General features: G+C 49.5%; 4 protein-coding genes and 2 long non-coding RNA genes across 13 annotated transcripts; 2 read left to right on the forward strand and 4 right to left on the reverse strand.

The window, feature by feature from the left end:
- The first annotated feature begins 10667 nt into the window (after positions 1-10667).
- On the forward strand, positions 10668-19485 carry SCRG1 (stimulator of chondrogenesis 1). The gene is made up of 3 exons (XM_063336008.1): positions 10668-10813; positions 15245-15499; positions 18042-19485. Exons 2-3 carry the CDS (start codon positions 15270-15272, stop codon positions 18094-18096), a joined length of 285 nt encoding a protein of 94 aa, XP_063192078.1. The 5' UTR covers positions 10668-10813; positions 15245-15269; the 3' UTR covers positions 18097-19485.
- A 2649-nt stretch (positions 19486-22134) lies between these two features.
- SAP30 (Sin3A associated protein 30) lies at positions 22135-28994 on the reverse strand. Its single transcript, XM_063337016.1, has 4 exons — positions 28498-28994; positions 27270-27392; positions 24472-24570; positions 22135-22534 (listed from the first exon to the last, which is right to left on the reverse strand). The coding sequence occupies exons 1-4, from the start codon at positions 28780-28782 to the stop codon at positions 22412-22414; spliced, it is 630 nt and encodes a 209-aa protein (XP_063193086.1). The 5' UTR covers positions 28783-28994; the 3' UTR covers positions 22135-22411.
- Positions 28995-29946: 952 nt separating this feature from the next.
- LOC134516129 (uncharacterized) lies at positions 29947-35271 on the reverse strand. Of its 6 annotated transcripts, none has more exons than XR_010071233.1 (5): positions 35060-35271; positions 34350-34495; positions 32939-33088; positions 30673-30769; positions 29947-30132 (listed from the first exon to the last, which is right to left on the reverse strand). It is a non-coding gene; the product is annotated as an uncharacterized LOC134516129 (long non-coding RNA). The 6 variants fall into 6 exon arrangements; XR_010071231.1 differs by having other exon boundaries at positions 30673-30781; XR_010071228.1 differs by having other exon boundaries at positions 30673-32204.
- Positions 35272-41012: 5741 nt separating this feature from the next.
- HMGB2 (high mobility group box 2) lies at positions 41013-43373 on the forward strand. 2 transcript variants are annotated; one of them, XM_063335968.1, is made up of 5 exons: positions 41013-41057; positions 41375-41545; positions 41658-41803; positions 41886-42060; positions 42838-43373. In XM_063335968.1, the coding sequence occupies exons 2-5, from the start codon at positions 41396-41398 to the stop codon at positions 42988-42990; spliced, it is 624 nt and encodes a 207-aa protein (XP_063192038.1). In that variant the 5' UTR covers positions 41013-41057; positions 41375-41395; the 3' UTR covers positions 42991-43373. The 2 variants fall into 2 exon arrangements, with proteins under 2 accessions (XP_063192038.1, XP_063192037.1); XM_063335967.1 differs by having other exon boundaries at positions 41040-41128.
- Positions 43374-50218: 6845 nt separating this feature from the next.
- GALNT7 (polypeptide N-acetylgalactosaminyltransferase 7) lies at positions 50219-121668 on the reverse strand. 2 transcript variants are annotated; one of them, XM_063336612.1, is made up of 12 exons: positions 121529-121668; positions 90894-91351; positions 72724-72890; positions 67337-67467; positions 66990-67069; positions 64926-65108; positions 61740-61857; positions 59795-59917; positions 58029-58247; positions 55446-55544; positions 54011-54139; positions 50219-52419 (listed from the first exon to the last, which is right to left on the reverse strand). In XM_063336612.1, exons 1-12 carry the CDS (start codon positions 121652-121654, stop codon positions 52282-52284), a joined length of 1971 nt encoding a protein of 656 aa, XP_063192682.1. In that variant the 5' UTR covers positions 121655-121668; the 3' UTR covers positions 50219-52281. The 2 variants fall into 2 exon arrangements, with proteins under 2 accessions (XP_063192682.1, XP_063192681.1); XM_063336611.1 differs by lacking the exon at positions 64926-65108 and adding an exon at positions 65265-65447.
- A 4181-nt stretch (positions 121669-125849) lies between these two features.
- On the reverse strand, positions 125850-129528 carry LOC134516384 (uncharacterized). The gene is made up of 3 exons (XR_010071303.1): positions 128067-129528; positions 127033-127155; positions 125850-126689 (listed from the first exon to the last, which is right to left on the reverse strand). It is a non-coding gene; the product is annotated as an uncharacterized LOC134516384 (long non-coding RNA).
- Positions 129529-136638: the final 7110 nt, after the last annotated feature.

Here is a 136638-nt window from a genome sequence, read left to right on the forward strand (position 1 = left end):
TCGCAGCGGACGGGGAGCGAATAACCCGATTACGGCCGCCAGAATCCCTAAAAGTCATCCGCTAATGGATGTTTTGAGAAAAAACCTGCTGGAGCTCGCTTGAATAAAATACAGAGTATGTAGGAACAGCGATGCCTTCTGAGCCCAACCCTCTTAATCTGCACTTAATAATCCTCTGGCAGAGGGAAAGGCCGACCCAAGGCAAAGTTTAATGGTCAAACTGGCAATTAGAGCTATTGGTAACAATTCATTTTTCTGCCAATGGGCTTTTCCCCGGTGGGGAGTGCGACTATTAAATTTCCAGACATTTTTTCACTACGTTTTAAAAAAAAAAATGTGGCATTATCAACCATAAATACTGTGCGAGACAGTACGTGATGTTAAACCCAGTGGCACGATCTTGCAGGAAAAGGCAACAGAGTTGAGACATTTGGCTATGGCCACGGGTGTTTTCTGCTTCACCTACAGGAGGAACTTAAGGGAAAAAAAAACCTGCAAATTCTCCCTCACAGCAAAAGACTTTGGACTCGCCCTTGAGCGGCGTCACCTACCGCTCCTGATGCACCTGTAATGGCCGTGCTGGAATTAAAGCCCTGACGGGGTTTTCACAAGGATGAAAACGCACTTCTTGGTTAGAGCAGAAGAGAGTTGTGGGAGGGCGAGGGACAGAGGCAGCAGAGGGGAAGCAGGAGAGAGGAGACGGCTACGACAGACCCGTTTTCACCCTGCTTTTAACAATCTTCCCAGCCAAAATTTGTAAGATTTAAACATGCGCATCATAAAAGCCGTGAATTTTTGTTCCGTGTTTTTTGGAACCTCCTATGTATGTTTTTATCAGCAAGTACGAGTTTAAGTTCAATGGAAAAGGAAAAGGAAAAAGGAGGGGAAGGGGAAGGGGAAGGGGAAGGGGAAGGGGAAGGGGAAGGGGAAGGGGAAGGGGAAGGGGAAGGGGAAGGGGAAGGGGATGGGGAAAGGGGAAGGGGAAGGGGAAGGGGAAGGGGAAGGGGAAGGGGAAGGGGAAGGGAAAAGGAGAGACGTGAAAAGTAGTCACTCTAAAGCATGTTTTATTAGGCCATTAATTTACACCTCAGGTATAGAGAGGGGCAAATTTGAGCTGGAGCCAAAGAATTAGTAGCCCACTAAAATGCGTATAGTCACGTCTTAAAGATATAGTCTGTAGGAATTATCCTTCTAGATGGCAAAGACTTCTGTGTTTAGCAAATACCGAGAGTACAAATGCATTTCATATACGGTAGGGCATATGTTGAAAAATAGGTCTGGCCTGTGTCATCAAATTAAACGATGATTAAATTAATTTGGTAGCCTGTCCAGGTTCCAGACTGGTTCTTAAGAAAAATACACACACACACAGAGCTATATACACATTTCTCAAGATAACCATAATCCTGTGTACAATACACTAACATTTATAAGACTTTTAAAATCATTATTGATCAAGAGATAGTTTTCCTTACAGACCCTGTAATTCGTGTACCCCGTGTAGCTCAAAGCAGGCCACGACAAACCAAACATGGTTCAAGAAGGAATACAGGTGCCCGCGATTCTTCAAATTAGTTTTTTCTGTTATCCTGGCATTCCCTCTTGTGTGGGCGACTGTTTGGTCTGTTTGTGTTTGTGTTTTCTCTTTTTGCCTCTTTTTTTTTTTTTTTTTTTTAATTTTTTTTTTTTAAGCCTGGAAACTGCCACAGAAAAGTCTGGCAGCTATAACCTCCGGCTAACTACTAGCAAATGCGAACATGCTGTAAAGCGGAACATTTATACAAGATCCATCTGGCGCATACGAGTCGGAATCCAGGATTTAAAGCCATTACGCTGTGCGTGTGCATTTACACCTTCACCGACGTTGGCAAAGAGAGTCGACTTTACCCCACGACTCCAGTAGTAAAAAGAGGGGTGTGAAACACGCGCTGACCCACGCTCCTCCGCCCAACTGCAGTTATTACACACCGCGCTTTGGCCTGTCACATCCCAGGCTGCACGCCAGCAGTAAATTAGTCCAGTCCCGAACTTGACTATCAGAAATTAAATAGTACAAGAGTGAAACATGCCCGTAAAGTATTAGAGTAGCTGAGCGTTTTCTTTTGATCAATCTCACAGCTTTAAGAGGGCAGTCCGCCGGGTCTGGTAAAACCGGCAATACTCCCATCAAAAGGCGGCCTCAGCTGACTCCTTCTGCCACAACGGAAGAGTATGGAGGGAAAAATGGCTTTGAGCTTTTTCGTTATTCTTCAGGAAGCTCAGGCTTTCTCAAACACATGCCTACCATCTTCGGGTTTTTCTGCTCAGTACGTTCCCGTCACCTCAGGTGGAGTAGACCTGGGTTTGCCAGCAATCATGGAATCGCAGAACGATTCGGGTGGGAAGGGACCTTAAAGACCATCTCGTCCAACCCCCCCGACACCTCCCGCCAGCCCAGGTTGCTCCAAGCCCCGTCCAACCTGGCCTTGAACCCCTCCAGGGATGGGGCAGCCACAGCTTCTCTGGGCACCCTGGGCCAGGGGCTCACCGCCCTCACAGACAAGAATTTCTGCCTCAGATCTCATCTCAGTCTCCCCTCTGTCAGTGGAAAACCCTTCCCCCTCGTCCCACGGCTCCCCTCCCTGCTCCAGAGTCCCTCCCCAGCTTTCCTGGAGCCCCTTGAGGGGCTGGAAGGCCATCACAAGGTTTGAATTTATTTATATCCAGGAGGTATATGGGAGAATATGCACCTACGAAAACAAGGTATGCACGAATCGATGACGAGCGTGGCCACCACTGCGATTTAAAGGACAAAACAGCGGGTAAAAGCGAAGGGTACCTTTGCTCACTGGGGTTTTTGGAGGGCAGCAGCGGGTGCCGGGAATGGGCTCTGCCACCCGCCGTGGGGACGGGCGGGATTTCCGCGGCTCCGCGCGTTGCCTCCGCCCGGCGCCGCGCAGGGGCCGCGGGGTCCCGCCTCCCCGCCCCCCTCATCCCCCCCCCCGCGGGGCTGCGGATCCCCCCGCACCGCGCTGTGCCTCCCGCGGGGCCGGGGCCTTCCCGGCGGGTCATCTCAACGCCAGGTGGCACCAAACAACAAGTTTCAGTAGCGTCGGGGCCTTTTTCCTTTTTTTTTTTTTTTTTTTTTTTTTGTGAGAAAAAAGTTGGTGGAAAGCTCTCCCAGGAACGTGTCATGAGTTTTGTGGAAAAAAAACCGCAAAACCCAACCAGAACCCTCAGCAGGAACGTGGGGTGCGTTCCCCACGAGCAATGCCCCCATGAGCAACGCCTCCAGGCGGGCAGCTCGGCAGAGGCTCAGCCCGGGGCCTGCCAGCGGAAATCTCAATGACTTCCAAAAAACACCTGTCTGAAGAGGACAAGCCCTTTGGGAAATGGCGACGGATCAGCCATTAGCTCTTCTAATGAACTGCCACACAGCTGACAGGCTGAGAGAGCTGGGGGGGTTCAGCCTGGAGAAGAGAAGGCTCCGGGGAGACCTTCCAGCCCCTTCCAGTCCCTCAAGGGGCTCCAGGAAAGCTGGGGAGGGACTCTGGAGCAGGGAGGGGAGCCGTGGGACGAGGGGGAAGGGTTTTCCACTGACAGAGGGGAGACTGAGATGAGATGTGAGGCAGAAATTCTTGGCTGTGAGGGCGGTGAGCCCCTGGCCCAGGGTGCCCAGAGAAGCTGTGGCTGCCCCATCCCTGGAGGGGTTCAAGGCCAGGTTGGACGGGGCTTGGAGCAACCTGGGCTGGTGGGAGGTGTCCCTGCCCAGGGCAGGGGGTGCCACTGGGGGGGCTTTGAGGTCCCTTCCCACCCAAACCGGTCTATGATTCTGTGATTCTATGTCTTTCTCTGTTCTTTGAGTCCACTGTAGCAAAGGGCCGCAGAGGTGGCAGCAATTTCAGAAGCATCCTACACCCAGCGCGGGTCACTTGGGAGGGTGCTGCTTGGGGACAAGCTTTCTTCTACGAAGTCACCGGCTTTTTGAGTGGGGCTCTCCTTGCCACCAACACTGGCCAACACTGCTTGATCTGACAGTCATGCACCAACAAGAGCCAGGGCAGTGCCCTGGAGGGAGGGAGGGAAATCCTGCTTTTGGAGCGTGGCGGCACAGACGGGACGTGCCGGACAACCGACGGGCACAATTTCCAGCCCCGCGCTTCGTTAAGCCTGGCAGGGAGCCCTCTCTGCGACAGCTGGACCTCTAGATTTTGTACGCTCCGTGCAAAATCGGGCGACGTGTTGCTGTGCTGGGACGGGGTAGGAAGGGTGGTTGTTTTTCCCCTGCAGAATATCGCTCAGGAGCCCGATAGCACAAGAGGACGAACCACCCGGTTTGCTTTTACCAGCACTTCCATACCGAATTCTAATTTTAGAAGCATTGAACAGCCAGTGCCAAAACAACCTATAAAGGACACATATACCCTCTTCAAGGCATAATCGGGGAAACTAAAAGCCTAAAGCAATAGGTGACGCCTACCAAGAGGAACGTTTTGGGAAAAATCGTTACCTACCTGGTGATTAAATGTGACTGGAGAGGGATAAGCTGTGGTCACTGGAAGGCTGATTTATTCCACTTCGGAGCCTACCTTTGGTGTGCTGCTACGGGATGCTGCCAACAGCACCTCTATTTTTCCAATTTAAATGCTTTGGGGGTGGTGGGGGGGGGGCTGTCCGAGCTCTACGTGTGACAGGGCAGCAATAGAAACGGAAGAGGAAAAAAAGATAGGAAAAAGGAGAAAACCAGCTATACTTAGGTTTACTTTTCACATTAAATTAGGCTCATTGTCAAGTAACGCAAGAGCAGAAATGAATCCTTAGCCAAAAGGAAAACTTACCAAGTCATTAATTACAGACGACGTACAAGGGAGAAGGCAAGCGAAGAAAAGGACATCAGGGTAAGCACTGCAGGAATATTCAAACCAAGAGAGTCTTCACGCTTTCCAGCAAATCCAGCTTCCTAGTACACAATGAATTACATCCCTACTGGATAACTAAAAGCCCCCAGGAACTGGCAGGACGAGGACTAGGATTTGAGTAAGCCCTTCCTACGTTTACTCCGTTGGTGAGAAAGCAAACCCGAGACATTTGATGCAAACAGCTTTCGAGCAGGAGCTCTTCGCGACGGATTTGCCCATGGTGGGTACTCACCGCCTCGATGTCCGTTCACCGCCTGGCACGCCGGTGATTTTCAAGCGCAGATTCGTCGAACTGCAGAAACTCGCTGGGTGATTGCGCTCAGGCGGTTTGTCACGTTTCAGGGTATGAAACCGGTGCCTGAATGGCGGGACTGACAAAAGCAACCTGGCAAAACTGCCTCGGAACGAAGTTCAACAGCGAGGAGCAGCGCTGGCAAGAGGGGTTAGGCGTGACCACCACCCCAGTAATCGTTATTGCTCCGGGCGTGAATCCCAGCGAGGCAGTCCCATTACAGGGCAAGAGAACAGAATAAAGTCTGTAGGAAACGGGGAACTGGTTAACCTTTCGGACTGGTTAACCTTTCAGACCGGTTACCCTTTCAGACCGGTTAACCAGCTCTCTCCTTACAGGCCGAGCCTCGGGAAACGTGAGGGACACTCAACGCGTTCGCCGTCCCCCTACCCGGCGGAAAGGTCCACCAGCGGTTGTTTCTGAACTATTAAAAAAAAAAAAAAGAAACCATCAACCAAAAAACTCCACAAAATATCAATCTCCTGGCGGGGACTTCGCCGCAAATGCGTGTCGTCCAGGCAATTAAACTTGTACGCTGTGACGTATAAACAAAAGCCCAGATGGAACGGTTTCTGCAGCTTTCTCCCATCAAGCTGAGTATCTCGCAAATACGGAAATTTTTTAAGGAGAAGGACATGGCCTGATTAATTTGGTGGTGACAGGCATAGGGCACTACATAGAAAATATTAATTTTATACATTTACATAGATATGCACAGCATTCGCAGGTCAAATTATTTTTGTATTTTCCATGGGTTGGGTGTATCTTGAGCTGAGTGAGTGCCAAGGTTGCTGGAGACAGCAGTAAATCGCTTCACAGTTTTTTGCTTTATGCCAAAGTGTCCTTTTTCTTGGGCTACTTACTGTCAAAACATGTTTGAACTCCATTAGGTCCACATCGAAGAGCTGCAAAATGTTTGCTTAACGCTCGACCATCAGGTCTTGCTGCAAGCAAGGGTCTGTGCAAAGATAAAAAAGTAATAATTCAGTTCTGGATACTCTGAGTATGAAGCTTTTAGTCTCCGTTGAAGCAGGGACAGTCTGGAAAGTATTTCTGACTGTTCTTCGGATGAAGTTCGTGGTCACTCCAGCGATCCAAGCAAGACTGCATCAGAAGTTGGGGACCTGCAGATAGACTTATGTTAGATATCTTGTAAAAGGTACCTGGTAAAGGTGTATATTCTTATGAAACCTTGGAAATCAGAGATGCGCTGTGAGACTTGACATATTCGATTTAAATGCAAAGTTCAAAGCTCTGGGAACTGTTCAGGGTGATGACAGTAAACGTGCAAAAATGAAGAAGTCACCTAAGTACCCTTGAAGGAGTTACTGAACCTGTTCCTTGCAGGAACCAAAAGTACAGAGACGCTCTTTTTTGACTTAAGGGTCACCAAAAAAGGCATATGAAGACGTCAGTATAGGAGTTGGTTTTTCAATTGAACTAGGGTCTGTGAATACTGAGGAAATAAAATCGTATCAGAAAAGTAATGCTCTTGACCGTAGTGACCTGGGCGTGCAATGTGAGAGATGTTAACTGTAAATCGTGCACCTCCCCGAGAGAACAATCACCGTCCCCGCTCAGCTTCTGTCCAGCAATAAAGATGGATAAGCTGAATTTCACGTCTCCACAGATAACATTCCTTTGTGGATTTTTCTGGGCTGTGATGATGGTAATCTACAGTAAATAGTCATCTTTTGTAGTTAAAGCTGATTAGAAATGAGCTGCACTGACACACGTTACAAATAAGCCCATATTATTTGTCCCTGCTGAGCATTTCAAGTGTCATATCCTTCAAAAAGCGGTTTCAGCTGCGATTTGTAGTTTTGCTACCCAAAAGTCTAGGGAGCAGCCTTTCTAAACGTCGGCTACGTGACTGCAGTCTGCAGCCTGTACACACACGACACTGATGCTTTCACGTGTCGTTTTGAGTCCAGAATAAAAGTCTGGATTCAAAAGTGACTTTAGTAAAATTCCTCTGTATTCATTACGGTAGAGAAGCCCAGACGGCATTTAGCTGAGGGCCTGCAGCGCACCTCAGCCCTTCCAGCAGCAAAGCACGCTGTCCCGCTTCGCCTGAAGTCCCCAGGTGGGACCATGGAGATGTTCCTCTCTCCACCTCCATCCTCTACTGGAGCCACCTCTGCCTAAGAGCCAAGGATCTATTGGTTTTAGATACCTTTCTGGGGGCTGCAGAATGCTGTATCTGCCAGCAGCGGCAGCGTTCGGGTGAAATGTCTAAACGCCTTGCGTGGGGCTTCACTTGGGGTGCATACACAGGTGTAGCCACGAGTCTCCCAAGTCTTCATCTCACAAGGTCCGAGGTGACGTAAGCACCCAGCTGTGAGCACCGTTAGCCCCATTAACGCCGGTGGATTTGCTGCCCGTTGTGTGTTACCCCTAAGGCTGGCAACATTCGCTGTCAGCAGCTGTGGGAACCCTACCGACCCGCTCCAGACAACAGCAGCTCTGCACAGGAGGCACAGCCCTTTACAGACACAAAACCTTCATGAATGAACTTGAAGTTACCAAAGGACCACGTAAAAATGCTGAAGGTAACCGTCCCTTTGATGAGCGAGCCTGCATCGGTGACTTGCTGAAAATGGGGTGAGTACTTAAGAATCGTAACCATTTACAATTCTTACGAAAATCCTTTCCCTCTAAAATGACCTCATTATTCTCTACCAACAAATGAAGAGGTTCTGGTGAGACTCCAGGGCAAAAGTCCTTTCAGCTTCTGTATGGCCCAAACTATTCCTGGCAGGTAAGGCATGAGGCAGAGCACCACTGAGAGGGGCACCGTGACGGGGCGGATGCGGGGGATCCACCTTCTGTTGCGCTCCGTCGGTTTCCACACAGGTTTTGGCAAAAATCCCTCGTCAGAAGCTCTTAAGGAAATTAAGTTAGATGATCTCCAGAGGTCCCTTCCAACCCTACCATTCTGCGATTCTGTGAAGTTGCCTATTCAGAAACAAGCAGTAGCGCACACGGTCACTTGCCGCCACGCAGGGAGGTTGCTGTTCTCGCAGGGCACCTGTGCTGGGCCCCGACCGAGAGCGATAGGGACCGATAAGGAGCCTGCAAACGAAAGATTTCCCGTGTAAAACCACAATTACATGAGCTCCTTCACGATGGTGCCCTCAGTACAGGTGGTAACAGTTCTGGAGCCTGTGCTGAACTCTTGGCTGCCTTCCATCGGAGCATGGGGCTGGAACCACAGAGCAGTTGAGGTTGGAAGGCGCCTCTGGAGACCACCCTGTCCAACTCCCTGCAGGCTTGGCTACAGCAGGTTGCCCAGGACGGCATTCAGCTGGGGTTTTAACGTCTCTGAGGAGATCTCCACAGCCTCTGTGGGCACCGTCTGCCAGTGCTTGACCTTCCTCAAAAAAAAAAAGAGTGGAGAAGCGTTGGTATTTCCCACCGCGAAGAGCTGAATGTTGATATCAAGGATACAATAAGATGCAAATTGATTTTTGTTAACAGAAAAAAAGCGAAAGCTTTTTGTTAAAACCTGTGTGGCGCGTGTTAAAAATGCAAAGCACACTTAAAATGCTTAGTACTTAAAAAAAAAAAATAATCAAAAAGTAAGATTATTTTTCCAGGGCACATTATCATGGAATGATAGAATGTGTTGGGTTGGAAGGGACCTTTAAAGGTCATCTAGTCCAACCCCCCACATTACATTACACAAATTCGGTCTAGAGTAATGCTGCATGTCGGGGGCAGCCATGCTTTTGCAGCTGAATGTCCTCCTTTTTTTCCTTCTTTCTCGCCCTGCCAGGGGCCATTCTCCTGTGAAAACTGCTTTTCCCTATGGATCCCACCCTGTCACTGCCCCCTCCCGCCTCCGTCTGCCGCTGCCTCCCCAGGGCCCATCACGTCTTGCTGCTCCAGCACCTCCAGCCTTGAGGATGGGAAAAGCCGAAACAGCTCTGCTTTGCACCTTACCTCTAACACCGCCGTACCCTGCGGGCAGGAACAGGGATACGGATACCTCTAAAACAGGTCAGGTTTATATATTTCTACATAATTATATTTTTTGTACATTTTCTCTACATTTGTATATTTTTATATATTTTCTCTACGTATTTAGATTTTTTATATATTTTCTCTGCGTATTTATATTTTTTATATGTCTCTAGCTGAAGAGCCAAGGTGTATTTACACTTTTCTGTCCACATCACCAAATAGATCCAGGACGGCCATAATAGAATGAGGGCCAAATGGCAACAGAATTGTGAGAACACGCGCTTCACCCTCAAGACTATTTTCTCATTAATACATAATACTTCGATTCCATTTAAGAACTGCGTTATGTGTTTTTACGACACCAGATCATTTGATTAGCTGTATTAGTCTAAAATAACTTCCCCTGAAATAGTGTTTACCTCTTGATCCAGCGTTTGGTCAGCCAGGAACCCAATGCGTGGCATTGCTGGGTATGCCGTACGAGCAGCCTGGTTCAAGTCATTCCAGTTTTTCTATTATTTCAGTTTAAAAAACCTGAAATAATCCCACAGCCAGGAATGAGATTGTTGGCCAGGTCTGCGCGTCCCACCCAGTGCAAACCAAGGCATCTCTCCAGCAGCCACATTCTTCCGCTGGTGTAACCCCAGGAGCCCGCTCCGTCCCGCTCCCCCGGCCTGCTCCCGCTCCACAGCCAGACCCTGATTCCACGGGGCGTTCCCTCTTCCCCCGGCCTGGCTGCTGGGCATTGCTCTCTGAGGAGACACCTTCTCCGTAGATCATGGCTCAACTCATCCTTTCCTGCTGGAAGGGATATGTTCATTGCCCCCACGTCAAGGCTGGCAGCGACTGCCCGAGGCAGCTCTGGCCGCCCATCCCATCCCATCCCATCCCATCCCATCCCATCCCATCCCATCCCATCCCATCCCGATAATATCCCCCCCATCCTCATCCTGATAACATCCCATCCCCTTCCTTGTCCCCATCCCATCGTGGTAACATCCTATCCCATCCCCATTCTGATAACATCCCATCCTCATCCCCATCCTGATAACATCCCATCCCCATCCCATCCTGATAACATCCCATTCTCATCCCCATCCCATCCTGATAACATCTCATCCCATCCCCATCCCGATAATATCCCATCCCATCGTCATCCTGATAACATCCCATCCCCATCCCATCCTGATAACATCCCATCCTCATCCCCATCCCGATAACATCCCATCCCATCCCGATACTCATCTCCATCACATCCCAGTCCCATCCTGATAACATCCCATCCCATCCCATCCCGATAACATCCCATCCCATCCTGTCCCATCCCCATCTTCATCCCACACCAATAACATCCCATCCCCATCCTCATCCCCATCCCAACAACATCCCATCCCATCCTCATCTCGATAACATCCCATCCTATCCCATCCTCATCCCCATCCCATCCTATCCCATCCCCATCCCGTCCCATCCCCTCCCCTCGCAGGAGAAGGGACAGTGGGTGGCAGGCAGAAGTCAGGACGAAGAAAGGGCTGTTTGTAGAGCGCCGTCCCTCGGCCCGCCCTCCCTGCTCATCTCCGCCGGCACTCGCTCGCTCCCACTGGGAACAGAGATACAGCTGCCTGGGAAGCGGAGGGGAGTGAAGCAGAAGAGACAGGTACGTTTTTCTCCTGAAATTATCCTTGCGCGCTTGTTCTGCTAGTTACAGAGTGCAGCGTTAGAAATATATATGGGAACACGCAGGAGAAGGTGTGGGAGAAGCAGATTTATCGTAGGCTAGAGACACTATTCAAGACGGATGCATGGATGTGATCCAGCTAAAGCTAATTCCTTTACTGTCCCGCTCTTCTTCAAAGTTGGATGCTACACATGAACATCTGAAGTCATTAAACATACTATATTGCCTTCCGGTGCTCAATATTATCGCGAAATTGGTGAATATGGAGAGAGGCGTGTTCACAATGAATTGCTATCGTTAAGAAAACTAAGTGGGTTTTAATGAGAACTCAGTTTCTGGAAAGAATCATGGTATTGATGGTAATTACAAAGCAGTAATTCACTGGATTCATCCTCAGAGGAGTAGCTGCTGCCCTGACAATGCACCAACTGTTCAAGCAAAATACATTTGAAGGATTATTTTTTTTTTTAAATGCAAAAGAATTCTTCATAATATTATCAGTTTTGCAGCTCTTGTGCAGCGATTTCTAAGGAATGCACTAATAAACTTAACTCTAACGCACTAACACGTGTTAGTGTGAAATATTAAATACTAATGCTTAGCTCACAATTTTGCAGGTGTTTCCGAAATGGAAACCTGACAAACAAATAAATAACAGCAGACATGTATTTTGCATCTTGAACTCAATGCACGTTAAGAAGGAAGTATATATTAAATTTGTTTCCCTTTAAGTGCAACTTGTCAACCCGGCACAGACTGGAAAAGATCATCCACCAGAAGTGACCCAATTAATGCATTCCTTGTTTTCGGTATTAGGCAGCTGGCGATGCGGCCTGCTTAATGACTCTAATGGGTATAGTTAGTGGTTGATAGACCAAACTGTAAATATTTATCTCTTCCCAAACATGCCGGATCTCTAGAGGTGCCGAAATACACATTTTTGCGCCCTTTCCCCATTTCCCCTGTTTCCAAGACCTGAGCTCCCGCTGACGGCACGCGGCCTTCAGAGAGCGTCGCTTCTCGGGAAGTATCCCCCTTGTTGGTGGCCAAGGGGGCTGAAACCCCCAGTTTTCTCCTTGGTCTTTTCTGACCATCCGGCTGACCCAAAGATGCTTTTTGTGGCAAACCGCCGGGCGGGATACGGGGAAGGCTCTCGGCGGGGGGAGCCAGGACCCTCGACTCACCAGCCCTATCCCAAACCAACCATTCGCCTTCACACAAAACTCCGCGTTAATCCAAAAGCGCTCGTTATCCCAGACCCACCTGTCCTCAAACTTCCCTTACAAAGTAACCAAAGTCATTCACTGAAAAGAACTTACGCAAACACAAGGAGCCGATTTTAAATGGTTTTCAAGGGTTTTACTCCTGTTGGGATTTGAAACGATGTGATCTCGACGGAGCAACCCGCTGAGGCTCAGCGTGGTTGGGGTGGCGACTCCTTCGGAAGGCTTTATAAAATACAGAAGTGCAGGAGTGGGGGTCTTTGAGTCACCTCAGAGATTGGATTTGTTCACCACATCTCCCTGACTTGTTTTACGAGCAAAGGCTGTTTCCGTGGAATGCAAAAGCAGCTCTAGGGCCTTTGCCGTGTAATTTGAAATAAATACACGCGCACTCGCTCCGCTCCTTACCCAGGCCATCAGTGACGTGCCTTCACCTGTGCAAGGATGTTCAGGAAAAGAAGCTGCAGCAGTTTGTCAGGAAAAGGCTCTTTATCCGAAAGGTTTGCCGAGTTTATCGGCATCGATCCTGTGCAAGGAGCTGCTGGAACGGTCCTTCATCTGCAAACAGGGACCTTTCTCTCAGGGGAAAGGAATAACCTTTTGAAGAAAGGGCTTTGGGCTAAAAGTTTCCTTTGGGTTATGACCTGCAAAAAAAAAAAAAAAAAACACAGAGGAAATATTTAAGCAGAAATAAAATTGCAACAAAATAAATACACTGTTTTTTTCTGAGTAATACCAGGGCTGAGCAGGGGTAAGATGCATGCGGAGCTGGCGGCAGCAAAGCCAACACGCGGGTGAGCTAACCGGGATTTGGGCAGTTGTCCCCATCGGCCCTCCCGACCACGCGCTGTGGCAGCATCCTCTTCTATTCCATCGCGAGCAGCGAGTTACCTTAAACTCTCGGTCACGATTTTCAAATCCAGCAATTTGTCGGCCTGCGGAAAACCTGCCAGTTTTCAGGACAGAAAGAATTCCCACGGATTTTGAGCAGACAGGCGGCTGGGAACAGGTTCCAACGAGCGATGCAGCAGAACGCCAGGCAGGGAAAGATCGCCCAAATTATTAGGAATAAAAAAATTGAATAATCATAACACAAGAGCGAGATACAATGAATGCCTCGTCCTCAGGGGAAGAACTCACAGGAAAAGCCAACCACAGGAAAAAAAAGGCATAAACCCCCTGCTTCCAAAATTTCTCTTCCATGGAAATTTTCTTCCATTAAATACTCAAATAATTAAGCTCAGTTGTTTGAACAGAAGAATGTTAAATTGTACTCCTTGACATTGGCACTTATCAAGGTACAGCACAAACAAACTTGTGCTCTTCAAGCATCCGACTTCTCCCAGCAGAACCCTCCTAACGGCCGCGTTTATACTCCTACGAAATAAAACCATCATTATAATAACGCAGATTCTTTACTCAAGCCTAAGAAACCAACATCAGGCAAAGTTAGAACAATGTTAACTTTATTCGAGACGTAGTTTTGAGGTCTAGAACTAATAAAGACAGTATGTTATTCAATACTGCACTCCAAGGTAATTAAAAAATAGCTCCCCAAGGCTCCATTACTGGTGGTTTGTAGGAGTCTCCTACTCAAAAGTTCGTGGGAACTAAAAGGAATCATTCAATGGATTTTGCTTCTATGACAGAAGTTCAAAAATACGCAAGAGCTTATTTTCACTTCAGTCGTGTTCTTTAATATATTGGCCGCTTTTTAATATTTTGTTTGGCTGCTGGTGCTCAAAACACCAAGTTTGCACAAAATCTTATGGAAAGACATAATTGAAGAGCATGGAGGTGTAGTACTGTATTCCTAAGAGGAATACGAATTCCCAGATTTTCTTATACTCTGGCGCGTCATTCATTGCCTGAAGAAATGGAAGGTCAGCAAGACAGGTGTGGTGGTGATGTAACCACCCGGGAAAAAATACTCCAAAATATAGTAAATTTATACATTTAATAGTTTATTATTTGTTTTTTTCAAGAGTTTTACAAAATAACCCAAGTGGAACTATTGTCTTAGAGACTTCTTCTAAAAAAAAAAAATAAGAGGCATGCCTGATTTTTTTTCTTACCTAGATAACAGCTCTGCCATCTGAGCTCGGCCTTTGCCAGTGCTGGGTCGGAGGTTGCTGTATTCCCGGTTATTCCGGGGTCAGTGGAGAGCCCCGAGCTGGCCCCAGGGCGACAGTGGCAGGGGCTGGGCTCCGGGTGCCCGCAGGACCAAGGACGGGCAAGTGTCCCTGGGCAAACACGAGCCGAGCGGGGAGCCAGGGCTGGGCATGGCGTCGGGTCAGTGCTCAGAGTGGAATTCCAATTTAAATGCAGCCCGGTCACGGCCGGCAGGGCTGTGCAAGGGGTCATCCATCCCGCCGTGTAAAAAGCGGCATCACTTACGCCACGATGACCTCCTGTCGCAAGACAGTTTGCAGTATTAAAATAAAATAATAAAAAAAAAAAATTAAAGGAAGAGGAAGTTCTCAGCCCTGCCGCAGGATGCTGGAGCTGCAGCCTCCCGGCTCTTCACGGCTTCGGCTTCTCGAGCTGTCCCTGACGGAGGATTCCATCAGCAGAGAGGGGTTTTTTTTTTGATGGGAAAATATACTATTAATTTTATGTGAACGACCCTCATTTTGACAGGGAAAATGGGCAAGAAGGAGAAAGAAAGGTGCCCAGAGACCCCCTGGTCTGGCAGCGGTCGCTGCATCCCCTTACGCCGCCCCAGGCATCCCCTTGGACTGCCCTGAGCACCACCGGCCCCGAGCGACGTTTTCGGGGCGAGAGGCCAAAGATACAGCGTTGCCAGCACCAGAAACCTCAGTTCCCCGTGAAAGGATTCCCAAGATTGCACAGAAAGTAATGAATATAGAATCCTAGAATTGCCCGGGTTGGAAGGGACCTTTCAGATCATCGGGTCCAACCATCAGCCCAAGCCTGCCCAAACCCCCACTACCCCGTGTCCCTCAGCACCACGTCTGCCCGGCTTTGAAATCCCTCCAGGGATGGCGACTCCACCACTGCCCTGGGCAGCCTCTTCCATCAATTCCGCCACAATATTATTTACCTCCTAAGGGAAAACACTCTCCAGCACTCAGGCTCAAACCTCCAGAAGTTCAAGGGAAAGCAAACTGGGGAAAGGGATCCGTTCGGCAGCTCTCCCTGTCTCACCTACCCTGTCTCTCTCCAGCCCTGGTGCAGGAACCTCTGCAGAAATGAGGATGGTGCCGGCGCTGGTCCTGCTGAGCTCCCTGCTCTCCGTCCCTGCTGTCCCCTCCCGGCATCCCGCCTGCTCCAGGAGAGCCCTGGGAGACCTGCGCTGCCACGACATCCCCCAGGAGAACCTCCGGCAGATCCAGGCTGGTCTGCGGGATCACTTCTGGGCAGGACAAGGATGCGAGGAGATCTGTTACTGCCTCCAGGGCGAGCTGCTCTGCTGCCCCAAGTAAGACACCGCGCCGTCCCACACCCCTCCCTCTGGCCACCAATGGAGTGTGGTCCCCGGGGGGGGGATAAACCATCACTGTAAAGACAGGCATCACCTCAGAGGGCTTGAAACTATACCAAGGTACAGCCGATTACCCAATACACTGACGGGTTTTGGGTTTTGTTTTTCAGGGGACGTGCTTAGCATGTCTGTAAACCTGCATGGCCCATTATAGGGGACTTCAGCATTTACACCACCCAACTTTGGACACTTCTGTTTGAGCTAAACTGAGCATGACAGCTACATCGAAGCCTTAATGACGGCACTTTGCAGTGAGTCACAGAACCACAGACTGGCCGGGCTTGGAAGGGACCTCTGGAGATAGAATCACAGAGTCATCTAGGTTGGGAAAGACCTTTAAAACCATCGAGTCCAACCATCAACCCAACACCCCCCAAACCCCCACTACCCCGTGTCCGTCAGCACCACATCTGCCCAGCTTTTACATCCCTCCAGGGATGGCGACTCCACCACTGCCCTGGGCAGCCTCTTCCAATGCTTGACAGCCCTTTTGGTGAAGAAGCTTTTCCTAATATCCATCCTAAACCTCCCCTGGCGCAACCTGAGGCCGTTTCCTCTTGTCCTATTGATCACCCAGTCCCACCCCCTGCCAGAGCAGTGTCACCCAGAGCAGGTGGCACAGGAACGTGTCCAGGCGGGTTTGGAATGTCTCCAGAGACGGAGACTCCCCCACCTCTCTGGGCAGCCTGTGCCAGGGCTCTGCCACCCTCACAGCAAAGAAGTTCCTCCTCATGTTGAGATGGAACTTCCGATGCTCAAGTTTGTGCCCGTTACCCCTTGTCCTGTCCCCGGGCACCACTGAGAAGAGCCTGGCCCCATCCTCCTGACACCCACCCTTTAGCTCTTGCTGAGCACTGATGAGATCCCCTCTCAGCCTGCTCTTCTCCAGCGGAACAGCCCCAGGACTCTCAGCCTTTCCTCAGCACAGAGGTGCTCCAGGCCCCCGATCACCATTGTAGCCCCTGCTAAACTCTCTCCAGCAGTTCCCTGTCCTTCTGGAACTGAAGACCCTTTCAGTTCCATAAACAAACCGATTTGGTTCCCGTTCCACAGTAAAGAACCGTATTGCCATTCTAAGGCATAGGCACCCGTCAGTTGAATAAACGATTCCGTAAAGGTGGCTGTTTAAAGTCGAACACAAACCGGGGGGACAGAAGTTCACCACCACCTGCAAGGGAGGGAAAAGGTTTCGCCCAGGAATGCCGACACCTCCCCGGCTCCTACTGACAGAGCCGAAGGGCAACAGTCTCACCGAACGCGGGGGTTTTGCTGTTTTACAGCAGGAACACACACCCCAACAGAATGAGTGTGGAGTTAATAAACACTGCCAGCCCACACGGGTCCGAAGGAATAAAATGTATTAAGAGGCATTATTTCGTTCAGCTTTCCAGCAACACCTTTTCTGCAGGAAATCTGGACTAAAAACATCAATACCTCAAAACTTATCAATACTTCAGGGACACTAAAATGTGACGGCATTGCACAGGCAAGCAAAAATGACTTCTTATATGTGCTCCTCTTACCGCCCAAGTTTCTCAAGTCCCCTGAAATCTGATAAAAGGCATCTTTCCAGCATTTCCGTAGGGGACTAGATTTGAACTAAGTGACTTCTAAAGCTAGAAACCTCACAGTCAAACCGAGTTTAAATAAGGTTTTCGCAGTTCACTCTCCATAAAACCAGATGTGGTGTCCTCACCCTGAAGCACACTTTGGGTTTCCAGCTTCAGCCTCTGAGTTTCAACCACCTGAGAACACCTCTTGCTTTGATAGACATAGAATCATAGAATCACAGAAGGGTTTGGGTGGGAAGGGACCTTAAAGACCATCTCGTTCCTCCCACCAGCCCAGGTTGCTCCAAGCCCCGTCCAACCTGGCCTTGAACCCCTCCAGGGATGGGGCAGCCACAGCTTCTCTGGGCACCCTGGGCCAGGGGCTCACCGCCCTCACAGCCAAGAATTTCTGCCTCACATCTCATCTCAATCCCCCCTCTGTCAGTGTAAAACCTTTACGCATTGTCCTTTCACTACATTCCCTTGTAAAAAGTCCCTCTCCAGCTGTCAAGGAGGTCTTCTTTCAACCTCTTGAGGTACAGAAGACCTACTTTGCAGGTCTGCTCTCAGGACAAATTGCACTAAACTGCACACGTGCACACACGGAAGCTCTTTTTTCTGAAAATTTTTCTAAAATTATGTCTTTGCTAAGTTTACTTTCTCAAAGCTCAAATGCCAGGGTGGAGCCCGGCACTCGGGTCGGTCAGTGAAAGCTCTGCCGTCACTTCCAGCCCAGGCCAGCAGACATAGAAACCAGGATCTTCATCCAGACCTGCGTTGCATTTGCACTGCTGGAAGGGCATCCCACAAACACACTAATTCCACACAGACCCCACCAAAAGCTAAAAAACCCCACCCACAACTGGAAATGAACGTCATGTTAAAGCTCTGATAAAGCAATAATTTAAATATCTGGTAATATCTTTCAGGGGTATTTTCTTTGGACCAAAGATATCTTTTGTCATCCCTTGCAACGACCAGTGACGGACCGTCAAGTCTGCGGTGAAGACAACAGGCATCATTCTACAATCACGCAGTCGTGCTTTCGAGGGGAAAAAACAAAACCACCAGCAGCAAAAAACCCTTCTGTTCTAACCACAAGAGAGCGACTCTTTTTACACTGTAGAATTTCCTTTCTATACCTTTGTGGAATCTCAGATACGTAAGAAGTTCTTTCAAATTTGGTAGCCGCCTTCATTCCCATCCTGGTGTGAAAGACTGCAGAAGCTCCAAACGCGTCCTGATCTTCATCCCCCAGCAAAGACCCCAACTCCTCTCACTCAGCACAACATTCTCCACTACTCTGGGTGAGGAAACGCCCAGCCTAAGCCTCCACCTCACCAGCACCGTGACTCTCGTAGCCACCTACGGCAGCTTCCTACAGCTCTATTGCCACCACGGTGTAAGCTGAAGCGGCTCGGTCCCCCGGCACTGCTGCAGACGGGCCCCCGCCTTCCATTTAGGCAGCTTAAAATAGACAATAAAAATACAAAAAAGAAATACAGAAGGCAAACCTTCACCATTCCTGTTTGAAAATCCCACTGGAAAATATAAAAAAAAAAAAAGGTCAAAACTCACATTAACAGCTAAAGCACACCTAGGTCTTCATTAGATCTAACGGGTCACCTGCATTAACTACGCAATCTGTAGAGCCTTAAATTGCTTAATCTTAACATCGAGCATTTAAAATACTAGAACAGTTACAATAGTGTGTGTGTGTGTGTGTATATATATGTATTTTCAGACAGATGTCTGAAGAGGATGGGACCGGTGCAAGTTCTGTTAAGGCGACATAAAAATCCACACTTAATCAGCTTTTTCAACCAAGCCTTGTTTGAAATACAATACCCCAGAATTAAGTTAAAATGCCGGCTTTTTATTTCTAGGCCAGCCCTGTAAGGAAAGAGCTAGGGAAGGGAAGACAAAGAGGTATCTCAAGACACTAGAAGTCATTACCTTAACGCGTAAGGGGCACCACGATGGAGGCTGCAGGTACACAGTGGCCTCCAACACCATCCAATACCCACTGCGGTACGAGGGGAAAGCAGCCAAAATTCCCGTCCCTTCGCAAGTTTAAGGAAAATCACCTCAACGAGCCGGGCTTCGGGGCGGTAAAAACAGACGTAGAAAAACCCTGTCGCTATCGATGGATGGCGTGTAGTACGGGAGTCGCTGTTGAGCCTTTCCCACTCAAAAAATGTCCTGTTCATCTAAAAATCTCACACCGTCGCACCACCAACACCGCTGCCACCAGTTCGCCAGCCCGATCTCACGGGCAGTATGGAATATCACGACTGGTTTTCTTCCCCTGTTAGTAAACGAGCGCTGGATAGTCGGCGGGGGGGGAGGCTATTATACATAGCTAATAATAAATGTTTCGAGTAAATCTGTGTGTACTATTTTTGCCAAGTAATTTTCAGGCTACCGGCTGTTAAACAAACAGTTTGTGTCACCAGGCTTTTTGTGCAATTATTCCCGAGTCACTTGGGCTTCCTACCAAATCATCAATTAAGGGTAAAAAAAAACCCAACACACCATAAATCTGGCAGCCCACAGTCAAAATATCCGAAGTCGGTGCTCTGCTCAGAAAACATATGGTACCTGCTCTTGTGCAACGTCTTCCAGCCGTAACCAGGGCACGCAACTCCCTTTGGTGTCGAGCTGCTGCCCTCGAGTTTCTACACGATTCCTGTTGCGGATGCCTGGCGTCCACAGCAGCAGAAAAAAAAAAATTAAGGCAGATGCAAATCTGGGCAGTAAAGTAAGTTAGTTATTTTCCTTCCACCACTGCTGGAAAATCCGTATTCCACCGGAGAAAAAATCTGTCACTTTCCGCACGCAGCAGGATTGGGTCACTCAGGCGACTGCTTTAAGAGTGATTTCCCCTGAAAACTGATTTAGAATCACAGACCGGTTTGGGTGGGAAGGGACCTTAAAGCCCCCCCAGTGCCACCCCCTGCCCTGGGCAGGGACACCTCCCACCAGCCCAGGTTGCTCCAAGCCCCGTCCAACCTGGCCTTGAACCCCTCCAGGGATGGGGCAGCCACAGCTTCTCTGGGCACCCTGGGCCAGGGGCTCACCGCCCTCACAGCAAACAATTTCCTCCTAATATCTAATTAAATCTCCCCTCTCTCAGTGTAAAACCCTTCCCCCTCATCCCACGGCTCCCCTCCCTGCTCCAGAGTCCCTCCCCAGCTTTCCTGGAGCCCCTTGAGGGCCTGGCAGGGGCTGGAAGGTCTCCCTGGAGCCTTCTCTTCTCCAGGCTGAACCCCCCCAGCTCTCTCAGCCTGTCCCCACAGCAGAGGGGCTCCAGCCCTCCCAGCATCTCCGGGGCCTCCTCTGGCCCCGCTCCAACAGCTCCGTGTCCTTCTGCTGTTGGTGCCCCAGCGCTGGAGGCAGCACTGCAGGGGGGTCTCCCAGAGCGGAGCAGAGGGGCAGAATCCCCCCCTCGCCCTGCTGCCCACGCTGCTGGGGATGAGTCCAGGCTGCGGGGGGTTTCTGGGTTCCCAGCACACATTGCCGGCTCACATTGAGCTTCTCATCCACCAACAGCCCCAAGTCCTTGCTTTGGGTTCTCTCCTTCCCTCCCTGAGCTTCTCCCCAGGTCCTGCCCGGCCGGGGCAGCAGCACTCCGGAGGAAAAGCCACCATCCTTCCATGTCCTACCCGCGGCCGGGCGCCCTGGCTGCTCCTCCAGCGGGGGCTGCGGGGGTGACAAGCTGAATTTCTGCAAAGGATACTTAGCAAACAACTTCACAGCAGCGAAACGGGCACTAAAACATCTCTTCAAAGGGAATACCGACTTCAGCTGCCACAAGCGAGACATCACTAACCGGCCTGAGCTGAGGCCAGCACCGCAGAACTCTGTTGGGGAAACAGATAAAACAATGAAACACTGCGAGTGAAAGCAATCCGGCCCGCGGGAGCTGCTGGGAAGGCAGCCGGTCCCAGGGCAGGGTTTGCCACCCTTCGGTTCCGCGCAAGTGTCCAAAAAGCAAAGCTGAGCATCTCCGTTGCAGCGACACTGGTAAAGTAGCAGATTTCAAAAAAAGTCACGTAACGTCGAGCAGATTAGACCATAAAAATACAGCTTTCTTGTTTTTCCCAAGTTTTAAACACCTGATAAGGTTAAGAGTTGCAGCAAACGCTAACTGAACAAGCCGGAGCTGCGTCCTCCTCCGCTTTAAGATGAGAACTCTTCTCCCTCCGCCTTTTCTTCAGCCGGGGCGCAGAGCCTGAAGCAGAGAGAAATCACATTCCACACCTGCAGACTGGCACAGTAGCTAAAGGACAACACAAGAAGTCATTCCTGGTGTCGTCTTCCACATCAGACTTCACCAAGATATTCCATTAAAAGCAGAAGTATTGCTGGGTGTTTTGCTTCTATGTTATCGTAAGTTTTGGGGGGTTGGGGTTTTTTTTGTGGTTTTTTTTTTTTGCCAAAGCAGGTAATGAAGAGCCGGCACGACGCCGATTCGGAGACACCGCATTGACCCAGCACAGGCTGCGCCTTCCGTCCTCCCATGAAGTCCCTCGCCACAGTCAGTGCAGATGAATGGAAAAGGGATCTCTTCCAGCATGGCAGGGTGTCTGGGCACGGTGAGCCGCTGCAGGCTCTTCAGCCCTACTCACCGCTTTGAAATTTGAGAGCTGCATTATTTTTTTTTTTCCCTCCCCTTTTCCTATAGGAGCAGGAAGGCCGCGGTGCTCGGAAGCACGTATCCCAGCAATGACAAGATGCATCCACAAATCCAAGCCCCCATCAAGACTTCTTTCCAAAGGGGGGAAAAAAGAAAACGCTATTTGGCCATTTCTGCCCAGCTAAAAACTGGAACCGTCGTTTAAAGCCTTTTACCTCAGGAAAAAGAACCTATTGCCAAGTCTGCCCACAGGTTTGTTTGGGATTTTTTTTTTTTTTTAAAAAAAAGCCATTGCGTCATGAGAACTTGAAGTACATTCATAAATACACCCTTGGCACGCTTTAATTGAAAAATACTTTAATATTCTTACATAATTAGTCAAAGCTTAACTATTAGGTACAAGTAACTCACTAAATAAGTTACAGACACACCCACTTGAGCAACAATATCAGTGATATTTATTTAAAATACTTTTGCTGAGGAAATTTGTTTCGTAAGAGATGGTTTTCAAACAAATCAGCAAGGTTATGAAAAATAAAACAGAGACAAACTCTCTGGGGGCGGGGGGGAGGGGAAAGTTACAAAGAAAGCTTTTGCATATCAACAAAAACCCTCAGTCCTTTGATTTGCAGCCTGAGTCTCAGTCCCGACCTTTGCCGTCTAATGAACCCCGCTATCCAGCTTTAGGTCTGGCTTGTTCTTGTCGTTCTTCACCGAGTAGATGAAATATGTTAAGGTGTCCTTTTCATTCACTGGAATTGTCCTAAAATGGCAGCCAATTATCTAGAAAGGAAGAACGCAAGGACATTAAATAACCCCCCTTACGTGCAGAAAGTGAAGATCCAGATTTAAATCGAATACGTGAAACAAAGTTTAAACGTGCGATCAAGAAGCTTAAAAAAGAAATTAAAACCTACCTCTCTTCAAAAGTCTTTAATAGTCATAAAAAAGGTAGAACAAGAAGCATTTTATTGAGAACCGTGAAGCAAATATAGCAGATTGGGCCCTCATTTCCTAAGTAAAAAGCCTAGAAATTTTTCAGGGGGGGGAGGAATAAAAAAAATAAAAAATAATAAAAAAAAAGGAAAGTTTTCCAAACAAGCACAGGAGTGTCATTGCACCTCCGTGGTCAAAGCTGGACTCTAAAGCCGGTAATGACTATAGAATATCACCAGAGCGACAGCGCAAACGGGAGGCTGCTGCCCACGGCTCGGGGACGGGAGTCTGTCTCGCCACTTACAGCAACATCCAAGACGACACAAGAATCTTCGAGAATTGTAACTGCCCGTTCAGCTCTTGGAAACGGAGCTGCCCGTGAGGACAACCCACCACGCTGAAACGTGACGATCTCTAAACAGTCCTCGAGTCGACTTGTGTCATCCCGGCAGTCTCCTCCTTCACCAAAAGGAGCACCGACTTTAAAACAAAGCACTCAAAACATCCTACCTGCCTGAGCCCATTCTCGGGCTCTTCACGGAGGTTAAAATTAGCAAGAGGAAGTGAGAAAAATGGGACTGCTCATTTAACTACCACAGGGTGCGAGTATAAATGTTTCATTAGCAAGCTCGAAAGCTTTCCAAACCTCACCCTCAAAAAATTGACAGAGAAACAGTTTGGCAGAGTCCTTTAAAGCAGATTTGTTAAGCCCCGGCTCGAGGCAGGGCTGCTGTACGCCGGCAGAGGTGACAAGGCATCGCTGGGAACCAGAGATGCGCCTAAAGCAGACCCTTAGAAACAGCGGTTTTGGGGGACAAAGCCCGCTCATGCTCCTTCAAATCACAGCCCTGCTCCTTCCAGAGCCAGCTCTCCCTCCACGCGCACGTCAGAAAAGAGACACCGTCTTCAAATTCTCATGCGCGGCGGCAGCGCCGCTCTCGCACAGCTCGGCCCCGAGATCTGCCGCCCGTTTAAAAACCTTGCCTTTAACCTGGGCAGGTTACGGGAGAGACCAGCGGGATGTCTGCGCGAGGAGCGTATCACGGCACCAACGGGGACAGTGGCGGCCGCGTCCCCCTGGGACGAGGAGATGAGCAGCTCTCCCATGCCCGTGGGCCGCAACCCCACCTTTGCAGCGCAGAAAAATTCCTTCGAAATCACCCTCCCGCACAGCAAAGCTGCTCGCACACAGCTGTACGCACAGCTGCGGCGCTTTTAGAAGTATTGTTGAGAAAAAAGCTAATTTTATAAAGTCGCGCTTTTCCGGTGGCAGATCCCCGTGGCTTTAATTTACAGGGTTAGCTATCAATAGAAGCCTGCTCTTCGCTCCCATACTTTCCATATACAGGAACACAAAGGTTTGCAGTAACTAGCTTTTGAAAGCAACGCCTGAACCTTGCCACCGCTCCACTGCTACCTCTCCGTTTTAGTTCTTTTCAGCAGGAGAATTCGGGTGACGGTGGGCCTGAGGCGCAGAGCATAAATCCGCGGTTCTGTGACATTCAGGGACACGCAGCCCGTCTCGCTGTTCCAACTCAACACTGTGTTTTTAAGCAGCACCCGCTCCTTTCGGAAGTTAATCATCCCTCCTGTGGAAAGAACTTTTACTTTTGATTTACTTGGCTGGGGAGCTGGGGGCGATGAAGGAAGCCAGATAAGCAGTTCCCTTTTGTTCTCATAAAACCCAGATTACACACGCTCTTTATGCAAGGATCACATTGTATAGAAAGCCGCATGCCAGAGCAAGTTGCATTTTCTCTTACGGAACAAACACTCATACGTACTTCAACGAGCTGTGCTTTGTTAAGTCCCGGTCTGGTCTGTAGCTTGAAGTGTCTTTTGTACCTTCGAAGTGTGTTTACTTGTAACTGATATAAATCAACCTAGAAGAAAAGGAAGGGGGGGGGAAGAAGGGGGGGGAAATAATCTAATGTAACTGAAAAGGAGTCACTCATTAATAGTTTGTCTCCCAAGACCGTTCTGGAGTCTCGCAGATACACACGGACAGACCGTCAGCTCGGCAGATCTCAGTTTGACAAACAACAAACTCCACCCTACACCTTCCCGCGGAAAGGAAAACAGCCCAGATCGGTTTCGGAGCATTTCATTGTTGTTAAACGTGGCTCTGCCTCCCTTTAATATAATATTTGGACAATATTTAATACAATATTTGGAACTCATTATTGTCCTTTAATCAGTTCTGGGGTTTTTGTTCGTTGCCCCGTTCCAGCACGATAACACAAAGCCCAGTAATGACTGTCACGTCTGAAGACGCCGATTCAAAGGAAGCCCCGACACCGTGATTTCAGCCATCACATTTGACACAAGTGGCATGCAGCATACAGCACATCGGCGCCGTCAGAGAGCAGGTATCAGAACCAGGCGAAAGCCTAGAACACAAAGCTTTTTTGGCTTGAGGTGAGAGAAGCAAAGAGCTGCTCTTGCTCTCCAAACACTCCCCAGCTCCACAAGCAGGAGTTACGGGCACAGCTCTCCAAAACTTGGGAACCTGGCCAAACTTGACGTGACGCCACCTCGTACGACAGAGGATGGGTATCCGTGGGTACTCTGAAGATTACACAGCACAGATCCCATGTCCCGAGTCAGAGTGGGGAGCCCACACCCTAGAGCATCACAGCAGCTTTCCACCACGTCCCCAAAGCCACCAGCACCGCCGAATCACGTCTAACAGGTAATGATGGTGACAACTGAGTTGGAACGGGAGGGCCTTGCAAGTCTTCACAAGAAAGGCATTTTTATCCCTTAGATAACTGGATAGCAATTGGAACGAAAGAGGGTCAAGAGTCAACGGGCATCCATGGCATACAGTAACTGCGCGGGATGAACATCCTGCCGTCGTCCAAACGGCCAGCTCAAACTCCTCAAAAATACTTTCCGGGCTGTTTTCTTTCCTGCAGCAATACCATTAAAAAAAAAAGCTTGCTTTCTTGTTCCAGAGAGACCCATCGGTTGTGACACGTTTTATAACCCTTGGGTGAGAAACGCCAGCAGACTTGTAGGAGAGCTGCCGTTACCCCTGTGCCAGAGTCACCTGCAGCCACCACGAACATGCGCTCCAGGCAGAACTTTCAAAGAAGCAATCCCACATATATTTCAGGGACAAACAGCACAGCTCAGCATGAAACTACTCCCAATCCCCTAAAATCCTCTTAGAGGATCCTCTTAGCCTTCAGGCTGGAGCCACGTGCCCGCAGGCAGGGATTCCTGCACAAAGTTTCATCACGTACGCTGCCGACATCTGCAGATGCTGACCGTAAGGATGCCATTAAATTAACACTTAGGGAGCGATTCCTGAAGAAAGCTTTACAAATCCCTCGTTGAAGGGATGGGGCAGGCGTGACAGCCTCTGCTCACAATTCACAGACTGACCAGCCCCTGCAAAGCCAGGCTGCAGCACAAATAACCCAGGAAAGAGCCTTCGGTGCAGTGTCTCTCCCCCACCTACGCTACACAAAAGGTTTGAGAGACGTAGTTTACGTGTACCGTGAGTGAGGGTTCACTGGTCTGCAGTAGAGAAAATCACCATCGTTCTCCGCTCCTCTCTAGGGTGGCTCCCCAAACACCTCTTCCCCAAAAAAGGAGTAAAAACAAAGAGCTACTATCATCAAACTTGCTGTGTTTAACGTGACTCGGGCAACGGAGTAAGGGCAAGAGCCATCTGCAACGCATTCAGCACAGAAGGAAAGGATGGGAAGGACTTCTATCCCGAGTCCTCTGTGCAATTCCCTTCAGGTTGTCAGCCCCTGCAGAAGGCAGTTCGCTGACACGTAGCAAAGCACCTTTTTATAGAATCATAGAACAGTTTGGGTGGGAAGGGACCTTTAAAGGTCATCTCATCCAACACCCCTCCCCCCTGCCACGGGCAGTTTTCTAGGAGGATGCTGGAGAGGAAGAACTAAGAAGAAGAAAGCCGAAAATAAGAGGTTTTCTGAGAGAACTAGCGGGCACTTAAAAATAATCTAGAGAATTACAGAATCATAGAATAATTTGGGTGGAAGGGTCCTCAAAGCCCACCCAGTGCCACCCCCTGCCCTGGGCAGGGACACCTCCCACCAGCCCAGGTTGCTCCAAGCCCCGTCCAACCTGGCCTTGAACCCCTCCAGGGATGGGGCAGCCACAGCTTCTCTGGGCACCCTGGGCCAGGGGCTCACCGCCCTCACAGCCAAGAATTTCTGCCTCACATCTCATCTCAGTCTCCCCTCTGTCAGTGGAAAACCCTTCCCCCTCGTCCCACGGCTCCCCTCCCTGCTCCAGAGTCCCTCCCCAGCTTTCCTGGAGCCCCTTGAGGGACTGGAAGGGGCTGGAAGGTCTCCCCGGAGCCTTCTCCAGGCAAAACAGCCTTATTCATTCCACTCCACACAATTAATACAATAAACACACCGTGACACTCAGTTAGCTTTTGTTACGTTAAGTACTGAGTGACTCAGGAGTCCTCCCCTTTCCCTGCATGCCCCAAAACACGCCGAGGGCTGAAAAGCGCAGAGCAAGCTCAACACAACAACTAGGGGAAAAAAAAAAATAAAAAAATTAATAAGAACACAAACGCAAGATGTTTCACTACCTCTGGAGTGTCGACGTCTTGTACCGGCGAGTCGCCGTCGTCGTCGCTGCCTTTCCTCTTCCTCCTGTTCCTCACGCTCTGAATTAAGTTTTTGTGAAAGTCGCAGATGTAGAGATGTCTCGCCTGGAAGAACCACAGATTATTTGAAGATGTTTCATCCCGGTGACTCGAAACCCTCCGGAGGGACCGGGCCGGGGCAAGCACCCTGACGAAACGAAGTTTTGTCGGGGTGCTTGCCCCGACCCAGTCCCACCAGAGGGTTTCCCGGTGTCTTGCCCCAACCCGGTCCCACCGGAGGGTTTCCTGGTCTCTTGTCCCAGTCCATTCCCACCTGAGGATTTCCCGGGGGCTTCCCAGTCCCGTCAGAGGGTTTCCCAGTTGTTTGCCCTGCTCCGACCAGAGGCTTTCCTGGTCACTTATCCTGGTCCCACCGGAAAGTTTCCAGGTTGCTCACCCTGACCTGGTCCCACCGGAGGGTTTCCCGGTCTCCTGACCTGCCCCAGTCCTACTGAAGGGTTTTCCGGGGTCTCAGCCCCGATCCTACCAGAGGGTTTCCCGGTCTCCTGCCTGGATCCCACTGGAGGGCTTCCCGGTCTCCTGCCCCGGTGCCACCGGAGGGTTTCCCGGCCCCTTCCCGCTCCCACTGGAGGGTTTCCCGGGGTCTCAGCCCCGATCCTACAGAGGGCTTCCCGGTCTCCTGCCCCGGTGCCACCGGAGCGTTTCCCAGCCCCTTCCCGGTCCCATCGTAGGGTTTCCCGGGGGCTTGTCCCGATCGCACCGGAGGGTTTCCCAGTCTCCCGCCCCGGGGCCAGCGGACCGTTTCCCGGCCCCTTCCCGGTGCCACCGGAGGGTTGCCCAGTCTCCTGCCCTCCCCCGGTACCACCCGAGGGTTTCCCGGTCGCTCGCTCCCGCCCCGATCCCGCCGGAGGGTTTCCCGGTGCTTTGCCCTGATCCCGCCGGAAGGTTTCCCGGTGCCTTCCCAGTCCCACCGCAGTCTTTCCCGGTCGCTTGCCCCGGTCCCGCCGGAGGCTTTCCCGCCGCCTTCCCGCTCCCTCCGGAGGCTTTCTTTCCCGGTCTCCTGCCCCCGCCCGCTCCCTCCGCAGGGTCTCCCGCCGCCTTCCCGCCCGATGGCGGCCGGGCGGGAAGGGCCGCCGCCGCGGGGAGCCGTGAGGCGGAGCCGCCCGCCGCCGGGAGCCACGCGGGGGCCGCGCTCCCCCCCGGCACTTACGCTCTTGTCCAGCTCGATCTTCACCTTCTTCTGCGAGATGCTCTTCTGGATCCTCTTGCTGAAGCTGGCGTTGCCGGCCGCCCGCCCGCACCGCTCGCCCTCCTCACGGAGGCAGCACAGCTGACCGGCCCCGGGGCCGCCCGCCGGAGCGGCGGCGGCGGCGGCGGGAGGCGGCGGCGGCGGTGGCGGAGGAGGCGGCGGCGGCGGCACCTCCACGGCCGAGCCCGCGTTGCCCGCCGTGGCGGCGACGGGGTCGGCCACCTCCTCGGGGGCGAAGCCGTTCATGGCCGGCGGGAGGCGGCGGGCGGCGGGATGGCTGCCCGGGACGGCGGCCCGCGGGTCTCCACACTTCCTCCTCCTCCTTCCCCCCCTGTCATGTGGAGACTCTTCAGCTGTTTCCTATGCAACAACGGCAACCGGCCCGCCGCCGCGGGGCTGCCCGGGAAATGCAGTCCCCTCACGGACTACGGCGACCGCCATGCAGCGCGGGGGCCGCCGCCGACACGGCGGGAGGAGCCACGGGCCCGCCGCTCCTCCCTCGCCGCCATCCCGCCGGTCCTCCGCTCCTCCCCACCGCCATCCCGCCGCCCCCGCCACCATCGCGCCGCTCTCCCCCCGTCGTTGCCCCGCTGCCCCGGCCCGCTGTGGGGTTTAAAGCCGCCTCCTGGCCGGAGGAACGCCGCGTCCCCACACCCCACCGGACAGACGTCCCCCGCCCGCTCCCCGCCGCGGCGCCCGCCGCGCTCTGGCGTTAGTGCTGCGCGTTGGGGGTCTGGGGGTGGGGGGAAACCCCGGTATCGGTGCGGGCTGGGGGTGAAGCGGGGAGAGCAGCCCGGCCGAGAAGGGCTCGGGAGTGCTGGGGGGGCGAGAAACTCAAACCGGGAGATTGAGATGAGATCTGAGGAAGAAATTGTTCGCGCTGAGGGCGGTGAGCCCCTGGCCCAGGGTGCCCAGAGAAGCTGTGGCTGCCCCATCCCTGGAGGGGTTCAAGGCCAGGTTGGACGGGGCTTGGAGCAACCTGGGCTGGTGGGAGGTGTCCCTGCCTGGGGCAGGGGGTGCCACTGGGGGGGCTTTAAGGTCCCTTCCCACCCAAACCAGTCTGTGATTCTAAATCGGTTCAAAGGGAGCGGCAGCTCCAAAGCATAACTCCGTACGCGAGACCCCACCAGCACTTACGGCGCAGAGCTGACCCATAGGGAGGGCAGCAGCAGCCTCCCCCCCTGGTGGGTGCCCAACCCACAGCATGGAGAAGGAGCAGGGCTGCAGCAGCCCGAAAAGCGTGCCCCGACCCGCAGCTGCCAGGCTCCGGAGTCGGCGGGAGCGGCGGCACCGAGGTGGGAGCGGAGCAGCTTGTGCCTCCCCGGGACACCAGATGTCCCAGCTCCTGCCAGCTTCTGACTGACAGGTTTTGTAATTTGAGAGAGGAGAATGATAATCGGACGCATCACCTCGGATATACTGCGAGCGCACCGCAGATGTATTATTACTAATTAATCTTGGAAAGGAAACGCAGCTTGTAACTGCGTGTACATCTTCACATGGTACGGCTCAGCTGGGGACCGCTGTTCCCTTCCCCAGCAGGTACCGCACGTCTCATGTCGAAGTGTCCGGTTGTGTGCGGCACCTGGAATCATCCTGTTAGCAAATGGAAAAGTGAGGAAAACTATTACTATACATTTTTCACAGGAAATACAATTTTTTTTTCTTCTGGGTTGTAGCTATCCCAATGAAAAATAGACTCCTTTAAAACACTTTAAGAATTTCGCAAATTCTACCACAGCCCTGGTGTTTTTGATAAAAGAGCGGCTGGCTGTGATAAAGACCAGCGACCAAACCTCTCCTTCCTTATCAGGAACAAGTCCCATCCTTTTTATTGCACTCTCTCTCATTTTCAAATCTCTGATTTTCTCTTCCCATCACTGACCATGCTACTGCCAGTTGCTCTGCCCCCAATTTATTGTCCAAATGTGTGAAAGCACAGAGCCCAAAGCACAGGAATATTGGGACTCACCTGCAAACTGTATTCTTTTTTCATTATTTCTTTATATGTTTGACACTGGGATAGTTAAAATGTACCTTCAGAGAGTAATTATGTGACAAAACTTAATCTCTGTTAGCACACGTGGGGCTTACTGTGTACGATTCAAGTAATACAGTAAGAGAAAAAAATCCTACCTTTAACCAAAATAGTGATATTGGTGCAAAACTCTTATTTCCAGGTCTCCGAGTAATCCAGCGGAAGCCAATGTTCCTTTTTTAAGCGTTCTGCCTCCTACAATGGAAACTAGGGGTGTATGAAAGAGTTTATGTAACGCAGGCTTTTATTAAAAGATTTAAAGCAGTAAACAGGGTCCAAAAATAAACACTGTATTTTAAGAATAATCTAGGTGTTACGGGATTAAAACTGATAAGCCTGCCTACTGTAAAAGCTTTAGAGGTTTCTAATACATGCCCCTTCCCGGTTTGTGCCACTTCACCATTGCGTTCAGGTGGCATCAAAGGACCTTCTGTTTGAAGGCTTTGCTCCTACGTGCAAAAATAGGGAAAAGTCAGTTCAGAAGCTTCAGATGTTCTTTTTGGAATGTATGCAGCTAATTGGTTGTTGGGGGACTTAAATGATGAAGTCCGACACCTACTTTTGGTTGATACAGCAGCAGATGCAGCGTAAGGGCGATACCTCAAACACAAGAACCGGGCAGAAGCAGAGACGCCAGCCTCCGTCTTTGCTGGAGGAACCCCGGGCCTCCACACCCCGCTCCTCCACACAAGCCCAGCCAGACGTGCACATCTGCCTGCTCCCCTCACAGCCACCGCTGCACCCATCGTTTGTCCCGCCGGGTTCTTGCCTTAATCATAGAATCACAGACTGGTTTGGGTGGGAAGGGACCTTAAAGCCCCCCCAGTGGCACCCCCTGCCCTGGGCAGGGACACCTCCCACCAGCCCAGGTTGCTCCAAGCCCCGTCCAACCTGGCCTTGAACCCCTCCAGGGATGGGGCAGCCACAGCTTCTCTGGGCACCCTGGGCCAGGGGCTCACCGCCCTCACAGCCAAGAATTTCTGCCTCACATCTCATCTCAGTCTCCCCTCTGTCAGTGGAAAACCCTTCCCCCTCGTCCCACGGCTCCCCTCCCTGCTCCAGAGTCCCTCCCCAGCTTTCCTGGAGCCTGGTCTGCCCAGTGCAGGGGGTGGAACAAGATCAGCTTTAAAGTTCATTTCAGCCCAAACCATTCTGTGATTCTATGGTTCTATGATCTTTTCAGCAAATTTTGCTGGTCTCAAATGCACTCGACACCACCACTGGGTACCACAAAAGGCACTATATACCCTTTGCTGCAGCGTTAACCTTTATGAACTGCTGTTTTTCTGCTTATAGAAATTCAGACCTGGCACTGTCTTTCATCACTTGCTTTTTGCTTTGAGGGACACGTATTATACCATCTTTGCAGTTTTGTCGGGGGATGCTAGAAGCTGCAGTGCTCCTTTACACCACCACGTCCTCTTCTGGTACGGAGTCCTTTCACCAAAAGGAAAATGGGAAAGTTCAGCAGCCCTGCAGCCTCTCCCAGTGCCCTTGTCGTTGCAGGGCAGTTACCGGCATCTCCAGGTCTGACCGTGCTCACACTGAAGTTATCAGCAGGTCCCAAGTGCCCCTTGGGACTGGGTGGACACTTCCTCCAGCCGAGTCCCGAATGCATCATCTAGAAGGTCTTTAGGAGATATTTGGGTTCCGTCAGTAAAAACAAAAGAAAGTCCGATACTAATATGGCTATTTTTATAGAAATAAAATGAGTAAAATTATGTGTGGGTTTGGGGTTTCAGTGTTTTCCTGACTTCCTGCAGAGCTCGTTCTGGGTAGAAGATATAGGCTTATACTCCAACAAACTCAAGTATAACAATCGTTTTGAGCTGCAGTTGGGTTTTGCTGATGTTACTCGGCAATAAACCCTCGACTGAGAAATATTATGGGAAAGGGATCAGATGAAATGTTTTGCAATCTTTTTCACAAGAAATGGGCACGAGGCAGCCTGAACCAGGGCTCCTGTGTTTGGATAGCACCTACTGCTCTCCTCCACTCAACATCCAGCAGCTGATCAAAGGCATCGCTTCTTCACTAGATATTGCTGTTCGTCTCCAGTGCTCCTCAAACCCCAGCTCCCTTACTCGAAGGGGAACGTTCGAGGCTCAGCTTTCGCACAGATAAAGCTCCCAGCCTTTACAGGCGCCAAGGCAAGCCTGAAATCCGCTCAAGGACAAATCCTGAAGCACAGAACACAGAGACCCCCATCCTCCAGTTTCAGCATTATAGTTTTTAGACAGAGATGGTTTTAGAAGTTTTTTTTTTTAAATCCAAGTGTTTGGTTGTTAATATTAACACTATAAACACTGCAGATGAGGCCCAATTGTGCTATTACAGCTGTCCACAGGCACAGGACATCCTTACCTCTCTCCAGAAGCATCTGCTGGAGCAGGATGTTACATGATTTGACATCATCTTGTAAATTACTTCAGAATTTGGAAAATAATAATTCATATCTTTCACCTCTTAACTTCAACCTCTTTGATTATCTGTATCTAGTTGCATCATGAAAGCCTGTGCCAAAATGAATTACATCGTTACTAAGTAAATTTTTAACTACTGGAAAAGGAGAATGGGGGCTTTATGCTTGTAATATTTGTATGTATTACAATAATTTAACAACATATAAATGCTAATTATTAGTACAAAATGTAGTGGCATAAAAATTGTGCAACATGATCAAGCCTACGAACCACAGCGTATTCATCAAGATGGTTTCTCTCTTAATGGTTTGCATTGAAGTTGGAAGCTTAAAGGTTTTAAGGATTCTATTTTCAGCTTTTAAAAACTGGAAAAGACACGTTTTGGGCTGCACTTGAGCCGCTCATTAGCTTTGAATAAGCTGGCCTTTCTTCGACACGGAACAACTTCCCGTGACATTTCCTTGTTTATTTCTTTAAACGCACGACTGTGCCGCTCCCTGTTTCTTTCTCATTTGTAGTAGGCGTTTATCCCTGCCAGGGCTTAGGGACAGCTTCGACTTAACTTCACACACGGTCACACTAAACGATGAGGATTAACCACAGGCCCATGGGTTTGTCATCGAACTTCCTTAAGATTATTTTTTTTCCCCAGGAGAGTTGGGGCTGTGGAGTACAAGCGTTAGCTTTTGACTGGAATTATAGACAGACACGTTTTCTAGTACCGTAAGACCTCCGAAACAACCTTCCTTGTTACTGTCAAACACTTAACGCTAGAGTAAAACACTACTTAGAGTAGAGTATACAATGAGATCCTCTAGAGAAACTATGCTTTTATGTCATCAGTTGCTGGAAAAGTCCTACAGGATCCACGACTAAAAAGGAGACTGATCAATCAACAATTAAAAAATTTCCTGAGCATTTTCTTCCCAGTCTCGGCAGATTACCTGTGTATCCTATGATCATTTCTATGACACATATGACAGCCCTATTTGCCAGAAATAAGAGGAGAAATTAATAATTCTACTGTGACAACACCTACGTTAGCAGCAGCACAGGAGGTACCCCATGTGACCAAAACTTGACACTTATTTAAGTTTAATGAGACCCACTGAAATTCATGTAAGTTTTTCCAGCCTTGCCAACTCGCCCTATTCTTTCTCTTTCCTAACAGATCTTAGAGCTGCAGTTACATAGGAAACAGCTTCTACTGTCGGGTTCAGCTTGTTTTTAAGTTTCTAGCCTTCATGACTGCAGAAGAAAACAGTCTCATATTGGACGAGGTACAAACAGAACGTTCTGGTTTGTTCTGTAGAAGTTTCAACATTTGTAAGTCACCATGGGCTGACACGTACCTGATTTTGGCAGCAGTGAGAACCAGCGGCTAGCCACGCACGGCTGCTTGGGCCACTCGGGAGCCGGACTGTGGCTACAGGCTCTTCGGATCCGCTCGCTGGATGTCACACCTCCAGGGACAGGGACAGCCCAACCCTTTGTCTCACTGCTCAGAAGGAGAAAAAAAATATATCCTGGAACTATGTTCTCCAATTCCCAAACACCACAACATTTGTATTAGCAATTACATTTTATTTCTTAAGAGTAAGTCGTGTATACATTTCAGGTGAAGTACCAACATCTACCAAGGCTGGAAGAGTTTGAGGGGTGGGGACAGAAGGAGACAAGCTTTTTTTTTCCCATTTAACTCCATTTTATAGTGTAAATTACAGCTATCCCCATTTTAAAGCCTCTCTAAGCTGCCTGTGAAACTAAGGGATGAACAAAGGCAATTTACTGCTTTCTTCTCATACCTGTAAAAAGGGATTAACAGCGTATAGCAAAATATAAAGCAGGTCTGTTAAGATCTCAAGGGGAAACTTACATGAGCGTTACTTTGAATGTAAATAAGAAAGTAAATGAAAGCAAGGTCTAGGAATAGAAAAGTAAAACTATAAAAAAAATAAAATTAAAAGCTTGTAAACCCAATGCAAGAAAAGTTCTTGCCAAATTAAGACTGAAAAAGTTAACAATTATTGTGACCAGGAACAGCCAGTGTTCCTAATATTACCTGCATTAGTACCAGGAGAGATTTGTCGTATTTCTTTCCTATCATATGACGGCTGCGGCTCAGTCTCTGCTCCCCAGCTGTCCCGGGCAGTGTCTCATGTAGGCTGCCTTTGTTTTAGGTATTTAGTACGCAGCGCTAAGTCAAAACAAGTTCCTGAGCCTTCAGACTAAACCAGCCTGGTGTAACACGGCCGCCCGTTGCCTGCGAGCTGCTTAACTGGTTACGCAGGCTTTACAATAGCCCGTATAATAAAACTGCAAGGCTTGAAGGGTAAATGTATTTCATTTTTGTAAAATACATATTATTTGCATGTTATACGACAGCAGAAAAAAACGAGAAAAGTTCTGATATATTGCCTTAAATGCAATTCTTTAAGATATTGACAGGAATATCAGCTTTGTGAACTCTTGGGCAGCTGCAGTTACATGTGTTTTTATCAAAGTACAAAGAAAGTAACTGGAACTAACTGCTTGCAACTAACTAACTGCTTGTAACTGGAACACTACGGTAGAATAAGTCTGGGGCTGAATTTAGGTAAGCAGTAGCCTAGGCAGTTCTGGTTTTTGCTTTCCATCCTAAAGTTCCTGCTATCTGTCTAGTACGAGACGCTCACATGAAATAGGCCAAAAAACACAGTTGCTGTCTGTAGACTTTGTAACTGGCATTAAAAGGGGCTTTTTAAAGCAGTGACCTATTTAAATGCTTTTTGCATCTTGGATTTTAATCTTTTTCTATAACAAAAAAAATGTGCTGATTAAAGCTAAATTTGCTTTTTCTTTCAACATCTTGCATTCCTATTAGTGAAGTGAGGTGATGTTAAAACCGAGAGCAGCTGTAACTCGCTTTCATTACTCATCCGGTAAACACTGACTTCTCAGTCCATAAGGGAGACCCTTTCAGCCGTAATCAATCAAGAACGATCACCTTCCAAAGCAGAATTTTATTGCCATTAAGGGTACATTAAGGCATATTCCATACAGGAATTTGTGTAACAGCAGAGTCTCTGGGGAGACACAGCAGAGCTTCTTCATCCGTCTGACTGAATTAAAACTGACAGTGTCACCACATAATACACTGACACCCGAATGAAAGTTTGGTCAGAGTTAAGGTCATGCCACTGTAGTTTGCAATTTCCTCAGCTGCACCGTATCTGTTGCAATGGATCCGCCGATGGAAACGTTAACTCAAATAAAAGGTCTTTGTTACTTTCTTCCCTGGCTTTGTCCGCGCTGACGCCAGTACCCAGTAAAGTTGCCGAAGCTGCCCACAGCGGCCAAGAGACACAGTATGATCTAAAGTATTATCACTCCAATCACACATTTTTGTTGTCTGTGACATACTTTTCTTCAAATCCATTTCTCAGCTCTGTCACCTGCTCTCACCCACCTGGTCTTTTCCCTCTCTCCAGTGTTTCCAGTCACGTCGTTGCTTATCTCTCCTCACGCGCAGTTTACTGAAGATGAAGTGAAGTTAACAACAGCGCCCAAAATTGTAATTGTGGAGCAGATTAGAAACTCAAAAGGGCTGGAAGCCAGGGAGCTATAAAACTTAACAGTCGTTTCATGAGCTGAATTATTCAAGCAGAAGTAAGCTTCACGTCCTGGAGTTTATGCTTCTTCCCCACAACTGTCATCCACATGTGGTTAATAAATTAACTACGCGGACCGACCGAAGTCAATACTGCATAGATCACTGCTTTAGGAGAGGAACAGCGACTGAATCTCTGGAGACAGAATTTGTGGTTTTGTCTGCAAAGGAACAGTGTGGCGTAATGAAAAAACGGTGACAGCTTATTGTGGCACCAGGCGCAGAGAGAAGTGCTTTTGCAGGCGCGAGGGTGCTGGGAGGAGGCACGGCGTGGGGACTGACAAGTCTCTAACATCGGCGTTCTTGCGTGGAGCTTTCAGCATCGGCGCGGCGGTGGAAAGCTGCCAGTATCATGTTCAAGCGTGGAAAATTTTCAATACTGCCTTCCTTGTTGGAGGACAGACAGATGTTAAAGACTACAACTGTTTGGTTTCTTATGCTGCCCTGTGTTGCATGACGTAACCCTCTATGTATATACTTAATTGTACAAAAGCTTTCTTTTTCAGAGAAGAGAACCTAGAAAAAGTATATCTTGAAAAGAACAAAGAGCCTAATTTCTTTCTTAAAACATTTGATTAAATCATTTGAAAGGCAGCTCATTTTTTCCCATAGCCGTAATTACACTTTCTCACCCTACCTGCTTTTCCATAATCATTTTCTTCACATTCTTAGAGCAGATATGAAAACAGATGCAACAGGGGAAGCCTCACTGCAGTTATATCCCATAAATTCCAAAGACTGTTCCAAAGTATTTTTTTCCATGAACTGGCTATATTAATGTTAAAAGGAAGAGTAACAATATGTTAATAATAAACTTATATAAAGCTTTTTTGTTGTTGTTTTGTTGACAGAGAATGGATTTGGAAAGGTAAAATGCGCAAAATTCTTCTTTCAACTGTTAAAAAGCATTTCTGGTGCCCGTAGCCATCCTGACAGCTTTTTGGTGGCAAACTCCCAGACTTGCTATTTTAGGAGCACTGACATTGAGAAAACTCCATTTCCTGAAGACTAGTGGGCCACTTCATTGCTCTTTCAACTGTGCCAGCCAGGATTCAGAAGTAAAACTGGTTTTGATGGAGCTCACCTACATTTTTATATGGCTGTAAACAAGGCAGAAGGTACCTATGGATGTGTTGGAATGGTGTGATATGGAGAGCTCCAGGTTAAGTCAGGTGGGCAAGGAATGATTCTACACCAGAAATACCAATGGCTGTACTATGATCCATTCAATACACGCTAGTATTGTGAGATTCGACCATCTGCTACAAAAGAGCTTTATTAACTGGAAAACATTCCGCAAGAAACTGTCATATACAGGTGGTTTACCACAAAGTGAACGAGTAACCCACCTGGCAGCTTAATTCACCAAACAAAACAGTGCTTTCCAAGAAACATATGACATACACGCATTTTTAACGCTACATAACAAATTAAAACATAGAATCATAGAATTGTTTAGGTTGGAAAAGACCTTTAAGACCAACCGTTAACCCAGCACTGCCAAGTTACCACTACCCCGTGTCCCTCAGCACCACGTCTGCCCGGCTTTGAAATCCCTCCAGGGATGGCGACTCCACCACTGCCCTGGGCAGCCTCTTCCAATGCTTGACAGTCCTTTCTGGGAAGAAATTGTTCCCAATATCCATCCTAAACCTCCCCTGGCGCAACTTGAGGCCGTTTCCTCTTGTCCCGTTGCCTGTTCCTTGGGAGAAGAGCCCGACCCCCCTGGCTACCCCCTCCTTCAGGGAGCTGTAGAGAGCGAGAAGGTCTCCCCTCGGCCTCCTCCAGGCTGAACACCCCCAGGGCCTTCAGACAATTCAGTTCCGCAGAACTGAGAACGTGAATCTGATCTCTTTCTATGACCATGTCACCCGCCTTCTGGATGCGGGGAAGGCTGTGGACGTTGTCTATCTGGACTTCGTTAAGGCCTTTGACACCGTCCCCCACAGCATTCTCCTGGAGAAGCTGGCGAATCCTGGCATAGACAAGTGTACTCTTCGCTGGGTTAAAAACTGGCTGGATGGCCGTGCCCAGAGAGTTGGGATTAATGGGGTGAAATCCTCTTGGCGGCCGGTCACCAGTGGTGTCCCTCAGGGCTCAGTTTTGGGCCCAGTTTTGTTTAATATCTTTATCGATGATCTGGATGAGGGGATTGAGTGCACCCTCAGTAAGTTTGCAGATGACACCAAACTAGGTGGGTGTGTTGATCTGCTTGAGGGTAGGAAGGCTCTACAGAGGGACCGGGACAGGCTGGATCCATGGGCCAAGGCCAACTGTAGGAGGTTTAATAAGGCCAAGTGCCGGGTCCTGCATTTTGGTCACAACAACCCCAAGCAACGCTACAGGCTTGGGGGAGAGTGTCTGGAAAGCTGCCCAGCAGAAAAGGACCTGGGGGTGCTGGTGGCCGGCCAGCTTAACATGAGCCAGCAGTGTGCCCAGGTGGCCAAGAGGGCCAACAGCATCCTGGCTTCTATCAGGAATAGCGTGGCCAGCAGGAGCAGGGAAGTGATGGTGCCTCTGTACTGGGCACTGGTGAGGCCTCACCTCGAGTGCTGTGTTCAGTTCTGGGCCCCTCTGTACAAGAGGGACATTGAGGTGCTGGAGTGTGTCCAGAGGAGAGCGACCAGGCTGGTGAGGGGTCTGGAGACCAGGGCATGTGAGGAGAGGCTGAGGGAGCTGGGCATGTTTAGCTTGGAGAAGAGGAGGCTGAGGGGAGACCTCATTGCCCTCTACAGCTCCCTGAAAGGAGGGTGCAGAGAGGCGGGAGTTGGCCTCTTCTCCCAGGGGAATAATGACAGGACCAGAGGAAATGGTCTGAAGCTGCGGCAGGGGAGGTTTAGGTTAGACATTAGGAGGAATTACTTTACTGCAAGAGTGGTCAGGCACTGGAACAGCCTGCCCAGGGAGGGGGTTGAGTCACCATCCCTAGAGGTGTTTAAGGAACGTCCAGATGTGGCACTTCAGGGCATGCTCTAGTGGCAGACATTGTAGGTTGTTTGGTTGGACTCGATGATCTTAAGGATCCTTTCCAACCATGAAGATTCTGTGAATTTACTAACGAGAAGCAGTGGAATGGTCTACAGTAATAAAGAGCCAAAACTGGAACATGGAATATCCCCTGTGCAAATGTTTATTTTAGAAGATAAGTGTAAGCTTTGTTTGTAGGTTAAACACTATCAAAAGGGATAGCCAGAGAAGTTAGCTGTTATAAGAATGCAGATAACTGGCTTCTGACAGGTTTTGACATAGACGCACAGAATGGTTTGGGTTGGAAGGGATGTTAAAGATCATCTGGTCCAGCCCCCCTGACACCTCCCACCAGCCCAGGTTGCTCCAAGCCCCGTCCAACCTGGCCTTGAACCCCTCCAGGGATGGGGCAGCCACAGCTTCTCTGGGCACCCTGGGCCAGGGGCTCACCGCCCTCACAGCCAAGAATTTCTGCCTCACATCTCATCTCAGTCTCCCCTCTGTCAGTTTAAAGGCACTACCCCTTGTCCTATCACTACAGGCCCTGCTAAAAAGTTTGTTCCCATCTTTCTTGTAAGCCTCCTTAAATACTGAAAGGCCACGATAACGCCTCTGCCTTGCTCTCTCAATTTACCTCACAGTTACCCGGGATCTTCTACGGAGGAGATTTTGAGAACCTTCAGAGATTTTGACTGACTCTTTCCAGTTTTCATTATGTCTTTTCAGGCTGCAGTCTGGGCAAACACATAAAGTTTAAAATGAGACGGGAACGAAGGCAGCGTTTACTACCATATTAGCGAACTGCGTATCGGAAGGAAAGAAAATTAAAAGAGCTTGAAGACCTGGCTTCTTACTCCTTGCTCTGAGGAGATCTGCAACGGGGGAGCCTCCGCGGTGCCAAATCACAACAAAACTGACTAAATTACTGCAGGGAAACGGCGGTTTTTCGCCTCAAACCGATGGCGGGGGGCGTTCAGTGAAGCCCTGGGGGGGGCAGCGGCGGGCGGCTGCGTTCCAGCCGCCAGCCGCCGCCCCCGGTTCCACCGATTTCGCCCGCCCGAGCGCCCTCCTGCCTCCCTTTGTATTTTTAAACCACGCTACAGCATGCCGCCCCGCCCAATCAAAACGCGCGCCCTCCCCGGCGGCCAATGGCGGGGGGCCCCGCGGTTTTTTAAAACTGTCCCTCTCCGCCAATCGCAGCCCGCGCACTTTTTTAGTCCCGCCCCCCCCGGCTCGTACTCGTTGGAACCGGTTGGGGTGAGGAGAGCGGCGGGGAGGAGGGGGGGCGGGAGGGGGAGAGTGACGTACAGCCGTAGCCAGCCAATCCCCGGCGGCGCTGCGCGCGGGGGGCGGGGCGTCAGGATGTTTGAACGGGAGCGGCAGCCAATGGGGTGCGGCGAGGGGCGGGGCCGGCGGGCTGAGCGGCTGTGGCGAACAAGAGGCGGTAAGTGCGCTGCTGGGCTCCATTCGCCGGCAGCCGTAGCAGCGGAGGGAGGAGGGCCGCGCCGCTGCCAGGCAAGGCCGGGCCGCGGGAGGGCGGGAAGGAGTGGGGGTGCCGGTCTGTGAGGGGGTGCGTGGCTGAGGGGAGGGAGGCCGGGCCGGGGAGCGCTGAGGCGGTGGCGGGTAGGGCGGGAAGGCGGCCCCGGCCTGAGGCGCGGCCCCGGCCTGAGGCGCGCGGCCCCCGCCCGGCCGTGGCTCCGCTCCACGGCCCGCCCTCCTTCCCCCCACCCTTCCTCAACATCCTCCCCTGGCCCGCCTCAGGGAGCTGCCGCCGAGCTCGCCATGGGTAAAGGCGACCCCAACAAGCCGCGGGGCAAGATGTCCTCCTACGCCTACTTCGTGCAGACCTGCCGGGAGGAGCACAAGAAAAAGCACCCGGACTCCTCCGTCAACTTCGCCGAGTTCTCGCGGAAGTGCTCGGAGCGGTGGAAGGTGAGCTCGCCCCGCCGGCCACTGCCCCTGCGGCAGGGCCCCGGCAGCCCTCAGCAGGTCAGCAGGGCTTGAGCTGATCCAGGCTCTTCTCTCCCCCTCCCTGCCTCCGCAGACAATGTCCAGCAAGGAGAAAGGAAAGTTTGAAGAAATGGCCAAAGGAGACAAGGCTCGTTACGACAGAGAGATGAAAAACTACGTTCCACCCAAAGGCGAGAAGAAGGGAAAGAAAAAGGACCCCAATGCTCCTAAAAGACCACCGTGAGTGTTTCTGTGACCAAAAAAAAAGGGTATTATTTCTAATAATCTGATGCTTAATTTGAATCACGGTCTCTCATTTCAGATCCGCATTCTTCCTTTTCTGCTCTGAACACCGTCCAAAAATCAAAAATGATCATCCTGGCTTGTCTATTGGAGATACAGCAAAGAAATTAGGAGAGATGTGGTCTGAACAGTCGGCCAAAGATAAACAGCCATATGAACAGAAGGCTGCAAAACTAAAGGAGAAATATGAAAAGGTAGAGTGAAAGTGATAAAAGAATGGTTAAAGTTGTAGAGTGACTTTTGCGTGACTTTTGTTTTGTACCTAAATCATCATATGGTTTGTGATTCTTTATGTTCACTTCAACCTTTGCCAGGCTTCAGAAGGTGTGGAAAGGTGTGGTGTGGGAGGTATGGAGCCCTGACACTGAACCTGGATGTGGTTTTTGCACAGAATCGCAGACTGGTTTGGGTGGGAAGGGACCTCAAAGCCCCCCCAGTGCCACCCCCTGCCCTGGGCAGGGACACCTCCCACCAGCCCAGGTTGCTCCAAGCCCCGTCCAACCTGGCCTTGAACCCCTCCAGGGATGGGGCAGCCACAGCTTCTCTGGGCACCCTGGGCCAGGGGCTCACCGCCCTCACAGCCAAGAATTTCTGCCTCACATCTCATCTCAGTCTCCTCCCCTCTTCCAGTCTGAGGCCATTACCCCATATCAAATCACTACATGCCCTTGTAAAAAGTACCTCTCCATCTTCAGATACATATCTATAGATGTTGACAATAAGACACTTTACTTCCAGAAAGAGGGCACCTGCTTGAAAAATACGCAGTCATACATCAGAGCACGGTGGTCATAAAATTCCTAAAATTGGATCATGCGTTCTCTTGCGTGAGGGTCCCAAGGCTGAAACCCCGCTTTTATGTGCATACTGTGTTTGATCTGCACGATATAGTAGTAGTAAGTTACTGAAGCAGCACAGATTAGTCTTCAGACTTTAAGTTGCCAGCAACTAAACAGCATTTTTTCTTGCAGGATATTGCAGCATATCGTGCCAAGAGCAAGAGCGACGCAGGAAAAAAGGGCCCAGGTAGGCCTGCAGGATCTAAGAAGAAAGCAGAACCAGAAGAGGAGGAGGAGGAGGAAGAAGATGATGAAGAGGAGGAGGAAGATGAGGATGAGGAATAAATGAATGTCCTGCTGTAAAGATTTATGCTCAAAACTCAATATTTTGCTAAGAATGTGAACTCAAGTGCAGCTCATTGTTAGCTTCAGTATAAAAATCTGTACAGAACTGTGTATAGGTAATGTGGTTCTTTGTAGGGAAACCCCTATTTTTAATGTCAGTGGTAGCCGAGGGCTGCTACAGCTCGGTTTAGAAAAAACGAAGAAAAAGTTGTGGAATGTTTCTGCGTATTTAATGGTTTTGTTGAAACTCAGTGACTGATAGCCAGGTGTTTCTTTATAGCTAAGTAAAACAGAGGAGGTAGCTTAATAGCTGATCTTATATTTTGTAGTATATTGCATTGTATTACTTTTTTAACAATTTTGTAATAAAATGTTGTACATGATTAGTGCTTTATCGTTGATGTTTTGGAGAGGCTGGGGGCTCCCAGAGTGCTGAAGGATAAGGCTCTGCAGTGTTGACTCCTGGAGTTTATACTGGATTTTAAACTTCCCCCCCCCCCCTCTTTAACCAGAATTCTTTCTCCTGTGTATACTACCCTTCCTGGTAATCGGTGTTTTCCGTGTGCAAACATTTCCTTAAATCATCTGAGTAATTCTAAGTACCCAAGTTGCTGCCATTCGCAGATTTGGAGGGTTTTTTGCCCCAGACTACTGAAGCGCAGAGGGCTTAAAGTTTTGTCTTGCTTTATGAGCTGGTACTGGATGAATTTTGGGAGGTTTCTCTCCCCGAGGGGAGGGTGACTGGCCTTTCCTGCTGTCGGTATCGGCGCAGGAGAGCTGGTGCTGAGACAGTTGTGGTTAGAGGTATGTCCTCCCAGATGTTCCCTGCTCCCTCCCTCTCCCCCTGGCCCCAGCCTTAGTGGCTTCTCACGAAGTACACAGAGCATGGAGAATGTTGGAATGTCATCTCCGCACATGCCGGGAAAGAGCAGGCATTTGGGAAAGAACGTGTGCTCCTGGTAACGTTCCTGCGTGTGGTGGGAAGGGTGTCACCAGTTACATGATTGTTCTTTTTTTTTTTTTTTTTTTACTCGGCCTTTAGTATATTGAGGAGTCTAAATCTAGGTAGCTGAAGGTATTCGCAAGTGGGGAATGGGAGATCCCACAGCTAAACGTTGAATTTGTTGAGATAAATCCTAGGCAATAGCTTTTACCAGCCTTTGAAAGCCCAGCACTGAAAACCAGCTAACGTCCAAAATACTAAGTACTATAAAGGGCGGGCTTCCAAGGTCTGTTGGTGTTTGTTTTTAAAGTGTTTCCCTATTGTCCCATCAGCTTCTGAAGTGACTGCGTCCAGCCGTCCTACCTGGGTCTCACCCTTTGCAGCCGTTTCTGGTCAGGTTTCCCTGTAAAAACGCACCGTCACCGCCCCCCGCTTCTCGGGCTCTCTGAGCAGAACCGCGATGCTTCGAGAAGTCTTTCTCATTAGACTTAAATAATCTTTGGTGGTGGAGCAGTAGCACCGGAGCAAATTGACTAGTTTAATGATTATTTGAAATGTGGGGGTTTTTTATTTCTGCTCAAGTGCCTTTAAATTGAAATGAAATATAACCCTTCAGGTGTCCCAGAAAGCTGCGGGGGTTATAGAAATTCATACATCGTGTCAGAATAAGCGCAGATCTCGAGGTAATTTGGAATAAAGGAGCTCCAGCCCCACTTCTGCACAAACCGGGGGGGAACTGCCCCCTGCTGCCGCTCTGGTGTCCCCTGTCCCACCTGTGGGTGGCTTCTGATGATGATCTTCTCGTTTACAGCGATGTCCTGACTGCCGAACCAGCCCGACCCGCGTCCCTGCCCGCACCCTGGCGTGTGCGCGCCGTCAGCACCGGCTGTCGCCTGAGAGCCAGGGTATGACTAATGAGAACTTTTTTAGATAGTATTTTTTTAGATAGCATATTTTTGATAATTTTTTTAGAGCGTATTTTGTCCTTCCGATAAGAAGGATGTTGGCTCCAGATTAAAGGCAAATGGGAAAGAGCGTGTGGAAATTACTGCTTTCAAATTAAGCTTTAAAAAGGGCGGTATGTCAGGGCAGGGGGTTAAAATAACGCCCATCCGTGTGCACTGGAACAGCTGGTGCCGGAGAGGACGAGGGAGCCATCAAAGTGCAGCAGGGATGCTTGGAAAAGATAAGGCCATAGAAGAAAAGCTGAATTGGTTTATGACATCCGCGTTCAATAGGGACGATCTTAGTGAAATTACTCACTGAAATTACGCTTCGCTGGAGCTGAGCTGGAAGATCTGTCCCCAACCCCTAAAAGAGACACCCCAAGCTGGTTGCAGGCATCAGGGCGACTGCTCGTGTTGCACGAGAGGTCCGGCAAAAAGGCACCCGCCCCGTACAGGAGGCCGAAAGGCCACCAAAAAACCCCTGAGGTGGATAAAGGGCAGGTGTGAGGGAGTAACAACTGTAGGAAAGCGGTCTTTAAAAAGTGATTTCTGAAGCAGAAGAAACCGTTACCCGCCAGGCGAGACGCAGCAACGCGGGGGGAAAATAGCATGCGAGCAACGCGAGAAAACCCAGGGGTTAATAACAACCGCCCAACCCAAGCGGCCAAGCCGTCCTGGGGACGCGAGGCGGCCAAGATACAGCTGCGATGCCTGGAGAAGATGTCAGGAAAATAAAAGCTTCTCTTTTTTTAAACCTTGCAGTGGAACTTCAGGAAGTTTTCATCACGGAACGTTTTAATGGGGGCAGCGTGGCGGAGCATCTGTCTCAAATCCAAGTGTAAAAGGTTTTGAAACAAAATGACAGGACAGATGGTATTCATCCCAGAGTTCTAAGGAAACGCAAGGATGAGATGGCTGAACTATGAACCGTACTTTGTATTTTTTCACTTAAAACTGCCTTAGCGCCGGCGGAATGGAAGGTCACAAATATGACACTGATTTTTAGAAAGCGTTCTGTGGAGGTAGAGAACATCAGACCAGGGACACTCCTGCGGCACGTCGGTGGGGGCTGTAGTGCAGCCGAGAGCTGCTGGGCAAACTGCCGAGCAGGACTTGGGATTTCTCAAGAGGAAATCCTGGTCCACAGGTTGCCCAGAGAAGCTGTGGCTGCCCCATCCCTGGAGGGGTTCAAGGCCAGGTTGGAGGGGGCTTGGAGCAACCTGGGCTGGTGGGAGGTGTCCCTGCCCAGGGCAGGGGGTGCCACTGGGGGGGCTTTCAGGTCCCTTCCCACCCAAACCAGTCTGTGATTCCATGATTCTTTGGAGAAATCCTTGACCATGAACGTGAAGGAGATCAGGTAGCTCTGGTCTACTTGAGTTTGGTCTGGTCTGCTTCTCATAAGAGAAGTCATCACTGAAGGCCTTGCGTGAGTAAAAAGCTGATTAACAGCGCAGGAACAAAACAGCAATTCGTCATCGGTTTCACCAGCGGAGGAAAACCAGCAAGGAAAACCCCGTTTGGAGATGGGGTCAACGTGCAGTGATTGTTTAGTGTATACCTACGTGATTTGGAAAAAAAGTGAGTGGTGCTGCAGGAGCGATGAGAGGTAAGAGCGAAGAACGGCAAAGGCAGCCCGCAGCGGCAGGGCAATAAAACCAGCAGGCGACGTACGGCGTTAATACGAAATGTATTAGGTGTTAATATCTGCTCCCCAACACGGGCGAAGGGGAAAAGCCAGGCCTGACCTCGACGTCGTCGGTGACGAGGGTGGAGAACAAACGACCCGACGTCAGTCTGGAGGAGATGCTGGGGCTGGAACAGGTAACGCTGGGAAGTCCTAAGAGATGTTTGCTGGAAAAGCAAAGAGCGCGTTACGCACCGTTAGGTGACAGCTAACAAACCAAATATTTAGTATTTCACGACCGTCTTCCTAAAGCAACGTAAAGTTTACTTTTTCTTAGATCAACTTGTTGAACAAAGCCTGTTTACAAAGTTGATCTTATTTTTCCCAATTAAAACCCGTGGTCTGAAGGACAGTAAATATGTCTCTCCTGGGTCTTTTTTTTTTTTTTTTGGTTGGGTGGGTTTTTTTGTGTTTTCAAAAGGAAAACCTTGATCAGAACAGCTGTAGACCTGGGAACTGAATATAGACAGGCTCCAGAGCTCAAATAAAATAAATTGCAAAGCGTGGAGACAAAATCGGAATAAAATGGAATAGGAGCTTCATCTTTGATTACTTAATGATCTGTTGAACTGTTTCACAGCGGCGTGCCACAGGCGTCTGGTACGTAACGTCGGTACGCAATCCAGCACTCGCTGCTCGGGGACGGTCACTGATCCTCTTCCCTTCCCTTGCCACCCTTGGTATATATTTATTCTTCTGTTTGTTTTCTCATTTTGGCGTATTTGTTTCCGCATCTTGTGAATCACACGAGTGTTCTGCCAGCAGCCCCTGCGTTCCCCAAACCGCTGCGCCTCTCGGATGAGCTGCGTCACGGCCCCGTCTGCTTTTCCAGGGTTCCTTTTGAATCCAGCGGCAAGAATCCCGCGGCGGAGCCCAGACGGGGACCTCGCCACCGCGTTCTCCAGCGCGGGCAGCCCGTGGGCGACACTGGGGTGGGCATGAGGTTCAGCCCTACCCACTCAAAAAGTTGACTGCCTTCACAAGTTTCTCTTCATCGGCGCAATTAATTGTCACCCAATTAGTGAGCGAACCTGTGCGTTGCTCCGACTATCCTGAAATCCCAAGATCAACTCTTCCCTCTGGCCTCAGCGTTGGAGAGTCTCGTGATGTTCCAGGACTGGATATGGAGTCGACCACCAGAAGACTCTTTCTCCAGCAAATCCGGTGCTCTGCCTGCGCTGTACGGCTCGTTCCTGGCCCAGGCACCTCTTGGTAAGGTCTGTACCCACAAGCCAGTTCTCCAGCAGAGCTGCAGGGATGACGTTTGTGTGGACGAGACCGCATCCTGCTCAAAGGCCCTTTGGAAAGCCTGCTGGGAGGACGTGATTGTCAGTGCTGCCTCCTTGAAGCTGCTGGCTGGCGGGACCCGGCACCGACCGAGCACTAACTACTCCTTCGGGGATTAACGAGCCTTCATCAGTGACAGGCATCATTCCCTCCCCTTTCACGCCCGGATGCTCAGCCCCAGGGCTGCTGTGGCCGTCACGTGCATCTTGGGCATTAGTTTGTTTGTTTGTTTGTTTGTTTTTCGACACGTTACTGCTACGGTGCTTCTCCCACCGCTCTGCTCCTTTCTCGTGCAGGAGACATGGCTCGCGCGGCTGCGTGGTTTGAAGCGGCAGCCCACCGGGGTTGGGCTCTTGTCCCTAAAGCCATCACCTTTCTTTTCAGTGAAGCATATTAGTGAGAAAAAGAAGGGATACAACATGCAAACATACCTTTTCCTCTCCGCGTTTGAACAGCTCCGACCCTTCCTCGCGGGCTTTGATCCCCGTCGCCTTCGTGGACCCGTCAGCTGAAGGAAGGGGCGTTTTCCACCAATGCACCGAGATCCACCAGAGCGAAGCTCCGCCGCTGCCCTGCTGAGGAGCCTCCCTCCAGCTGCCGGTCGGAACAGTCCCAGCAGCGCAAGGAGGTAAAAACCTACGGGCTGTGCCCAGAGCGTGTTTTTCCTTTTACCAGGACCCACGTTACACGGTAGTGGAGAAGACGTAAATTGTTTCTCCGCGTAAAGAACAGACTCTGTGTTTAAGATTTAAAAACGAAGGTTACTAACCATTAACGGGGTTAGTGAGAGGTGTCACCCAGCAAACACCTCTCCCCTGCGCCGTGCTCCGCGGGAGTTGGGGCAGCCGAGGGGACAGCGAGCGGCAGCGTCGGGGGGGAAGGTGGCCAGCGGCTCCCCAAGGGTGGCCAAAGTGGCTTCAGTCCTCAGGGGCCACTCACAGTTTATATACTGTTTTTTTTAAACCCAAAGGGAGGCAAACTCACCTCCGTTTCGTGGTAGCCTGTCACCTTCCCCACCTAGACCCCCCCCTCAGAGGGGGCAGGAGCTCGGCGGGGGCTCGCAGGGTACGTCCGGTCCGCGGCCAGAGGACTAAATACCGGCCACCGCTCCTGATGGGCACAGAAAGCAAACGCCACGCTGGAAGAGAACCGCTGACCCTTCTCAAGGACCACGGTTAAGATTTCAGAACGCAGTCGACCCGCCGGTCCCATCCTTTTCCAGCAAGAACAGCCAGAACCAGAAACACCCCCCATTTGGTCTTCCTGAGCTGGTCCCTTTCCCCTGCTGCCACTGACGGGTCCAAGCTCTCCAGCGGGGAACAAACGAGAAAACGCTGTTACAAAACCCCGGCTTGCGTTCAATGCTGTAGATAATTTCTTCTGCGTGTTCTGAAATTCCCCTCCTTATTCCTGTGCCTCCATGGGTCTTGCACAGTTTGACCTTTTTTAACCTAAAGGGAAACCCACGCCTGACGCTCAGCAAAACCTAGCAAAGCATCTTTTGTGTCTTTATAGGCAGCCGGTGTGGTTTTTCTGCCGTAAGGTCTCACAAATCAGAGGTAAACATCAAATTTTTGCATCTCCGGCACAGTGTAACAGATCTCGGGCTTCTCGGTGCGGTTTCAGGGCAGTAAGTCCATGTCGGCGGCGGGGGCTGCAGTTTGGAGGCAGGTGGTGTGGAAGAGGCAGAGAGTCGTCAGGGAGACTGGGGAAAGGGGACGAATGGCTGCCAGGGAGCCACCAGCGGGGACAGCGTCTCTGGTTCTGCCCAAAGGGCGCTGATGCTCCTCCCGGTGCTGGCGTCGCCGGGGCTGAGGACAGACGTCCCCGGCTGAGGACAGACGTCCCCTCCTTCCCACCGGTCCCCCTTCCCCTACGCGGACGGGGCGCTGGCGGTGGGCCGGAGGAGCCTCTGGGAACCTGAATACATCGGTGCAGAGGCGGATTTCAGCGTTTAGGGTTGCTCTGAGGCCAGAACTTGGTCTTCCGTGTCCCGATTTAATCGCATTCCCTGTTGCTACGAAACTTTCTGTTTCTCGGTTGATTGGAACGTGTTTGTCGGTGGAAACGCACAAGGACTAAGATAAAACAGTCAAACCACCGCCACCGACGAGTCCTGACCTCCGGGTCTGCTTCAGAAACCACTCTCGAGTTCATTTTCCAGGAGCGCATTACACCTACCTAATTAGATCAGGGCAGGCGACACAGAAATCCAAACGTGTCCACGTGGCAGCCCTCAGGGGGAATTTCATTTTTCGCTTCACTGGGAAAAAAACCCCGAGTCCTCACAGATATGACAAAAGGTACCTAAATAAAACGCAAAACTTTTAATATTTGTAAGTCTGAAGCATTGCAGTTGTCTAGATTTAGAGATACAGCGTTTCTGTAAAGATAATAATCCACTTTTACTCTGTAAAAAGTATAGTAAACCCAAAAATTCAAACATTTTATTTACTTCACCTAAAAAACAAGCAACCCATAAGTAAGATATACATAGGTTTCCCGCATTTATCCCTAATAAATTTTTTAAAGATTTATACAATTTCTACAGAAACATACAGTGTATCAAAATCTGCATAAATCAAATTTATAAAATATGTAGAAATGCATAGTGATACTATCATCAACTTACAAAGCAAAAACATGGGAATTATTTTTTTTTCCAAGCCGGCTACAGTAGGAAAAAGTCATTACAGCAACAGCTTTGTACGATCTCGTGGTTCGTAAGGTTCCAGTCGCGCACACGGATTCGCATCCACGTACAGCGTCAGCTTTCACTGAATTGCACTAAATTCCCCTTGGAAACGCGCACCCGCGGCAGCCCTGCGCCACCATTCTGCCTTTATGCATAGTCGTAGGATTAAATTAATCTGCCCGACACACAAAAACCCAGTCAGTTTTCATACACACAAGGAACAAGTACCGGCACACACCCTTACTTTCCTGTTTTTTTTTTCCCTTCCAGTTTCTCCCTCCTTTATTTCCTACTTTTCATGGCTGTGAAAGGATAGATGAGAAGGTTAAAGAAGGCAGGAGAGATCCCGAGGGACCAGATCAGCGCAGACAGCCCTAGAAAGATCAAACTGCCACCAAACGCCACAGAGACGCTTGCGAGCAGGAGTGGAAGCTGCACGCAACGCTGCGCTGGAGCTCGGGCAACTATTTCCTCGTCTTTAATAGTGGGACGCGTGAGAGGCAGAACGCTTAGCAAAGGGGTACGCTGACGGCGACGGGGAGAAGCCGCTCCTCCTCCGCCTCCCTGCCCGCTCCCCTTGGGAACCACTTCACCTTCCGTTCCGTACGCTGTAGCACCAAGCGGCTGTACTCTGTGGCCGCAATCCCTCGGGAAAAATTTCCAATGACAAAAATAAGAAGAAAATTAGCACGGATAAGTGGGGCTTCAGGATTTCCATGTCTCTTTTCAAAGCTAAACCTGGCGCCCAAACTCGCTGACAGCTGCCCCTGCCGGGAGTTACGCAGATGCGTTAAGGAGCTGGCTGCCTTTTCCTAATTAAAAGTTTTAGTCCTCCCCTTAATTTCCATTTAAAACAACAGTATAAATAAAGCATTGGATTCTTTCTAATTTTTACATAATTGTGCAGCTTTATTTTATTCCTCTTTTTTTTTTTAAAGTTATTTTCATGTAAGGCATGGTTTAAACAAGCGAGTTAGTGCTTATAAATTCTCAGCTGGGATCGCGAGGGTGCTTATTCCCACGAAAACGCAGCAGCCGAGCGCTCAGCCGGGCACCGAGCCCCTCCTCGCACCGCAGCCGCCGCCAAACCGGCCACAGAAATTCGTCTTCAGCAACGCAGTGATTAGCGGGGGCGGTGCGGTCGGTCCCTACCCCCGGTGACAGCTCAGAAACCTCCGTTCTATCATTTCCGACACACGCGTTCCTCGTGAAAGAGAGAAATGAAAGAGGCACTAAATGTGTTGAAATTCACCTTCCAAAAAAGCAGCATGACTGTGAGAGAAGGCCACCCTGGCTAGTAACCTGTGGCAGTGCTTAGTAAGATGTAAAATTAAATAAAAATATACAACAGGTTGATAATCACCCAGTTCTATGAAAATCTGGTTACTCCAACCTTTTCAAGTGTGTGTAAAAAAACTGCCTTCAGACCCCTGAGTGTAATCCCAAAGAAGACGACAACGCTTTTAACCATGTTCCCAGGAAACACAGCTAACAGCACGTTAATTTACCAACATCTTAAAACAAAAGGATGTAAACATCTACAGAGTTTTAAGGTAAAGCAGTTTTGTAAACATTAACTGCGGATGATAATGTTATTGTAATAATAATCACAGTTCCTCTACGTCCTTCATCGCAGCCGGGCGGCCGGCGGCCGTACGGTCCGTAATTGCAGCAGTTTCCAGGCTATTCTCAGTCCCGTCCAAGCGCGACGCGTCCGTCGGGAGGTTCCCTCTGGCTACACGCTCAGGATGTTGTTCATTTCCCATTTCTGCGATGCTTTACCGGAGTCACACTCGGCAATGAACACTTGATGGAGGACTTCGGAGCGATCCAAGCACTTCCCTGATGGAATGTGGGTAAATCTGTGCAGGTTCTGGAAAACAAAACCAGCAGGAACATGTGGTGGGCCGGGCTGCTGCCCTGGTTTTTAACGTTTGTCTTCGTAACTGTAACACGGCAATTTACAAAACCGGGTTTCAGAGGCCCAGCACACACCAGCTCTTACTCGTTTTATTATTTGTTAAACCTGGACTTTCCCAGACTTTGTATTATCAGCTCTGCTGGTGGCCATCAAAGCCCTGAGGCTCTGCTGCTGGCCACTGAAGCCCTGGGGCTCTGCTAGTGGCCACCAAAGCCCTGGGGCTCTGCTAGTGGCCACCGAAGCCCTGAGGCTCTGCTGGTGGCCACTGAAACCTCAGGGGTCTGCTGCTGGCCACTGAAGCCCTGGGGCTCTGCTAGTGGCCACCAAAGCCCTGGGGCTCTGCTAGTGGCCACCGAAGCCCTGAGGCTCTGCTGGTGGCCACCGAGGCTCGGCTCTTGCTCGAGCAGCACTGGCACCACGCTCACCCAACCGGCGCACAAACATTATTGATTGTTCAGTTTCGGGTTTCAAGCCCCCTGGCTGCCGACGCGCGGCAGAGAGCTGGGGGGAAATGGCACGGTGGGGCTCGGGCTTTCCCGGCTCGGGCACAGCCTGTCGCAGGAGAAGTGGGGTGGCTTCAGGGAGAACAGAGAGATTTCGCTGCACCCAGCAGCGCCCGCATCTGCCAGATAAACACAGCCCGGACACCCCCTCAGGAACCGACCCGCACGCAGGGCGCTAGCCGGACGGGAGAAACCCAACACGGAAGAGCGCCTCAGACACAGACCCAAGCGCCGTGTCGCCACATCCAAGGATAACGTCACCCTTAGACTATTCAGCCTCATTTTTTTAAGAGACAAACAGAAATATAACCGTAGACATTTTTTAAAATAACCCTTCCAAAAGCAGAAGAGAGGACTCGCAGATGTAGCGACTGAAGGGACTGCAGCAGCCCGTGCACGTACATCAGCCAACGTTCCAAGCCCGTATGAAAAATCCATCGATTTTGCAACAGCACCGTAATGGCACCACACCCAGAACTCGCCACGGAGCGCGTCATTAGCGGGCGGATAATGAACAGGAAAAAGAAATGTTGAAGAAGGCAAAGACAACACAAAAAGGCCGAGTAACGCTATGTTTACCCATTCCCCTGTAGGCTTAAAACGAATCTTCTGTCTTTAAACAGAGCGACGCTGCAATTTAGACCTCCCAAAATTCGATATAATATCGACCCTAGCTGCTACACGTGCCTCAGCATTTCATTAATCTTCTCACTGCGGCCATTAACGACATTTTCCCGCTGGAAAGCAGAGAAGCAGAGAGGGTGGCGGCACAAAAAGCTTTTAGAAACTGTCCCAGGTAACGAGGACCGCTGGGAAAAGCATCCTTCCCTAGAGGAGCTGTTCCCGGCAGGCACGGATTTCCAGGAACGAGCCATTAGCAACTCGCCCTCCTCGGTTCAGCTAACCCTGTCGCAGGGCTTTATTTTCAGATGCACATAAAATTAATAATAATAATAATAATAATAATAAAAAAAAAAGGTGCAAAAAACCGGCAGGATGCAAGCCGTCGTTTCTTTTCTGCTCTCCCTGGGGTGCCTTACCTTGAAGTACTGCCAGTCCCTGTACTCGGTCTGGCTGCAGTGGGTGATCATGACTTTGGACCCGTCCGGCCCTTTCGTCAGGCACTGGTCGTACTGCATGAGCTGGTTGGCTTCGTTGATTCGGAACAGCTGAAAAGGGGGAAAAAAAAAAAAAAAAAAGCACCTTTCTAACAGTTGACTCAAAACGACGAGTATTTGAGGAGCGCGGCAAATACCAATGGAACGGCACCACTGAAAACGCTGCCTGGTGGCGTCACCCCCGTCCTGCGGGAGGGCTCTTTACTTACACGGCGTGACGCGCTGCCACCACCGCGGCACGAACTTCACGGAGATTTCGGAGGGTAAGAAACAGGATTTCGAAGGGTAAGAAACTCACCCAGCCAGACCCAAATGACACAAAATACAGGGATGCGGATGCGGGAGCCTGCTGGAAGCGTTTGATAAAAGCCTTTGCCTGATTTGACGGCCACGGAATCCGCTCTCCCTGCAGGGCCGGCAGCACATCCCTGCTCCTGGCCCCTCAGTTCATGCGGCAACAGTAAAACTCTGGCGTCTCACCCAAGGGGGAAATCAAACTACCGCATCCAGGCACAAAAAGATTACCCTGGCTACCTCTTATAATTGTCACAGGGGTTTTTGGGGGGTAACCTGTACCGAAAAAGTAGTTTGGGGAAGTTTTTCATGAAATATCAAAATAAAAGGGAAATTTCCCAGGGCCAGGAAGAGCTGACCCCAAACGCAATTTTTAAAGGCATCATCCCGCAGGTGATTTCATGGCTGCCGTGGCAAAACTTGCCCGGTTCAAGTCGTCCTCAGCGTAAATAAGGGCTTTAAATGCTGGGAAGTTTGCCAGCCGAAAAAAGGAGACGTAAAGAGAGAAGGGCGTGTTTGCGCGGCCGCGCGGGGAGGGTTGTGAAGACCCGGGTCGAACACGACGGCCGCCCGGCCCGCAGCCATCTACTAGCCGTTACGGTCTGCCAATTAGTTTGTAAATGAAGCGGAGACAAATTTGTACTCGATCCCTTGTCCCCCGTGGTGGGAGATGAGCTCCTGCGGGAAGGTGTTTCACACCTCCGTTAGAGCAAGTCCACTTCGGGAAGTACGGGCACCCGGGTGAGCGGGGGCTGTCGCTGAAGGACGAATTATGACGATAAATGACAAACGCTGACTCAGCAGCGGCTGTTCCAATGCCGTGACATGCTTGCTTTAAAACACAGTCCTTGCTTCCTCACATACCGATCTGCCTTCAATTTTGGACCGTTTGTGTTTGAAATGGTATTTTCAGATCCCCGTGTCAGTGCGCTTATGGAAAACCCCCAACTCCCCTCTTTACGGCTGGCACCAAAGCGACTTTTCACAGGGGCTGGGCAGAAACCTGTCCCGTTGCCACCCACGGCAAGCGATTCTCCGTCGGCCTGGCCCCCCGGCTCCTCACCTGGTTGCCCCCCATCCTGTGGCACGGGCCAAGCTCCACGAAGCCGCCGTTGGTGTGGCCCATGCTGTCGATGCAGTACGCGGTTTCGAAGCCTCTGATCTGGAAAAGACGTTTTGCAACGTAACTTAGACTCAAGGGAAAAATAAGGAAAAAGGAGTTCAGGAAATTCCCACTTATCTTTCAAACCAGAAGCAGGCATCTGCCAGAGGGGTTACGAGACAGACCTGCGTATGGAAGGTAAATGCTGATGTTCTCCATTCTGGGAGACGGAGCTTCTACCTGCCCCTGTGAATGGGCGGGCTCTTACGTCAGTTAGAGCACACTGGTAAGGGCAGAGCTGCAAAGCTCAGCTCCAAATTAATGACACCGAAATGTAGGACTTCCGAGTATTTTAATTTACTCAATCTCCTACCAAAGCATGCTCAGGCTCACAGGTCGTCACAAATTAAGCAGGAGCTCAGATAAGTCGCTCTCATCCTCTGGATGAGGAAGGTGCTGCAGAGAAGTTGCGCCCAGCGGGGCACAGCCCACGGACCGGCTGCTCAACCCACCGTCTGCAGCCCCGATTACACGGGAAACGAGAGACAACTGATGAGGGGCACACGCAGGCCCAGGGATAAAGCGCAAAAGTCCTGTCAGGAAGCGTGCCTCAACTGCTGGCGATCCCACTCCCTTCTCGGAAGGGCCAGCAAGGGCATGGAGTGGTGGGATGAGGGGTCATGGCTTCAAACTGGCAGAGGGGAGACTGAGATGAGATGTGAGGCAGAAATTCTTGGCTGTGAGGGCGGTGGTGAGCCCCTGGCCCAGGGTGCCCAGAGAAGCTGTGGCTGCCCCATCCCTGGAGGGGTTCAAGGCCAGGTTGGACGGGGCTTGGAGCAACCTGGGCTGGTGGGAGGTGTCCCTGCCCAGGGCAGGGGGTGGCACTGGGGGGGCTTTCAGGTCCCTTCCCACCCAAAGCGGTCTGTGATTCAATGACCACCTGACACAAATAACATTCTTTCCAGACTGATTTGGTTGGACTCGATGATCTGAAAGGTCCTTTCCAACCTAGGCAATTCTAGGATTCCATGATTCTATTTCCTTTGGCAGATCCTCCTTCTTCCTCCTGATGGCAGAAGAACGTCTGGAGGTCTGAGCTTAGCCCTGACTTCCAGGGAGTGTTTGGGAAGCTGAACCCCACACTTTCCTTCCCGACACTTTGGAAACGCCATTAGTGGCCTGTTGCAAAGAGGTGGGGATAAACCGTCCCAGGTGTAGGATAACCATCAGCCAGCGAAAAGGAGCTGGAGAAACTTCAGAGACGTCTCTGAACTCCCAACTCTCCTGCTGCTGCCCCAGAGCCGCTCACTTTTACCAGGGATGGCTTCCCGCAAGCTGCTGTTATTATTTTATTCTCTTCAGACCCTTTCACCTGGGTGAACAGCGATGTGTAACCGCCCTGCCTAACCCCTCCCGTGGCTCCAAAAGGAGGTCTCGGGCTGATGGAGGAACCGACGCTTTGTGTGAGCTTTTGGGTAAGAAATAAAGGTGGCATCCTTCACCCGGTCCCTCAGATGCAAGACTATTCGTGCCCCTTCCACCATCCCCACGCTCTGCATCGCCAATTCCTCAGCAAGTTAAAAGTGACACTTCCGTGGCCATAGGGAACGGCAGAGACCTGGACTTATAAAGTGCTTATAAATCCAGACTTCACAAAGGCTCTTGTGAAGTGAGAAAAATGGGTCCATCACATCTTGGAAAGGAGGTTGTTAAATCTGGTGGGACACACGGCTCCTCCTCTGCTGGCAGGGTAACTTTCTGATGCTGCTTCCACAATCTGCAAACGCGAAATGACCAGGAGAGACGGGGCAAGGCTGGAGCCAACTGAAAAGGGCAAAAAGAAGGAAATTTGACAGCGGGCAGGAGCCCTGCCCGAAGAGCTCCTCAAGGCGCGGGAGAACGTCAGAGCAGCGTTCAGCGAGGTGTCCCCCACCTGCCTGGTGACAACCACGGGAAAACGCTGAATTCATGACCACGTTCTTAATTTCACGAAGTCACAGGCACTACCAGACATACAACTAACGCTGGAGATGGCTGGTACGGGATCCTACCTCCTTATTCCAGGCCGAGCAGGACTTTACCGAGGCGGGGACACTGCAGGCACATCCCAGGCAGCGGACGCGGGCAGGGTGCACCCCACCTGCCTTTCATCACCCATTCTCTAGGCCCTTGCCGAAAAACATTTTTCACCTATCAACCTTCGCCAATACTCCTACGCACACAGGACTGGCATTTTTTCTTTAAAAAACCCAAATATCTAAATTCCAACTATGGAGAAAAGAGCTTTAGACAGGGCTAGAGACAAAACAATCCTTCAAGGAGCTATGCAGCTAATTAAAAAAAATCACACCTCTTAGAGAATATAGAATTTTTTCCCTAGGGTTGTATCTCCGTACCCTCTGGCAAGTATCGCACACCTCCGCACAGCCGTAACCAAAGAGCCTGTCCTCAGCCCGACGTCAGCCAACAACCACTTCCTTCTGAATTCCCAGGTTTTTTTTAAAAAAGCTCCTAAAATAAATGCAGGTTCCGTGCTGTACTTACCTCTCCCCAGTCCACATTTTTAGGTGGTAGCGGATAATATGAAGTTATATCGTACGCTATTTCTTCCATAAACCACTTAAAGCTTTTGCAGTTGTGATCTTCGCGGAATTTCTTCAGCTCGGATATGTCTCCGTAGGGCAGCGCTTTGGTCTCCGGCCGACTGGCGTAGAAATAATCCTTGTACTCGTCCCACCACACCTCCACAACCCTGACGTAGTTCTGGGAGGAAGAAGGACAGAGGAGGAAGAGGCTGAGGCGCAACTGCGTGTTCATTCCAGAAATTGAAGGACTTCTCCTCAAAAAGTGTCAGCGTAAAACTGTTATGTCATTGTTTGTCACCTTCAGCAGACTGCACAAGACACCTGTGTGCTATTTGCAAGTGACGGCTTAGGACTGAAGCCAGCAAAATAAACTGGCTTGCTTGAGGAGAGCACAAAGTCTTTTTTTTTCTAAGTTTAGAGGATATTTATTTGAAAATAAAGACTCTTCAATAAAACGCCGTGATCATTTGCTGCGCACCAGCACGGCAGTTCAGAGATGGTGTTCACCTTCTGCAGCTTTGGCAGAGAGAACGCTACCCGTTAGTCCACGCAGCGTGGAAAAATTTAAGTTTTAAATGGGTCAGCTACGACACACCGAGGAGGCTTTGTCCTCCTGAGTGAAGCAGTTTATTGCTGCTGGGAGAAGGGGAAAATGGGAAGCTCGTCTGGCGAGCACGCTCTCCTCTCCGTGTCACCGGTACGTCTTCTAGACACACACCTCGCTGTGCGCTTCTCCTGGCATTAATGGCCCGGCGTTAAACCACTCAATAGATCTGACTAAAGGCGCACGTTATTGTGAGTTTTACTTTAATCCCCATCCAGCATGAACTGAACAAAGCTATAGAAAAGCTTGGAGAGTGCCCGGGGAAGGAGAATTCCCACCTCATGCAGAGAAGGAACTTCGTATTTCAGACCGCTCAGCACGTTCTGCTGTATTCAGCAAGCAGAGGAGCAGATCCCCCAAGGTGTTTAGATACGCAGCAAATATTTTTGATCAGCTTATCAGAAGAGTGAAATGTCTGTTATCATTCTGGAGAAGGCAAACGAACCCCTTGCCCGCCCTGAGCAATGGAGCCATCACTTGCCATCCTGTCTCCCATCTCTCCGTCCCTGCTCCCAGCTATTCCCATTGCTCCTGCCCTCCCTTGTCCTGGCCCTAGTCCTTCTTTGGTCAAAATGCGAACCAATTCACATTACTAAACAGAGGACTTCTTAAATTTTCTTTTGGGTGCCAGGTTAGTTTTCTACCATTAAGCTGGGCTGGGACGTTCCCTTTTCAACAGACCCAACTGCCAGCTTGGCTCAAGCCACACTCTGTAACCTCACCGGTGGCCATCGTCCCAGGTAACGTCTAGGAAGATGGCTCTGGGATGGGAATTTCCAAGGAATTGGGTCTTCGGGAACACGATTTACCAATGGCAAAACACTGCACAGGAAGAAGCTTAAAATAGGCAAGAGGAAGCCTTGGAGGAGCGTTGTCTCTCTGCCGGCTGGGAGGGAGGTGGAGCAAGAAGAGCAAGAAGGGTTCCAGGAATCTCTGCTCTTAATGACAGCGGGATTGGCACAAAGATTTCCCTCCCGCAGCGATGACCGTCTTAGCTTTAGGCAATAAACAGCTTTAGATGAAGTGCTCTCTCTGTTGCTACCGATAATTTAAATAGATTTATCGAAGACTGTTGTTATCTAAAATGAAAAAGCAGCTGCAAGGCCGCAGCAAAGCAGTACCTTTAACGTAGGCGACGACCCCACGTAGACGGGGGGCGGGTTCCCTTGCCAGCCCTGGAGCCGATAGATGTGTCCAACACGAGAACAGGGCACGAAGAGCAGCTTCCCCCCACACTGCCAGATCTACAAGTCAAAGCAAAGGCGGAGACAGTCATACACACGCACAGGCATTTAAGACAGACAAATAGGTAATAAATTATGGAAGAAATGTCAACTACTTTTTCTTACTATACCAACCGCGTGATACATTCAAATATTTTCATTTCAGATGCGAGCATAAACATAAGAAGTGTCTGAAATGACAGGCTGTATTGGGTACATCTTCAGCTCAGCCATGAAATTACTCAGCTAAATTACCTTTGAAAAAAGCTTTGAAAAAAGTTTGCCGTCTCATCCCATTGCTATTTTAAAACAACAGGAATGAATGAGTGCACGCAATCTGGAACCGGGTAATTTTTATTATGACAGAATTAATAATATTTTGATGTTATTAAAGCAATTCACCTACCATCACTAGGGTGGGTTTTGGTTAGATGCCCATCACATCTATGTTTTTCTTAATAAGGACTCGTAGGAGATAAGGATGTCCTTGGTAACCCATTGTTCCAAGTACAAACAGCTTTTTCTTTAACTATAGTAACCAAGAATAAAAAATGGCTAAAACATACTACCATTCTGAAACTCCCTCCCTCCCACAGGTCCTTGGATAATCCATTTATGGGGAAAAGCAAACATACCTAAATCTGAATTTAGCTGCTTGTAGTTTTGCCAAGTTTGAAATGTAGCATCAAATCCAAACTCAAGCTAACTTTGGGGATGTTCCAAATTAGCCCGAATTCCAGATTAAAAATACAACTTAGTATCAGGAAAGGTGGCCGGAATAGTTTCCTTCCTTCATTGCATCCTCATATTAATTTCCTTAAGTTTTATCAAAAAACCCACTCAGCCATGCCAGGCTGTTACATTTGCTGACGAGGAGTCGGCGCGCAAGACTGAGGCATGTTATTTAGTTCTTCTGAAGCCTGGTGTGACCTGCTGAAGCCAACCTGGAGGTCTCCACGTCATCGGCGCTTCAGTTACAAAACCACTGTACGCAATTGCAACGATGGCTCGGCTCCGAGCACGGTGGGGAAGGATAAAGCTCCTGGGCGAGGAACGTCCTCAGTCACCACCTTTTGCGCCTGGATTCAGAGCGGAGCGAGTGCCCTGGGAGCTTCCTCCGCATCCCTGCCAGCAGGAGCGCTCGGAACACGCTTCCAACAAAATCCGGATCGCTGCCGAGGACATGAGGTGTCTCCACTTGCGTTGGTTAACTGGGACAGATTCTGGCTGTCTGCTGCTCGTGTCGTTATTACAACTGGAGCTCCAAGAAGCTGGTGATCATCATCTTACGCTTCCTGCTAAGGGAAGGGCGTGCACCTGCCTAGCACTGAGAATCAAACCACCTGCGGTGGTTATGAATTATGCAGTTCGCGGTTCCATCACGAAGGCTTCTCTTGGAAAGGTGTTCTTGAAATTTTGAAAAGTGGATGAGATCATGTTTTCACCCAGAAAAATGGCAGGGAGGAGGAAACCAGATTCCTTTTTGTTGCATCGTTACCTACTTTTCAGGCATCTCTGCTCAAACCCGGCGCTGCTGCTGGAGTCGCTTGCAATAAGGACATTGTTCTACGCCGAGAGCGCTCTGTTCCCACCATCAGATGTGCCGGCCTGCTTCCAAATTAGACATGTGGAGGTGTGCGTGATCCCAAACCACTCACAAAAACGCAGGTCTCGGCACCAGGCACCTCCCGGACCCCCCCTGCCCAGAGTCCCCAGGGAAACAGGGGGAAAACATCTCTGCCACAGCACCTGGGGGGCTGCAAACCCGCCCGCACCCCAGAGAGATGCGCTTACAGAAAAGCAGCCCTACTAAACGGAACCGGCTTTCGATTTATGGCCTTACCTTGTAAGAAATTTCGAAGTTTTCGCCCCCCCAGATCTGAAGGCCGGGATCGTAGAGCCCCAGCTCGAAGAAGAAATCACGCTCAATGGCGAAGAGGCCGCCAGCCATCGCCGGGGACCTGCAAGAGGGAGACGGCGTCACTCCTTCTGCCACGGGGAGCAACAGCACGCGGGAAAGCGGGAATTAAGGAAGCAATTCACCGGTAACTTCATAATAAAGATTAGGTAAATGGCAATACACTGAAAAATCATGAAGCTTTGCCATCAGCTTTCAGCAATTTTCTGAAGCGATGTCTGTATCATTTCTAGTGAAGTCACGGATTTTATTATGTTTTTTTTTTAAAATTCACTAATTTTTTTTAAAATTCATTTAATAGCCATTCCGCATGTTTCTATTAAAATAGAAAAGGTAAGACTCATTGTGACAAAACATTTCTCACTTCAGAGTCGTTCAAGGTGCTGCGAGACCAGCTGAGGCGGTGGAACAGACTGGCTTTTCCGTTCTGAGGAGCTGCCACATTGGAACTCACTGTCTATTAACCAAGGAATAGAGTTTTTCCGGCTAAATGACACCTTTCTGTCTCCTCCCTCTGGCTCTTTTCCTACCCCTACCCTACGAGACACTTTCCTTTACGCTCAGTGAAATTTTTAAGAGGGCCTGGATCAGGCTGCGCCAGGGTTTCCCTTTTGGTTTAGGTTTGTTTTATTTTTTAAAACGGCTTTGTAAATCCCTCCGCGTAGGCCAGGCCTCAATTAACCAGTTTTAACGTCTCAAAAAGACGCTGTGGTTTGGATCGGAGCGTTTTTGCAGAACGGCTCGGACCGAGATTCCCCGGTAGCTCCCTCCCGCTGACATCGAGAGCTGGATGTGCTGAGCCATTTCCAGCGCACGTACCAAGCGGTCCTCACCTGCTGATCAATAAACATATATATAAAAAAGCCCCAAACGGGTAAAAGCTGGAGTCCCCGCCAAGTTGCCAATTTAAAAAAAAAAAAAAAAAGCTGGTAAGGAAAAAGTGAATTCTTTCTGACTTCAGATGCTGCGCAGCACTGAAGGGAGGAGGATCCGAGTCCGGATCGCTCCAGCGAGCCCGGTGAAACACAAGTGGAATATTCCTTCTTGAATGTTCCTTCAGGTATTCCTTCTTGAAAGCAGTGAGAGATGGGGCAAATTCTTCTAATTTCCGTTAGATTTTTACCTTTGTGATGCTCCTTTTAACAGTTATTGGGAGTTTCCCCAGAAAAATAAGGTGGTGTTTTTTTTTTTTCTTTTAACTTTTTTTGTGTGATGTGTATTAAATTAAAATCCCTACACAAACTGCGACCTTAGAAAACACCTAGCCCAGAGTCCGGAATAGCCGGCTTCTCTCTCAGTTGTGATCTATTACGAAGCAAGTGGGAGAGACACGACAAAGGGGATTTTTCGGAGGCGCCGCGGCTACGGGCGCAGCCGCCCTCCCATCGCCCGGCGCCCGGTTACTGCTCAACGTCCCCTTGTCCCCGTCTCCCCCTGATGTCCCCGCAGCCCCCAGCCCACCCTCGGCACCACCGCCCCGGCCAGCGGGGGGGGCCTCGGCCACTGGAGCGTCACTCTTGGCCACCGAGGGGCTGTGGAGTGTGTTCAAGAACACTTTAAAACCCGCAAGAGCTCAGTGGTTTGTTTTAGAGGGCACGAGGAGGTGAGCGCGGTATTTCTGCAAGAAGGGTTCAGTCCTGGGGCAATTCTCACATTAGGAAAAGTTTTGTTTCTGTGCTTTAAGCCCCTGAGGTTTGTTTGTTTGTTTGTTTGTTTGTCTTCTTTTTAAACCCAGTGAGGGTTGCGGCAGATTTTTACTTGGTCTTACTTGCCCTGGCATTGCCGCGAGAAAAGGCAGGCAGCCGGGACAGGAACCGAGCGGGGAATGTCTCTTTTTGGAAGCGGGGCTGTAACTCTGAAAGCATTATTAAAAATAAAGTCATCTTTTAAACCATTCTGCGAACATGTGTTCCGTGTTTCTGGGAACGGTTTAAAGGATTTTAAGACCTGTTTGGCTGGTAAACACAGAATGCAACAGCGATGCTTGAAATAGTTTATCCCCCTCTAAGCGAGTATTAAAGTTCCAACGTGGACAGCCCTGTCAGAAAATGCTGTTATTTATACTGTACACAAAACAGATCAAAGCTTCAGAACTTCCTTGCATGTGTTGCCATTTTAGCAGAGAAGGACTGGGGTGAGGACAGGGAATTACCGACAGCGGCTCTTACAATGTTTGAATGGCACACCCGAGCAGTAGAAGACATTAGATGCTGAAGATGTGAGGATTGCTTTCAAATGCAGTAACGCGATCAGTTAAGTGTGAAGGGGAAAGTAATAAAAAACAGCAGAACCACAGTCTCCCGGCCTTGAAACGCCATCCAGAAACCCTCCCTCCCGCACGGGGTCTCCAGCCAGCTTCTCCTCGCTGGGGAGAAAACATCCCCCCCGCCCCAACGCGAAAGAAAAAGGTGGGACTTGTGTGAAAGTTACTGGAGTTACAGCGCAGTGGTGGGGGTTCCTTTTTTCCCAGAAAATAAGGTGGGTTTTTTTTTTTTCTTTTTATTTTTTTATGCGATGTGTATTAAATTCAAATCCCTACGCATACTGCGACCTTAGAAAATACCTAGCCCTGGCTCTTAAATCATCTGCTTCTCCCTCAGATGCGGTCTATTATGAAGCAAGTGGGAGAGAGACGACAAAGGGGAATTTTTGTGACGCCCATGCGTCACCCAGGAGCTGTATGCATGCACCAAGCCACGGCCGCAGGCTACAGGTTTTACGCGTTACCGGCTGTTATAAATACTCGCAGCATGCTCGTTATCTCGACTCAAACGGTTAAATAAGCACTGTTGTTTCCAACGCTACTTTTAAAGAAGTATCAGAGCTAAACAGAATTTTCCGTGGGAACCAAGGCATGGAGTGTTTTATTTTGCGGGACAAAATCGCCCTCCTGCGCACCCCTCTAAGCGCCCAAGAGCAGGAGCGGAGAGAAAGCACAAGGCGGCCAAGGTGGTGTGAGCACGGAGGCAGCGCTGGCAAAGGGTGGGATTAAACGAAGCAGCTGGCGCGGTTAGAAATAGGGAGGGTTTTCAGGCGAGGAGCACATGCAAGCTTTAGTGGCTCAACACGGCCCCCGGCAGAGAAGAAAGGGGTAAGTGACTTAGTGATTACCGATAGGGTTCAGTTTTTGTCTTTCTGCTTTGCTTCTCTCGCTTGGTCAGGGGAACCCTCTTCCATAGCATGCTCCAATCCCACGCTCCTCTAGCAAACCCGTCTTCGTCACCACCCCCTTGCGGCACAATCTTAAAAGTGTGTCCCTCTATGACATCTATGAGCGGGACGGTGCATGTGGTTCTGCCGGGCGGCACGGTGGCAGCGAGGACGCGGTTACGGGCAAGGACCCGGCGGCACGCGGGCACCGGCCGCAGGGAAAAGAGGCGGGGAGGGAAAAACGAGAGGGTTTAGACAATTATTCGTTACGGTTCACAGTAGGTAAACAGCTCTCTTTACCGATAAGGCTCAGTTTTATGGTTTCGTTTGGACTTTTCCTTGTGGCTTAACGGAATGCGTTTCCACAGCAAACTCCAGTCCCAGGCCCCTCTGGCAAAACCATCTTCATCCCCACCTTGTTGTGGCTCAATGGAATAATCATTCCCATCTATGTAATCTATTAGAGGTACAGTACATGTAGTTCTGAAACATTTATAGAAGGGAAAGAAAGAGCAAAATACAATTTCAGAAGAGTAATCTGTCTAATCTGAAATTTACACCATCAATCATTCACCTTACAGAGCAGTGTATGTGAGAAGTCATTTGTAAACATGTTATTAAAGAATGAAGCCTCATTAGAAGAGGAAAGAGACGGTCCTGCCTTTATGTTGTTTTAAGAGGTTCTGAAAGCAGAAAAGTTAGGACTGAAATGCTAATGTATCTATTCATTTCTCAACAGTTGTTCCTTTACGTGCACTTCTTGACATCGGCCTGCTAACAACGCGCTGCCGGAGGCAACAGAGGAGCCTGTAGAGGGCCGGGGTTCCCCAGTATTATTATTTCCCCTAATTTCTGCTCATATCAGATCTCAGCTGTCAACAAGTAAGACAAACTCCAAGCTTTTACTGGTGTAAACGTGGATTTTCACTATTCTGCCCTATTCAGCTGCCCAAGTCCAACCTCTCCGGACACAAAACGCTGCTGGTGCTCTCCTGGCAGTGGGCTTCAGCAGAATTATTCCTGTTTGATTTGCAATATGCTCCCCGTTGTGATCTATCACATACAACATTCACCAAGGAAAAGACATTATCTCGTTATTCTCCCCAAATTTTCCAAATGGGCTTCCCGGTGACCAAACTTGGAGCGTTTCCATCTTTTTTAAGTCAAGTCCTATGAGAGGGAGGAATGTGGGTGGGGGGCAAAGAAACGCTAATGCTGTGCTGGTTTTTGGGACTGCGGGGGCAGCAGGGACAAATACAGTCTTTAAGCTGAGTTACAGCCTTTAAAACACACAGGAAAAAAAAAAAAACTCTTGAGGAAAGTCCCGGTAGTACGTCAGGTTAGCAAATAGTTTTTAGGATTAAGCAGTTGTTCTGTGGGATTAAAGAGTTCAAACCAGCACATGGTTTCCCCGACACCCCCCCTCCCCAGCTCGGAGGACGGGGCTCAGCAGCCCTTAGAGCCAGGGGGGCACTGCGGCCCCTGGGGCTCCCCCTCTGCCCGTCCCCCACACCAGCACCTCCAGCACGGCCCCAGGGACACCCTGTGGCAAGGCCGAAGACGGGAACGTGACAAAACTCCCGAGACCCCAGGGGCTTTAACTCTCTCTTAAACCAAAACACTTCCTGCTACTTTTCCTCTCCCAAAAATCACCGTTTGGTTCAGCTATTTGCTTTAATCAGGCTCCGTATTCAGCTAGATGTGAACATTTTTACAACAGCCCCTCAGATCGTGGCTAAAGGCAAGAGTTGCCTTATATTCAACCTACACTAAGCAAAATATTCAGCACGCCTATTGAAATAAACTGTCCTAGATTTATTCACCCGACCTTCCTCCTTCCTCCTTACACTGCTTTTACACTGGGAGATGATAAAATCATCATACGGCAAATATTGATATAGTTTGATATAGCTATATATCGACAGAGATATAAAACATATTGCCTATAACTTGAAAAGTGAAGAATGTTACTGAGACTTTTTCTTCCTAAGAGGCCAGACACTGGAAATAACGGGAGAACATTACCTGTCCTTAGATATAGGAGCTATAAGTGGCGCGTACCAATTAATTCCCACCTCACAATGGGCATCGAGGTAAACCAAAACCTTCAAAAGGAAAAAAAACCTAAGTCATTTATATTTCTGTATACGAGATCACAATGATTTAATTAAGCTTATTTACATTGAAATATGTTCATATTATAAAGAAAAAAAAATGAAGCTTCAATGAGTAAAATTAATCTCTTCTTAAAACAGTATCAATAATACAATACCACATTTCTACACATCGATTTGAACATAGAACCACCACCACCTCTGCCCCCAAAAAAGGAAAAAAAAAAGAGAGAGACTTGTGTGTGAACTGGCTCCTACCTGCCCAAGTTTCGCCTTCTGGGCTCCGATGCTCCTCGCTTGGATTAAACCTTCCCTCCTCTCGTTTCGAAACACCTTCACAAGGCCGTTCCACTGCTTAATGTACTCATCCAGCCTCTCCTTCAAGTGTGCTGTCAAAGAGAAAAAATGATGTTGGGTGAGGTTTGATAACAAACAGTTTCATGCTCTTAACACAACCCAAATCCAACTCTACTTCCAACTCCACATGGAAGAGCACCTTTATCTCAGCTGCTGGCAGCCCCCTCCCAACCACTGACGGAGAGATGAAGACTGGGAGCGCTCTGACTCCATGGCTCATCTGAAAAGACGCAGAGGACGTGGTCAGCCACTCCATGGGTGGACAATTCCCCCTCACTTCAGTAGACCGGAGCGGCTTTCAGGCCTTCGCCTGGATTCCAACCAGGCGGAGAAGTTTCTACCCTTCAACACGTGGTCTTTCCCCATCGGGCAATGGCGCCCGGACAGCTGAAGGCATGACTCTGCAGTTAAACATTTCTCTTCACTCTCTTTCTGCCCCACATTTTTGTGTGTCAGTCAATCAAACCTGGAAACCCACGACAGAAACCCACCACACTCAAATTATTGCCCTCCTTCATGCAGACCTGTCCCCCCCTGGGGTTGGGGTGCTCTTATGCTGATCTTCTGACGAAATTAATAAGAGTAACTGGAGGGGCAGAAGAGCAGCAGAACGAGCTGTGGCACATCGCGCTGCTGAGCACGTTACGGACCCCATGGTGAACAGGGACTTGGTCAGCAAAGGGACCAGTGACCGCCTAAGAATCACGATGGGCTACGCTTCCGTGGTTACAGATTTCTATCCGCACATGGCTCTGCTAAACTGATCTGGAAACCCCACTCCTAGCACACAGGCTGAAAGAAGGAGCCCAGTGTTGGGTGGTACCTGTGCCCAGATGCTGCTGCTGAGGACGCACAGGGCAGAAGGCTGCTCAAGGCTCTGCTCCTTGAGAATAAAATAAACCTGGTTTTGCACTGAAAGGCCCAGAAGGATTGCAGACAGCCTCAGTTTCCCTCCGTTGGGAACCAAAGAAACAGGGTGGGATGCGCGGCAGGGGAAGGAGAAGGATGTCCTCGCTCAGGGAAGGAGAAGGATGTCCCTGCTCGAGGAAGAATGACGTCCCACTCAGCACCAACAAGCCATGGGGCTGCCGCAGCAGCGACCGTTTCCGCACCCCGAATGAAAATAATTCAAGTCTGGAGCGTGCTGCAATTTAACGTTTCAGTCTGGCTTACATTCTTGCCAACAATATTTAAAAAAAAAAAAAAAAATCTAGTTTAAGCAAAAGCTACCTATAAATAATTGAAATGGAAATGATGTTTTTTGGAAACAGAGTTTTCAAACATGAAAACTCAGCAATTCTCCCAAAGAATACTCTTCTGAAACCACCATCTTTTAATACTCTTATTATCCCTCCTCTACCTTTATAACAGACTAAGTTTTCTCAACTAAAAGTTTTATGTATCCCCTTCTCCTTTCCCACAGGCATTTACAATTTTCTTTTGTAAATCCTTGTGCATTAGGAACACCTCAAGGATAAATAAATACGGAACTAGAGAAAGAGCAATTTTATCACACGTGCTGCATAGAACAACGTGTCACGTAAGATATACAGAATACACGACAGGATAGCTGTGATATAAATTTTTGTAGGATAAATTCATCAGAGTAATGAGGTCATACTGAAGTGGAACTAAGAGAATCTTCATACCACACCATTATTTATTCCGCAAATTCCAAGAACATGTTACAGAAGGGCTGTCAGGAATGCTTTAAGGTTTTAAACCCTGAAGCTGTTATTTCCAGCTCTCCTGCCCGCGAAGCCAAACGTTTTAGTTCCCAAACGCCCAGCCACGCCGGGCTCGCGGGGAGCTGTGAAACCCCGTGGCACCGAGGGTGTGAAGCTCTTCTGCAGCGCGAGTCTCGGGGCCTTGCAGCCCGTTCCCTGAAAGCGTGCCAGGGGCAGCGGCAAGCGCTGTTCCCACAGGGAAACTGCCCTTTCCCTCCTCCCCATGCTACAAAGACCGCATGACAGGAGCGTGTATAAAATCCTGATACTTTTACAGTTAGAGACACTGTTTGGCCAGCATTTTGTTCACCTAGAGCATGTATTTACGACAGCTGTCAGCAGCCTTGCGGCATTCTGGTCTTCGTTTTAAAAAAAAAAAAAAAAAAAAAGTGTATTTCACCCTTCAAAATATTATAACCACCAGTCTGTTCTTCCCTCATCCAGGTTCTTCTCCCACGTCTCAGTGCATGGTCAACGCACGAATCGACGGGTTTTAAAAACACGTCCTTTCTCCCAAAGCCCTGAGGCACTGCAGAGTACGAGGAGGGAGGAGCAGCAGGAAAGCAGTTTTTCCCCTCGACTCGTGGATGTTGGTTTGGGAACTAGAGAACGGGTGTCAGAAGCCCTAGAGCAGCTCTGTGCCTCCAGGAACGCGGGTGCAGCTGAGTGCCGGCAGGGATTAACGCCTCCCCTCTGGTTATCTGATGGGTTGCTGCATCGGTGGGAAACATAGATAGCGATAAAGAAAAAAATCAGTAAATGCAAAAGCCTTTGCAGGTTGGTGGGACACCGGGATCTCCCTCGCAGTCGCTCCCTGCAGGTACACGGGCTACAAAGGCAGCCGCACCCCACCAGATCCTGACCTCTGTGCTTCGACCGAAATAAAGCTGGTACCTAAACAGTCGTCACTGAGGACCTACACACACAACTGCAACCGCAGGGAGCTTCAGAAAATCCAGTGCTACGAATTCTCACGGCCCTTCCAGAACGGCCGTATCCTCCCCACAGCCAGCGCTCACAGCAAAATAAACCGTTTCCATCAAGAAACGCCAGAAAAACTGGGGGGGAAAAAACCCCGCGCAGCAAAAAGACCGCTCCCAACTGACTCTATACAAAGAATTCTAATGAAAATTACATTTCCCAAGCACTGCAACCGTCACACGGCTGGTAAGCCTAAGGCCAGCCACGCCGTGAGCAAGCGCCCGCCAGCCCAGCATCTCCGTCCCTCCGCGCTGGTCAGACGCTCATTAAGGGCTGGAAAAGCAGATAGGGGGTGTGCAGACTGAAATCAGGTGGGGAGGAGAAAACCCTGTGTTTGTGACCCCAGCACGGCCAATTTTCCGGCTGGAAAAGCCAAGATCCACCCCAAGAGCAGCTCTGCGATGGTTCGGAGCACTTGCGGTGCACCACCCTCCTCCCTCCTGCTCCTCTCCGGGAGAAGGGGTGGAGCACGAGTCTGCCCTCTCGGCCATTCTTCATTCGAATTACTGAAATTAAGTTAATTATGTTTACCCAGTAATAGCCCAAAGCAGTCTGAAGAATTATTGCAGCGCAACAGTGCAGTTGTGGCAAGGTGTTCAGAGCCGTCCCAGTCCGGGCTTGTTCTCCAGCCGCTCACACGTGAGAAAATTGCACCTTTTGCTCAATCCTCTGATTCAAGAAAGTTACTTGGGAAAATGAAGCGTGGGAAGTAGAGGGACGGGGGTCTGCTGGGTGGTAGGTCCAGGCTAGCTCTATCTGTTCACTATTCACACACAAGCAGAGAGTGTAAGTAAGGTTCTGTATTTGGGAACAAATTTCTTGAAAAATACTGCCTCTGTTTAACAATCGTCACGTATTGGACAACTGCAGTGCGAGTTGTTCTGCCAGACAAATTCATTCCACAAATGACATACGCATAGCGCAGAGTCAGCTACGGCTTACGTGAAACCCAAGCACTGAGTCCAGCCACGAGTGAAAACAAAATCGGGTGGTTTTTGCAGCGAGCATCAGCGTCACAGCTATTTTCTGCTGCTAACTCGGCCCTTGAGCAGCTCTAAGGAAAGCTGGGATCCCGGCTGGAAAGGAGAAACACAGCACATGTCTGCTGCCTGAATTATTAAAATTATATCCCTTAGGAGAGGAGATATTTTTGTTTTATAGCGTGTGTGTGTCTCTAAGCCAAATTCTCCAAAGCTGTAAAGGGATACAGGGGACTATAACGTAGTGTTCAGTGTCTTTATGAGGCTCAGCCAGATGGAGTCACATTTACTACACAGGTAACTTTTCCTCCCCTGTAAAAACAAACAGAAAACGATACCTACCTAACTACAGGTATGCTGGAAAATTTAACGTACAATAATTATTTTTAATAGTGATTTATCCTCAAAAAAGGCAACCCTGACTAAGTGATGAGTTGGGCTTGAAGTTCATAGCGGGTAATCCCGCAGAAAACAGCTCCTCCCGTGCGGCTGGAAGTGGGAGAAGCCCAGATCGCTGGGTGGAGCGGGGAGTTTCAGAGCTTTCCGTGCCGCTGCCCAACCCGGCCACGCTCAAACCAGAGCGGGGGCTGGAGGGGCTGCGTCCCGTGGCCAGCCCAAACGCGCCCCGGCTCCCCAAAGCCATCGGCCTGGCTGTGGAGAAGAGAGAGGCTGTCGTCCTGCACACCCAAAGCTCCGGGCTGCAGTAAAACCTTGCAGAACCTGCAGTTTTGGTGCACCGTTTTGAAATTTGTTTAAAGCTTAAAACCAGACCGATTTCCTCTACATAAATCATCCGCTATCTCTCGCAAAGCGCTTTCAGTCCTTCTCTGTATTCAGCCTCCAGCTGCAGGAACGCTGAAGATACCACCACCAAAGGAAAAAAGTCAGCGTGTGTTTAGATTTAGAAGAATCACACATAGGCACATACACCACGACCATAAACCGAGACCACAAACATATATTGCAAAGGAAGAGAAAAATCTCCGGACTTCTGAAGATGTTGATAGGCAGGACTCAAAGAAAGGCAGAAATTAAAATGCGCTTAAGTTCCGAAAAGCCCCTCCCCGCAATAAGAAACAATAACCCCATCAACGTGATGTTCAATATAAAAAAAGGATGTTAATAATTAAAAAGACAGTGAAAATGAATCAGAATAATTCCCTAGCCTTAGATACATATTTATCATAGTATTAAAAAAAAATAAAATCATTTGGATTCCAATATGGAATACAGAAAGAAATTATTCCTAACGGGCTTAACTCAAACTCCTTCAGTACTCTTAAAACTACTTTTTCTCACAAGGGCTGAGAGGCAGTGCTGATCCCAGCTTTCTACTGTATAAAACTCTGCAGCTGTGGAAGAGCGCTCACCCCAAACCCCGTCTGTCACACAGCTGAATACACACCAGCGCCGGCACCTCCGTGAAACCATCGGAAAAGAGCTTTCCCTTCCCTGAAAACTGCAAGGGCTGCGAAGAAGCGATGTACTTTTCTTGCCGAGTCAACGCAATCTGTGGCAGGTAATAAATCAAGAGAGAACTACTTCTAAAACAAATGAAGTTTCCTTTTCTACGAGTAGCCTGTTAATATTGCAAATATACCTTTGTTGCTAAAATCGTCAATGAGGACAATTTCTGCCAAGTATTTCCTTGGTGTTCTCTTAATGACACTGTGGACTGTCCTCATGAGCGTGGACCATCCTTCATTATGGAAGACAATGACAACGCTGGAGGTGAGCAGGTTTTCATCATAATGCCAGTATTTGCATCTGTAAAAAGATTGGATTTTTATTAGTTTTCACGTCATGATTTACAGAGCCGCTTAATGACATCTTCGTGCAAATGAAATCTTCACTGATGGCTCTCCTTCGACTAAAGAGAAACAGGGTATTAAAGGTGACATAGTTGAGGTGCATCACAGAGGTACAAGGCCCAAAGAGCCGCTCGCTTCCAGCCAGCGAGCCCGCTTCCTCCTGAGAGAGGAGATGTCCCTGGTGAACAATGACTGACAACTCTACAGCTCCATGCTTCCTGCTGGGTAGGTGGATGGCATTCCAGGGACACCAACCAGAGACGTCCCCACCACCACCAGCACCACCTCCACCACTACCATGAACAGCATCACCTCCACCACTACTACCACCACCTCCATCACCACCACCACCTCCATCACTACCACCACCACCTCCACCAGCACAACCTCCACCACCAACAGCACCACCTCCACCACTACCACCGGCAACAACAGCAGCAGCACCACCACCACCTCCACCACTACCACCACCAACAGTGCCACCTCCACCACTACCTCCACCACCTCCACCAGCATGCTGCTTGTGCCGCCAGTAGAGAACAGCAGAAGAAAAGCCCCAAACTGTGGCTGCCAAGGTGGGGGTCTTCTTCCAACCGTCAGAGCCCAGGATTCAGGACGGGCTGGCCATTGGGCTCACCTACTGCATAACACACCCTAAGACTGCTGGGTTTCTTTCTAAGCCCCTATAAATCAGATTTACGCAGCAGAAGGACTGTCTGTGAGGTGCTTCTGTTGGCTTTACACAGTCCATGTGCAGAATCTGCATAATTAGCAAAGTTACAAACACTGTTGTGGCAAGGCAATCAAAAGCCGTTAAGTTCTGCCCTTTGACAATAAAATTGATCTAAACATAGTAAGTGAACTTGCTGGAAGTGGAGCAGCAGCGTGTGGAATGCTCCTGTCAGCTGTTCTGCCTAAAACTACCTCCATTTGCAAAGGCTGTCAGAAAAGCATAGCTGCTCGTGGGAAAAATGTCATCCCCCGGCAGACGAGACGTGATCTGTACCCTTCATCGTTCACGGCTAAACTTCCAGGTATAACAAATGGAGCTAAAAAATTAAAAAAACACTAAACCCACCCAGGGCGCCAGCTTAGCACACCACGAAAAGCACTTCTGCGTCCATGTAAAACGTCTTGTGTTTCGGTTTCACCGTGGCCCTGGACCCAGGTTCTTTTTCCCTGGGGTATTACAGATGACTTAGGAACAAGAAATAGGAGTAATTGAGTCCGCGCTTTCCAATATCTACTCATCACATTTATCAACGATGCATTTCATCTGCAATTGTAACGTCCGTTCCCCCAGCTGCATCCCTACAGGAGAGCGTTCCTGGTTTCCCTCATTCCAACCAGCCCAGGTATCTCCTTGCCTGGGAGCTTCCCCCCGACCGCCTCTTCCAACTACAACACCACAGTTCCCACCACCAGACCCAGAGACACGGCACGTTTGATTTCAGTGGGCGAACGACTTCCTTTCCTCATCTTTCAGCACGTCAGGTCTCCACTGGAGAGAACCTGACTTTTCAAAGACAGCTGTCGTGTATTAAGAATTTACTCCTGACAAACAGAAACTTTTAAACTTGGGGATGCACCAACTTCCATAGTTACGTTTCTCTATATACAATAAAAAGCTTGAATGCACAGAAACATTCCTGTGTTTGAAAAGAAATTACCTTAATCACCAGCAATCACCACCGCTTCTGAAACCAAACTCTGTTAAATGTGACAGAACTCGCGTAACAGACCTACAGGTAATTTAAAGAGCATTTCTTTGGTGAAGAAGGACGTATTTCACTTATTGTCAAGGAAGAGCATCAATATTTATTTTCAACTGACTAGAAAAAAAAGAAATTGGTACAAACATACTATTCATTTTGGTCCTGTGGGAGAAGAAAATTACAGCATCCAAGGGGTCTATAACTTAAGACCGATCTAACATGGCATTTTCCCTCTTGGTCGGGCATGAGGAAAGCGACCCCTGAAACAGCACCATCGCTACAAGTATGGTTTACTGCCTAAAATCCTCCGCTCCATTGTTTTTATGCCTGGAGTACCCACAGCTAATCGTATTTGTAAGCTAGCACTAGAGAGGCATCAGATGGATGCCGCCTTCCTGCCCCAGCTCCGGCTCCGAAGGCTCCAGGTGACCACAGCTTGCCCCGCTGCACCCGCAGCACGCGCGCTTCAGATACCCACCAGTTATTTGGAGATTTGCAGAGCCACAACGGATACACGACCTGGGTGCGCTGAGTCGGATGGGTACAGAAAGATTTTTCCATTGCATCTTTAATAATGGATTAACAACAGAACGTATGTTCACCTGGATTAATTTTGGTGGTACAGTTCTGTTAGAATGGAGGACAACGGGGTGTTACACACTGAAACTGGGCATGCCAGCTGAGCACCATTCCACAGCTCCCGGCCAAGGCAGTGGCCATTAATGGGACTTGGACCTGTTGGAGCGGGGCCAGAGGAGGCCCCGGAGATGCCGGGAGGGCTGGAGCCCCTCTGCTGTGAGGACAGGCTGAGAGAGCTGGGGGGGTTCAGCCTGGAGAAGAGAAGGCTCCGGGGAGACCTTCCAGCCCCTTCCAGTCCCTCAAGGGGCTCCAGGAAAGCTGGGGAGGGACTCTGGAGCAGGGAGGGGAGCCGTGGGACGAGGGGGAAGGGTTTTCCACTGACAGAGGGGAGACTGAGATGAGATGTGAGGCAGAAATTCTTGGCTGTGAGGGCGGTGAGCCCCTGGCCCAGGGTGCCCAGAGAAGCTGTGGCTGCCCCATCCCTGGAGGGGTTCAAGGCCAGGTTGGACGGGGCTTGGAGCAACCTGGGCTGGTGGGAGGTGTCCCTGCCCAGGGCAGCGGGTGGCACTGGGGGGTCTTTGAGGTCCCTTCCCACCCAAACCAGTCTGTGATTCTATGACTTTTCCCCTGGAAGGAGGGGGCAGCACCCGACATGGGCTGCACCGTGCCACTGACCCCCACCTTCCAGGAGGAAGCGTTTTTGCTCTCCGGTTAAAAAGAAAGAGAGCCGCAACGTTTCAGACTGCCTTCACCAACAGAAACAAAGCAAATGCCGCAAAAAAAACCCCAAATCTTTTGCTTGTTTTTTCCTCCCACTTTCTGTACTGTCGGTAAGTCATATTTAGGAACAAAGCGGTGAAAAGCATAAGAATGAAAGACAGTAAGTAACTTAATATAATTTTAAAAAGCCAAACCTATTACAAAAGCCTGAATTGAACAACACATCTGTGAGCAATTTATAAGCATTTTTTGATCTGTATTTAATACATTTTTAAAACATAAAACCAGAGGTCTAGACAGGCTTTTTGCTACATATCCAACTTAATCTCCTCCAATCTGTCAGCACGTTTTACTTTTTAAACTTGAAAAATCATGTGTCGCTAAATGTGCCATTTGCAAGCCGTAAAAGCACTACGTTTATACCTCTAGTAAGATCATACTCTCAGGTTTTTTCCAGCGGCTTTATTGCAGTTATTGGAGAGTCGGCAGCTGAGTCACCCAGCCCAGGAGCTCCCGCAGACTGCAGGAACTCCCTCGGCTCGCAGGGAGAATCGGAGGGTTGACGATACGTGCAATTAATGCGTATTTTCATCTCTGGGGCAATTTTCCCGAGAAATTCAAACATCACTCAGTTATTCGTGCTGCAAAAATCAAGACACTTCACATCCAGCGGGAAGGAAGAGCCCTTCTCCGGCGGAGCAGCACTGACATCCAGTGGCTGGCAAACCGAACACCACGCCGCCACACGTATTTTCCTCGGGGTTGAAGCTGAATTTTACAGTACTAGCTTCCCAGTAAATTTTAGGCACCAGAAAGGGAAAAAGCCTGAAATTCCAGACTCATGCTTCGGTTTTGAAAGATAGGGTGACGTAGATACGGGTGTCCACGCGGAAGCAATGGAAAGCTGGCCAGGGGCACAGTCAGAGCGCCAGAGGGGCTGTGACAAAGGGGATTTCAATACGTTTCGACCTCTGGCTTCATCCCCCGGGGTGCTCCGTCCTGCCCATGCTCCGCACAGGCTGTGCAACATACTGGGAAGCAAACCGGCAAACAAACTCACTCAAAACCATGAATTTGAATTCCTGCTGGCAGAGCCGGGAGGCCAGCACGCTGCGGCAGGCGTGCAGGAGGGAGAGGGCAGCATCCTTCGGCCAGCCCGGCTTCCCACCACCTGTCCCGACCCCCACGAAGAGCTGCCCCCCTTTGCTGCCCTTCCTCGGGGAGCTCCGGGCTGCAAGGAAGGGCCTGCGGAGCAGCCCCTGAGCAAAATCTGCCTCTTCCCAACTCAGCACCGGTATCACCGCGGAAAAACACGGGCTGATTCATCACTGGAGCGAGAAGAAACCGTTCCAAAGATACAGCGGTGATCTCATGGAGAAAGGGAGTGAGTAACGTTGCTTCTGACGATTAGCCGACATGCTTAAGATGTGAGTTAGTCCTACACCCTCTCCACCCGGGGAGGGACCCTGCCATGCCATCCTCCCTGTCCCCCCACCATGCAGATGTGCCCCCCCCAGCAGGAGAGGAGCCCTTCTACGGGGGACCTCGGAATCACAGAATCATAGAATCGTTTTGGTTGGAAAAGACCTTTAAGATCATCAAGTCCAACCGTAAACATAACACTGCCCAAACCCCCACTACCCCGTGTCCCTCAGCACCACGTCTGCCCGGCTGTGAAATCCCTCCAGGGATGGCGACTCCACCACTGCCCTGGGCAGCCTCTTCCAATGCTTGACAGCCCTTTCCGGGAAGAAATTGTTCCCAATATCCATCCTAAACCTCCCCTGGCGCAACTTGGGGCCATTTCCCCTTGTCCCCTGGCCCGACCCCCCCTGGCTACCCCCTCCTTTCAGGGAGCTGCAGAGAGCGAGAAGGTCTCCCGTCAGCCTCCTCTTCTCCAGGCTGAACCCCCCCAGCTCCCTCAGCCGCTCCTCACCAGACTTGTGCTTCAGACCCCTCACCAGCTCCGTTGCCCTTCTCTGGACACGCTCCAGCCCCTCAGTGTCTGTCTTGTGGTGAGGGGCCCAAAACTGGGCACAGCCCTCGAGGTGGGGCCTCACCAGTGCCCAGTCCAGGGGTCGGTCACTGCCCCAGTCCTGCTGGCCACACTGTTCCTGACACAGGCCAGGGCAAGAGCGCTCCTTGGCTTGGGGATGCTTCTGCTCTTACAGCTTTGTTCCTATTAATCGTCTTGCTTTTGCCACAGACCCCCAGCCCCACAGGAGTGATGGTGGGTGTGTGGTCCAGGGACGGGATGGCCCTACAGCCTCCCCGTTAGCAGCCACAGCATTGCAGACCCAGCCTCAGATCTCCTCAGGCTACGAAATGCCCAGGCTAGAGACTGCTGCTGCTGGAGAAGTGCTCCAGCCATCAAGCAGAAATGCAAGAAGTGACCAAGCAGAGCACCGCGACTGTAATTTAAGGGCGAGCCCCAATCAGACAGACACTGAGAGGGCACTCTGAGATCCTGAGCCAGCAGAAGGGCTTCTCATGTCATCCTGAATTCCAGTTTCCTTGGCATACCAGCACCAAAGCTCCAGGGAAAAGTAAGAGGTATTGTGGCTGCAACTAAGTCTCCTTCCTGAGACCATCTTCCCCAGGTCAACCATCACCTAACCCACGCCGGCGCTTACCGAAGGCACACGGTCCCCTCACTGGACTTGTGTGCTCTCACCCAATTTATCCAGGACGTCAGGCAGCTGCCGTCCCACCCCTGCTCCGGAGGAGCTGGAGTCGGCTGGTTCAAGCCGAGAGCCCTGAATCAGTACAAAGCTAAAGGTCTCGATTCAGCATTTATCCTGAAATTGTAATTGACATTAAAAAATGGAATCTTTCTTCTCCATTAACATAAAACTGTTTGCATTTTAAAATTGTATTTCAAGTTTTATGAGATCCCTAGTGATATCAATTATCACCTACTGATAATTGCTTTACGGTGCATGCCTTTTTCTCACTCTTTGAGGGGCTCTAGCACTAGCAGAGCCCAAAAATAAGTCAGGAGCTCTGTTTTCATTTGCAGGTCCCTTTTCTAGCAAGCCCTGTGCTTATCTCCTAAGGACACAGTCGTTCAGCACACAGCACGCTGGTGACATAGCTTAATACTGAATTCGGGGCTGCTTGCTATTTTAAATCATCAGTTTATTATGACTACAGCAGTAAATGGCACGTAGTGCCATAAGACAATGGATGGGAGTTTCTTTCCCCAGACACCTTCACCAGTTGGCCATCAATGCTGTTGACACCCCCAAGGTCCTGGCCGCGACGAGCTGCTTGGCCATCTGCAGGGCGGTGGGATTGTTGCCCAAGTCTAGAGTTGCCAGAAGGTGATTTTAAGACACAAGTAAGTAAAAGTAATGTTAATAATGCATTTGTTACCTATGAATCCTTACAAGATACTTTTATGCATCATCAACATTGATCAGAGTAGTCAACTTACAAAGGAGGGGCTCTGGAAGAGAAGTGAACAAACGGCCCAAGGAGGACGGTTTGCTCAGCCGAGTGTTCATTTCCCTTCAGCAGACAGCAGCAAAACCTCTACCGCACACTACCCAACACCTTCAACCTCTGCTGAAACAGCATTTCCTATTTTTACAATAGCTACAAGCTTTGTCTGCTTCCACTCCTGAAGCAGCCAGCGAGGCTACATGACGGAACGTTGCCACCAGCGCCCCTGGAAGCACAAGCTACAGCTCCTGTCACCTCTCAAAGTGCCACAATCCAAATTCAGGGAAAGGTTTGCACAGAGACCCAGCATTTGGGCTAATAGGAAAATTAAAGGCATAAACTTTGCGTTGGTTTTAATCACAAGATTCTTGTCCATAGTATCACTTGCCCATCACTGAAGAAGCTGCAGCAATAAACACCACAGGGCAGAAAAGCCCAGGCAGCCCTGGGGCACCAACAGCAGAAGGACACGGAGCTGTTGGAGCGGGGCCAGAGGAGGCCCCGGAGATGCTGGGAGGGCTGGAGCCCCTCTGCTGTGGGGACAGGCTGAGAGAGCTGGGGGGGTTCAGCCTGGAGAAGAGAAGGCTCTGGGGAGACCTTCCAGCCCCTTCCAGTCCCTCAAGGGGCTCCAGGAAAGCTGGGGAGGGACTCTGGAGCAGGGAGGGGAGCCGTGGGACGAGGGGGAAGGGTTTTCCACTGACAGAGGGGAGACTGAGATGAGATGTGAGGCAGAAATTCTTGGCTGTGAGGGTGGTGAGCCCCTGGCCCAGGGTGCCCAGAGAAGCTGTGGCTGCCCCATCCCTGGAGGGGTTCAAGGCCAGGTTGGACGGGGCTTGGAGCAACCTGGGCTGGTGGGAGGTGTCCCTGCCCAGGGCAGGGGGTGCCACTGGGGGGGCTTTAAGGTCCCTTCCAACCCTAATCACTCTATGATCCTGTGATTCTAAAATAAACTCCCTTCCTCGGGGAGGGGGATGCCACCTTACAGAGAGACAGAGCCAAACCCCTCTTCTTCCCCGTTTTGATTGGAACCGGTGCAGTATTTCCCCGCAGGTCTCCGGTCCTTTTGCTGCCCCATGACACACCGTGCTGTACCATGGGACGGGACAGGCAGGTCCCTGGGCCCCGGCGCAGGACACTGATGTGGGTCGGTGGCACCAGAGCAGCTTCTGGGCACTGCAAGTCTCATCATGTCTCCATCGAGGTGGGCACCGCTTTAGGGAGCTATAGGAAGCTATGGCTTGATGCATTTCCTTATGTACAGCTCAGGAGAGTCCACACTGCGCGTAATTTTGGATTTATTAAACACTGACAAGTTTTACCGAATATAATAAACCAAAGGCTAGGAAGACGCTTGGGGCAGTGGGCTCAGACCCACAGCAATACTTTATTTCCCCCACGCCTTGCTCATCAGATACTAAACCCTGAAGTGCCCATGCTCAGTTGGACTGAATTATATCACAACAAGTTTACTTAAATGCTCTACCACAGTAAGTCCTGGTTAACAGGAACAAGACAGAGCAGAAGAAGTTAATTTCATTTTTCAGTTTTGCATGCAGGTTACAATTCACTTGACAGAATGCTCCATCCATCTGCCCCCACGTTCCTACAGCGCAGGACGGCACCCGCAGGGTTACGGAGGCGGCGGCAGGAAACCTCCCAGGCTTTTCTCTGCCCCCTCTTCCACAGTCAGGGCTTAAGGCAGAGTCTAAATATACTCCAGGTGCTGCGCTACGCATTTTTGTGGAGTAAGAAGTCCTGCTCAGAGCTTGGGCTTCTCATTGCAGGAGAAAAAAAAAAAAAGAGTAAATCCAACTAATCCAGCTACAGACAACAGACCTGGTGCCCCTGTCCTCGCCTTTGTACTCTTGGGGTGAACTATTCCGCTCTTGAAACTTAAAAATTGAAACGCTAGCAGCCAACACCAAAGAGGCGCAGGATCCACCTTCACTGTAGTTTTCACTACTGAGATCCGGAACGTTAACAGAAGACGCCTGGTTTTGCTTTAAGTACAATGCCTGGCATTCAGATCTCTCCTGACCACAAGGAGAAGCTCTGACAATACACAGCTAATTGCATTTTAAACGCATTTTTTTTTCCCCTCCGGGAGTCCTGCCAGCAGCCAGGCAGCTGAGAAGCTGCAGTGGGAAGCCAGCGGCCCTGATTTAGTGCCACCCCTGTAATTCACCTGGTTCTCAAGCCCAGGCGCAGTGAGGCACACCAAGATTTACGCACACGCTATAAAATTAGTGCTGTTGGTTGCAGAGCAGTTCCAGCGCGCGGCACTCGAATAGAAGGTTTTCCCAAGGTACCCTGTGCGATGAAACCAAGCCCCCGATGCTCCATTTCCAATGACACGGATACCAAGGGTAATTACCGAAAGCTTATTTCGTATAACGGTATCAAATACGTAATTTGCACAGTGCTATAATTAAGGAACTAATGACATTCCTGGAGAAAGCAGGCTCCACTCCAGAGCTTTTCTATTCAGCCTCCTTAGCTGCGACAGGAGTGACCGGGCAGATACCCGCGTACTGTAAGAGAACATATTAAATTCATGTTGTTCGCCCAGAGGAAAAGGACAATCCACTTCTAATGAGCAGCCATGACTCATCTGCCTTATTTCAAACCTTGATTAACTGTTTATAACTAAAGATTCCAGTATTTTTTCAACTAGAGCCCAGCACTCAAAATTTTCTATACAGTTTGATACTTTTAATATCACTTGGGCCAACTAAAGGGTTGAAGCTGTCCCCATCAAACCACGATAGGAAAAATACCTTTACCAACAGCTTCACTTTACTAACACACAGCTCTGCATGTGCGTATTCTTAAGTAAAGTCAGAAGTCTTTATTTCTGGCAAGAATTCCCTCCTCTGCTTGTACTGAAAACAATAATAAAAAATAGAATTGACACCCTTCAAAACCACATGTCTGATTTTAAAAACAAGCCAAGTCGTTTTCACTTTTGGTGTGTTTTACAAAGTGTCGGGAGCTGCAAATACAGTTGTCCAAAAATACATCTCTGTACACAAGGCGCATTGTACTCAAGCAAGGAAGAGCTACTTTTTCAGGTTTTTTCCAACAAAAGCTTATTGCCAGTTGTTCTGTTTGAAGAAAAAAGGTGACCCGCGACAACAGATCCAATTATTCACGTACGAATTTGTATGGCCCAGAGGGCATGCCCTGTAACAGCAAGAACGTCATTAAAAAGGAAAAGTCAAGCTGGATAATCCATGGAAGGAAAAAACACTTAAAAATATTTATTTTGCCCTGATCAGACTGACAGATGTGTGGGGGCGATGCAGCTGAAATTCTGGCTCCCACTGGCGGGGAGACAGCAGTTATCTATTGTCATATTGGAAAAAAAGATAATAATCCACTAAGAGATTAATTTGTCTCATGTCATAAACATTCGCAAAGAGTCACGATGCCTCCTCTCCCAGTCAAACTCCTCAGGATGAAATTCCTGCAATGTCTGTCAAAAGACGCCGTCAAAAAAAATCTAGCTCAAATGGAGTCATAGGACTAAAACCCGCCGGGTCAGTAAGAATAATTCGTACGCCAGTCCGCCAGGGACTGGATAACGCCAGCGCATCACGGCTGAGCAAAGCACGCCGAGCGCCCGTCCTTTCTTACAGCCAACACACCGTTAATGACCCCGGCATGAAACGAGATCAACAGCGGGGACAGCCCTGGCTCCAGGGTTCTACGGTAAGGTAACTCGGTCAACAGGAGAGACAGGGAATGTCACAGACCACCACCCAAAATACACTTTAAGAGAATGCTTCTTCACTTAAATTTCAACCCAAAGTGCAATAAGCACGACCCACGCCCAGCAAAAGCTACCAACAGGGGAGTTCTACTGGGAAAAGAAAGGAAACACCCGCGTTGCTGCTGAGTGGTTTGGAGAGACAAGAAACCGCAAAGAGACTCCTGCAACCAGTGTGTCGCAGGCATGGAATTTTTAGAAATACTGACTGCAGATCTTTAGCAGCAATTTGCATTGCTTTGGTCTTGTATAACCAGGCGCAGCTCTTGACACGAGCCACCCACCAGCCAGGCTCTTCTCGCAGCTCCACACTCCTCGTCATCAGCGGCTTCCTCCATCAGGCAATTGCCTCTCCATTTTTTACTCTTTTGTAGAGAAGCCGTTATCGAAACGTTTCCTAACATTTGCCATGAGAAGTTAATGATTTTAGGTCTTACAACTTTGCCAAAAAGGGCCCAGGAATGTCTTCTTTGAGGAAAACCTCCCCAAAAGCCAGGCACAGCCCCTTCCCACCTGCAGGAAGTCAAACAGGCAGAAAGCCCACCTGGCCCCACCAGGACCTTCTGATGGAGCTCCAGTGCAAAAAGGAAGAGTCAGGAAGGCAGATGCATGAACTGGCCACCTAGGAGGAGTACAGAAACACCGCCTGAGCACACGCAGAGAGGATAAAAGGCAGAGCTCTGGTGGATTTGAAATCTGTGAGATGGGAAGGGCAACGAGAAGGGCTTACAGGCAAAAGGAAGACTAAAGAAAACCCGGGTTTACTGCCGAATGAGATGCAACTTTGAGTCAAATGACTCAGAGAAGCCTGAGAAACTCAACACCTGATTTCCCTCAGTCTCTACCGGCAAGGTTTGCTGTCACACCTCCCAAGTCCCTGTGTCTTCTACAATGTCCTGGTGCTTGATGGTGGCTCCTGAGGACTGGGAAAGGCAAATGCCGTGCCCACCGTCAAGAAGGATGATCCAGGGAACTACATCCAGGCAGCCTAATCTCAGTTCCTGGACTAGATGACAGGGCATATGTTGCTGGAAGCCACTTCCAAGTGCCCGAAGGAGAAGGTGATTGGGAACAGCCAACATGGTTTTACCAAGGGCACATTCACCATCCTGACCGTGAAAAAGCTTCCAACTCCGAACACCTTCTCCCCCAACAAACCAGGTATTAACAGCAGCACTGGGAATAAAAAGCACAAGGCTACGTCCTGCAAGTATCCGTTTAGGATAATGACCTAAAAAGCAAAATGCAGTTTGACTCTTCCTTGGCATTTGTACCAATATTTTTTAAACACACTGAGATTATTATACAACACTTTCTGCTCAGATAGTCATAGAAATAGTGTGTTGGGTTGGAAGGGACCTTTGAAGGTCATCTAGTCTGCAGCAGAACTAATGTCTTCCATGAGAATGCAGGAAAGGACATTTTTCACTGATTTGACATGACAGTTACCCACAGGCTTCATGCAATTGGACTTCAAAGAGTGATGATCACTTCACTTGGGTCTCTATTTTAAACCTCTTCAACTGGAGGACTGATTTTGCAGTAACAGGTCCCTTCAGCCAGGCTTTTACCCACAGCTCCAAACGCCAGGGCCCCTTTGGCCAGCACGGTGCCTGCTCTGCCGTGCCTGTCTTCAGCTGGGCCATGGAAAGCAATAAAACAGACTGGAAGAAGCAAAAGTGGAAGAAATTCTTGGCTGTGAGGGCGGTGAGCCCCTGGCCCAGGGTGCCCAGAGAAGCTGTGGCTGCCCCATCCCTGGAGGGGTTCAAGGCCAGGTTGGACGGGGCTTGGAGCAACCTGGGCTGGTGGGAGGTGTCCCTGCCCAGGGCAGGGGGTTGGAACTAGGTGGTCTTTAAGGTCCCTTCCAACCCAAACCATTTGATGATTCTAAACGAGAGGGCCCCGCAAGGACTCGTTCAGCATCGCATACCCTCAGTCACAGGGCTGAGGGGATATGGACAATTTATTTCTTCATTTTTTCCAGATGGAAAGAGGGAGAAAATTGCCCAGAAATTTGGTAAATTCAGCTATGGCAAAAAAGAAAAAAAGAAAAAAAAAAAGAAGCAGAGCTTCAGTGCCTGGGTGAGAAAATGGTGCAGAGCAGTGTGTTTTAAATTCATTAGTACCTGGTGACGTTTTTGGAACTGATAAACTTTATCCAGGAAGGACTGAAGCTGTAATGCCTCAAGAGAGGTGTCCAAGTAACACCTCCTCTTCCAAAGGGGAGCCATAGAGAACTGAGCAGGCTTACTGAAAAGCTAAACTAAGGGTAAAAGGCTGTCAGGTAGCACGGAGCTTTTTCAAAGACACTGCGTCAGAAGCGGAACGCGTTTACCATGAATCATAAAAAAGCCTGGACAGGAACCAGGGAGAGCCAGTGGGATTGGGAAACAGATGCTGTGAGCAGTAGATGTTCTTTAAATGCACAGGGTGGTGTCCAAACCAGGGAAACAGAAATGAGCACTAATTCAGGCTAAATGGATGTAAATAGTATGATTTAAAAAAAAAAAAAAAAAAAAAGAAGGTTGAGAAATAGCTTACCGAAGTATAAAAGCTGCTATGGAAATATCTTTTTCAAACACCCCAAGCAGGATGCCTGCCAGCAAGTCTGTTGGGCTGCTAGAGGACCAAAATGAAAAGCGACCACTCCAGAAGCAGGAAAGCTAATTAAGGATTTCCGTTGAACTCCTCGCAGTGACCAACGCCAGATACCCAGGGAAGAGAACAAAACCAGGGCAAGCAGACAGGGATTCTCCCCTCTACATGCTCCTATCTTCAGCCAGCTAAGGCTTAGGCACTTTGTAATGCGGAGATAACAGATATCTGCATAACGGCTTCTACTGCATTCTTCTGCCGTGAATAGCCTAATTGCTTTTTTCTCTTTTCTTCTTTTTTTTTAATAAACTCAGTGTTTCCAAAATAATGCAACATAAATTGACAAACTGTTGCTGACACCAGCCTTGTTATCAAGCAAACAGGAGGAAGAAAAGACGAGACCAACTTTTATAAAAGGGCCCTGGGGAGCTAAAGAATTGCAGACTGCTCAGTCTGGCTTCTGTGTTGAAAAGACGCTAGTAATAAATAACAAAATTAGTAAGCCATAGGCACAGCTTTTGTGGAAGAAAGCCATCCAGCAGAATCACACCATCATCCTTCGGAGAAATCAAAAACTATGTGGACACGGTGAGGCTGTTAACAGAGTAACTGAATTTCCAAAGCCTTTGATGAGGTTCTTTGCTTTCTTTACAAGCAAAGTTCTTCATCAACGTATGGCAGGCTAAGACAGAAGATCTCTTAGATTAGTAACTGCTAAAGTGTAAAAACTATCTCTTAATTCCAATTTTTCAAGGGAGTTGTGACTGTGGCAGCGTGTCTGTGCTGGGGTCCGAGCTGTCCACCTCCTCCTCCAGGGCATCGCTGAACAATAAACCCCGTTCTTCGCAGCTGCAACTGAAACGAGTATCGTAGTTCAGGCAGGAGCGCTCACTGCGGGAGCGGATGAATGCGGATGCAGCGTTACACCACTCCTAGGGCGTATACTCACAGATAGACCCAAAACTTGGCGTTAGCACTCAAAAAACCACTCTTGGAGTCAAACGTGGATAGCTCTTTGAGCACCTTAGCGCAGAGTTAGTGAAAGGGCAAACGGGATGGCAGGAATAACAAGGAAGGGATGTGCAACATTCACACAGTAGCTTGATGTCGGTATCTCCGATGGTCCCGTATCACGGGACGGCAGCGTAACAGAGGGCCACGGCAGCGCCGGAGGAGAGGTTAAAGTAACGCTGCCGCCTTCTGCCGGGAAAAGGTCACTGACTCGGGATGACATTAATTCCAAGAGTGTCAAAGCATTTAAAAGACAAGTCTGTGCACAGACAAAGGTCCCTGACGCATGACAACCCTGTTGCAATTTTTGGCTCAAGTGTCCCAGCCCACTGGTTGCCAGGAATGAAACTTTGCCCGTTCTTGTATGTTTTCTCCCAAGCAAGTGTTATTGGCCACAGCCAGAGACAAGTTTGTCAAGAAAAATGATCTCTGGTCAGACTCGGTATAGCTGTATTTTTAAAATTTCATTTTATTTTAAACTACTCCGGACAAGGGGCTCATTATGCTGGAAAAACACCTTGGTTCTTGTTCTCCTGAGCAGCAATTCTCTTCAGTTACCATTTTTTTTTGAGAGGAACACACCTTGTTACCTGCCAGCATTCATCCTCACACCTAGGTCCATTTTTTAGTTCCCTAGCATGGCCTGTTTATCTTGAATCCAAGACCATCCATAGACTTTATCATTTTATTTTTACTTCAGCTTTACCTCTGTGCAGACTCCTCATCACAAAAAAAAAATAAATAACTAGAATCCAGGGAGCAATCAAATCAATATCCTTCTTCCCTAAAGCTAACATTAGTTTTATCGCGGGTCTGAAAGGAGGCAGGGACAACATGTAAAATTCAATATTAATGACTGCTCTTAAAAGTAAAAGGCTGCCACCTATCAGGATAATAAAAAAAGAACCCCAAATGGTAAAAATCACCAAGTTTTAAGAAAAAGTTTTCTGCCAGCAACTGTACAGAGGTTTCAGACAGGGCCTGCAATGCCTGCTGTACTTCTCTGCAACTAGAAATGAGGTGGGAAATGGGTATTGCTCCACCCAAACCCAGCTCGTGCCCCCCTGGTCCCCCACAGCGAGCTGAAAGGCTGCGGTGACATGACACTTCTTCCCCGCTGCCCAGAGAAGCTGTGGCTGCCCCATCCCTGGAGGGGTTCAAGGCCAGGTTGGACGGGGCTTGGAGCAACCTGGGCTGGTGGGAGGTGTCCCGGCCCAGGGCAGGGGGTGGCACTGGATCACAGAATCATAGAACGGCTTGGGTTGGAGGGGACCTTAAAGACCATCTAGTTCCAAGCCCCCTAGCCGGTCTTGAAGGTCCCCTCCAACCCAAACCATTCCGGGATTCTACGGTGCTGTCTTTGAAGTGTTGTACACTGACTTTTACGTACCCGCAATACATTCTTGATTTTGTTTAACCAAACCTATGATTTGCTGCATGCCAACAGAACGGCATAGCTTCAACCTGAAACAGACTGGTTAAAATTCACGTGGCAAGAATACGCGGTGCGGGCGAAATGGAAACATTCTGATGGACCCGACAAACAACGTCCCCAGGCCTCCCAGCGTCACTCCTCGCTGCAGGGCGCAGCAGGAGCTAGGGCTCTGCAGGGCAGCTGAGGCTCCCAGGACCAGCAAAGCTCCTACTGAACCAACAAAGGCAGTCGGCAAATCCTCTTGGCAATGTGTCCCACTCCAAAGTCAAATCTAAACACAGCCGGATTGATTCCCCTTTATTGGCATTTTCTTCCCTCTCCCCCCTCCGTCGGGGACAAGCCCTACGGGGGTCTTCAGCTGCGAGACAGCTCTCGCAGCACCATTTCACTCCCCTGGCACTGCTGGGGAGAGCATTCGGCATCTTCCGCCCAACAAACCTGGCTGCTTCGGGTAACGCCCGAGAATTCCGACGCGTAAAGGAGGAGAAGGCTGACGTGAGGTCTACCTGGATTTGCATGTCTATCAATGAGTAACACGGTCTTTGCCTGGAAGATCCTCCTCAATTAGCAATGCCAAGGTACCGTTAACCAAAAAAAGATGACTATACTGCTCTTCGGCGGGATTAAACTGAATGTTAACCAGCTTTATCAACCAAAATATTAAAGGAATGTACTAAACAGATCAGTTGGAGGAAAATAAAGAGTGGATCCAACAGGCAATAATTTCTGGCCGGTATCGGGGATGAGCAGGAAAGTGAGGAATCCGATACCCCAAAGCGTACAGCAAAATTGGCCGATCTTGCATTCCTTCCCCTCTCCTCTGCCGTCCCCAGGAGGCACTCAGAAGCTATAAACCTTTTAACCTAATTCAGGGCAATTGCAAACACCCCAAGTATTCAATACATATAATATTTGATATAAAGTTGTCTGAAAGATGCCTTTTGTTTACACTGTTTTTCATGCTGTTTTGTTTGCTTGCTTAAAATATTAAATAATAAAACATAACTTTGATTTCAGCTGCTGGCTTTGACCTCCGTGGAAGACTTATCTGCAGGTGCGCTTGGAGGAAAAAGTTCCTAAAATCTGTCTTTTCTGCTCTGATCGGTCACATGGCTGTCTCTCCTGTTCCTCAAAGTATGCGAAGTATTAATTATTCTTTGGGAATTTCTGTTTATTGGTTCTGTTCTGAAGGAGAGCAAAGAGAAATTCTGAGATCATGGCAAAAATGCTTCGGTGCGCTATAGGTGTGGATCTGCCTGTATGCTCGCTGATGCCCTCCCCCTTGGGGAATCATAGAATAGAATCCTAGAATTGCCCAGGTTGGAAGGGACCTTTCAGATCATCGAGTCCAACCACCAGCCCAACCCTGCCCAAACCCCCACTACCCCGTGTCCCTCAGCACCACGTCTGCCCGGCTTTGAAACACCTCCAGGGATGGCGACTCCACCACTGCCCTGGGCAGCGTCTTCCAATGCTTGACAGCCCTTTCCGGGAAGAAATTGTTCCCAATATCCATCCTAAACCTCCCCCGGCACAAGCGGGCTGAGTCACACAGCTGGCCGTTCTCTCCTACCCTGAAAAACGGGAAAACACCCACTACGACGGGCCGCGGCAGAGCCCATGAGCTGGGCAGTGACTGACCAAAGAGCAGCTGGCACAGCTGGACACGCACTGCCCAGAGGTTGGCACCCAGCCCAGGGGCTGGCACAGCTCCACTGCCGGGGACGAGAGCGAAGGCAAAACGGGCAAGTACCTCCTGTCATATTTAAATTCATATACCCCCTCCAACTGCAAAAAAACCCTCAACAAACCCCTTCAAAACACCCCAACCAAAAGAAGGCTGCCAGTCCATCAGTGCGCTCAGCGACCTGTCCTCCGCTGATATTTAACAAGGAAAATTATAGCAACTGCGGATTAGCCTGACAGCAAATTTGGCTCCAGCATACACCAAAGATCACAAGAGACGGCATAAACCTGTTAGTAATTATCGAGCAAATGTTAGTAACTTCCCAGAATTTCCCCACACCAAAGTCGACGCCCTCCCAGCAAGTAAAAAATGTTTTTTCTGAGATTGCTTCCTTCTTTATGACAAATGCGGTGAGAAACTGTTAGAAGACGACTCTCCCATCAGCTCCAAACCCCAAACACCACCAGGGCAGGTCTATACCCCTGTTAATGCAGGTAATTACGCAGAGCTGTTTAAAGGCAATAATATCTCTTTGTTTCTAGTCTCTCTCTTTTTTTTTGTTTTTTAACAAACATTTTAAAGCATTGGAGCGAAAACAAAACTGGAAAAGCTAAGAGCAGTATAGGAACTTCTGCAAGACACAATAAAGCAAAACCATTCTTTCTTAGAAACAAGCCTCAAGAAGTTATGGATTAAGAAAAGATATGACCGTGAAGACTGCGGCTGGACCTGGGACATGCAAATACACGCAATTAGACACTAAAAGGGATGACTTCAGAGATGAATCAATACAGATTAAGTATTCATGAAAGGAATAATTGGAACAGCATTAAGAATAATATATGGAAACATTTGCTACAGTACAGCACTCTTGCCTGTCAGGACAAGAAGCTTTAAGTATTTGGCCTAATTAATATTATTTTAAGCATTGATTAAGCTATATGGAAAGAAAATAATTAAATCCCGTAAAAACAGAACTAAAAGGAAAAAAAAAGTTTGCTTACTCTTCTTGACGCAAGTCATTAACGCTCCGATCTAGTGAGATCATATCACTGGCCACCATATTAAACCCAAACTCTTTAATGCTGGCTTGAATGGATTCTTTGTAATCTGGTCCTAAAACATATGGCTTCGCTTCCTCTCCAGGGCCACCAACAACTCCGTGAGGCTCAGGCTCTTTGGGTTCAAAATTACCAAGGACTCCAGGTCGTAAAACAGGATCTCGGTATACAAATGTCTGAGGCTTAAATGTGAGATACTGCCTCTGCATGATGTTCTGCTGTTTGTTATCACCACCACCATGATGATTTAGTTCATTTTTGGCCTTGTTTTTCCTTCGAATGGATTCCAAGTCCACTTCCACACCTTCAACATGAGGCCAAGGTACCACAGGTTTGAACTTCTCGTTTCCTAGTCCATGGTCTCCTTTGTTGGGCACAGGTCTGTTGACTTCGTTGTCATCCTAGATATACACATGGAGAAACAGCAGGAGATCATATAAATTTATGACCCTTTATTTATTTAAATCCAGTACCTTAAAATACATGTTAAGCAAGAAGGGAGAAGTCCCTGTTAAGGGGTGAGGGGTCTGGAGCACAAGTCTGGTGAGGAGCGGCTGAGGTAGCTGGGGGGGTTCAGCCTGGAGAAGAGGAGGCTGAGGGGAGACCTTCTCGCTCTCAACAGCTCCCTGAAAGGAGGGGGTAGCCAGGGGGGGTCGGGCTCTTCTCCCAAGGAACAGGCTGTGGGACAAGGGGAAATGGCCTCAAGTTGCGCCAGGGGAAGTTTAGGATGGACATTAGGAACAATTTCTTCATGGAAAGGGCTGTCAAGCATTGGAAGAGGCTGCCCAGGGCAGTGGTGGAGTCGCCATCCCTGGAGGGATTTCACAGCCGGGCAGACGTGGTGCTGAGGGACACGGGGTAGTGGGGGTTTGGGCAGCGCTGGGTTGATGGTTGGACTTGATGATCTTAAAGGTCTCTTCCAACCAAAACGATTCTGTAATTCTATGAACACGTTTTACTAAAGCAACCAGCACCTTGAGAACATCCCCAGCTGATGTCCACCCTTATCCTGGTGAGCAGGCATGGAAGTGGCCTAATGCCCAGAACACCCCTAAAGAGCAGCACCCCTCGGATGTGTCAGCTGGAGCCCAGCCCAGGCTGCACCAGAGCCACTGCCCTGGCCGGGAGCATGGCCGAGCCTGCCAGGGGGGCATGGAGGGGACAAGGATGCTGTGTGGAACCTGGCACCTTGGGGACACGCCTGGACACAGGGGGCCCCAAGGCCACTGCAGGGCCTTGGTGGTCACCAGCTACAGCCCCAACGTACTCCTGTGCTGGAACGGGTGCCATGACTAGATGTCCCCTAGCAAACAGGTCATCTCATCCCTACCCTCCATCCCCAACGTGCTCCCACCAGCCATGGCTCCCTCCGTCCCCGACGTGCTCCCAGCAGCCATGGTTCCTCCATCCCCGACATGCTCCCACCAGCCATGGTTCCTCCATCCCTGAGGTGCTCCCACCAGCCATGGCTTCCTCCATTGCGATGGTCTGGGAGCCATGCGGAGAGCAACAGGCCAAACCAAGATGCTGCCCCGATCTGCTCTGCTGCATGGCCAGAGGGACCGACCCGCCTGGGGAAAGGAGCTGCCAAACTGGCACCTCCTGCATCCCCGTTTAGAACAACTTCACCATTCTACAGCACTCCTCCCTGCCTCCCCACCGAGAGACGTGAAGTTCTCACTGAGAAGAAAGGCTGGGATTTCGAAAACTGCTCGGCATGTTCATCAGCGAGGGTGGTGGGGTTCAAACAAGGGTGGGTGATGTTGAAGAACCCAGGCAGAAAGGCTCTGAAACATCTGAGTGTGAAGTCTGCAGGGTACCACAAACCCACCCATGAACGCCCCCCCAGAACAATCACTGCTTTTTCCAGTACTGCTGTCCAAGAGGACAACAGGGAAATGCTGCTGAAAGTTCAGATTTCTCTTTGTAAGCAGGACAGATGTTGGATCAGACCGAAATCTGCAGTGAACAATGCACACGTTTCAGCAACGTCTCACTATCTATTCACAAACACAGGATCAAACAGAAAACTGAGACCAGGAGGGTGTCACCTATTCAGACCTGCCGGCGGCAGGAGAGCTGCACAGTTAGAGCAGGTCTCATCCACTCGCACCCCGAAATCCTTCCGATTCTCTGGACAATGCCTCCAGTTGCTCAACAGATCTCCCAGCGATGGTGTTTCCTCATAACTCAGCAGAAGTTTCTCACATCGCCTCTTCTCCTTTCAGTGTGCACTCCTCAGAAGATTTCATTTCCATTGTCTCTGTAACCTCACTTTTGAGGGTGAGAAGATGCAATTAGGTTCCCCACTAGACTTTTCTCCGGCCAAACCAAGCCGAGCTCCTCTCCCCTGTCCATGACCGTCTCAGCTGCGGCAGCCCTCCCACCTCCTCGGCAGGTCTTTGCCAGGTCCCCTCCACTTGTTAACACCTCTCCTGTGCCAGGCAGCGCCGGAGGAGACCCAGCCATGGTGCTCCAGAGGCAGGAGTGTTTGGGAACCAGTCCCCATCCCTTGGCTCAGTGGTGAAGCCATCATGTGGTGCACCTCTACTGCACCAAGGGCACAAGGCTGACTCACCTCCGCCTTTAACTAAACCACACAATACTTACTACTACATTACAGCATTTGCCTCACATTCTGCATAATAGCACCGGAGAAATTAAGGAAAACCCAGTATAAGATATGTCTAGGTTGACACGATAACAGCTGGAGTCAGACTGGCACCAATTCAAAAATAATCAGGTTTATTCAAGAAACTTTCCAACCTCTCTGCTTGTTCTAGTTTAAACAGGGAAGACGCACAAAATGCAGAAGTGTTACGTTATTCTGTTCTTCCATCACCGTTTTTTGAGGAACTGAAAAGCCAGCATGAGAAAGGGGAGGACGAGGGCACGGGAAAAAGGAACATTTTGCCAGGAGGCAGAAGGCTGCCATGGATCTAAATAAAGCCCTGAGAGGCCTTTTGAACAGAGCATCATCTCTCCCTGAGCCTAGAAATGAAAAGGACGGCTGTGCCACTTGACTGCCAGAGCACTGCCGAGCACTCAGCTCTTACCAGCTCGCATCCAGTTCCTACAGGCGCCAAGGAAACGGTGGGCACCATCAGGAAGGATGCTGCAAGAGAGCGTCATTTTGACCGCACAGAATTTTGATGCACTCACACCCTCAGTAGTACTAAGTTCTGGTCTGTGCATCTCAAAAGGACATTTTGGAGCTGGAGAAGGTACGGCGTAGGGCAGCCAGAAGGAAGGAGGGTGGACCTTAACACCAGAAAGACCGGACCAGAAAGCCTGGTCCTCCACCTTAAAGACTGCGGTTTGGAGAGGTGATGGCTGAGGGGCGTACGACTGAAGTTTAGAAAATCATGAAGGTGATGGAGAAATCGAGTGGAACACCAGTTTACCCTAAATACAACAACTGGGGGCACTTGATGAAATTGATAAGAGGTGAACCAAAAAATGTTCTTTGCTCAGTGACCTCCTGGGGCACAGGAGGCCGTAGGGAGAGACGGTACCAATGGCTGAAGGTGGGATGAGACACCGTGATGGATGATGGGCCCATGAGCGGACTGTAAAAAGACCGGGCAGGGAAAAAGAGTTTTACCTTCAAAAAACTCAAATTGAGCAGTTGTGGAAGCCGGAGGAGTCCAAAGCGGGGGGCGATGGTGGGCAGCCAGGCTCTCAGCCACCCCCCACCTCCCCAGGCTGAATCCGGCCCTCGGTCCGGCTGAGACGCCTGTGCTCCGTACGAGATTAAACATCCTTCCACTCCACCAGCTATAAAACAGCTAGGAGCTGCCACTTCGCCAGTCCTCCGACTGAAACGTAGCACTTCTCCAAGTAATTTGTTTATTGTGCTGTCGTCAGAACCATGACTTGTATTACATTTAGCCTCGTTATAACTGTTATGCACAATTTGCATTATAATGCACTTATTTGCTGTTCCCTTCCAGACACTAAATATATTCCATTTTTTTCAGGCCTAGGAAAATATTGCATAAAGCAGGAAAATGACACACAAACACAGCGAGACAGCCTGTCACTTCTTTCCTCCAATTTCCCTGTGCCTGGGACAAACGCGATTGCCACGGGCTGACCCTGCGGCACCACACAGCTGCTCCCGCCTCCCCCCTCCCCGCTATGAAGAACATGTAACTCCGTCTCAGCATTTTTAAAAAACACAACCAAACCAACCCAGAAAAAAAAGGAACCAAGAGTGTTTAAGCGCATGGTGCGCTCCACAGCTCCGGGAGGTTATTGGTTTCTCCAGGGATAACCAAGACAAAGGTCTTCCAAATGCTGTCTGGAACAAAAGCAAAACCAAACCATAACGACAGAACCATTTTTGCCATCACGTGAGCCACAATGCCTCGGTTAGGAGCTTCTAGAGCTTCTCTTTTATGAATTATGACTTCCCCTACTTTTTTTTTTTTTTTTTTAAAAAAGATTTAATGACATCTCTCCAAAATGGAAGTAATTTTTAATCACTGTGCCTCACTGATTAGAAGTTTGGCTCAGCTAAAAATCTGCAAACTTCTAAACAATTAATAAAACAATGACAGTCAAACTGGAAGGCATATTAAAAAAAAAGAAAAAATCGCAACAACCTTTCTTAAGTGGAAAAAACAAGATAGTCTTAAAATAATTTGAAAACCTTTGGAAGAGACCAAGGCAATGACGCCGAGGTGAAGGGAGGTCTGGGAAGAAGGAGCCCGACACACATCTGACCACTGCACTTCTGGGTTTCCCAAAGATGAGGGAAGAGAAGAAAAACTTTGCGAATTCTCTCACATCTGGAGACAAACAACAAAATGATCTCATTGTATCTTTACAAAGGACTCACAGTAAGCCGTTTACACACAGTAATATAGAAAAATGTTTATTCCACAGATTGTTTTTTTCTACAGGGCCAGACCTAGGATTCCCTGCCAGCTTTTCCAGCTCCGGTTCAGGAGCTTCTCCATTTTTGAAAGGTTCTTTCCGCTCCCTGGGGATGACGTCTGAGTCACTGCAACGGCTGGGTCGGAAACACTGAGGCGGTATCAATGCAGTCGATCCCCGTACAAAAAAAGGAGGTAGTTGGTGTCTTTTCTTTTTTTTTTTGTTTTGTTTTTAAATTAGGTTCTTCCTTTTTGCAAAAGAGAGGAATGCAATTGAAGGTATATAACTGTAGCCTTTTGGAAGCGTGTTTCCAAATTATACGACATAAAAGAAGAAGGCGGGAGAGGCCAGCGCAGCGCCGCGAGGTCGGTCAGCCGGCAATAAAACGGAGCACGGCAACGTTGCGTAACCTGCTTTTCTTCAGCCAACCAGTTCCCGACTGGCAACTCCCTGCAACTCCCTATGAAATAATGTCTCGAGTACTAACTGCCGTTAAAAAAGCAGATTTGCTTCATTTCTAAAATAGAACGTTATCCTACCGAGAAAAGTTTGCTACTTCAAAGCGACGCCTATAAAAGCAACCTGCTCGTCTAGACAAAGCCCACTGATGCACAGACAATGAAAAGGGGAGTAATTAAGTAGAATCCAGCGGTATTCTCATTACTGAGGGTGCAAAAGGAAATTAAAAAAACCTTACTCCCTCAGAATATGCATGTTCATGCCCAGCTGATTAAAGACCGATACCGAGCGTTGCAATATTTTGGTGTTCCTCACGGAAAATGATAAAAAAGGATACACTTTAATATTTTAGTAACCCAGGAGGCCAATCCCTCCCGTAGTTCTGTTTTCTCCAATCCGGCTTTTACCTTCCTTAGCTCTTGGCTGCACCTCCACTCACCAGGGAAGGCAAATGCAACATACCACCTTCTACCGTACGGAAGGTTCAAGGACTTCCAAGCGGGGAGGAATCAATAGAGCTCGGAGCTCCCCTGACACGAGTTCCTCTTCTACGCAGGAGAGAAGCATTCTGAATAGAGCCCGTCACCGACACTCTGTGGGAGACCACGCAGCTATCCGTTTCAGTTTGGTGCTTCAGCAAGGACTTCAACATACTTAAAAGATTTTGCTTTGTTTACCTTGACTTAATGCAGCCCCACTCCTAGCTTACGGGGGAAAAAAAGGCCACTTGAGAAAAATTGTTATTTTCAATTATTTGAGAAAACAGGAGGCAGCTGGTTTAATTTATACAGTTAGCTTGTTAAAAAAAAAAAAAAGACTACAAGCTGGATTCACAGATTTCCTTATTGACTAGACTCATGCTGGGAAGATACTGAAATAATGCCTGTTCTCAGCCAGGCTTCTAGCGTGATTCTGCTCTACCAGCTAATGAGAGAGAGGGGAAAAACCCAACACGTAGTACATTTTGGTTTGTTTTGAATCATTATGTGTGGGTCTCACTTACCAGGCTACAGTTCAGGGCAGAGATGGGAAGAATAAAGTGCCACACTGAATTACGTAGTCCTGCAACTATTTTTGTGCCACATGGTAGAAAAAGACTCCGCAACACTCCTATGACCAAAAACAGAATCACAGACTGGTTTGGGTGGGAAGGGACCTTAAAGCCCCCCCAGTGCCACCCCTTGCCCTGGGCAGGGACACCTCCCACCAGCCCAGGTTGCTCCAAGCCCCGTCCAACCTGGCCTTGAACCCCTCCAGGGATGGGGCAGCCACAGCTTCTCTGGGCAAATCTAGAAGACTTTTCAGTATACAGGGTCAAACACAGACAACAAGGAAAATCAACATCTCCAACAGCCTATTTCTGAAGAGATTTCACTCCAGATAGCCTTCAGGATAAATAAAGCAAGCAGTGATTCCCACAACCCAGCTGGCTGACTGGCAAAGGGACCCCAGAAGATTGCCCACTCCTGCCACTGCCACCACCCGTGGTGACCTCCACCCCAGCCGTCAGGAGCTCTCGTGGCTGCAGGGGGGAACCAAAACCAAAAGCACACACGGACGGAAAAACACAGCCTCTCAAACAAGGATAAAGAGTTATGACACAACCGTGTCACTTCAGAGAATAAATAAATAAATGGAGTCTCCGTCTCTGGAGACATCCCAAACCCGCCTGGACGCGTTCCTGTGCCACCTGCTCTGGGTGACCCTGCTCTGGCAGGGGTGGGACTGGGTGATCTCCAGAGGGCCCTGCCAACCCCGGCCAGGCTGGGATTCTGTGAAATAATAAAAAAGCCCTTCGTAATGATCACAAATTCTTGCACAAAAAGGTCTGTTTTAAGCTCCACATGCAGCAACTGCCTTCAAGTCGTATTTTGCAAAAGCTTCCATCAAACATTTTCACCAGAAGGCAACCGCCTTGACTCAGGTTAGGGCAGAAGCTAGACCAGGAGAATTCTTCTGTCCAATAGGAGCAGTGGCACCGAAGCCACCTGGCTTGCAGCGGGCACTCGCTGTCACCGTGATGGGGCAAAACTGGCCCTTCTGCTCTGGCTTCTTCTGGCAGCCCGTTTCAGAGCCACTCCGATGGCAACGGAGCTCAGCAGTTCCTGCCCTGACTTTTACAACTCATGTGGCCTGAGAACAGAGCACTTACGGGAATGGGAGAAACACAGAGAGAAATTACAATTTTACACTAAATTATAAAAAACTTCAGAAGTTTAAAAACATGTGCTTGAAAAATAACAGATTGCTAAGTCACTGTAACGGCATGCTTTGTGCAACCCAAGTGAAAAAACCATACTGTTGGTGGTATTCGTCACCAGCATTTCCAGGAAAATGGGGGTCCGTAAGTAATGTTCTTGTGTCCACAGCTGCCCTCAACTTTGACAGACAGATTGACAACGTGAAAGTCCATCGTGCAGCCAATACCATCTCGCTGTAGTAGATTTTTGCCCTGTTAAATAGTCTAGAGGAAACAAAATGTACTTATACAAGACCTAAAACACACCTATTAGCGTTAAAACTGTGCTAGTTATGTGATACCAACACGGAATAAGTTTTGGAAGGCAGAACTTGACTACGGGTTGGCACCACAGACCCATTACTGTGGTGCCATCTCCAAAGACCAAGCAATCCTACCAGACCGCCTACTTTTCAGAGGGTTCTACACAAGGCTTGGTCGGAAGCCACTTACAGCGCACAGAGAGAATTCCCCCCAGTATTAAAAAGAACTTGACGATATAAACAGGCAGTCATTACATTACATGCATAATTTTTATATATATTCTGTTAACTAAAAAAAAATGTGTAACTCTGAGGGCCACAAGCAGCTTTGGAGAAATGTGTGTTCAACCATAGCTTTATACTGCTGTGTACTGCACTCCCTCCTACATCCCCCAACAAAAAATAAAATGGCTTTTTTAATTATTTGTTTTTTAAAAAGCAAGGAAATTTCCCCCTTCCCTTGCTTCTTAGCTCTCACAGCACCTCGCAAGCCGGTTGATGCATTACTCGTCGCCCTGCAGCACCTTTTGCCCAGCTCGCGCTTCCTTGCCCCATTTCTCTCAGTTCCCCAGGAGCTCCCCGAGAGGCAACTCTTTCGCCAGGGAGAGATACCTGTAATAAAACTGCTAGTCGGCAGCGCTGCGGAAAATCCCTTTTCCCACTCATTCCGTACGTCCTCTCTGGTAAGGCAGAACAGGACAATCACTGCTGTTTACACTTCCACACTCACAGAACTCTTAGTTTTCAATAGATACCAGCAGACCACAGGCATAAATAGCAACTCAGCCCATGGACCAAAAAATAACGAAGCAGCAGCCTCTTTGAGGCCCAAAATTCCCCGAGTCAGCCGAGGCAAAACAACTGAGGGGAGTAAAATCAACAATTTTCTTCTATCTTATGCTTGACATTCCTGAGATTTGAGAGCATCGCTTATGGGAAAGCAAGTGGCACCTTCAAGAAGAAGCAGGGCACATAAAAAAGGAGAGGAACTGTTTGTAAAAATGTGACTTTGGCACAAGGTGTACGTTCTGCTATTACAACGGAGTTTGACAGAATTTAGCATTCAAGTTCCGAGTGACTTGCATTAATCCGTATCACTGATTCAAAGAACCAGCAGAACCAACTTCTTGTGACCTAGTAAAAAACCTGCCAATATTGACTAACATCAGAGGTCATCTCTGCTGGTGTTTGAACCTCTGAGGGGAAGAAAGCCACTGAGGAAGATGAGGCTCAGTTTCTCAACTTTATTTTATTTTTTAAAAGGTTGTGGTAAGAGTTCCCTGGGCAAAAAGACCAAGCAGCTCTTCCTGTCCTCTTGGATTTCTGCGAGGGTCCTGTCTGCTTTGTCACAGCGGCAGCGTCCAGCTGGGACAGTGGCCCCAGGCCATTGCGTGCCCCCTGCCACGGCCGCAGCCCACACCTCCCAAGGTCGCTGCGTACAACGCCGTAGGACGCTGTGGGAGCCCTCGGGTAACAACTCCTGTGGAAACTGTCTCCCCCTCCTCACCTTCCGGGTTTGGGGTTTTTTGTGGCGTATCTGTAAATATAAGCAACTCCAATATTCACATTTCTAACAGTGCAAGAGTATGTATTTTCAGCTGAAATAACCTGATTGCTCCGCTATTTGCCTAACAGATGGGAACGCCATAAACCCCGAGTTTTACCTGTTCAGCTGCAGAGTACTGTGTTTAAAGATCTACAGCCACGTGTGGGTAAGTCAGTGTGACACCCGCCTGAGCACCCCATTTAAACACAATGGTTCTGTGGCAACGTTCTCTCTCACTGGCAAGGGGAATCGCTCTGAGCTGACGGCACCGGTGGCACGTACCTCGGGAGGTCCCGCAGAGCAATGCGGTCCTGACCCAAGCGCCACTTCGGCTTGTCCTGCATCACCCCCCGCCGCCTCCCCCACTCTTCTGATGTGCTGGCTCCGCCACAGCCTCCTGCGGGACTCTATGTCACCTGTGAACACCGTGGTGGCACTCCCGTGCATCTGGTCTAGACCCAGCAACTGCCTCCACCCAGCAAGTTTCAGTGACCGCCCTCAAGAGAGGAGACTACCCACGGATCTGGAGCCAGACCAGTCTGTTACTGGGGAACACCACTGGCCACCCAACCCTCGCAGACTTCTCTCTGTCCCTCTCAGCTTCAGTGAGATGTAAGAGTAGAAAAAGGACAGTGGAGACATGGCCTGTACTGACCTATCTCAGGTGGTGCCTCCTCCGGAGAGGCGCAGAGCTGCTCAAATCCCCCTGCGACTGCCAGTTTCACAATTCGACTCCTCTCTCTGACCGAGAGCAAGTGAAAACAAAGGCACCGAGTGCTTCAGAACAAATTACGGACAAAAATAGCAGTCTTTTATTGTCCTCATTTTTACTGGCACTCAGTGGTTGGGGAATATCGAACCAGCGGTTAAACCTCCCAACTTGCCTGTTACACGTCCCACCCTTCCACTCCTGGTACCGTCACAGCTTGTTGTCCCACACAGTGGCTGCGTTGAAGAAGCCTGGCCAGGGATCCACGTCTCTCACAGCCTCTGCTTAGGAGATGCCCGAGAACTCTGTGGAGGTGACCACAGGCAACACAACACACCTCTCCTTGCGGCTCTGCATCAGCAATAGCGTGGCCAGCAGGACTGGGGCAGTGACCGACCCCTGGACTGGGCACTGGTGAGGCCCCACCTCAAGTGCTGTGGCCAGTTTTGGGCCCCTCACCACAAGACAGACACTGAGGGGCTGGAGCGTGTCCAGAGAAGGGCAACGGAGCTGGTGAGGGGTCTGGAGCACAAGTCTGGTGAGGAGCGGCTGAGGGAGCTGGGGGGGTTCAGCCTGGAGAAGAGGAGGCTGAGGGGAGACCTTCTCGCTCTCTACAGCTCCCTGAAAGGAGGGGGTAGCCAGGGGGGGTCGGGCTCTTCTCCCAAGGAACAGGCCATGGGACAAGGGGAAATGGCCCCAAGTTGCGCCAGGGGAGGTTTAGGATGGACATTAGGAATAATTTCTTCCCGGAAAGGGCTGTCAAGCATTGGAAGAGGCTGCCCAGGGCAGTGGTGGAGTCGCCATCCCTGGAGGGATTTCAAAGCCGGGCAGACGTGGTGCTGAGGGACACGGGGTAGTGGGGGTTTTGATGGTTGGACTTGATGATCTTAAAGGTCCAACCTAGGCAATTCTATGGTTCTATGTCATCTGTGATAGTAATTACGGAGATCTAAAGTAGAAAGACTCAGATAAATACCTGAATATACAGAGAGTAAAGAAATCTCTGCTTAACTTTGTAACTTAAGGCTAGTCTTCGAGCAGGAAAAACAGCCTCACCATTAAGATTTCAATCATTTTCAAGTAACACAAATACTCTTAAACTGAATTATAAATGAAGCTGCTGCATTATCTAAGGCAACGTTATATTTTAGCCTCTCCCAAGTTCTAGAAATGGAAAGATGTTGGCACTAGTAGCCTATGCAATAAAAAGAAACCAAACCACATTTGTAGCTGCTTGCTGCAGAATAATGGAAAAGTTGTTAGAGGACCCTGGGGAAGACAGAAGAATGATCCAGAGCCTCCTAGATCCTCTCCTTCCAGGCAGCACACCAAAGGTGACAGAAAGGCTTTTAAACTCGGAACAGCAAGAACCGGGTACAAGTTTATTACAACTAGAATAATCAACATTTTCAATGGAAGAAAGGCAAAGTGATCAAGCGGGACAGAACATAAATAAAAGAGCATAAAAGCAAGTATCTCCCTAACCACTCATCTTTTCAGGTGTGTTTTTGCTTCTTGTTGATGAAGTGGCTTTCTCTGTTGCATCAAAGCACCATTTCCCTGGTCCCCAAGAACCAGAGACCACAAGAGACCGCACGCTTTCCTTGCCTGCAACAGCCCGGCCCGCTCTTCTCAACGGAACGTGCCACAAATGGAGAAAAGACAAATATATCACACGTGGGAAGGCAGTTTAGGGTCAGTACTCAAGACTGGTCTAATCAACCACCTGCTGACCTGCAGCCTACACCGTCACAGTCCCGCGTCCTGCAGCCGACACCGTCACCAGCCTGTATTCTGCATGGCCTTTCAACGGCAAACTCCCAGAGCGCATCATCCACAGTAACGCATTCTCCAACAGAGACGGCGGCGACTACGACCCCCATGCCAACGAAGCAGCACCCCTTCGCTGCGTTTACCCTCAAACGCACCATATGGGTTGCTATAACATAGACGATGCTATACCGTAGATGCTATACCATACATTTACAAATGTAAAAATAAATAAATAAATAAATAAAATCAAATTTGTATGCCAGTTGACTCCCTTCATGCTACATTAACCCATTAAAATATTGTATTGTAATTTAGTTGTTCAGAATGCTAATACGGTAACAGCCAAGCGCCACGAGCAAGGAGAGCACCAAGCCCTGGGACACAGTTGTCATTCTACTGCGGCACCAAGGAGAAAAACCCATCCCAGGTGAGCAAAGCCCACACTGACCCCTCTCTTTCTAAAGAAAAGTCTATTTTCTTGTCTGGTCTTGAGAGCCGAGACTCTAATGATCCAATTGCTTTCCATTTTCCCTCTTTTCCTGAAGCAACTCTCCACTGAAGTCTTAGGAGATGTCAAGTTGCATCTACGCGCAGGAAGGACAACACTTATTGCCTAGGAAGTTAAACCTTGTTTTCTCTTAAGAAACTTAATGAAAATAATTCTTTTTCAGCTCTCAGCCTGGCGGCAATCCAGGGGGGACCTTGCTGCGCCAGAGGTTCAGCAAGGTGACTTGTTCCTTAAGCACACGTGCCGGCTGCTGCAGGTACCACAGGAGGAGCAAAGCGGCAGCAGAAGTGATGCATTTCTACGCAAAAAGGGGAACAAACTGGCTTCTAGGGACACAGCCGAGCCCAGAAAAATGTTTAAGCAGATGAAGGCCGTGGGAAGTCTCCAAATGCTCAGAATTCTGGCTGGCTCTAATCAATATTATCATCTCTCATTTCTGTAAACATTTGTTGTTATGCATTTTGCTCAAATGCAACCTCCTGTTCTCCTTTTCATTTCTCTCACTTCTCCAGTGTTGTTTACAGTGCTTTCACTAAGATGCTGCCATTGCTTACCCTATTTTAGAGGGGCAGAAGGTGGAGGCAAACATTTTTTCCAACTCTTTCCTCTAGACAAAAGCCGAGTATCAGGAAATCCCTTTTGAAAAATGGGCTGCAGAAATTGCACGATTTTTTTCCCCCGTGTCCCTCCCCCAAGTGCTTAGGAGTACCCCACCGGCATGCGGCTATGTGCTGTGGAGCAATGCTACGTATTCGGTCAGATTTTCTAAACGGCACTGAATGGCTCACATAACACAGCTAGAAAACAGGAAAATCATCAACAAAGAAGGAAAACATATCTCTGCCCTTCTGCTTGCATCCAAGGGCTTTGGAGTCAAGTATTAGATGCTTTTCTCCTTCTTCCCTGAGCTTCTCCTAAGAGACGTGCGTTTGGACCATAGACCACCTCACAACCGTAAGATACAGTTTTCTAATGCAGCCCGATAAACTGAAACCCATTTTTTTGTTAATAGAAAAATAGACTTCCAAGTCAAGATCAGCAAACCAGAGTGAAGATAAAGGAATTTATTCTCACATATTTGCAATAAAATTAATCAGAAGCCTACTTGGGCTATAATAAATTGCTTCATAATAATTTGAATAACCAGCACCTTGATGGCCTATGAAGGTTTTCCCCAGGATACGAGGAAAAAGAGGAGCCTACCATAATTAGACAATTGTCCACAATTTTAATCTCAAGCGGGATTTTATAAATGCTTGGCTGGGAAAATTATGAATATTAAGAAAAAAAATGGACAATTGCTTGAGACATCATCTCCATCAGAGCAGACTGCAAGATGCAAAGGGGCCTCCAGGTATCAGGCCTTTATCTGTGTCTCTTGGACTACTTCTTAATCATAGAATCACAGAATGGTTTGGGTGGGAAGGGACCTTAAAGATCATCTTGTTCCACCCCTCTGCCCTGGGCAGGGACATCTCCCACTAGACCAGGTTGCTCAGCTTTCTTCTCTTCTTCAAAACAGAAAGCATTGATTTTTTCGTCTGAGCTTTACTGTCTTTCTCTGTACTGGCAATTAGAGGCCAGCAGAATAGCAGATATTCTGTTAGTAAAACAGATTAGTAAAACAGTATTCACCCAGGAAAGCAGGTCCCTTTTCTTAGCTTAAATAGAATCACAGAATTGCCGAGGTTGGAAGGGACCTTGTAGATCATTGAGTCCAACCATCAGCCTCACGCTGACCTCCTTCCCATGTAGATCCCTAAGACTATTCAACTTTAACAATTAGTAAAAATTGAGAGCAAACGATCCTGAATACCTGAAAATACAGCGTTGTATTGATGTCTTGTAGTGTAACCATTTCTCCAGTAGTATTCTACTGCCGTTACATGCACACGCTTCCAAGTGCTTGGCAAACGATTCCAATGGTTTTTGCAATCAAATGGAGACAGAGAGAGAATACAGCCACGAGGATGAATTATTTCCCTGCAATACTGCCACAATCCAGAACACTCATTTCCATCACCCAGACCTTCTCCCTGGCACTTCCTCACCTGCCTCCCGCACCGGGTGATGCTCAGCAGCACCGTGCCAGTGGCCGGGCTGGTCCAGCCCCGTGTCGGCGCTCCAGGCGCTGCTGCGACCACCAAGAACTTCCCTCCACAGCCCTTGGCGGTTCAGCAGTAACAACCCATCTCTCTCCCAACCCCAGAACCTCTTCCTTCTCTTTTCCCCCCGGGAAGTCGTGCCCTCCGAGGTGAAAGGCTGAAAACACAGCACCGCTGAAGAGGTTCAGCACGAGACTTGCTCTCCTCATCCATTTCCACGTTCAGTGGAGCCGGTGACCTTCCAGGCGAGCCACTGCTCCTTCCACGTTCCACCTCACCCCAGGAATAGCCTTCATTTTATGCATATGTTTGAACGAGATTTTAAAAATAGAACTCATGTTTATTCATATGGACATTAGAGATTCTTAAGGACTTCCAAGATGCCCTCTGCCCAGTTTCATTGCCTTCCACAAAGGAAGGATTATTCTCATTTTCACGTGTAGCCCGGGCTACGAGGGGGCAAGGCTTTCCATTTCACTAAGCCAAGCCCCTTGTAGAACGTTCTCTGTAGACTGAAGAAACAGATGAAGCTGTTTCTTTTGGATTTAAACAATCAAAAATTTAGGTACTCAAATTTTAAGCTGTAGAGATAAGCAGGTAAAAACAAGCATATGCTTTGAATTTAAAAAGAGAGACCAAAGAGTTACAATTCATAATTCATAACTTTGCTACTGAAAATATCCAACTTCTATTATTTTTCCCTCCAGAGGGAAAAAGCCTGAGAAAGAAACAAAACCTCACATCAGTCCTCATGTCGTAAGCGGCCGAGGACAGCTTTTCTGGCCCTCCAGGCATCAGCCATGAACGCTGCGCTGGGTAAAGCCCGCAGGGGAACTTCATCCTTATTCCTCAGTCGCCCGAGACAGACGGAGCTTTAAAAATCATGCATTTGTTTTATATACCTCAGCGAGTAAATGACATTTACAATACAATAAATCCATCACTGATGGACACGCCTGGTCAAGGGATGCAGGTTTCTGTGCTGTAGCTCGGCTGCCTCAGTTTTTAAAGACACATACGTCAATCTCATTTCATTTTGCTTGCTATTAAGAAGCAAACTGCATGATTAGATTTTCGTTTATCTTGAAATATTGTTACCGTTCTCCAGCTTTACAACAGCCTATTTCTGTCTTTTTTTTTTTTTTAAATCACATTTCACCATTTGATCAACCCTACCGTTTTGAAAGCCCTTTCAAAGAAACAGCCGGCTGAAGCCAAAAGCTGCACTGTATGAACATTACGCATACAGCCTAAAACCCCTTTCTGAGAGTTTCATCTGAACTCCCAAAAGATTTCAGAAATTCGGAGTATCTACGCAATCACCTCGTGTACTCCTTGACTAGCTAAGTGAGGGGAAATCACTTGTGATGATCAATTGTGTTCTCCGTCTCAGCTTGCCTTGACCCCTGCGTTCCTGCATCTTTCCTACGCAGGATATTAAAGAGAATCTGCGTGGTATCTGCCAATAAATTAGTTATATTCTACTGGTTTGCTGAAGTAAGGTAAGTTCTTCTCTGTCCTAAATAATACCTTAAAAAAAAAATGAAAAAATCAACACAATACATTGAAGCATAAGAAGGAAAAAAGATCTGCAACAATAGTAAAGTGAACAGACCAATCTTAGTAAATTGAGTGCTCTCTGCGACACGTACAGCTAGTGACGTTACGTGTTTTGCTGGGAAGTGAACACGATGAATGTCAAAACCTATGTCATAGCTTCGCTTTAGAAGCCACGTCGTGTGTGAACCCAGTGTAATATAACGCACAAACTTCTTGAGAAGTGCTCCAGTGAAGCTGTCTGCTCCCCACCACACCTCCAGCCTCGCCCTTCGCTCTGCGGCATCTTCTGTTTCGATGGTGGAAGCCACCAGACAGACAGCCTTGACACCGGCTGTGCTGGTGCGGGCGATCCACGGCTCACCTAAAACCAAGGCTGCCCCGGACCAACGCTTAAAGCGTTACTCTCAAGGGCAACTTTGGGAACCGATGTCCTACTGTTTTCTCTTAACGTGGCACCAAGGACCAGCCCCTAGCCCTGGCCATCTTCTGAGGGACTCACCCGCATCCATCAGATCCTGACGACTGGTGTTTCCAGCTCTGGTGGGCTCTGGCCAGCAGTTCTGACCACACGCCTGGAGAAGATGCAAATGAACATCACCCTCCCGCGTGCACTGATTCCTCTGCAAGGGACTGGCACATTCCACTGTTTAAAATATTTGCCGTACAGCGCACACAGAGAAAGATGTGTGAGGATCCCTCCTGCTGGCAAGGAATGGAAGTCAGTGTCCTCAGCACCGGGTCTCTCCGCAGGACACCCCCCGCACAGACAGCTTCACAAGAGGCGTTTCTCCAAAACACTGGAATCCTTCCAACACATGTTCACTCCTTGTAAACATTTTTGTTATGAAATCAGAAGTCTTGGAAATTCAGACCCTCCATGTAAGTAATGAGAACATTATTGAAAATGGTAAGGAAAAGCAATATAGAAGAGCCTCCTCTGTGAGAGAAAATAAATTTGTGTGGTTGTCAAGCAAGCCAATATATCCACTCTCGTGAGATCCCACCTGGAGTACTGTGTCCAGCTTTGGAGTCCTCAGCACAGGGAGGACACGGAGCTGTTGGAGTGGGGCCAGAGGAGGCCCCGGAGATGCTGGGAGGGCTGGAGCCCCTCTGCTGTGGGGACAGGCTGAGAGAGCTGGGGGGGTTCAGCCTGGAGAAGAGAAGGCTCCGGGGAGACCTTCCAGCCCCTGCCAGTCCCTCAAGGGGCTCCAGGAAAGCTGGGGAGGGACTCTGGAGCAGGGAGGGGAGCCGTGGGACGAGGGGGAAGGGTTTTCCACTGACAGAGGGGAGACTGAGATGAGATGTGAGGCAGAAATTCTTGGCTGTGAGGGCGGTGAGCCCCTGGCCCAGGGTGCCCAGAGAAGCTGTGGCTGCCCCATCCCTGGAGGGGTTCAAGGCCAGGTTGGACGGGGCTTGGAGCAACCTGGGCTGGTGGGAGGTGTCCCTGCCCAGGGCAGGGGGTGCCACTGGGGGGGCTTTAAGGTCCCTTCCCACCCAAACCAGTCTGTGGTTCTAGAATTCTGTGATTATTGCAGTCATTAATCAGTTGCTCTTTGAGATGAGGTGTGGTCTTGTTTGAAAGTTCTTGCACACAAGTGACAACAGCACAACACAAAAGGTATACGCTCTATTTAAAACTGTCATGTGCGCATTACCCAGATCAACATTCCCTCAATCCATTACTTTATCATACAATGTAGGCTTGGACAAAGCTTCTGAGGTAAGACAGGGAAAACCAGACTGAGTCACTATCCCATTTAACAGTTCCAGGAAACTAAAACAATCCAAAAAGCAAAACAAACAAAAAAACCCAATGCAAAAACCAAAGAGAAAACCCACTATTTTTTTTTTTGTTCCCCCCTTAAATTACAATTAAACAGTTCTGCAGTTATAAGTCTCACGGCAAACTGAAAATCCCATGGACGGCGACGGCGGTGTGAGTGTGTTCTCCAGTGGAACTGGTGGCAATACCCAACTGGGCAGAGACCCCAGCATGGTGACAGTGGCCAGGAGCAGGACGTGGCCGGCTCCCTCGGGGCTGTGGGGCCCAGCTGAGCGCAGGCGCTGGAAGGGACCTGGGGAGGTCCCTGGTCCGACCTGCTTGTCCTGGTTTGAGGAACCCCCAGCTCCCTCCCAGCCTGAATTACCCCGTGTCTTACGCAAGACATTTGGACAGCCTTTCCGACATCACTAAAGCTGGACTTTTTTGACTTTTCAACTCCCTTCAATTAAAAAAATGTAAAAGCTTAAATATAAGCTACTATTCAGCTTTCCATTTTTAATAATTTCAGCAGAACATGAACAGCAGAAACTGTGCCTCTCTTCAGCTGAGAGCAGCTGAAAGTCACAAGCAATGAAAGTCACTTCAGACATAATATTTTACCTGGAAACAGCGTATTTTCCTATTGTTTAGTATGGCATTTCTAGTTCTATAATTCTTGACAGCATGACAACCGTAGATGTGTATAGCAAGTCAGATTCATACAAGATGTGGCAAAAAAAATAATCACTTGCCTACTCTTCCTACCGAGTAAAGGGACTCGAGGCTGGCTTCCGCGTTTTATTTAAAAAGCAAAGTTTGGAAGACTTCTGAATGTCAGTAGTATGATGCATTACATTGACATTTATCTTCCCAAGACTGCAGATGCACAGTAAAACCTGAAGGTGATATACTTCATCTCTGCTGCAAGGTGAACTGTGGGATACCAGCAACACAATTTTCTCTTGCAGAAAATTAATGAAAACTATATTTTTTAGCTGTTGCGGATGAGCTGCCTTTATGTTTTTGTTTTCGCAAATTTGTTGTGGATTTAACCCTCTGCTGGGTGCTGGATTTTTCAAGCTGATGCTCCAGAGTAGGATGGAATCATGTCTACACCCAGTTCGCTTCTCTTTCCTTAGAAAACGCACCCAAATGCCAGGCGGAACTCCCTCCCATGGAAGTATTTTCTCCCTCTGGTACCCAACCGTGTGTGCACTACAGCTGGGTAAGAAAAGGTATTGGGGAACACGCCAGACTAGCGCTGGCCACGTTTCTTCTGTTCACAGAGAAAATAAATCAAAATAAGGGAAGAAACCAAAACTCTAAAAGCACAAATGTACGAAGGGAGAGGACCGTCGCAGAGATTAACATGCATTGGGATAAAGCCAGCACCGGTTATAAAACATCGCAGCTGGCCTAACGGGGCGTTTTCACACGGTTTAAAGTTTCTGGGAGTGCTACAGCCGACGGAGTATAAAAGCAGTCAAGCGGCGTTAAGGTCTGACAAAATTAACAAATGCATGTAGGGGAGAAAATGGATTTCCTAGAGGAAGGTTGCTGGGGTTTGGTGTTAGGCCATGAATAGATCTCCTAAATATACCCTGCTGGAAGGCTTCCAGTTGTGCAGCCAAAGTGACCTACAGAGAGTCAGCTACCGGCAACTGCACACAGGGACGCGTAACGGGCTCAGCTGTAACACCGACTCCATCCCGGAAACCTTAGCTTCCTCCTCAGTAAAACTGATTTACTAAAGTGCCCGCGCATTTCAGCAAACGTGTAAAAAGTATATTGCTCTGCACTTAGGAAATCTCAGGTTTGCGAATGAAAAAAGGAGGACGATAAAATGCAATTATTTCTGGGACACAAAAGCATTCTCACGGATGAACATTTTAAGGCGTCAGAGTCAAGATTATTCAGTTACGCTATTAAAATGTATTTTTAAAGCACTGACCTAAAAAGTATAATGAATTCTGCTTGCAACATTATGCTTTTGGTAACATTAAGCACTACATTATGGTGGTTAGATAATCCATATTAATAGATAAGAGTTCTGCCTGTTTCTTAGAAATTAACAGCTGTGAACCATTCCTGAAAGTCAGGATTGCTGGGATTAGACTGCAGACCGTATTTTGACAAGTTATCAGTACAGGCTAAATTCTTGCAAATACCGTGCAAGATAAAACCTGTTCACAAACCTGTGCAAGCTGCCTCTCCGCTGCAGCAACGCTAACTGGCCGAGTCTGTCGCTGGAAGCTCTGGTGCTTAGCGTTTCAGGCTGTGAAGACTTCTTTAATTGTAGACATGAATTGTAGAGTTTAAAATGAAAAAGGGTGGTTTCTTCCCCCCCCGAAAACCTTAGCATTTTATATCGTGTGACAAACCGGTTAGAAGATAGATTGCCCAAGCTATTACAGAGGATAAAGTCAAGAGCAGTAGTCTGATCATTTATCTTTCTTCCTTACTTCCAGATATCCATATCACTTAATATCTTACGGCAAAGCAAGCAAACTCTTAAGCTGTTGAACAGTGGGTCGTGAGAATAAGCCTAATTAACTCCCCAAATTCCCACAAAGAATGAATGAGGGAAAAAAAAAATCACCGGGAAAAAAGGAAATACATTAAGTGAGGCATCCATCTTCAGCTGAGGATGAGACTGGAATTAGAACCTGGAATAACAGAGATCAATACACCTCAGGACACTAACGTGGACTTGTCAATCCATGACTACCATCGAGCGTCCTGGTAAGGATCCAGTTGTACCTTCATCACCCGATGCAAACATACCCGACTGTTTAAAAAAGTTCATTTTTTCTTTTAAAAAAAAGACACCGTATTGTTTCCAGTAAATATAAAAATTACGTTAAGATGTGAAAAACAGTCTCTCACATGCCTGGCCGTAAGCCCAGCAGCAAGTCAACAGCAACAACCTACCGAGGTGACTCCCCGCCACCCTCATGCGGTTCCCCACGCACAAGTACCCAGCTCAGCTCGGGGTTAGAAATTTGGCACCCCCGGGAAACGTCACCAAAACCAAACACCTCCCAAAGGGGCACGAGGTGTCTCTCAACTGCAAGGCACGTGGGAATGGGAGAAAGGGGAGGCAGGACAGATGACGCGTGCTCAAGGACAACAGATTTCAAAGAATTCTAATTGTTTTTTAAAGTAGGCCAACCCGCAGGACATATCCATTTCATCCAGAAAAATTAATCCAGCCTGCGCCCCGCCATCCTCTCTTCCCCAGGCCCCTCAGGCATACACAAAGATTAAAGGCTACACGAACCATCCTGGCAGTCTGCTCCCTTTCATCACAAGAGCTTGACAACTCCCCTGTCATCACCAGCCTCGGTAGAAGATAATAACAGCAGCAAAACTTGTTAACTCCCCGCAAGGTGACTGACATGACTATTCGTGGAAAAGGTAAGTCTGCTCTCTCATACGGCGACCACGTGTCTTACGGATTTTCTCCCTCTGTTTCTCTACACAACATAACGGCGATGGTACTGACGCCGTGGACACCCACTCGTGGCTCTGCATATGAGGACTCACAGGTCTCACCACACATTGCCAAAGCTGGGCCAGAGGAACCATTTGCCCCAGATCCGACCTCAAAGTCTTCTCCCAGTCTTGATTCCAGAGCCATGGAGAGATGCTCTCCTTGAGCACGCTTTTTCTGCTGGTGACCCCGAAGGAGGGGCTCATGCCCAGACCTGCTCCAAGAGCTTCACCACCTCACCGTCCAGTCAAGGCTTCTTGGCCTTCCTTAGCCCAACCTTCCTTGTACTGCTTACACCACTAAAAGGCAAGCAAGTGTTCAAGACAAATATTTCAGATTGGTATTGGAAACCACAGAGAGGGACAGAAGACACAAGGGGTCTTCAACTCGTAGCCACTGAGATCACACAAATGCATCCCAGAAACTAATCTCCAGTCTGACTTCAGACACCCAGGGCTGAAACACCTCCACAGAGAGCACTCAAGACCACTGTACACACTCAGGAAATCTCACGCCACAGGAATATCTTACATGGGGTGAAATACCAGCATTTGGAGGTGAGGATCTCCAAAAAGCGATACACGAGGCAGCAGGAGATTCCCCTCCCTCCCCAGCAGGGGCCGGGGCAGAGGACACCCGCGCACCGTCCTCCTGGGCTGGAGAGCTGAGGGCCGGGACTCTCCGGTCGCAGGCAGGTGAGGCGCTTACAGACAATCACGAAAAGCTCGTGTTCCATCAGAAGGAGCACACAAGAAACCCCACCTCCCACCCCTCTCCACCTCTGCAGATCACCAACGTATTGTTTTTAAGCTAATCACTGGTGAAGGTCCTGGTTCTGTGCAGGAAGAACGTATTTCATAGAGGGCAGGGAAATAAGGGTGGAAAAGATGGAAGAGGTGAGAAAAAACCCAACATATTTCATAGGTGCTGTTCAGAGCTTCTCAGAGGCGCTGGCATGTTAGAATAACCCGGCGGGAGATGGATTAGCAGAGCCGGAGCAGGTGAAGCAGTCTCAGGTGTGTGATAAATGCATCACTGACACATGGAGGGCTTATAAAGACATACATTATGAGCCCTGAAGAGCTGACTTCAAGGCCTCATTTAGAGTGTAGCAAATCTTGTTCCAAGACTACAGCACGCAGAGAATAATTTATTTTCTCTGAAGAACACGTTATCTCAATATTGTCTTTCTTGGTCTTCCTTCCTCGGTAGGAAGGATAGAAAACTCCCGACATGACCATCCCAGACGCTTCTGACAGGTCGCTTGGTTACTCTTTTAGTTTTGCTTCAAAACGTTATTACAGACGAGGCATTTTCGACAGCCAACTCAAACTGATAAATACCTCTTTCTTTGACATATCTAGAATTCTTATTAACTAGCTCAAAACAAAGAACAACGACATTGCTTAAATATCTCAACTCCATAAAGGCAGCAACAGAGAAAAAAGCCGGGGTGCTGCTGTGCTTCAGCCCTACTGAAATGCTATTCCTTGGGGCTTTAGTCATCCTTAAAAGGCAAATCTTCTACTACAGGTTAAAAGCAAAGCAAATTTTAATCCCCAAATTGTGACAAAAATGTTCAAATATGAAAAAATCTACATAAAATTTTATTAAAAATGTATTTTTTCTAAAGCACGCTATTTAACATAATACTTTCCACCTTATAAAAAAACCCAACTGTATTCACTCAAGTCAGAACAGCTTCTGCTGAGCCCTTTTCATTGCCAATTTTTTAAGAGACAACAAAATAAGTAAGAAAGTTTGTGGGCTGAGCACCATCTGCTTACGCTTTAATTTCATTAACAGTTATATTTCTGAGACCTGCAGCTGTAAAGAAAGTTTTCCAAAGGTAAACAGCATGTGTTTTTACCTCGCACCTTCTGACACCCCTCCCCTGCTGCTGGGGGTTTACCGCGCGGGGGGCCGGACCAGGCCGTTTGCAACCCAACCTCCCAAAGCCAAGGAAGCCGTAGCTTAGGAAAGCCACAGCAATTCTAAAAATACACATCACTGGAGCCAACGGTTAGAGTGGGGGATTCGAGAAGGCACGGTGAGAGAGAAACTTAAAAGAAATATTGACCACCATAGAGCAGCAAACAATTTGTTTATTTTAAGGGGGGGGGCCAATTTGTTTTGTGAGCTGCAAGAAAGCATGCTTATGCATGCTCGATTCCTGCTTAATACAACCCTTTTTTAAGCATCATCTCTTGGTTACAAAAAGTAGCCATTTCTGGTTTAGTAATAATGCATGTATGTAGCCGGGTAAGAATAATATTTTTATTCCCACCTGGGAGGGCAGGGGGTTTTCAGAAAATAGGAATTCTGTGCTATAAACTGCATCCCTAGGAAAGCACCAGCCTCTTCCAAAACCAGCTCGTGCCAAGCAAAGAAATTGTTTTTGCAACTTTCAGACCTACCGATTCAGGTGGCATTCCAGCGAGCGTTTCACAACCCTTCGGTCCCGAGCAGGGGGAACGCAGTAAGGGTGTTTATTTGAAAAACAAAGGTGCAATACAGGTATTGGCCTCTGTACCTATTTACACTTATTAATAACGGAACACCCCTTTTCCACAAAAAAGCATATTTCCCAGCAAGGAAGAGGCTACAATTGAGCTGATAAAACCCACTGTAGAAGTCTGCTGCAAAGCACAACCTTAACCTTTGGTTTAAGTTTACAGAAATCTGCCGAGTTTAATTATTTTTTTTTTTCTCTAACACCTGTATGAGGCGAAAGGCCAGAATACTCCCAAATCCAAGCCTGAGGAGTACGGGGACACCTCGTCCCCAGAGCAGTGCCACAGCCCAGAGCGCATTCAAACAAGACCAATTCCCTTTAATTCACAAAAAGCTTAAAGAAAAACCGATGGAGGAGGCGGCCTTTTAAGCAGCATGTTGCTATTTTTAAACTAATCGTTCAGAGCAGCCGTTTGTTTTCCATACTTAGGGAGGAAATCTAGTAATTAAATGTAACCGTTGCCAGACTTGGAATCCTTGTCTCGGATTGTATGGCCCAGTTTCTCTAAAAAGCATCCCCCGCCCCCTCCCAAGGTAGAAGTCAAACCTATTAACGTAGCGGCTTATCCTGCCCTATTTCCACTTGGCAGTCTCCCGTAATGCTGATTTAATATCTGACAAAAATAGGACAAAGATACTGTCCTTTTTCATTAGGGAACGCCGGCTCAACGGGAGCCGTTCTAACTCTGGGGGAGGGAGGCGAAGCCACCCCCGTTCTTCTGGCTTGGAGGCGCCTTCCCCAAGGCTGGACCCCGATGGCCCACCAAGCCTTCTCCCACAGCTAAAACATTTCTACCGCGTCTGCTCAGCCGCCGTATCGTATCATCCACCACCTTTAAAACAGAGCGTTAACTGTTACCGAGATCTTTATTTAAAAAACGACTTTATTACATGCGCTATTTAACGCCCCATTGTTTGGCCGCTGAGCAGCACAAATTACCACTTCTAGTTTGTTTGGTTTGGTTGGTTTTTTTTTTTTTAAAAAACAACCTACCCACCCCGTTGCATTGATCCTTCCCGATTTCTGTGGTCCTACAGCTTCTCCAGCGGGTACCGCAACAGTGGCACAGTTTTACCCACGCAATGCCCAAAACAGACCCAATTGCTGAGTTTTTGGTTGCGTAACCCAGGAGCGCAGAAACGCCCTTCACCCTGCACCGAGGACCCTGCCAAAGGTGCCCCGGCGGCTCTGGAGCCCCTTTCTCCTGCAACGGGATTCTTGAAAAGCAAACGCCAGCCTTTTCCTAAGATCTTTGATTTTTCTGCTGTTCAGTTCCTTTACATTACTCACGGAGAGCAACACCCGGGGCTAGAAGAGGACAAAAGGAATCTTGTCACATACAGACAAAATGGTGCAAAACTGCTCTCTCTAGAGAAGTAGACATTTACATAATTAAAAGTCTCGACACAATAAAGAGTTATTTACCTAACTTATTGCAAGGGAGCTTGACAAAAGAGTTCAAGCAAGTTTTAATACAATCTAGGTATGTATACACAAATTGTAGGAATTACGTAGGCTTTTTTTTTCCTTCTTCATTTCTTCACATTATTCACTTTGTGGTCATTTATTCTGCAAAATAACTGCAAGCGTTTGTCAAAAGATTTCACTGTTAAATATGGTAGGGACTGGGGTTTTTACACTCTCCCAAGGGCGACGCATTTTTACAAGCTTTTCCGAAGCCAATTTAGATGAAAGCGCACATTAAAAAAAAAATTAGCATTTAATATCTCAAAACATTTTGCCCATTACCGTCGCTAGCAACGCTGAAGATTACTGTAATAAAGAGAGGGGAAGAAGAAGCTGATGCTCCTTTCCCCACCAGCAGCTCTTTGCCGTAGCGAGCTCCCCGCGGGTCTCAGACCGAGCTTGGTGAAGAGCGTCAGTTTGCCCAGGTGTTCCCCAGTACCAGAGCCACAGAACTGACGGCAAACCAGTCAAAAAAAGTGACCAACACATAGAAAACCACAGAAAGCAACTGGGGAGTGAGATTATTTTACTGTGTACCACAGCGCATTGTGTTTTTTACTAAACTCGGACAACTCGAATCCCTTCACTACCAAACACCACCTTCCCCGTTACAGATTTATCGTCCCATTCCAATTCCGCCTTTCCTCCAGCAATGACACCAACTTCAAATTCCCACGTCTCAATTCCTCTCCCAAGCACATTGCTGTTACTCCTCAAGGGAAAGCAGAGAGTTTCCGCTGGGACTTCCACCGCAAAGGATCTAATTTAAATCACAACAACACTTCAAGTTCAGTCCACAACTTGTCCTTAAGCTCCGGGTGACAACGCAGCCACGGCATACAGGATATCACGGCCCTTAAAGCAGGGGTGAAGGGGTGTCACCAGAACTCTCCGAAAATGTCCACCCAGCTTCTGTTTCTCCTTTTCTAACTCCTCCGCATCGCAGATTCTCCACCTTCATGCGCAGCATCCTCGCTGTGGGGAACGGATCTCACCGTCTCCCCGCCACGTCTCTGACTGGTGCAAGGGCAGCCACACGCCCCAGCAGATCTCCTGCTGCCTTCCCAGCAAGGGTGTTAGCAACGTGCCGGACGCTCTTTATTACTGTCCTTCATGTGGCCACCCAAATAGGGTCATCTCTATCAGCTTCTTGGGGGTTGCAGTGAAGATGGGAGGACGCAGACCACTGGTGATACTGGTACCACATGGACTAGGAGAATGAGAAGATGTACCTCCAGCTTTGCCCCAGGGAAGCTAAACAGACCTTCCAAAAAAACCCCATGACCAAACCCACCAACCGCAACCACACATAACCTTTCCAGCTCTGAATACTAATTTGGTTGCTTTAACACACTGCAGTTGGTCAGGTTTGCAGAGCTAAAGTTGACCCATGCTACATTTACGCCTCCAAATACACCGTTCCCAACTTTTCAGTCATGAATTGTTCTTTACTGTTTCAGCCCATCGCCTCTGCCTGCTGTCCTGCTGTCCCACCCTCTCCCCGGTGACACCAGCTGTACCTCCCATGCTGACACCAGTGCCGTATCTCACTGGAGACCACCGCTGACTGTAGTGGGATCCCCAGCACAATCCCTGGACGGGAAGCAGCCTCAGCCACCTCCTGCTAGCTCCAAAGCCCTGATCCCTCCATCCAGAGCAGCAGAAGGCACCAGAAAACACCTGGAAGACCCCACAACACGCACCTAACAATCGGATCAATGATTCTTACCTAATCTTTTCTCTCAGCCATAAACAAGGGTGTCCCTGCCTCAATCTTCAGTGCCCTTGTAACCCTGCCGGTGAGCAGGTGTCCTTCCTCGCACACGCGCAGATGTGCTTCTAAAGACCCTGAAGACTGACCTTACTGTATTTTCACTGTTTCTGTTTGGTTTAGATTGGAAACTAAAAACTCGTTAGGATGCTGAGGGGACTGGAACACCTCTCTGATGAAGAAAGGCTGAGGGATTTGGGTCTCTTCAGTCTGGAAAAAAGATGGCTGAGGGGGGACCTTATCAACTCTTATAAATACTGAAAGGGGGGGTGTCAGGAGGACGGGGCCAGGCTCTTCTCAGTGGTGCCCGGGGACAGGACAAGGGGTAACGGGCACAAACTTGAGCATCGGAAGTTCCATCTCAACATGAGGAGGAACTTCTTTGCTGTGAGGGTGGCAGAGCCCTGGCACAGGCTGCCCAGAGAGGTGGGGGAGTCTCCGTCTCTGGAGACATCCCAAACCCGCCTGGACGCGTTCCTGTGCCACCTGCTCTGGGTGCCCCTGCTCTGGCAGGGGTGGGACTGGGTGATCTCCAGAGGGCCCTGCCAACCCCTGCCATTCGGTGATTCTGTGATAAAGATTATTTTATTCTGCTTGGCTATTTCTGATAACGCAGATGAGTAAATACTGAACCTCTCCCTCACGTTCTCCTCGAGTGGTGTCCTGCAGAAACAAAGTTCCCCAGTTGGGTCACCCGGAGAAGGGCTTTGTCTCCCCAGCTTCCGAGCACGCTCTCAGCGCACACGTGCGTCTGTGGCAGCCGTCTACCGGAGAGAAAGGCCTCCTCTCATCTCCAGCTGCCTGCATTACATTATTACCTCTGTGTGCTCTCATTTCCTTCCCAAACAGCCACTTCTCCACTTTCACTTTTTCTTTGAAAAACTCCCTGTACGTTAACCATCTCACCTCTCCAAAAGATCTCTGAAATCTTTTAAAATCAGGAGAAAAAGCATAACACAACAGTCGAAGGGAGAATATGTATTTTTTTTTTTTTTTAAAGTTACATAGTTATAACACCACTACGAGAGCTTCGGTGTTTCCTATTCTCATCTGCTGCTGTAAGCAGGAAAAGATTCAAGTTATAAATGCAAAAAGAACAACACAGCAGAACTTTTCATCTTTGCTTCTTTAATGCCTCAGCGTTATTACACAGTGCCCGGGGTTACCGCGCCGAGAGGGAAAGGGTACTGCCGGAGGTTAGCTATAAAATGTTAAATTCTATTTTAAGCTGGTGCTGTCTGAGGAGGAATTTTACATTTGTTGGCCAAGCTTTCAGCGCAAGCAAAGGGAGGAGGGTGCTGTACGGGAAGAAGAAAAATTATTCTGTTATCTTTAGCTTAACAAACTTTCCGGCAGCTAAGAGCTGAGCAAACACACACATTGGAACCACTGAGCAAAGTGCGTTTCGGAGAAGGAGTTATGGCGAAAGTCCTGCTTCCCTGATGCCGTAGCGGGAGCGCACCCCGAGGCCACGTCCGTCCCGGTGGGATGCGGGATGCAGGATGCACCCCAGAAACACGCCGCAGCTCCGCCAGCCGCTCACCCGGCACCCCGCATCCCAGCGGGAAAGCGGCCCAAACCAAACCACGGATTTCCTACTGACAACACCATCTCCCAGAAAACGATGAAGATGCAGGTGCTGCCCACTCTCACACGCATCGCAACGATGAGTAAACAGCCGATCTGGCTAACGAACCAGACATTCTGTTTAGATTTCATCTTTGACAGTGTTTACTTAATATAATTATATTTGTTCCCAACAAAGAGTGAATTATTTCCTGAGGTGGCTGTCAGGGATGTTTCCTCCTCCAGTCGAGGCGGGGGCAAAGGGGACAGAACGCTGCTTTACCCGGGGCTGGCCTGTAAAAACCCTTCATGGCCACGACCACCAGCCAGGAACCATCTCCGAACGAGAACTCACCCACATAAACTGAGGGGGGGCCACGATATTTCAGCTGCCACCCCAGGACAATCATCTGGAGATGGTGACTGCCCTACACAGCAATGCAACCGTAACTGTGTCACTTCCCAGGTCTGCCACCCTTTCCTGAGCAGGGAAAGCAATCTGACTGGTTTTGACACGAAATGTTTTCTGCCTGACAATTTCCTGGGAGGTACGCAAATAAAGCTCCTCAACAAAAAAAAGGCCATGGTGTGTCTAGAGGAAGAGATTACAGAAACCTCACCATGGAATGAGCTGCCGGTCTCCCACAGGCCCGCTGTGGGCTGTTATCTCAGCGCTAACTGCCCAGATACGGCGCCGCCACCACCTTCCCAAGACGGAGCAGCCGCTGAAGGACTCCAAAGTCACCACCAGCTTTCCCACGCAAGAGCCCGCCAGCCCCCATGCCATCTGCGATTACTCAAGGTGGCCCACAAGAGAGGGCCACCATCATCAGTGAACACATCGTAAAAGACCACTTTTTGAGATAGTCACTGTGAAATTTTACGACTTTACCAAGACTAGAATAATCCGGACTCATCTCGCTGGAAGCAGGTCTCTGGCTGCCCTGCGTGGCTCTAACACGCCTGGTGCAGATGGAAGGAGCCCTCTGCCACCCCCCGGCAGCTGGGATGTCCCCCCACAAGGGGCTGTCACAGGGCTTGTGCCCCGCACCTGCTGCTCCACTGTTCCTCCGGTCACTCCATCATGTCACCCCACCGTGTCACCCCATTGGGCCACCCCTCACCTTGTCACTCCACGGGTCACCCTGCCATGTCACCCCCAGCAGGCCACCCCACTGTGTGACCCCACCATGTCACCCCACGGGTCACCCCCTCCACGTCACCCATCCGAGCCACCCCGTGGGTCACCCCCACTGGACCACCCTGCCAGGTCACCCCACGGGTCACCCTGCCGTGTGACCCCACCATGTCACCCCACGGGTCACCCCCACATGTCACCCAGCCAAATCACCCCGTGGGCCACCAACACTGGACCACCCTGCCAGGTCACCCCACCATGTCACCCCCACTGTGTCACTCCACGGGTCACCCCACTGCGCCACCCCTACCGATACACTGCTGTGTCACCCCACCATGTCACCCCACAGGTCACCCCACGGGCCACTCCACCATGTCACCCCTGCTGTGTCACTCCATGGGTCACCCTGCCCTGTCACTCCCGCCCCACGCCGCTCCCCCGCCCGCCGGCTCGGCCGGTGTCCCCTCAGGGAGCCGATGGGGCGGCGGGTGACACCGGCCGCCGCGCCGGGGCTGCGGGGAAGACCCTCGCAGGGCACAGCGCACCGTCCACCCGAGGGGACGGCGACCCCGGCGCTGCGGGTGCCCCGGGCCCGGGCCGCACTGCCCGCACCCCCGGGCCGCGGCGGGCACCGGCGGCAGGGCCCGGCCCGGCGGCCCCGCTCCCCGCCGCGCCTCCGCCCGGGCAGGGCCGCCGCGCCCGGGGTCCGCGCCCGTCCGGCCCCGCCGCCCCGCTCTCCCCTCTCGGGCCTGCAGGCGCCGCAGGCCGCGGCCCGGGCGGCCGCCCCCCGCCCCCGGTGCCGCCCGCCCCGCCGCGCACTCACCCGCGCCCGGCCCGGGGCGACCGGCTCCTCGGCGCGGGGGGACAGCGAGGACCAGAGCAGCAGCAGCCCCAGGAAGCCGCCGGCCAGCAGCAGGGCGCGCAGCAGCAAGCCCGGCTTCAGCCGCATCCTCCTCCTCCTCCTCCTCCTCCTCCTCCTCCTCCTCCTCCCGCCGCCGCCGCACGCCGCGCACGGCCCCGCACCGGCGGGATGGGGCTTCCGCCCCCCGGCGCCGAGAGGCGGTCCTCCCGCCGCCGCCGCGCCCCGCAAACTTTCTGCCTTTTTTTTTTTTTCCAACCCCCTTTTTTTATCCTTTTTTTTTTTTCTTTTTTTTTTTGCCTCCCCGCCGGCGCGATGCGGAGCAGGAAGTCGCCGCCGCGGGAGACGCCGTTACACGTGGCCGCCCCGCACCGGGCACGGCCACCCCCCCCGCCGCCCTCCCCCCCGCCTGCACCGGGCCCGGCCCCCCCGCTTCAGGCCCGGCCCCCCCCGCCCCTCCCCGGGCCCGGTCTTCCCACCCCCCCGCCCCGCCCTGGGCCCGCCCCCGCCCCCCCCACACCCCGCCCCGGTTCCCCCCGGTCCAGCGCCGGGCCCAGGGAACCCCCCCCTCGGCACGGACCCCCACCCCGCACCGGTTCCGGCTCCCTCCTCGCGCACCGGTTCCGGCTCCCCGCCCCCCCCGGCCCTGACCCCCGCACCGGTTCCCGGTCCCGGACACCCCGCACCCCCACCCCCCCGCCCAGCATCGGCTCCGACCCCCGCCCCGGCCACGACCCCCGCCCTGTCCCGGTTCCCACCCCCTCTCCCTCTCCCCCCCCCCCGCCCCGTCTCGCTGCCGTGTCGCGACGGGGCACCCCCGCCGCCCCCCGGCCGGGCAATGCGGGCAATGGGAGAGGCCGAGGGGGGGGGTGTGACAACTGCGGTGCGAAGGCTGAGCCCCAGCCGTTTGTGGGGGGGTGGCTCCGGTAGCGGGGAGGGTGCAGGGGGGCGAGGACGATGTTACCGGCACCGGGCCCGTGGCTGTTCCGTTGATCATTTTCTGCACAATGATTTCGGCGCCCCGTCCCCCCCCCGCAGCGGTCCCCGCACGCACCCACACGGGCAAACCCACGGTGCCAGACCAGTGCTCCCAGTACAAAACCGCTGCCCTTCCCTGTGCCGTACCACCCCCTCACTTGGCGTTTTTCACTTCTATTTCTGCTGTGCGCTGGGGGGATCTATAGGTCCCTTCCAACCTAAGCCATTCCATGATTCCAGAATTCTACGGTACCGGATCCGGGGATCCTGAACATTAACGCCCAACGATACGCCCTGTAGAAATAAACCAGGATGTGACACGCGGAGCAGGATGGCTTGGGAGGAGAAGCCCCACACCTGAGCGACCTTTGCAGCCAGGGGGACACACCTCGACACACGCCTTTGTTTGTTCACGCAGCTCTCGCCGCTGCGCTGGCACCCGGCGGGTTTTCTGTGACATCCTGGAGTGGGGCAGAGGGAAAAAAGTAATGTTTAAGGCATGGGTGACAGCTCAAATCCTTACGAGCGTGTGCCTGGATCCCAGGAGGGGATCCCGCAGCCCCCCACTGCCCGCGGTGGCAGTAACCAGACCAACGTCCCAGCGCTGGGGCCACCAAGAGCAGAAGGACACGGAGCTGTTGGAGCGGGGCCAGAGGAGGCCCCGGAGATGCCGGGAGGGCTGGAGCCCCTCTGCTGTGGGGACAGGCTGAGAGAGCTGGGGGGGTTCAGCCCGGAGAAGAGAAGGCTCCGGGGAGACCTTCCAGCCCCTTCCAGTCCCTCAAGGGGCTCCAGGAAAGCTGGGGAGGGACTCTGGAGCAGGGAGGGGAGCCGTGGGACGAGGGGGAAGGGTTTTCCACTGACAGAGGGGAGACTGAGATGAGATGTGAGGCAGAAATTCTTGGCTGTGAGGGCGGTGAGCCCCTGGCCCAGGGTGCCCAGAGAAGCTGGGGCTGCCCCATCCCTGGAGGGGTTCAAGGCCAGGTTGGACGGGGCTTGGAGCAACCTGGGCTGGTGGGAGGTGTCCCTGCCCAGGGCAGGGGGAGGGCACCGCGCTTCTGCTCTGCTGTCCCACCTGCCTGCCCGGCCCCACCCAGAACAGGGAGCATCAGCCGCCTTTTCTTCTCCCGCGCCAGCCGTACAGTCTCGCTCCAGAAGTATCAGGTTCATACTGACCTTGGAAGTAGGTTTTTTCAGTTTTACCCTCATTACTGATGTGCTGAAGTTTCAAATTCTGCACTTCGGAGTTTTTCCTATGTAGTAAAGTGCATAAGAAGACCTGCAGAACGTAGTTTTGCTCTTGCTAAATTGATACCGGCTAAGACAGAAAATTCAAACTCCAGTTGGCTTTGGACTGCCTCCAGTAACATTCAAAACCACTTTAAAAAGTCTTTTACGACCTGGAGAGGGAGAGAGGGAGGGTTAAACAGGATTTTTTTACCTCTCCCAGTTGCAAAATACTGTAGAAACCATGATGCTGGTGCTACCCAGCCAGCACTAAAACAAGACGGAGTCCTGACTGTTATTAGGGAGTTAATCAACCCCTGTTAGACTGAGATTCTGTCATTCAAACGCTTCCAACAGGCTGGCAACTGTCACAATGTTTGTATCTGCATGTGGACGTGTCTGCAGCTTGCTGCGCGGAAATGGCGTGTTCACTTCTCCATGTGTAAATACCCGATGGGGTTTAAGTCATTTCAAAGCCTTGCGCCTTGGACCTGAGCCCCGGGGTGACCTGGAGGTGAAGGATCCGATTAGCAGCGCTCTAAGCCCCGCGGCGGCTGCGGGGGATTTGGGGGATGGGGGCTGGAGCCAACGGCAAGATCTCCTGAAGTGTCAGGATCTGGCCATGCCTCTTAACACTTCTCCAGAATCACAGACTGGTTTGGGTGGGAAGGGACCTTAAAGCCCCCCCAGTGGCACCCCCTGCCCTGGGCAGGGACACCTCCCACCAGCCCAGGTTGCTCCAAGCCCCGTCCAACCTGGCCTTGAACCCCTTCAGGGATGGGGCAGCCACAGCTTCTCTGGGCACCCTGGGCCAGGGGCTCACAGCCCTCACAGCCAAGAATTTCTGCCTCACATCTCATCTCAGTCTCCCCTCTGTCAGTGGAAAACCCTTCCCCCTCGTCCCACGGCTCCCCTCCCTGCTCCAGAGTCCCTCCCCAGCTTTCCTGGAGCCCCTTGAGGGACTGGAAGGGGCTGGAAGGTCTCCCCGGAGCCTTCTCTTCTCCAGGCTGAACCCCTCCGGCTCTCTCAGCCTGGCCACAGTTAAGCACTCTGCTCGTTATTTGACGCAACGTTTGAAAGGAAATTCCTACAGGCCTTTGTACCCATCAAGATGAAAAAGACGCAGTACAAAGTTCCATAACACTACGAGCTGCCGTAGAGGCTTCTCTGTACATACACCCCCCAGTCTGCTCGTCTGCGTGTCCTTTTCTGACAACACACAGGTCTCCTTTGTAAAATCTGCAAGTCAGAGACCAACTTCTCCTTCTACTGAGTGCAGCGAGCACAAAGCACAAGTGGGTTTTTCCACGTAAATAGGTTCTTTGAAATTAGCAATGGATTGTAGACCTCAAGCAGTTTCCCCTACCTTAGAGGTTTCCAGATTCAACTACCAACGCTTCATTCAGTGCAGTATTTCACTACGTAAAGTGTTCAAGGCCAGGCTGGACGGGGCTTGGAGCAACCTGGGCTGGTGGGAGGTGTCCCTGCCCAGGGCAGGGGGTGGAATGAGATGGTCTTTAAGGTCCCTTCCCACCCAAACCATTCTATGGTTCTATGACTTACTCTAGGCTTCATGTAACGGCAACCTGGGTCATGCGTTGATGAAAGAAGAAAGTGCTGGGAGAAGCCAGCTGGCAGAGAGTAACCCGCTTCCCTCACTGCAGCCCCTCAACCCGGGCAACACCTCTGCTCTGGCGAGAACTTCCAGCTCCATGTGATCCCGTTCTGCATCCCTGCTGCCCTTCCCTGCTCCACTCCTGGCACACCTAAGGCCATTTGGGCTTCCGTGGTCACCTCTGAACAATGCTCAGGCAGATTTCCATATTGATCCTCCGGGTGTAAGGCGGATGTAAGGCCACTGGCGCCGGTGGGACATTCGTGCCATGCATTAGCCCAATGGCCAATCTTCATGCCGCATGTTGAATCCTGGGGTGTCCAGGTGGAACCCAAGACACTCCTTCCCTGGTTGGCATCGGAAAAGGTGGAAGCTGAAGGTGTGGCTGGAGAAGCCTGCCCAGATCTGCCTTAACTTCTGTGAAACAGCTCGTGCTCCCCTCCAAAACCATCCCCAGCCCCGGGGGATTTGCAGAAAGGTTTGGGATCAGTGAAGGGGTTGCTGCTTGGAACGATCCAGAAGGGCAGAGTCTGGCCTACGCTACCATGAAGACAAAGCTATACACCAAATATTTACAATGCATGTATATTTAACCTCAGAGTTGATAAAAAGGAACTGAAGTATGGGTTTTTAAATTCCTCCTAATTTCTGGGATTGTTTTAAGTGTACTTTAATCAAATAAGTGGCTCTTGGTAATACTTAACACGTGCTTTTGCAAACGAGACTGAGACAGTTCTGTGTTCAGGATCTCTAGTTTTTGGTACCGTCCTTCCTGTAATTCTCAATTCTCATTTAGGGAAAATCTCTTCCCGGAAGGGGCTGTCAAGCATTGGAAGAGGCTGCCCAGGGCAGTGGTGGAGTCGCCATCCCTGGAGGGATTTCAAAGCCGGGCAGACGTGGTGCTGAGGGACACGGGGTAGTGGGGCTTTGGGCAGTGCTCGGTTGATGGTTGGACTCGATGATCTGAAAGGTCCCTTCCAACCCAGGTGATTCTAGGATTCTATGATTTATCCCTCTTTTTTTTTTAAGCCAGAGGTTTAGCGACGTGTGCCCTACCAAAAATGATCCTTCGGTATTTCGGGATCCGAACGGCTGCTTTTGGCAGGGCGCACTTTGCCTTCTTTGCTTTTCCTGCCACTTCTGTGAAGAAGCGGCGATGGCGTCCCTGGCGTCACATTCAGCCCCCGTCCTCCTGCCGTGGCCACTCAGCCAGCGTCACCTCCAGCTCCTCTTCCCTTCTCCCACACGACAGCACTGAGCGAGCTCATTATTTTGTGCCAGCTCTGGGTTCCCCACACGTCCCGAAGGCTGGAATGTAAAAAAAAAAATAAAAATCCATGTATTATTTTCCAGCTGCACTTTCTGGTGTCGAGTAGCGATCGATGTTGATGAACGACGTTGTGTCACTCACACTGCTTTTGTCTACAGAACTCTGCCCTCCTTGGGAGCTGAACTCCTCAGAATACCCACGCTGTGCGGAGCGCTGACGGCCCTGCACAGGTTCAGATCTCCCTAAAATAGCGGAGGGGGTGGTCTGTCGGGGGGGTGTTTCGGTTCAAAGAGAATTGGAATCATTCTAAACCGTAATTTTGCCATTTTAAAAATAAAAGCAATATATATATTTTAAACGGCTTCTTTTAGGAACCCTCACCTGTATTTTGAGCCGGGTATAAGCGTAGGTAGTCGTGCATCTCGCGTCCAGAAAATATCCTTTTCCGAGGTGTGGTATTTCTGAGCACTTTGAACAGAAATTAACTCGCCTCATTTCCTGAATCTAGGGCAGAGAAAATTGAAATAGGTTCCTGCAATTTCTGTTATGCTCAAAAAATGAATGGTGTAAACACCCACATTGCAGATGCCGACTGACTTTTCCAAAAAAACGTTTAAAATATAGTAAATTAGTGGAGTTAAGTCAATGACATTTCCAGTCTGAAAAAGATCTACAGTGCATTCGAGGCACAAAAGGGAACATTTTACAACTCTAAATTGATTAGATTTTCATATTTCTGTGGACTTTTACTATTCAGTGATTACTACTTAGTGACAGTGACATTAGTGATGCTCGCTAATAGTGATACTATTTAGTGATTTACAATTTAGTGAATTAGACTGTTGGTAGTCTAAGGAATAACCGGTAACTCGGGTACTGTCGATACCTGCTGTATCGGCTCTAAACCTTCAATAGGTTTGATAGCTTTTCCCCCAGGATGTATTCTGTTAATGTTGTTCAAAATGAAACAAAACCCAACCACTGAAGATACTGAACACTTACAAAGCATGGGATAAGTAAAATAAAGCCAACGTGTCAAATCTGAGCAAGACAAAGCTCTTTGAAGCTGCATAGATGGGTGAAAAAAGACACTCGGAAGTTGGTACATGGAAGGGCAAGGATGTGCGAGAGTTGCCGGTCCCTCGACCAAGTATCGTGTGGTCACAGGGAATGTCAGCAAAGCGCTATTTCAGAACATACATACGTGAAAGGTCAATGAATAATTACTGTAAAAGTCCGGTCCGGTAGGTAGTTTTTTACATTAAGATTGAAATAATGGAAACTGAGTGGCATCCCCAGGGTCAGTCAGACTCTGATTGTCAGGGGGTGCCCGGGGGCTGGGGACGGCGGCAGCAAGGCTGTCACCATCAGTCCTGGAAGGTTTGCGGCACGGAGCCTCCGTCACAAACCGATACCTGGAAGCTGGGAGCCTCGGCAGCCATCGATCCCCAGCGCGTTGCCAGACAGCTCTGAGCTCGCTCATGTTTCTGCAGATGTCATAAACTCCACGTTCGGTACCGCACGCGGGTGAGAAGCAAGGCCAGGGTGAGGAGCTGCCCCTTTTCTTACCGAGCTGCCGTTGGGAGAGAAATTCTTAAAAAGTAGATTATTCCCATTCTTTATCATCTAACACCAAGTTTTATTGATTAATAGTTCAATGAATCGATTCTGTTATAAAAGGCATGTTTTGTGGGAATTGCCTGTGGAATTGCAGGCAACAGCAGCTGTTGGATCATAACGCTGTGCACAATCAGGTCTTTTCCCAAATACAATCAGGATGAAATAGATTCCATAAGGGCTTCAGTACAACGGGCAGACGCTTCATTTTGTGGAAGTTCCTCCCTTTTCTCGGGCCCAAAGCTGCATACAGATATCCTTACTTGGTACGATACAATTCCCAAACTGCACAGTTTTTGCTCTTCTTTTGATTATTTTTTGGGGGCTTTTGAGCATGTTTTCCATCCTTTTCCCAAACTGAAAGTTAAACTAAAAAAAACCCCAACCCCCAAAGAACAACTTAAGAGAAAAAATTCCCAGATCTGTCAAAAAGACTTTGAAATGAAGGTGGAGAACTGTAATAAAGTCACCATCTTGGCAAGCTGAACTCCGTTGGATTTTAGTCACCTGTGACCAGTAACGGTGACAACGGCGGGATCTCGTCCTTCGCCAAGTACTGCGGGTTTCCACGTCTCCCAGGTCGCTGCCATTCAACTCCCTTCTCTAACTCCAATGACTTCACAACCAGTTAGCCGAGTATTCCTTTTACCTTTTCCAACTATTTCCAACTATTCCAACTATTTTCCAATTATTAACTAGTAAAAAAATTTCTAAAACTCCCAGGTGCAGGCAGTCAGCAGGAAGCAGATCTCTAGACTGTACTTTTGTTTTAATTCTGGCTTTCCTACATTTTTGTCCCGAGTAGTTTGACCAACTCAGGGGCATCACTGAAGTTTAGAAGTTAGTTGGAGTCTACAGCGTAAGTGGGAAAACATTAATTGAGTTTTGGCCTTAAAAAAAAAAATAATCAATTTACTTCAGTGGTCGCAACTTGGAAAGCATGCTTATAGAGCAGAAGACTATTCCAATTAACAGCATTTCGAATTAAACTGAAGAGTCACTGATTTATTCTTATTCCCGTTCCCTGGCTTTTTGCGGAATGAAAGCTGTTACTGTAAACCTTAGGCCAAGGTGAAGCTGATTCTACTCTATTCCTTTGGCATACTGGAATACAACTGAAAATGAACACAGCACCTGTGTAATTAATTTTTTTTCTTTTTTTCTTTTCGCATAGAAGCGATGGGAAAACCGTTCCTCCCCACGTCAGTCAGCTCTGATGCTGGCTGGCCTGTGTCGAGGCCACGTCTAATGAATCCCAGAATATTCCCTCCCTGCCGGATTACTTCTCCCACGGAGACCTGGCAGGGAAGGTTTTTACCTTAGGTGAGGAATTTCCCTTTTCCAGAGGCAAACGGGCATTGATTTTTCACTATGTAACATTGACGCACCAGCCCCTGGAGCCCCGAGGATATCATCAAATATTCAGCAGGGGTGAATTCCTTCGCTCGAAAGTAGTGGAATGTTGCCGCTGATTTAAACAGAGCCAAGATTTCACCTCCCGTTGGTTTTGGGATAAAACTCACCAGCTCTGGCCATCTCCACTCTAAATCTGACGCTGCTGTTCAAAAGAATAATTTTTTTTTTTTCTTTTTCTAAGCCAAACATGTATGTGAGTCGTTTAACCAAATTAAGGCCAGGAAATAGAGGAGAGCGGCAAAATAAATAAGAACGTCACCCAGAAGGCTGCTGCAGCTGAGGAGTCGAGCGGCTGAGGTGCGTTTGTGCTTTGGGAACCCACCTCCGCCCGGGAAACGCTTCCATCCAGAGCAGCGCAGGGGGGACGCAGCTGGAGACCAGGGAAGAATAATCCAGCCTGCATGTTCTCTTCATTACAATAGCGATGCACAGCGGTAAAACCAAAGCATTAATTAGCAAAGCTAAATTTATAGGCAATTACCCAAGGGGCCGGGTGTCTCGAGAAGCTCCACGTCTGCGTCCTGAGGGCAAGGTATTGTGACTTTTAAAATGAACGCTCTGTGAACATGCATTCATCTACTTTGCACAAAGTCAGATGATTTTTTTTCCTACCTGACGATCAGGTACCAGAAGACAAGACAACTTATCCCTTGCAGAACCAGAAATACCTGTTATTGGAGATCTATGAACGCGCACCTCAAACACAGGCCAAGAGCAGCACGGGCATTTTTGTAGTGGGCGAGGTACGTTTTCCAACCCACCCTCCGCTTTTCAAATTATGTCCTTACAATCCCCTTTATTTAAACATCAAAAGGATTTTCTCTGCATTTGATACAGCACCATTGTCAAAAAACCTCATTTAAATGCTTCTACTGATACCTTCAGAATTATGTAATATTACATATGTAAATAAGATGCAGATTTTTCACATACTTGTTTTCCTTTCCTGTGTGCGTTGATTACCAAAGCAGGAAATGCTATTCATAAATGCTTGATACCAACACATTAAAAAATCCATACTGAAAAACTTTGGGTTTTAATTTCGCTTGAGAAATAGTCAAGTATCTCCGTATTAAAAAAAAACATAATGAAAAACTTTGGGTTTTAATTTCACTTGACAAATTAAAAAATCCATATTGAAAAACTTCAGGTTTTCATTTCACTTGAGAAATAGTCAAATCAGTATCAACCGCGAGTTTTGCCTGAAGGAAGATTTACCTCCCCTTCAAATGTGCGGCCGTGGGTCGGCCGATGACCGCATTAGCGTGCCTCACAGCTCCGTACCCTGGTTTAGAAGCCGTCTGGTGGTTTAGCTCCCGTCAGAAGCAGGAAAGCAGATTTTCTTGGATGAGGGATGAGCGCACCTGCAGCGAGAGCCCGTTTAGCTGCATCCCATTTCATACCAATGCCGTGAGAGGGCCAAACCCACTGCCCTGCGCTTAATGGTTTAGGATGGACCCACAGATAGGTCATAAAATAATGTCATTTTGACAAGTTAAAAAATGCTCACGGGCTGGTGATGTGATATTAATAATATCCCAAGTCACTGTGAGGCGTCACGATTCATAGAACCACGGAATCATGGAATGTGTCGGGTGGGAACGGACATCTAATGGCCACCCAGTCCAACCCCCCTGCAGTAGCAGGGACATCTTCAACTAGACCAGGTCACTCAGAGCCTCATCCAGCCTGGCCTTCACATTACTCTTCCACCAAGGTCCCTCCTGTGACACGGGACTTCTCCACGGGACAGGGACTCCCATCCTCTTCATCGTGGCCCACGTTTCTGGCTGTGTCTCAGGGTCCTACAGCCACACGTGGCAGCAGTAGTGCAGGTGTTTTGGTCACGCAGCTGAATTCAGAGCTGAGGGATGAGCTACATTTGAACGAGTGTTTCTAGCAGGGATGGGCTTCCTGATGCTGTGCGACAAGATGCCAGAATGAGCTCGATGGCTGGGGACAGAGCACAGTTATTGAGCGATCAGAGCGTGCCCGTCCTTGTGCTTCAGGGATGCTACCCCTCCTTGTGCCTCCCCGCTCAGGTCAGACGCTGTACAGGCTGGGCCTTGGTGGCGGTGCCACCAAAACGTTCTCTCACCTCCTCATTCCCCGCCATGCGCAACGCCCACTACGCGACCCAATTTTCCCCACTTTTTTCTGACCAGCCTCTCAAATTCATCCGCCTCAAGTAGCTGAGCAGGCTGTAGACTATTAGGGAAGGCTGCAGTTTGTGGAGTTAACGATTGTTTCCGTGTCAGCTTGACGAGACGGAGACAGACGGGCGCTGGAAAGGGGAGGTGTTTGCGTGGGCTGTTCGGGCTCTAATCTCCCTGCGCACAGCAGAACAACACAGAGTTCTCAGTCAAAAAGTGCATTAGTCAAGTTAACTTAAAAATCTCCCACATTCAAGAATCTGGATTTTAGACTCTGTTAGGCATAAATTGGAGTACCGACAGAAGTTAGTTAAACAAGTAGTTACTGCTTTGCAACCCAGACAGAGAGGCACGATTAGGCAGGAGCGATCAATGGCTTGTGCCACCTGAAAGATTAAGTGCATGTGGTACATGTAAAATGCATGCAATTACCTTAAAAAGAGCTTTTATGCTTTTATGATTGGCTGCACAGCTTGAGTTGTTGTTGAAAAATTAAAATAGTTCATTGTGTGCCTCCCAGAAAGGGCTTCATCTGGTGACGGTCCCCTCTCTGATCATTCAAAGCTTTCACCAAATCCCTCCTCTCCCGCTACTGCCCTGTTGTTCCTCTGGCGCTCTTCCCTCCCCCCCAGAAAAAGGATTGCTTTGTACAATAGAAGCTCCTCATCAGGCTCCAACCTCGACACTAGGATTCCCGGTTTCCTGGCCAATTATCTGGGCAGAGTTAAATGATTCTCTCCGTTCAAGCATCCGCAATGATGAAGGCAAGCAGTTCATCCCGCCCCGTGGTGCGCGGGGAGGAAGGGCGAGAGCATCAGCATCTACGCCCGCAACACAGACTAGGAGAAATCCAGACCTTCCCACAGCTCCCGGTGCCGCAGCCTCCTCCCTTCCACCTGCTGGTGGGGGGACCCTCTCCTGGTGCTCCAACAAGCCTCCAGCACTTCAGGGTAACACCAGCCCATCGCCGCGGCATCCCGGGACCTGCTGGGACAGCCAGAGAACAGCAATTCTGCATTCAGTGTCTCTCACCGTTCAGAGCTTCGGGTGGGCAAAGTCCTTGACGAGTACCCGTGTGCTGCCCAAGTTGGGGTCCACCTGCCTTCCTCGCGCCAGTCCCCGTGTTAAACGTACCGGCACCAGGACCCTAAAGACGGGCAAGTTCTCGCACAGGTGGCTGAACACACCCCACTTTCCACCAAGTGTAAGCTCAGGCCTTCTGGGGACGATCGTCCTGATGAGTTTTGGGCCGAGGTAGAAAACACGGTGCTTTTTTTTTTTTTGTTCCTTTCGAGATAATAAAGATGTGGTGTCCGTTGCTGGTTATCCCAGATCCGCAGCACTCTCCTGTCGTATTTATTGAAGTTACGCAGCTAAAGACCGGCGGTATGTAAATTGATCTGTCTGGAAATCCTTAGCAGATGCGTCTGGTTTTCTTCATTCTCCCGTGATGTCATGTTTCAAATCCAATACATTATTTCACGTATCCTGCTGACAGTGTTTATTTTTACGCCCGCAAGACTCGCAGCGCTTGCCCGTTCTTCCCCGGCGCTGCCAGTGCTCCGGACGCGGCTCCGCCTCGCTGGAGCGATGGAAATGCAGTAAGAGTCACCACCGAAATGACCCTGCTTCACGTCAGGACAGATTCCCTTCCCCCCCACCCCCCCAGGTTTTAACATTCGTATCATCCTGCTGCTTTAAGGACACATTTGAAAACGAGTTTCACGCTCGCAATCCATCCCTAAAGCAGCAATAAATCCTCGGACAAGTTTTGTTTCCGATACCCCGGGTTGCGCGGCGAGGCACAGCTTCCATTACTGTTAAGTTGCTTAATTCCCTCACAGCCCTGGGGCTGAAATACCTGCAGCCCTTCGGTACCATTGACCGGGTATTTCATCTCTGGAAATATAAGTACCTTTTGTGCATCAAAGATGATATACTATTTTTTTTCTACTTGTATTTTAATAAGCTTCCATCTCTATTTTTACCCAATCATTCTGAAGGTCCACAGGCCAGATGCTGAATATGTATAAATCATGCAGCTCCGAATACATCAAAGAAACCGTATTCATTTGTCCCAGGATTTGGGTTCCTGCTTCCAGTTTTACCAGACTTTTCTTCAACTAATCTTGCAAATGCCTTAACCACATCCACTTCCTACTGTACCCTCTCGATCCCGTTCAATTACCTCCTTCTTAATGTATAACCCCTCTGTAACGCTTTCCTTTTAAATCCTTTTCAATCCTATTTTTTTCTTCTTCATTTTTTTTTTTAAATTAGCTAATTGTTAGAAGCATTTGTAACTCTTTGAAACCGTACTTCTGAACGCATTGTGGTATGTTGACTCTAAGGGCTAAACTTTCTAAGCAGCTTTCAGAATAATGAGATTTGTGTGCATGACTCCCTTGCACCGCTTTCAAGATTTACTCTTTAAAGATTTTTTTTTTTTTTTTCAAAAAAAAAAAAATCGGTTTCTTTGTGCTGCTGGCTTGTAAACACCGTGCTCAGAGCACGCATCCCTTGCGGCGCGGTTGTCCTTTTCTCTTCCAAGGCACTGGCTGTGCGTGAAGAGCTTGGGAAGGTACAACCTCCGTGGCCGACGCTGTGGCCCGGGGGTGGGGGTGTGCCGTCCCCAGCAGCTGCTGCCGTGCTGGGCAGGGTTTGCCCAGCTGCACTTACCACTTGCGTGCGTAAAATATTTGCACAAGGCGTTCCTTTACCAGGAGGTGCCTTCTCTGTCTTTGCACGACCAACGTTGCCACCGTAAGTGCCAGCAGCTTGTAGAGGTCTTCTGTGCAGCGTATGTGTCAGCAACTTGGAGAGATCTTCTGTAAAGTTTCAGCCCAGTCCACGTTGGTAAACTCACATGCCACATTTTTCAAGTTCGCAGTGCCTAAAATGTTGACCCGAGTCCTGCAGGCTGGCTTGGTGGCCACAATTGTTCCTGAGATAGCCTGTTGCACTTTGGATTATTATTCGACATGGAGTTTGATGGCAAGTAAGCCTGCCTGGCAGCTGATTGCTGCCGCAGGATGCTTGACCTGGTCGTTGGGGTTGGGTTTGCCAAGCCCGAGCGTGGCTGTGCCATTCCCTTCCCCACGGGCGGTCACACAGCTCTGCCCGTGCTCCCCGTGGCCGTGCCAGGTGGGGTGGGTTGGTTTCCTCGGCCCTGACGCTGGTCCTGGGAGCGTTTGCACTGCCTGAGCTCAGCCTGGTGCTCCTCCATCCCTCTGCCACCCTCCAGCCACCCCTCTGCCACCCAGGGCTCGCCCCCACGGGAGCGGGGCCACTGCCGGTTCTGCTCCTTCCCCCGCCTCCCCGGCACGGCCACGCCAGCTCTCACCCTGCTCTGCTCTTCAGGGACAAACCACCCGCTGCAGCACTTTGCATCCCCAAAAAGCATATTGTTCTGCCGCTTCCTCCATGTACCACGTTTTGAGTTCCGAGTTTTTTTGCCTCACTGGCAGCTTTCTGGTTAACTAGCTGATTCCGTTAATAATGAGCTATGTGAAACACAATTACAGATAATTGGAGAGTAAGAATGCTATGCAAGGCTCCTGGAAGGGACAGGAGAAGAAAAAAAATAAAAAGCTATTTAGTACACATATAGGTTTTCACAGACGGCCTCACTCACCCTCCCCTCTCCTCAGGGATTATGGAATCATACAATCACAGGAGGTTTTGGGTGGGAAGGGACCTTAAAGCCCCCCCAGTGGCACCCCCTGCCCTGGGCAGGGACACCTCCCACCAGCCCAGGTTGCTCCAAGCCCCGTCCAACCTGGCCTTGAACCCCTCCAGGGATGGGGCAGCCACAGCTTCTCTGGGCACCCTGGGCCAGGGGCTCACCGCCCTCACAGCCAAGAATTTCTGCCTCACATCTCATCTCAGTCTCCCCTCTGTCAGTGGAAAACCCTTCCCCCTCGTCCCACGGCTCCCCTCCCTGCTCCAGAGTCCCTCCCCAGCTTTCCTGGAGCCCCTTGAGGGCCTGGCAGGGGCTGGAAGGTCTCCGCGGAGCCTTCTCCTCTCCAGGCTGAGCATGGGACTTTATGACAACCCCGTTATCACGAAGTTACGCACATCCCTAAGTCATCCTTTGATAACCAAGGCACTAAGGCTGGCACCTACACGCTGCCCGAAGCTGTGTAAGTGTATTGGCTTTTCCATAATTAAGATGGTCAATAGCCACCGATTGGATTTATCTGTTCCCTGAAGGAAAAAAAATGAATAAATTAAACTGTTAGCTGCAGACTTCTTAAAGACCCTGGAAAATGTTAGGGCTACAAGGATAGGATACGTTACAGACAGAGATGAAAAGCTGAACGACAGACAGAAAGATAAAGAAAAGTTAAGGCTGCTGAGTATTTCCACAGGCTAAGGTGTTTAGAAGGCTTCATTTTTCTCTGTGCTCTATTTCTTCCTTGTAACAACTATGCTTTTACAATTATTTTGTAAATCCCTGACTTCTTAGTAATACAGCTTCAACACCAAGCGCGTTCCGTAGGGATTGTAAAGTGGTTTTGTGCCGAGCAGGGACGGGGAGCAGAGGCTGCGGTACAAGGATGTGGCCGAATACTCAACCCACATTCCCAGCCAGCACCTTGTAGTTTGTCCTCTTTAAATACAGAGGGATGGGAGGAGGGGTGTCTTTTTTTTTTTTTTTTCTTTTTTTCCTTATTTTGCTGCCCAGTGCATTTCCTTGGCATGGCCGCTCCGGGAGCGGCGAAGGAAAGGAGCAGGGTCAGGCTTTTGTTCCTTGGCCAGCACAGTGAGCCGGGCTGCCTCTTCCCTCTCTTAACCCCAG

Source organism: Chroicocephalus ridibundus, chromosome 5 (genome assembly GCF_963924245.1).
Source record: "Chroicocephalus ridibundus chromosome 5, bChrRid1.1, whole genome shotgun sequence".
NCBI lineage: Eukaryota > Metazoa > Chordata > Aves > Charadriiformes > Laridae > Chroicocephalus > Chroicocephalus ridibundus.

Coding starts and splice junctions, on each gene's coding strand:
- SAP30 (XM_063337016.1), bottom strand. CDS start 28,782: ATGAACGGCTTCGCCCCCGAGGAGGTGGCCGACCCCGTCGCCGCCACG. Junction 27,393..28,497: donor AGATCGAGCTGGACAAGAGC/GTAAGTGCCGGG, acceptor TGGTTCTTCCAG/GCGAGACATCTCTACATCTG. Junction 24,571..27,269: donor AAGACGTCGACACTCCAGAG/GTAGTGAAACAT, acceptor CTTTTCTTCTAG/GTTGATTTATATCAGTTACA.
- SCRG1 (XM_063336008.1), top strand. CDS start 15,270: ATGAGGATGGTGCCGGCGCTGGTCCTGCTGAGCTCCCTGCTCTCCGTC. Junction 15,500..18,041: donor GAGCTGCTCTGCTGCCCCAA/GTAAGACACCGC, acceptor AATATCTTTCAG/GGGTATTTTCTTTGGACCAA.
- HMGB2 (XM_063335968.1), top strand. CDS start 41,396: ATGGGTAAAGGCGACCCCAACAAGCCGCGGGGCAAGATGTCCTCCTAC. Junction 41,804..41,885: donor AATGCTCCTAAAAGACCACC/GTGAGTGTTTCT, acceptor CTCTCATTTCAG/ATCCGCATTCTTCCTTTTCT. Junction 42,061..42,837: donor TAAAGGAGAAATATGAAAAG/GTAGAGTGAAAG, acceptor TTTTTCTTGCAG/GATATTGCAGCATATCGTGC.
- GALNT7 (XM_063336612.1), bottom strand. CDS start 121,654: ATGCGGCTGAAGCCGGGCTTGCTGCTGCGCGCCCTGCTGCTGGCCGGC. Junction 61,858..64,925: donor ACAAAAACTGAACCCTATCG/GTAATCACTAAG, acceptor TCCCTCTTGCAG/GTCCCCGGCGATGGCTGGCG. Junction 54,140..55,445: donor ACAGGATGGGGGGCAACCAG/GTGAGGAGCCGG, acceptor CCCCCTTTTCAG/CTGTTCCGAATCAACGAAGC.